Raw genomic sequence first — 144,179 nt, 5'->3', positions numbered from 1 at the left:
CTTGGCGCTTGCGCAAGTGCGCTTGCCCTTACAGTGCTTATAGTTGAGCGTACTGCACCCTGAGCACACACCAACAAATATACAAATATAGTGTATATTGATGATGATGATGATGATGATGATGATGATGATGATGATGACTATGCAGCACAGGAGACACATGCTGCAAAACAAACATGAGACCAATAGGATCTTCTCTGTTTCTGACCAGGTACAAATTTCCTTTAATAATCGAAAACTCTAATGCCACATTTAGATATTACAAAATTGCGTTGTAGATTCACCACTGGAAAATTGCAGCAATTTACTCTATGAACTATGTAACTTTGTGGGTGAGATCTTCTAAACCTCTTCCATGAATTTTCAAATCTATAGGATTTTTACTGTAGATTTCACACATTCTTATGTATAATGGGAAGTCTATGGGAAAATACCCATTTAAAATTAGGTGAATTTTGCCATGGATTAAATTATAAATGCCATATCTGGTATTTTTCTTTTTTTTTCTTTTCCATGAGGTGACATGCGCCTCTTAATGAATTTAGCACCTTGTACGTCAATGAGCTCTTAATTACGATTAGCGTGCGGTACCCCAGTTTTAAAGACTAGGCTCCTACATATTTCTGGAGAAAAAAATCTGTTGTAAAATACAAAAAAAAAAATATAAGCACTTTTTTTTGTATTTCAAACTTAGGTGTGGGCAAATTACATGCACGTAGCTATCCCAACTGGTCTCTACAGGGAGCAAAGAATGTATAGTCAGTCAAAACAGAAAGTGAGGAGTTACTCAGCAAATTCAGAAAGAAACAGATTATAGAGAATCTGTCAGCAGAGACCCTGATTCCAGCAATGTATCACTTAAGCTGGCCATACACATTAGATGACTGTCGGCCGATCGATGCTTCGACTGATCGTTCAGCAAACAGCTGTTAGAACCCTCCTGTTTGTTTTTTCCATCTTGTGTTTTGCGGTCACGTGACCATCTGCCTTTATATTCCAGCTCCGCCCTTATGGCTGTGCTGGACTTCAGTGTTTGACTGTTTCTGTAGCCTGTTGCTTCGGTGCCTTTTTCTGTCAAGTTCGCTTGGTCCTCTGGGACCTCTAGTACATTTTTATCAGTTTGTCTTTTTTTTTCTGCAACAACTTCTCTGTTTAGGAGGTGTCCCATTTTTGTCCCAGTCCTTAGTTCTTTTAGGGACCCCTTCCTTAATTCTATAGGTCTATAGGATTAAGGCGGGTTTGTTCACTAGGAACAGGCAGCCCGCTACATCGTAGGGATTCAGCTTAGTCTTACTGTAGGGACAGCTTTCCCCTGTCTTTCCTTAGTACATGTTGCAGATCATAACAGTAAGTCCAGCCCAAAAAACTAAAAGGAAAGAAATTCGGGGATCAGTATGATTTCCGTCCAGGATTTGGCTCAACGCCTGCAGGGATTGTCTCTGGAGGTGGCCGAGCTTCATCAACACGTGAGTAGCTGTTCTGGAGCGCATTTTGTCAAACCCAAGGTAGGACTGCCTGATGTTTTTTATGGTAAACAGCAAGATTTTTTTTCCTTTAAAAATGCTTGTTTGTTATATTTTCATTTGAGACCAAGGTCCTCTGGGAATGAATCACAGCGCATTGGTTTTATTATGTCACTTTTGCGCAATGAACCACAGGGGTGGGCCTTTTCTCTCCAGCCTAATGATCCATGTTTCAGGTCTGTTGAAGAATCTTTTTCTGCTATGGGGCTATTATATGACGATCCTGATCGAATCTCATCTGCTGAATCAGAACTCAGGCGTTTGAATCAGGGGTCAGATGATGTTGAAAATGATTGCATACACTTCAGGAGATGGGCTTCAGAAGTTAAGTGGGATGATCCTGCGCTGAGATGTTTATTTCTTGCTGGTCTGAGTGAAAGGGTGAAGGATTTGCTAATTGCATTCCCTGCACCTGAGACTCTGCAGGATGCTATGCAGTTAGCTATTCGTGTAGACAGGAGACTGAGGTGCAGGCTTAATGAGGTAAAGACTCCTGTAATGTCAGTTCCTAGTCCCCAGAAAATCTGCTCTGATGGCGGAGAACCGATGGAGGTTGGCACTCCACTCTCAGGAAAGAGACCGGAGGTTTACCGAGGGATTGAGTCTTTATTGTGGTAAAGCTGACCATTTGATTAAGTATTGTGAGCGTCGTTTAAGTAAAGAAAAAAAAAAAGGTCAGCTACGCCCGTATAGCTTATTTACGCTCTGCAGGAGTATTTCTTTCTGGGAGTACTACTTTGCAGGGAGATTTGATTGAATTTCAGGTATTTGTGGATTGTGGTTCAACACTTAATGTGATTGATAAAGGGTTTTTGGAAAACCTTAAATTGAAATCCAAACCTTTGTCATCACCTATTTCTGTGATTGCAATTGATAACACTTCTTCTTTGAAATGTATTACTCGCAAGACTGCTGCATTTCCCCTCACTATCAATGGAGTTCACCAAGAAATTTTGAACTTGGTTGTTTTAGATAATTTACCCTCTCCATTTGTTCTAGGATTGCCTTGGTTAAAACTGCACAATCCTTTATTGGACTGGTCTACTAATGTGATTAAGTCTTAGAGTCCGAAGTGCTATGATAAATGTTGTAATGGTCGCATTATGGCTGTGGAAAAAGGGGAATTACTGGTACCTATTCAAGATTTTTGGAGGGTTTTTTCGGAGGAGGAGTCGCAAGTTTTACCTCCTCATAGGGATTATGATTGCGCCATTGAGTTTGTTCCGGGTGCTACTCTTCCCAAGAGTCGCTTTTTTAATCTGACTATCCCTGAAAGAAAGGCCTTGGAGGAGTACATACAGACTAACCTGGCTGCTGGTCACATTAGACCTTCTAAGTCGCCTGTGGCAGTTGGATTTTTCTTTGCTAAAAAAAGGACGGCGGTTTACGTCCATGTCTCGATTTTCGTGAAATTAATAAGATTACCGTACGCAATTTCTACCCATTGCCGTTAATTCCTGACTTGTTTAACCAGCTAGTGGGAGCCAAGTGGTTCTCCAAAATTGATCTCTGGGGGGCATACAATTTGTTACGAGTGAAGGAGGGTGATGAATGGAAAACTGCTTTTAACACTTCGGTAGGTCATTTTGAGAATCTGGTGATGCCTTTTGGTCTTACCAATGCACCTGCATTTTTTCAGAACCTTATTAATGACATCCTGAGACCTTTGATTGGTAAGAATGTGGTTGTGTATTTGGATGACATTTTGATTTATTCACCAGATCTAGAGTCCCATTGGCAGAGTGTACGTGAAGTTTTGCAGTTATTGAGTGATAATTCACTCTTTGCTAAGCTGGAAAAATGTGAGTTTGTTGTGCAGAAAATTAGTTTTTTGGGCTACATTGTCTCCAGCGAGGACTTTGAGATGGACCCTGTGAAGGTTCAGGCTGTGCAGGAATGGCATAGGCCAATTGGTTTGAAATCTATACAGAGATTTTTGGGTTTTGCCAATTGTTACAGGAAATTCATTAAGAATTTTTCTATAATTGTTAAACCTCTAACCGATCTCACCAGGAAAGGTGCGAATACGGCCCAGTGGACTACTGAGGACATTGAAGCGTTGGAGTATCTCAAAGAGAGGTTCAGTTCTGCCCCTATCCTTATGCAGCCTGATGAGACCAAGCCTTTTTTGGTCGAGGTCGATGCTTCATCGGTAGGGGTCGGAACAGTTTTGTCCCAGGAGAACAAGGGTTGAGTACATCCTTGTGCCTTCTTTTTGAAAAAATTTTCGGAAACCGAACTGAATTATGATGTTGGAAATCGGGAGTTGCTGGCTATTAAACTTGCGTTTGAACATTGGCGTCATTTTTTGGAAGGCGCTAGATTTCCTATTCAGGTTTTCACAGATCATAAGAATTTGATCTATCTGGATGCTGCCAAGCACTTGAATGCCCGTCAAGCTAGGTGGGCACTTTTTTTTTCTCGGTTTCATTTTTCTGTTACCTATATCCCTGGTACTAAGAATATTAAAGCCGATGCTTTATCTTGCAGCTTCTCTCCTACGGTCGGTGCCGAGGAGAAGGAGAGCATTTTACAGAAAGGAGTGGTGGTGGCGGCTTTGGACTCCGTTTTGGAGAATGGGATTCTGAAAGCTCAAGATGATGCTCCATCTAACACTCCCCATGGGAGGTTGTTTGTGCCTAGAGCCTTTAGGAGAGATTTGTTTGTGGAGTGTCATGAGTCTCGGTTGGCAAGTCATCCAGGAATTTCAGAGACTAAGAGACTTATCAGTCACAGTTTTTGGTGGCCTGGATGGCAGAAGGAAGTCATCAAGTGGATTCGTCAGTGTACTGTGTGTGCTAGGTCAAAGGCTTCACATACTCCTGCTGCGGGGTTGTTTTGCCCTCTGGAGGTTCCTAGTGCGCCTTGGACGCATCTCTCAATGGATTTTATTACTGATCTTCCTGTGTCCGAGGGTTTTACTGTCATCTGGGTGGTCGTGGACCGTTTTAGTAAGATGTGTCATTTGGTTCCATTCATTAAGTTGCCCTGCGCCAAGACACTCGCTAAGACGTTTCTTAAGGAGATTGTCAAGCTTCACGGCGTTCCCACGGATATTGTTTCTGATAGAGGACCTCAGTTTGTGTCTCGCTTTTGGCGTGCTTTTTGTGACAGGTTGGGAGTCCATTTGTCATTTTCGTCTGGTTATCATCCTGAGTCTAATGGACAGACTGAAAGAAAGAACCAGGATGTTGAACAGTTTTTGCATTGTTTTGTGGCGGACAATCAAGAGGTGTGGTCTGAGTTTCTGCCTCTCACAGAATTTGCTCTTAACAATCATACATCCTCCTCTGCTGGGTGTTCTTTTTTTTGTTGTACTGGGAGACATCCCTCTTTTGGTTCGTTCTCCAAATTGGGGTCGGCGGTGCTGGAGGAGGAGAATTTTTCCGGTGATTTGGAGAGAGTTTGGACTAATGTACTGTAACGGGTCTGGGAGGTGGAACCTCTGAGCAACTATACAAAGGGGCAGTCCTTGTATGGAAGCGGGTGGCTCCCAGAGAAGGCGGGCAGGTAGTCACGGCAAGTGACAGGGACAGTCTCTGGGTAGAAGGGCAGGAGGTCACGGCAAGTGACGGGGACAGCAGGGAGAGAGTCTCTAGATAGGCTAGCAGGCAGGTAGCAGGTGAGCGCTCCCAGGTGAGCGGGCAAGAGTCTCTGGACAGGCAGGTGGTCACGGCAAGTGACGGCAGAGCATCCAGGTAGGCTAGCAGGCAGGTAGCAGGTGAGCGCTCCCAGGTGAGCGGGCAAGAGTCTCTGGACAGGCAGGTGGTCACGGCAAGTGACAGCAGAGCCTCCAGGTAGGCTAGCAGGCAGGTAGCAGGTGAGCGCTCCCAGGTGAGTGGGCAAGAGTCTCTGGACAGGCAGGTGGTCACGGCAAGAGACGGCAGAGCCTCCAGGTAGGCTAGCAGGCAGGTAGCAGGTGAGCGCTCCCAGGTGAGCGGGCGGTCAGATCCATAGACAGACTGACAGGAGTTGGAAGGCAGACTGTCGGACCGCAGGATTGCAAGCAGATACACTGGAACCAGGTAGGTATCAAGCAGAGATCTGGCAGGTAACTGACAGGTATCTGGTAACGGGACCTGAGGGCTGAAGCAGAGTTGAAAGGTTTTGCAACAACATTGCTCAGGCACCTCAATTTTGGAGGAGGTGCCTTATATATGGTGAGGTCCTCCAGCCATTGGCCGGGGACTCCTTACGACGGCGCGCGCGGCCCCTTTAAGAGAGGGGGAGCGCGCACGCGCGCCCTAAGCACAGAGGCCGGGAAGCAGCGCGCGCTGCCAGCAGAGCGGGAGGAAGCCGCCGGGCACGGAGCGGAGAGGTGAGGGGAACGGCGTCCCTGCCTAGCAGGAGGCAGGGACGCCGACGCTACAGTACCCCCCCATTTAGGCCCCCCTTTTTTAGGCCAGAGAGAAATTTATCAAGGATGAGAGGGGCATGGATGTTCTCCCGGGGCTCCCATGTTCTCTCCTCAGGACCAAACCCCTTCCAATCCACTAGAAAAAAGGACTTTCCTCTTACCCTTTTGGTGGCCAGAATGTTCTCTACCTCAAACTCGTTTTCAGCGGAACCCGGAGCAGGAGGCGTACCTGTAGACTTGGAAAAAGAGTTAAGTACCACGGGTTTGAGTAGAGATACATGGAAGGGGTTAGGAATCCGCAAATTGGCCGGGAGTTTCAATTTATAGGCCACCGGGTTGATTTGTTTGATAACTTCCAGTGGACCGATGAACCGAGGCCCTAACTTATAGGAAGGAATCTTGAGCCGGACATATTTGGACGAGAGCCAGACCTTATCTCCAGGACGGAATTGTGGTGGATCCAGACGTCTTTTGTCAGCCTGTTTTTTCATCCGCTCGGATGACTGAAGAAGTGCGGATCTGGTACTTTCCCAAATGGAGGAAGATTCGTTAACGAGAGATTCCGCAGCCGGATTATCCACCGAGGCGGAGACGGGAAACGGGATTCGAGGATGCTGACCGAAGACTACAAAAAATGGGGATTTGGAGGAAGATTCGCTCTCGTGATTATTGTAGGAAAATTCGGCCCACAGTAAAAGATCCACCCAGTCGGAATGGTGAGCATTAACAAAGTGCCGGAGGAAACTGGTTAAAATTTGGTTGATCCGTTCTACTTGGCCATTGGACTGTGGGTGATAAGCAGAAGAAAAGTCCAAGGTGACCGCCAGCAGTTTACACATGGCTCGCCAAAAGCGAGAGGTGAACTGAACCCCTCGGTCGGAAACGATGTGGAGAGGAAGACCATGAAGACGGAAGACATGATGGATTAAGTCTTTAGCTAACTCTGATGCAGACGGGAGACCCGGCAGGGGAATAAAGTGAGCCATTTTGGAAAAGCGGTCAGCGACCACCCAAATGACCGTACAACTGGCAGAGACAGGGAGGTCCGTTATAAAGTCCATAGCTATATGCTGCCACGGGGCAGCAGGTACAGGAAGAGGAAGGAGACAGCCGGCTGGCAGATGTCTCGGAACCTTGTTGCGGGCGCAGGACACACAGGCTGAAACAAAGTCTATTACGTCCTTGTGCAGGGAAGGCCACCAGTAATGCCGGGTAATAAGCTGGAGGGTTTTTTTCTGACCAGCGTGGCCAGCTAGCTTGGACGAGTGTCCCCAGTGTAGAACCTTCTCACGATCAGGTACAGTTATGAACGTCTTACCGGGTGGAAGACGATTTAGATTCACGGAGGCCACCTGCATTACTTTGGCGGGGTCGATGATGTGTTTAGGCTCCTCCTCAAGATAAGAGACCAAAAAGGATCGGGACAAGGCATCAGCTTTGATGTTTTTGTCAGCCGGGCGAAAATGAAGAATGAAATTAAAGCGTGCGAAGAACAAGGACCACCGGGCTTGGCGCGGGTTAAGTCTCTGGGCACTCTGGAGGTAAGCCAAGTTCTTGTGGTCCGTGTAAATTATTACCGGGTGAAGAGCCCCCTCGAGCAGGTAACGCCACTCCTCCAGTGCCAGCTTAACGGCCAACAATTCTCGTTCTCCTATAGAATAATTGCGCTCAGAAGAGGAGAAGAGTTTGGAGAAGAAGCCGCAGGTTACCATTCTTCCGGAAGACGACTTTTGGGTAAGTACTGCTCCGGCTCCGGAGGAGGAAGCGTCGACTTCTAGGAAGAATTGTTTGTTGCCGTCCGGACGATGCAGCAGAGGGGTGGAGGAAAAAGCTTGTTTTAAGGAAAGGAAGGCCTCCTCTGCTTCGGGCGGCCATTCTCCGTGATTAGCACCCTTACGGGTGAGCGCCGAGATAGGAGCAGTCCGGGAAGAGAAGTGCGGAATGAAGAGGCGGTAGTAGTTGGCGAAGCCCAGGAACCGCTGAATAGCCTTCAACCCCTCTGGTCGGGGCCACTTCAGGATGGCAGACAGTTTCTCAGGATCCATTCGTAGGCCGGTCTGAGAGATTATGTAGCCCAGAAACGGAAGCGAGGTCTGCTCAAAGAGGCACTTCTCATATTTAGCGTAGAGGTGGTTCTGCCTGAGCCTGAGCAGGACCTGACGAACATCCCTCCGGTGAGTGAGAAGATCCGGAGAGAAGACCAAGATGTCGTCCAGGTACACTACCACGCAGGAGTAGAGAAGATCACGGAAGATGTCATTGACCAACTCTTGAAAGACGGCGGGAGCGTTACAGAGACCGAAGGGCATTACAAGGTATTCATAGTGACCGTCCTGGGTGTTGAATGCAGTCTTCCATTCATCCCCCTGACGGATACGGACCAGATTATATGCCCCACGGAGGTCCAGCTTGGTGAAGATTCTAGCCCCCCTCAGATGGTCAAATAATTCAGGAATGAGCGGAAGGGGGTATTTATTTTTCACTGTGATCTGGTTAAGGCCTCTATAGTCTATACAGGGACGGAGTGAGCCGTCCTTCTTTTTGACGAAGAAGAAGCCTGCTCCCGCCGGGGAGGTAGATTTCCGGATAAATCCCCGGGCCAGAGTCTCCTCAATATATTCAGACATGGACCAGTTCTCAGCAGCGGACAAAGGGTAAATACGCCCACGGGGAGGAGTAGCGCCGGGCATCAGGTCGATTGGGCAGTCGTATGGTCTATGAGGGGGTAATGTCTCTGCTTCTCTTTTATTAAAGACGTCCGCAAAAGACCAATAGGGAACCGGTAGGCCGGGTAGATTGGCTGGGGTAGGAGAAGGACGGGCAGGATGAACGGGAACTAAACAAGTCTTATGGCAGTCCTGTCTCAAGCGAAGAACTTCTCCGGTCTGCCAATCAAGCACGGGTGCATGTCTCTGGAGCCAAGGTAGGCCTAGCAAGAGGGCGTGAGAGAGTCCAGGCAGAACATGGAAGAAGATGCTCTCAGAGTGCAGCATTCCCACCTGCAGAGTTATGGATTCGGTGATGAGTTGGATGGGATGTGGTAAGAGGCCCCCATCCACGGCGGCGACAGATAAGGGTACAGCCAGAGGTTTGGTGGGAATGCGGTATTTCTCTACCAGGGACTGAGAAATGAGATTTCCGGCAGCTCCATTGTCAAGTTGAGCCAGTTCAAAATAACGGTTCTCCCCGTGGATGATAGAGACCGACAGCATTAGAGATGGAGAGGGTTTATTTCTGTCTAGGGCGACCTCTCTGAACGATCCTAGACACAGGCGTTTCCCAACCTCTCCGGGCAGGAGCGGATCCGGTGCTCCTTACTGCCACAGTAGAAGCAGCTCCCCTCGGCACGGCGTAATTCTTGACGGGTCTTGACCATCTTGGTCTGGTCGACCTGCATAGGCTCGGGTGAGTGCGCCGGGGGAGTAACGGAGGAAGTGACGGGTCTCTGGAAGGTAGGGGCAAGGCGTGGAAACCTCCTCTCACGGGTGGCCTCTTTGGTGCGCTCCTGGAACCGGATGTCAATCCGGGTGGCAAGTGTAATTAAGTCGTCGAGAGTGGTAGGAGTGTCCCGACCGGCGAGTTCATCTTTAATACGGTCGGACAGACCCTCCCAGAAGACGGACACCAGGGCGTCGTTATCCCAGGCAAGCTCCGAAGCAAGGGTACGGAACCGTATGGCATATTGGCCCACGGAGAGACTTCCTTGGCGGAGGCGTAGCAGAGATGAGGCGGATGAGGTCTTCCGTCCTGGTTCGTCGAAGACCTTCCAGAAAGCCGTGAGAAACGCTGGCAGGTTGGACACCAGGGGGTCTCCTCTCTCCCATAGAGGATTTAGCCAAGCCAGCGCCTCCCCCGTGAGATGGGACATGATGAAGGCTACTTTGGCTCGGTCGGTGGAAAACTGGTGTGCCAACAGTTCGAAGTGCAGAGTGCACAGGTTAATGCCTGACCGGGATCTCCGCCAAAACGAGGCGGGGCGGAGAGGCGGGGACCGGGAAGAGATGCCATGGTATTGATGGGCAGCGACGCTGCCGGGGTAGGAGTCGTGCGACTGGACGCAGGTCCCGAAGAGGTAGACAGTATGTCCAGGCGGGAGTTAACACTGCGCAGGTGGCTCAGGATGGACTCCTGTTGGGACCTCTGACGGGAAAGTTCATGACATAGGTCCGAGAGCGAGGGAGCTTGGGTGCCACCGGGTTCCATGGCCCGAGCAAACTGTAACGGGTCTGGGAGGTGGAACCTCTGAGCAACTATACAAAGGGGCAGTACTTGTAAGGAAGCGGGTGGCTCCCAGGGAAGGCGGGCAGGTAGTCACGGCAAGTGACAGGGACAGTCTCTGGGTAGAAGGGCAGGAGGTCACGGCAAGTGACGGGGACAGTCTCTTGACAGGCGGATGGTCACGGCAAGTGACAGCAGGGTAAGAGTCTCTAGACGGGCAGGTGGTCACGGCAAGTGACAGCAGGGAGATAGGCTAGCAAGCAGGTAGCAAGTGAGCGCTCCCAGGTGAGCGGGCAAGAGTCTCTGGACAGGCAGGTGGTCACGGCAAGTGACGGCAGAGCCTCCAGGTAGGCTAGCAGGCAGGTAGCAGGTGAGCGTTCCCAGGTGAGCGGGCAAGAGTCTCTGGACAGGCAGGTGGTCACGGCAAGTGACGGCAGAGCCTCCAGGTAGGCTAGCAGGTAGGTAGCAGGTGAGCGCTCCCAGGTGAGCGGGCGGGCAGATCCATAGACAGACTGACAGCAGTTGGAAGGCAGACTGTCGGACCGCAAGAATGCAAGCAGATAGACTGGAACCAGGTAGGTATCAAGCAGAGATCTGGCAGGTAACTGGCAGGTATCTGGTAACGGGACCTGAGGGCTGAAGCAGAGTTGAAAGGCTTTGCAACAACATTGCTCGGGCATCTCCATTTTGGAGGAGGTGCCTTATATATGGTGAGGTCCTCCAGCCATTGGCCGGGGACTCCTTACGACGGCGCGCGCGGCCCCTTTAAGAGAGGGGGAGCGCGCGCGCCCTAAGCACAGAGGTCGGGAAGCAGCGCGCGCTGCCAGCAGAGCGGGAGGAAGCCGCCGGGCACGGAGCGGAGAGGGGAACGGCAGGGACGCCGACGCTACATGTACGTTGCAACCTTCAAGAGGCTAACAAGAAGTCCAAGAAGTATTTTGACAGGAAACATAAGGAGGTTTTGTTTACTGTGGGTGACATGGTTTGGTTGTCCTCGAAGAACCTGCGGTTGAGGATTCCCTCTAAAAAACTGGGTCCTAAGTTTGTGGGTCCATTTAAAGTGCTTCAGGTTGTTAACCCGTCTGCTGTTAGGTTGGATGTCCCTACTTCCTGGAAGATTAATCCTGTGTTTCATGTTTCTTTGTTGAAAAAGGCTGATGTATCTGATAGGGATGCCACTGTCACAGTTCCTCCTGTGGTGGAAGACGGCGAATATGAAATTTCTCGTATCTTGAATTCTAGATGGCATAGAGGGAGATTACAATATCTTGTCTCCTGGAAGGGTTTCGGTCCCGAAGACAACTCCTGGGTAATGTCACGGGTGTGTTGCCACGAAGATCGTCACGAGTACACAGCCTGACTTCTCGCAGCTGACTTGTTGGTGCTTTGTGTTTCTCGGCAGTGAGGGAGTTAATTCTCTCTCTCTCTCTGGGCTAGATGAGGTCCAGCCTCGCCCAGCTGCAATCAATACTTCTGTAGTGAGACTCCTTCATATACCTGCTGGTCTGTCTGGGAGGTGTCGGTGAAAGCATTTCATTCAGACTGACAGAGCGGATCGTGGTGTTTGGAGTTGCTGAGATAAGTGTACTTGGAAGTGTTTTTTCCCTTTCCTCGCTTTATCATTTATCTCCTTTCCCTTTGGTTTTCCCTCTGTTGTAGTTGAGAAGTTGTTTGTATGCAAGGTGGTTTTGGTTTTTCCCTTGTACTGTCTCGTTCGTCTAAATACTGTGTTTGGGCATATTATTTCTTGTTCCCTTTGGTTGTGATCGGGGTCCTTCTCAGGACTAGATTACTGAGGTGCAGGGATCTTCAGGAGGTAGGGGTTACGCTGGCGGCCTGGACCTCTGTACCTTTAACAGTACCTCCAGGTTGAGGGATTAGTCAGGGCCCCAGCTTAGGGTCAGCTTAGGCCCCCTACCTCCAGTATACAGTGACAGCGTGACATTTTCACCGGCCCACTTAGTTTTTCTCCAGCTACTATGGATCCAGTAGCCGGTCTAGCTCGGCAATTGCAGAGTTTGTCCATGGAGCTGGCGGACGTTAGGTCCAAGGTTTGGCATCCTCAGAAGCAAGCCGGACCAGAACCTAAAGTAGCTCTCCCTGATAGGTTCACTGGGGGGCGGGACAAGTTTTTTGTTTTCCGGGAGGCATGTAAATTGCACTTTCGGCTGCGGCCTCGGTCATCGGGGAGTGAAGAACAAAGGGTGGGAATTGTCATCTCGCTCCTACAAGGGGACCCACAATCTTGGGCGTTCTCTCTTCCCCCGGGTTCCCCGGCTCTCCAGACAGTGGATAGGTTTTTCGCTGCCCTGGGACTCGTATATGATGACCCAGATCGGATCTCTCTTGCTGATTCTAAGTTACGTAGGATCCAGCAGGGAGATCGTCCGGCGGAGGAATTCTGTTCGGAGTTCCGTAGGTGGGCCACGGACACCCAGTGGAATGACCCGGCTCTTAGGAGCCAGTTTTGTCATGGTTTATCCGACAAATTACAGGATGTGTTGGCACAGTATGACTCTCCCGTGTCTCTGGAAGCCGCTATGGCCCTCGCTATTCGCGTGGACAGACGGCTTCGGGAGAGGTGCGGGATAACTCTACCCCCTGTGATGACTCCACCTCCTACAAGGTCCCCTGATATGGTGGTTCCCCTGGTCAGTCCAGAGGAGCCTATGCAATTAGGAGGGACATCATTTCGGGGGAGGGGACCGGTGGTGCGCCATAAGGCAGGAAGGTGTTTCTTCTGCGGGAGAAAGGGACATTTTATTGGGGGGTGTCCATCCCGTCCCTTGCAGAGTGAAGAGTCGTCGGAAAACTGTTGATCCCAGGTTGTGTGGTGGACGGCAATCTGGGAGTAGGTATTTCGTCCCTAGGTTCGTCTCAGTTTCTCGTACCGGCGGAGGTGGTGGTGGGTACGAGAACTGAGAAGATATCTGTTCTTCTGGATAGTGGGGCCGGGGCTAATCTGGTTGATGCTCGGTTTGCCCGGGTTCAAGGTATGCGGTTGAGTGAGTTGGCTAAACCCATCCCCATATTCTCGATCGATGCCAGGCCTCTCGGGCAGGGAAGTTTTTTGCAAGTTGTGCATGACGTAAAACTTCAAGTGGGGGCAATACATAAAGAACTGTTGTCTTGCTACGTGTTGGAGGGTCTTCCCACTCCTATTGTGTTGGGCCTTCCTTGGTTAGCTAAGCATAACCCGGTTATTAATTGGCAAACCAGGGAGATAAGCCAATGGAGTAAATTCTGTAATAAAAACTGCATGAACACGGTCATTGGTGCGGTTACTCCTTGGGTCTTACCTCCATTTCTGGCGGACTTTAAGGATGTATTCTCGGAGAAAGGGTGTCAGGAACTACCTCCTCATCGCGTGTATGACTGTTCTGTAAAACTGCTCCCAGAGGCCAAGTTACCTAAAGCTAGGTTGTATAACCTTTCTGGTCCTGAGAGGCAGGCCATGAAGGATTATATCTCAGAAAGTCTGGCTAAGGGGCATATTAGACCTTCATCTTCACCGGTGGCTGCGGGGTTCTTCTTTGTTAAGAAGAAAGATGGAGGCCTACGCCCTTGCCTGGATTTCCGTGAACTTAATCGGATTACGGTCCGAGATCCGTATCCGCTCCCACTTATTCCCGATCTCTTTAATCAGATCGTGGGTGCCAAATGGTTTTCTAAGTTGGATCTCAGGGGGGCGTACAATCTGATTAGGATGAAGGAGGGGGATGAGTGGAAGACGGCGTTTAACACTCCGGAGGGGCATTATGAGAACCTTGTCATGCCATTCGGTCTGACTAATGCCCCGGCGGTGTTCCAACACTTTGTTAATGACATTTTTCGCCGCTTGGTGGGACAGTTTGTTGTCATATATCTGGATGATATCCTAATTTACTCGCCGGATCTGGTGTCTCATCAGGAGCACGTTAGGCAGGTGTTACAGATCTTGCGGGATAATAAACTGTATGCCAAGTGGGAAAAGTGTGTGTTCGCCGTACAGGAACTCCAGTTTTTAGGCTTCCTGGTTTCAGCGTCCGGTTTTCGTATGGACCCTGGGAAAGTGCGGGCAGTTCTTGAGTGGGATCGGCCAGAGAATCTTAAGGCACTACAACGTTTCCTGGGGTTTGCTAATTATTACCGAAAGTTCATTCGTAATTTCTCGTCCATGGTTAAGCCTCTCACTGACATGACTAAAAAGGGGACGGATTTTTCTAGGTGGTCTGACAAGGCTTGTCAAGCATTCTCCTCTTTGAAAAAATGCTTTGCCTCGGCGCCCATACTCATTCAACCTGATGCATCTCAGCCATTCATTGTAGAGGTAGACGCTTCCGAGGTAGGGGTGGGAGCAGTATTGTCACAAGGTTCGTCCCCTGGTAAGTGGCATCCGTGCGCCTTTTTCTCTAAAAAATTGTCGTCCGCTGAGAGGAATTACGATGTCGGCAATAGGGAACTCTTGGCCATTAAGTTAGCTTTTGAGGAGTGGCGCCATTTTCTGGAGGGGGCAGTTCATCCGGTCACCGTCATCACCGATCACAAGAACCTGCTATATCTGGAGTCCGCGAAACGTCTGAATCCCAGACAAGCTAGGTGGTCATTGTTTTTTACCAGGTTTAATTTTGTCGTTACATATCGTCCTGGGTCAAAAAATGTAAAGGCGGATGCCTTATCTCGTAGTTTCCCGGGGGCCGGGAATACGGACGACCCGATTCCTATCCTTCAGGAGGGGGTGGTGGTTTCGGCAGTATGCTCTGAGCTGGAGGAGGAGGTATTGGAGGCTCAGGGGGACGCCCCTGTTGGACCTCCAGGGAGATTGTTTGTTCCAGATCAGTTGCGACAAAAGGTGATCGAGGCACACCATAACTCAGTTTTTGCAGGACACCCGGGGAGTAAAGCAACTGTGGATCTCCTCTCGCGTCGGTTTTGGTGGCCTAATTTACATAAGGAGGTGGTAACTTTTGTCGCGTCCTGTGGGGTTTGTGCGCGCTCTAAGACCTCACATACCCGTCCGTCTGGGGCCCTCTTACCTTTGAAGATCCCGGAGCGTCCTTGGACTCATCTGTCTATGGACTTTATTACGGACCTCCCTCCGTCTTCGGGTAAAACGGTCATACTCGTTGTAGTGGACAGGTTCAGCAAGATGGCACATTTTATCGCTCTTCCGGCTCTCCCTAATGCTAAAACTCTTGCGCAGGTGTTCATTGGGGAGATTGTGAGGCTTCACGGGGTACCCTCCGAGGTGGTGTCTGATCGGGGGTCTCAGTTTGTGTCTAAGTTCTGGAAGGCGTTTTGTGCACGGCGGGGGATGCAGTTGTCATTCTCATCGGCTTTTCATCCTCAGACCAATGGTCAGACGGAACGTATGAACCAGAGCTTGGAGACATATCTCCGGTGTTTTGTGTCAGAGAACCAGGAGGACTGGGCTTCTTTCTTACCTCTGGCAGAGTTTGCTCTTAATAATAGGCGGAGCAAGTCCACTGGTAAGTCCCCGTTTTTTGGGGCATATGGTTTTCACCCCCAGTTTTGTACTTTCAGTGGGGGGGGCTCTTCGGGGGTTCCTGAGGAGGAACGATTTTCCTCATCACTCGCTTCAGTATGGAGAGGGGTGCTGAAGAATCTGAATACTATGGGGAACCGATACAAACGTATGGCTGATAGGAGGAGAGTGTCTGGTCCGGACCTAAGTGTGAACGATCGGGTATGGTTGTCTACCAGGAATATAAAACTTAAGGTTCCCTCCTGGAAACTGGGTCCCAGGTTCATCGGGCCGTACAGAATCAGTTCTATTATTAATCCGGTGGCATTCCGTCTTGACCTCCCCCCTACGTTTAAAATTCACAACGTGTTTCACAGATCATTGCTTAAGAGGTATGTGGCGCCGGTGGTACCGTCACTTTTACCTCCCCCTCCAGTGGTTGTCAATGGTAACTTGGAGTTCCAGGTATCGAGGGTCATTGATTCACGCTTTAATCGCCGGTCCCTTCAGTACTTGGTTCATTGGAAGGGGTATGGTCCTGAGGAGAGGATGTGGGTTCCTGCGTCGGATATTAACGCAGACCGATTAGTTTGGGCCTTCCACACGACTCACCCGGATAAACCTGGCCCTGAGGGTCCGGAGGCCCCTCGTAGAAGGGGGGGTACTGTCACGGGTGTGTTGCCACGAAGATCGTCACGAGTACACAGCCTGACTTCTCGCAGCTGACTTGTTGGTGCTTTGTGTTTCTCGGCAGTGAGGGAGTTAATTCTCTCTCTCTCTCTGGGCTAGATGAGGTCCAGCCTCGCCCAGCTGCAATCAATACTTCTGTAGTGAGACTCCTTCATATACCTGCTGGTCTGTCTGGGAGGTGTCGGTGAAAGCATTTCATTCAGACTGACAGAGCGGATCGTGGTGTTTGGAGTTGCTGAGATAAGTGTACTTGGAAGTGTTTTTTCCCTTTCCTCGCTTTATCATTTATCTCCTTTCCCTTTGGTTTTCCCTCTGTTGTAGTTGAGAAGTTGTTTGTATGCAAGGTGGTTTTGGTTTTTCCCTTGTACTGTCTCGTTCGTCTAAATACTGTGTTTGGGCATATTATTTCTTGTTCCCTTTGGTTGTGATCGGGGTCCTTCTCAGGACTAGATTACTGAGGTGCAGGGATCTTCAGGAGGTAGGGGTTACGCTGGCGGCCTGGACCTCTGTACCTTTAACAGTACCTCCAGGTTGAGGGATTAGTCAGGGCCCCAGCTTAGGGTCAGCTTAGGCCCCCTACCTCCAGTATACAGTGACAGCGTGACAGGTAAGGACGGATGATGTCTCTGCTCCTAGGCTTGTTAAAGCTTTCCACAGGAGGTTTCCGGATAGGCCTGGGCCTGGAGGATCCGGAGGATTCTCATAAAAGATAGGGTACTGTTAGAACCCTCCTGTTTGTTTTTTCCATCTTGTGTTTTGCGGTCACGTGACCATCTGCCTTTATATTCCAGCTCCGCCCTTATGGCTGTGCTGGACTTCAGTGTTTGACTGTTTCTCTAGCCTGGTGCTTCGGTGCCTTTCTCTGTCAAGTTCGCTTGGTCCTCTGGGACCTCTAGTACATTTTTGTCAGTTTGTCTTTTTTGTTCTGCAACAACTTCTCTGTTTAGGAGGTGTCCCATTTTTGTCGCAGTCCTTAGTTCTTTTAGGGACCCCTCCCTTAATTCTATAGGTCTTCGTTCAGACTAGCCGAGGACTAAGGCGGTTCTGTTCACTAGGAACAGGCAGCCCGCTACATCGTAGGGATTCAGCTTAGTCTTACTGTAGGGACAGCTTTCCCCTATCTTTCCTTAGTACATGTTGCAGATCATAACAACAGCCATCTCAGACAAGTGTACCACATACAGGAGCACTCGCTCAGCTGAGCGTTCCTCTGTTCTCTATGAAAAAGCTGCCGACCCATTGACTGGCGGCTTACCTCAGGAAGAACATTGAGATCGGCAGTCTGAAATTGGACATTTCCGATCTAAATCTCTAATGACCATCCATTGGCAGGCACCCCCATTACATATTAGAACCTCTGCAGAACCTATTGATGATGGTGAGTTAAGCTGAAGTTAGTCTAATGCACTGGGTGCAGCAGTTATGATAGAGTCACAGTTTTCTCTCTTGCAAATATAGCAGAGCTTAGTTGTTGAGCTGTATATTACTCCACCCACCAAGAGCTGCTAACCAGTGCTGGGGGCGTGGTTGGACTAGGAGGCACGCGACACCTAGTCCCCTAGTGATAATCTCCCGCTGATAAAACACTGATTTCATTGAAACAGCAAAACACAGCCTAATAAGTGACACATCACTGTAATCAGGGTCTCTACTCCTACATTATGGTACTATCAGATTACATAGCAAAAACCTGGTACAGATTCCCTTTAAAACTAGAGCTACGGGGAAAGCCTTGGTATTCTGCACAATCTATAGTTCCAGTTCACACAGATAACTAATAACTATGCCATCTCAGGACATGGAACCACACAAAATTTTACAGCATGATGTTCAACGCTGCATCTATAGATTCACTCTTGTTACCTAGTGTTTTTTTCCACCAATAAAAAGCACTAGGTTATTATGTCTGAGGACATAATTATGCAAAGCATGTAAATATGTAAAAAAACAGCACACTAATCTCATCTGTGCATAGTAAAAAAACAATTCCTTATTATAACTACACAGTTGTGCTCAAAAGTTTACATACCTCAGCAGAATTTTTCCTTTCTTGGCCTTGTTTCAGAGAATATGAATGATAACAAAAAAACTTTTTCTCCACTCATGGTTATTGGTTGGGTGAAGCCATTTATTCTCAAACTACTGTGTCTTCTCTTTTTAAATCTTAATGACAACCAAAAACATCGCAATGACCCTGATCAAAAGTTCACATATCCTGGTGATTTTGGCCTGATAACATGCACAGGATTTGACACAAATGGGTTTGAATGGCTGCTAAAGGTAACATCCTCACCTGTGACCTGTTTGCTTGTAATCAGTGTGTGTGCATAAAAGCTGATTGAGTTTGTAAACTTTTGAGCACAACTGTATGAATTGTAATAGCTCATATGTTAATTTATCTAATTACATGCACTTAATGTAATGTACAATATGTCCAACGTACAATGGGGTATCTCAAAGTTAGGATTAGACACCATTTATCTTACTCTTTAAACCCCAGTGTTATAGGAGCATCCACAGTCTCCAAGCATTTTGATCTAACCCATGGTGGCAATCTGAGTTTATTCACATTCTGCAATATTGAGAATGTTCATAACTAATGTGAGGGGGAGATTACAACGACAAACTATTTAATAAAAAGTCGTGTTGGACCTTCTCATTGAATAACAGATCACCACAAGGATTAATATCAAACAGGACATGATTTTTCAATGTTAACTATTTGATAAGAGCAGCACAAATATCCAAAATACAGCAGTGTGAAAAAGTGTTTGCCCCCTTCCTGATTTCTTATTCTTTTGCATGTTTGTCACACTTAAATGTTTCAGATCCCCAAACTAATTTAAATATCTGACAAAAATAACACAAGTAAACACAAAATGCAGTTTTTAAATGAAGGCTTTATTATTAAGGGAAAAATAAATCCAAGCCTACAGGGCCCTGTGTGAAAAAGTGATTGCCCCTGCCCCCCTTAAATCATAAATTAACTGTGGTTTATCACATCTTTGGGAAGCTGAATTCAATTTCCCTAGCCACACACAGGCCTGATAACTGTGTGTGGTAAGTGAAGTAGACCAAAAAATCCTCAAAAGCTAGACATCATGCTGCGATCCAAAGAAATTCAGGAACTATTACCCAATGGCAACAATGATATGAGGAGAGTCTGTTTCAGGTGTATTATAAATATATGCAGCTATGGTATTGTCACGTAGTAACAAGGAACTGTGTGCACCTACCCAATCCCTCGAACTAGGGTCGCCCTAGTCTATAATTGTTCCCCGGTTGGTGGAGATGCCGGGTTCTCATAATTATCTACGCTCCTAACTAAATCCTTATCTGATCCCACCGCCACCCAGGGAGGTGAGGGGCCGAAGCATATAGGAAAACGCTAACCAGACAGACAGGGATAAAAGAAAACTAAAATCATACAAATACACTTACAAAGCAACAGAGTGTAAAACAGAGGAGATATAGGAAGAGGAAACCAAATGTGAGAGGATAAGGATAAATACGCAAACTAACTACACCAAACCAGGAAGTAGAACTATCACTGGCAACTCTGAAGTGCCAGTGGCGAGCATATATACCACAGGGGAGTGGCCAACACAGAACAGCAGAAACAATTTAGGTAGGAGAGCTCCAGGAGATCAAATGAACTGATTATTACTTGCCATGAAAGCAAGGAAAACCTGCACTGTTTAATAGGATAGCGAAGCAGTTCTAAAAAGTGCAGGAGTTCATGTAACCAGATGCCGTGATCTTCTATCACCTCTCTGTCGTCGTATCCCTGTGACCGTTATATAGTAAAGTGCCAGTGCTAAGAGTGTTTTTACCTCCAGCATGTGGAAATTTTATTCTCTTTTTTTTTTATATGAAATAAAGTTTGAAGATTTTTTTAACTGGAGGTGCCTTCCTACTTGTTATGGTAAATATTTATACTTTGCTTTATTATTTTACACAATTCATATATCTTTGATAATTTTGTATTTTAATATAGAGGTCTTTGTATTAGGTTTCTTTGTTAAAGAAGGCATAGAAAGCTGGGTAGAACCAGTTTTCTAGGAATTTAATAGTTTCCATGATTTACGACCTTGTTTTTCCCAAACTTAAATATTCCTTTTAAGGTAAAGCCTGTAAAGACATTCCCCTTTTTCTTATCTCTTTGCTTGTAATAAAGATATGTGACTAGGCATCTGAGAGCAGATGAACCTGTGACACAGACAGATTTGGTCGTGTTTCTCTTGTCTCTAATTAATCGACTCCCTGATTTGATCAAAACTGGCAAACGTGTGAAACCCTTTGCGTATCTCTTAAAACTCTCTCAACTCTCAATACCATTTCCACATCATACTTTATGCTTATGATGGATTTCTCTGCAGGTCAGAGATCTCTCCCCAGGTGTTCTATGGGATTCAGGTCTGGACTCATTGCTGGCCACCTTAGAAGTCTCCAGTGCTTTCTCTCAAACCATTTTATAGTGCTTTTGGAAGTGTGTTTTGGGTCATTGTCCTGCTGGATGACCCATGACCTCTGAGGGAGACCCAGCTTTCTCACACTGGGTTCTACATTATGCTGTAAAATTTGTTGGTAGTCTTCAGACTTCATAATGCCATGCACACGGTCAAGCAATCCAGTGCCAGAGGCAGCAAAGCAACCCCAAAACATCAGGGAACCTCCGCCATGTTTGACTGTGAGGACCGTGTTCTTTTCTTTGAATGCCTCTTTTTTTTTCCTGTACACTCTATGTTGATGCTTTTTCCCAAAAAGCTCTACTTTTGTCTCATCTGACCATAGAACATTCTTCCAAAACATTTTAGGCTTTCTCAGGTAAGTTTTGGCAAACTCCAGCCAGGCTTTTTTATGTCTCGGGGTAAGAAGTGGGGTCTTCCTGGGTATCCTACCATACAGTCCCTTTTCATTCAGACGCCGACGGATAGTACGGGTTGACACTGTTGTACCCTCGGACAGCAGGGCAGCTTGAACTTGTTTGGATGTTAGTCGAGGTTCTTTATCCACCATCCGCACAATCTTGTGTTGAAATCTCTCATCAATTTTTCTTTTCCATCCACATCTAGGGAGGTTAGCCACAGTGCCATGGGCTTTAAACTTCTTGATGACACTGCGCACGGAAGACACAGGAACATTCAGGTCTTTGGAGATGGACTTGTAGCCTTGAGATTGCTCATGCTTCCTCACAATTTGGTTTCTCAAGTCCTCAGACAGTTCTTTGGTCTTCTTTCTTTTCTGCATGCTCAATGTGGTACACACAAGGACACAGGACAGAGGTTGAGACAACTTTAATCCATGTTAACTGGCTGCAAGTGTGATTTAGTTATTGCCAACACCTGTTAGGTGCCACAGGTAAGTTACAGGTGCTGTTAATTACACGAATTAGAGAAGCATCACATGATTTTTCAAACAGTGCCAATACTTTTGTCCACCCCCTTTTTTAGGTTTGGTGTGGAATTGTATCCAATTTGGCTTTAGGACAATTCTTTTTGTGTTTTTTCATTGAAGACAAATTAAATGAAGATAATAATACCAAATAATTTGTGATTGCAATCATTTTCAGGAAGAAACTGAGTATTATCTGACAGAATTGCAGGGGTGCCAATACTTTTGGCCACCACTGTATGTCAGGGTAAGCGCTCTGTCACAGAGTATGCCACAGAATTCAGATGGTGGGTGATTGATACTGAATGGAATAATGCTGCAATTTTTTTTTTTTAAGAACGGATTAACCATCTCACTGAAAGATGAATTTGCATGAGCTTATGCTCCTACAAACCTTGATGACTTCATTCACCAATGTATTCAAATCAACACCCGATTATCTGAGACGTAGAGTTCAACCTGGTCCTGTAATCATTATACACCTGCTTCAACCACTAATCCAAGAGACTTTGTAATAAAGAGTCCTCACATATCTGAAGCTGAAGCCATGCAGGTTGACAGCCTATTAAAACGTGAAAGTGCTGAGAGAAAATAACGGAGACTTCAGGAAAAACAGTGTTTATATTGTGGCAAGTCTGACTATTTTCTCATCAATTGTCCTTCTCGATTGTGTAAAACAGTGGCAGTGGTAGCGGATCTCAACCTTTCCGGTGAAGAATTGGTCTTGTCCGAATCAGCGACTCCAGTGAATGCCGTCATCCATTCAATTTCTTCTATTGCACCCAAAATTAAAAAATAAAACAAGGATTCTTATTGCTTCATTTATATTAAGTTTCACGTAGATTCTCAATGGATTTCCACATCTGCCATGTTTGATTTGGGAGCAAATGGAAATTTTATGGACATTCCTTCCGACAAAAAAATGCAGGGTAAAAATTACAAACTTTTTATTTATTATCATAGAAACTGTTGATGGATCCTCACTAAGTTCGGGACCAGTGAACCAAGAGACTCAGCCCTTGGATATAGTTGTGGAACCCAGTCACCATGAGGTATTATCCTTCTTGTTAATCTCATCTCCACATTTTCCAGTCACACTGGGATTGACGTGGCTACAAACTCAAAATCCCACAATCAAGGGGGAAACTTAAGAAGTGTCTTTTCCACCTGCTGTCTACTCCCCACCGAGTTCACCAAATGATGAGGTTGTAGAGGATTTTGAACAACTTTCTGATCTACCACCTATGTACAGTGGGGAAAATAAATATTTGATACACTGCCGATTTTGCAAGTTTTCCCACCTACAAAGAATGGAGAGGTCTGTAATTTTATCGAAGGTACACTTCACCTGCAAGGGACAGGATCTTAAAAAAAATCCAGAAAATCACATTCTATGATTTTTACATAATTATTTAGCATTTTATTGCATGAAATAAATATTTGATAGAATAGAACATTATAACTTAATATTTGGTACAGAAACCTTTGTTTGCAATTACAGAGGTCAGACGTTTCCGGTAGTAATTAACAAAATTTGCACACACTGCAGCAGGGATTTTGGCACACTCCTCCATACATATCTCCAGATCTTTCAGGTTTCAGGACTGTCGCTGGGAAATATGAAGTTTCATCTCCCTCCAAATATTTTCTATTGGGTTCAGATCTGGAGACTGACTAGGCCACTCCAGGACCTTGAAATGCTTCTCACGGAGCCACTCCTTTGTTGCCCTGGCTGTGTATTTCGGGTCATTGTCATGCTGGAAGACCCACCCATGACCCATCTTCATTTTAATCAATCATGCTGTAGTGTGTTACTAATGGTAATGTTTGAGACTGTGGTCCCAGCTCTCTTCAGGTCATTGACCAAGTCCTCCCATGTAGTTCTGGGCTGATTCATGACCTGTCTTAGAATCATCCTTAACCCAAGAGGTAAGATCTTGCATGAAGCCCCGACCGAGGAAGATTTGACAGTCATCTTGTGTTTTTTCCATTTTCTAATAATTGTGCCAACAGTTGTTTTCTTCTCACCAATCTGCTTGCCTATTGTCCTGTAGCTCATACCAGCCTTGTGCAGGTCTACAATTTTGTCCCTAGTGTCCTTAGACAGCTGTTTCGTCTTGGCCATGGTGGAGAGGTTGGAGTGTGATTGATTGAGTGTGTGGACAGGTGTATTTTATAAAGGTAATGATTTCAAACAGGTTAAATGAATACAGGTAATGAATGCAGAGTAGGAGGACTTCTTAAAGAAAAAAGTGAAACTAACAGGTCTGTGAGAGACCAACTCTTGTTGGTTGGTAGGTGATCAAATATTTATTTCATGCAATAAAATGCAATTTAATTATTTAAAAATTAGACAATGTGATTTTCAGTTTTTATATTTTTAGATTCTGTCTCTCACAGTTGAAGTGTACCTACGATAAAAATTACAGACCTCTCCATTCTTTGTAGGCAGGAAAGCTTGCAAAATCGGCAGTGTATCAAATACATATTTTCCCCACTGTATAAAGAATTTGCTGATGTATATGAGAAGAAAAATATTGACATACTCCCTCATCGGCCATATGACTGTCCAAATGATATATTGCCTGGAGCATCAATACCCTTTGGAAGCATTTACTCACTGGCAGAGCAGGAATTAAAGACCCTCAAAGAATACATCGATATTATGTAATTTAGCCAAAGGGTTTAATCGTCCATCCTCAACACCAGCAGGTGTGCCTATATTTTTCGTCAAAAAGAAAGATGGTTCCTTGAGACCCTGCATTGATTACAGAGAATTAAATACAATTTCTGTGAAGAATAGTTACCCTCTGCCTTTGTTCCCTAAGTTGCATGCAAAGTTGTTCATAAAACTGGATCCTCGAGGGGCATACAACTTGGTTCATGTTAGACCAGGTAATGAATGGAAGACAGCTGTTATGAAGACACATGGGTAACAGGAATAAAGAAGACCTATTACAGAAAGAAGCCGCACCCACACCCTACTGGTTCCTGTACAGACTAGACAATCCCTAGCCATACAACTAAAAACACCACATTGGACCTGACTCCCTAAAAGGCCGTTGAAGTGTGTCTCGTATTTCCTGAGGAACCAGAGGGGAGACTGCTAACATGGGGAGAGGAAAGTGTGCAGGTGGATACTAAGACCCAGGTTGAGAAAACTCAAAGCACGTTCATAAAGGGGAGGGAAAACTAAGTTCTAAAAATAAATTAAACTAGAATAACTTCCAAAAACCCTAACTGTGTTCAAGGGAAAAGGTGCTGGGAAGGTAAAGAAACAGACACTCAGCAGAAATACAACAATGTTTGCTTAGCAGGGAAAATCCTGCAAATGAAGGGCTGGAACTTCTTTGTCACACAAGGTGAGGGAAAGACTAAGTGCACAACAACGGGAAGAGGGGGAGGAAGCCCAAACACTAGGGAAAGGGGGAGTGGAGACCCCTAGGCAGATTTGACAACACCCTGGCTCCCCTAACGTCCCTAAATAAGTTCTGTGCCTATCGCTGAGCAGAAAACAATCCCTGACTGCCCCTAGCAATAGGCACTAGATAGGGAGGGGACAGGGTGAGCACTAGTCAGCCCCCATTGCAGCTAAAGACAAACAGGTAAACAGACAAGGGAAACATTTAGCTTGAGAAGACACCAGAGAGATCACGCCAATAATCCTCCAAGTGAACTCCAAGAAGACACTAGCCGACTACTAGTACTTCAAGCCTGGACAGAGGAAAATAGAGCTATCATCGGCGACTCTCTGGAGAGACTGAAGGTATTTAAACATTCAGCAGGGGTGTGCCAATTAGCAGCAGAAGGTGGAGGTCACTGCTAGGTCCTAGACGGAGAAGGATATCACTATATAACAAAGATGAAAAGTTAAGGTGCCTGCAGAGTCAAGCGCAATGACCTTCTACAGTTGGATCCAGAATGACTGTCTGTCACACCTGACACAACCGTGACAGTACCCCCCTTCTACGAGTGGCCTCCGGACACTCAGGACCAGGTTTCTCAGGAGGAGAGGCATGCAATGAGGGAACCAGCCTAGGAGCATTCACCTCTGGTGCTGAAACGCACATACTTTCCTCTGGACCATAACCCTTCCAGTGCACCAAGTACTGTAGGGAACGACGCTGGAGACGGGAATCAGTAATCCTCGAAATTTGTAACTCCAAATTACCATCAACCACGATTGGGTTAGGTAGGGGAGAGGACTCAAGAGGTTCTACATATTTCTTGAACAGAGACCTGTGGATCACATTTTGGATTTTAAGAGACTGAGGTAACCCAAGACAAAATGCTGCAGGGTTAATGACGGTGGTTATTTTATAGCGGCCAATAAATCTAGGACCCAGCTTCCAGGAAGAACTTTTCAACTTGATATTTCTGGTAGACAACCACACAAAGTCATTCACACTTAGGTCCAGACCTGGCGAGCATTTCCTGTCAGCCATACGTTTGTACCTCTCTCCCATGATCTTCAAATTACTCTGAACTCCCCGCCACACAGAGGAAAGCGACGAAGCAAAACTTTCCTCCTCAGGAACTCCCCAAGCCCCTCCCCCACTAAAAGTACCAAACTGTGGATGGAAACTGTATGCACCAAAGAGCGGTGACCTGCCGGTAGATTTTTGGCAATAATTATTAATAGCAAACTCGGCCAACGGTAAGTAAGTAAGATGCACAATCCTCCTGGTTTTTGGACACAAAACACCTGAGGTAAGTCTCTAAATTCTGATTAATGCGCTCGGTCTGTCTATTCGACTGAGGATGAAAGGAAGAGGAAAAGGACCGCTGCACCCCCAGTCGAGTACAGAAAGCTTTCCAGAACTTAGAAACAAGCTGGGTCGCTCCGATCTGACACCACATCGGAGGGAACCCTGTTAAGCTTCACAATCTCATTAATAAAAACCTGAGCAAGAGTCTTGGCATTCTGAAGTGTCGGTAGTGTGAATAAATGAACCATTTAACTGAACCTATCTATAACAACCAGAACCACAGTCTTGCCTGCAGATATCAGTAGGTCAGTAATAAAATCCATGGATAGGTGTTTCCGTGGCCTGCTAGGAATAGGCAGTGGAAGAAAAGGACCAGACGGACGGGTATGCGATACTTTAGAACGCGCGCAAATACTGCAAGTAGACACTTGTTTAACCACATCCCGATGCATCCCCGGCCACCAAAAACATGGAGAAAGGAGGTCCTCGGTTGCCTTACCACCTGGATGACCCGCAAGCACCAAGTTATGATGTTCCCTAATTACTTAACAAATTAGAGGGTACAAATAACCTCCCCAAAGGGCAGGAGGCAGGGGCATACCCCTGAACCTCCAACACCTTACCCTCCAGGTCAGGGTACAATGCCTAAATGACTACCCCCTTATGCAAAATAGGGGCAGGGTTCTCATGGTCACCACCACCAGGAAAGCTCTGGAACAAAGCATCAGCCTTGATGTTTTTAACCCCTGGACGTAAAGTGACAACAAAATTGAACCTAGTAAAAAACAGGGACAACCTAGGTTGCCTAAGGTTGACACGTTTAGCAGACTGAAGATATGACAGGTTTTTATGGTCCGTGATAACAGTAATAGGATGAACTGCCCCCTCCAACTAATGTAGCCATTCTTCAAATGCCAATTTAATTGCCAAAAGCTCTCTATTACCCACATCATAATTTCTCTCAGATGAAGATAATTTTTTGGAAAAGAAAGCGCATGGACACCATTTACTAGGGAACGGACCCTCAGAAAACACAGCCCCAACCCCCACCTCCAACGCATCAACTTCAACGATAAAATTGAGATTGAGAAACATCGGATTGACTGAGTATAGGTGCTGTGGCAAAACAACTCTTTAGAGAGGAAAAAGTCTGCTGGGCGGCATCTGACCATTTAGAAAAATTAGACCCCTTCCTTGTTATGTCAGTGAGGGGTTTCATAATTACCTAATAATTTTGGATGAATTTCCAGTAAAAATTAGTAAAGCCCAGAAAGCTCTGTAATGCCTTTAGGTTCTCGGGATGGTCCCAATCAAGTACAGCATGGTTCTTCTCTGGATCCATCTGGAAACCAGAGATGACAACAGGTACTTCAAAAACTGCACCTCCTGGATGGCGAAAACACATTTCTCTAGTTTGGCATATAGTTTGTTATCCCTTAATATCTGGAGCACCTGTTTAACATGCCCCCGATGTGTCTCAAAGTCAGGTGAGTAAATCAAAATATCATCCAGATAGACCATCACAAACCTGCCCAACAAATGATGGAAAACATCATTTATGAAATGCTGGAACACCGCGGGAGCATTGTTCAGACAGAAATGCATAACCAGACTCTCGAAATGCCCCTCAGGTGTATTGAACGCCGTTTTACATTCATCCCCTTCTCTGATTCATTTCTAACCAGATTGTAGGCTCCCTTTAAAGCCAACTTCGAGAGCACCTTAGTTCCCACAACTGGCCTGAACAAATCTGGAATCAGAGGAAGAGGGTATGGATCTCAGATGGTAATTTGATTCAATTCCTGGAAATTTAAAAAGGGACGGAGACCACCATCTTTCTTCTTTACGAAGAAGAACCCTGCCACCATGGGCGAAGATGAGGGTCTGATATGTCCCTTCTCCAGACTCTCCGCAATTAAATCCTTCATGGCTTGCCTCTCAGGGCCAGAAAGATTATACAGTCTGGACTTTGGTAGTTTAGCTCTGGGGGTCAGGTTAATAGGACAGTCATATGCACGATGAGGAGGCAAATCCTGACACCCCTTCTCAGAAAAAACGTCCTCAAAACCAGACAAAAACGCAGGTAAGGTCTCCGTAGAGACGCAGAAAGGGAAATGTTTAAGCATTTCTCATGACAGTAATCTCCTCATTCAACAATCTCTCTAGATTGCCAATCCACTATCGGATTATGTTTCATCAACCAGGGTAGACCCAGTACAATCGGAGTGGGAAGACAGTGAAGGACATAACAAGGAATTATCTCATAATGAAAACACCCCACCATCAGTCACACATTATGCACAATCTGAGTCAGAGCTTTCTGTGCAAGTGGCGCTGAGTCGATGGCATAAATAGAAATGGGCTTAGCTAAAGTACAGCAAGCAAGCCCATGAGTTCTCACAAACTCAGCATCAACCATGCTGACTCCAGCTCCACTGTCTACAAACACAGAAATTTTCTCAGTCCTGCTCTCTAGCACCACCTTTGCTGTCAGGGCAAACCGAGAACTGCAGGTTGACGACAAACACACCTTTTGATTATCCAACTCCAGACTACCAAGGGTTAATTGAGTTTCTTTTTGCTTAGGAATCGAGGGACAGTCCCCAATAAAATGTCCCTTTTTTCCACAAAAAAAACACACGTTCTTTTTCTTGCGGATCTCAGGGGAAACATATGACGCAGAGGCACCCCCTAACTGCATGGGTTCTTCCAGGTCCACAAGTACTGGTTCAACCCTAGACCGCCCCCCCCCCCAGCAAAGAGGCGTTACCCTGAAAAGAGGGCTCCGGAGAAGGTGATCTCACCCACCTATCCTGAAGGCGTCTATCAACACATATAGCCAATGACATGGCAGCCTGCAAGAACTCCGGGGTTTCATACACTGCCAAGGCATCTTTCAACCTTTCAGTAAGGCCCTGACAAAAGAGGCTTCTAAGAAACGGGTCATTCCATTTGGTATTGGTTGCCCATCTACGGAATTCAGAGCTATACGTCTCCACTGACCGATTCCCCTGCTGAAGGCGACTCAGCCTGGACTCAGCTAAAGAGATTCGGTCAGGATCATCATAGATGAGGGCTAGAGCCCCAAAAAAACCTCTACTGACTGGAGAAAAACAGAACCTTGTGGCAAAAAGAAAGCCCAGGATTGAGGATCTCCTTGCAACAGTGAGATCAAAATCTGAACTCGCTGCTCCTCATCTCCACAGGAGTAAGGACAAAGTTTAAAATATAATTTTCAAGCTTCTTTGAATACAAAAAACTTGTCCCTACTTCCTGAAAACCTGTCCGGGAGGGCAATTTTGGGTTTAGGCTGTACCGGCCTACCCACAGAGTCCCTAACATTAGGAGTCTGCAGCCGCTGCCGTTGCTGCTGAACCTCAGAGCGAAGATAAGTCACCTCCAGTGACAGCCTGTTCAACTGCTTTGCCAGCATTGGAACGGAATCCATAAACCAAGGGAAAGGAAAAAAAAACTCCACGCACAAAAAAAAACACGTGTCAGATTTTGTTTTTTTTAATGTACGGCCGGTGATAATGTCACGCAAGGTGAGGGAAGGAACAAATGTACAACGACGGCAAGAGGGGGAAGGGAGCCCAACAACTAGGGAAAAGGGGAGTGGTGACCCCTAGGCAGATCTAATATCATTCTGACTACCCTATCGTCCCTATATAGGTTCCGCACCTATCACCGAGCAGGAAACCTAACATTCAGAACTTATCCTAGAAAACTCACCAAAATGAGGATGCAAACCACAAGGACAAAAAACGGCAAGTTTTGAGTGGACTGATTGATCTGACTGTTAAGGCCCCGTCACACATAACGAGATCGCTAGCGAGATCGCTAATGAGTCACGATTTTGGTGACGCAATAGCGATCTCGCTAGCGATCTCGTTATGTGTGACAGGGCCTTTAAAGGCGAACTCAGCAAGCGGTAAGAATGAAGACCAGTCACCCTGCTGAGCCACGACAAAACACCTTAAAATTTGTTCCAGAGATTTATTTGTCCTTTCTGTTTGAGCGTTGGTTTCAGGGTGGTAGGCAGAGGAAAATGACAAGTCAATCCCCAGTTTTTTACAAAAAGCTCTCCAGAATTTGGAGTCAAATTGCATTCCCCTTTCAGACACAATGTTAAGAGGAAGTCCATGCAATCACACAACATGACAAATAAACAACCTGGACAGTGTCTCAGCATTAGGTAACCCTGACAAAGGAACAAAATGAGCCTGTTAAGTAAATCACTCAACCACCACCCAAACAAAAGACTTACCACCAGACAGAGGCAAATCCATGATGAAATCCATGGACAGATGAGTCAACTCTCTTTCTGGAATTGGCAATGGAGCCAATTCCCCGGCCAGCTAGTTATGACAGACTTTAGCATGTGCACAAACTTCACAAGTAGATAAAAAATCTTTAATATCATTATTCATAGATGGCCACCAAAAAGCCTGGAAATAGCTTTCCACGTAGCTGTGCCCCCAGAATGACCACATAAGACGGAATCATGAAACTCCTGCAACAAATGCAATCTTAGGTACAAATAGCTTAGAACCTGGAGTGATGGATGGGGCCATCGACTGAGTTTTACAGATCTCCGCCTCCAACTCCGAGGATACCACAGAAACCACAACAATGCCCTTAGGAAAAATGGAGGATGGATGTGAAACTGAATCAAGACTACATGACAGTGCATCAGCCTTCACATTCTTAGACCCTTAGAATGTGATAGAGAAATTAAACTTGGAGAAAACAAAGACCATCTGGCATGTCTAGGTGTTAGCCGTTTAGCTGAATCTATATATGATAAATTCTTATGGACAGTGATCACAGTGACTTGATGAACTGCCCTCTCCAAAAAATGTCTTCATTACTCAAAGGCGAACTTAATAGCGAGTAACTCAGATTCCCAACATCATAATTTCTTTCAGCAGATGACAATTTTCTCTAGAAAAAAGCACATGGATGCAAATTGGTCAGAGTTTTGGAAACCCTAAGATAAAACGGTCCCTACCCCGACCTCCGAAGTATCCACCTCTACAATAAATGGTTCTTGGATATCGGGTTGCATTAGAAAAGGAGCAGACATAAAACACCATTTCAATTTTTCAAAAGCCCTAATAGGATCTGGTGGCCAAACCTTGAGATCTGCCTCCTTAAATGTGAGGTCCTAATATATTTCCTATAATAATTAGCAAATCCTAGAAAACGCTGCAACATTTTCAGGTCACTAGGTTGGACCCAATTTATAATGGCTTGCACATTCCCAGTATCGGTCTTAAACCCATCAGCTGATAAAATCATCTCCAGGAATGATTTTATGAACAGAAAAAATACATTTCTTAATTTCAGCAAACAACCTCAACCTATGTAATAGTACATGGACATGTTCTTGCTGAGAATCCAAATTAGGTGAAAAAATTAAAATATCATCAAGGAAGGTAAATCACAACAAATCTCCCAATGCAATCAGAAAGAATATCATTCATAAAGTTTTGGAATACTGCTGGTGCATTGGTTAACATAAATGGCATGACAAGATTTTTTCGAATAAACCCTTAGAAGTTAAAAACGCCATTTTCCACTCATCACCCTCCTTAATGGGTATCAAATTTTAAGCCCTTCTAAGGTCAAGTTTAAAAAAACATTTAGCACCAGTAAGCTGATTATAAAGGTCGAGGATGAGTAGAAGTGGGTAAGTATTCTTAACGGTAATTTTATTCAGTTCTCGTAAATCGAGGCAAGGACGGAGACCCCCATCTTTCTTTTTTACAAAGAAAAATCCAGCAGCTACAGAGGAGTAGAAAGGACAAATATGACTTTTGTTTACATAGTTTTCATAGCGGTACATTCAGGCACAGACAAATTGTAAAGGCGAGCTTTACGTAATTTGGCACCAGGGACAAGATTAATAGAACAATCATAAGGACAATGGGGAGGTAGTGTCTCCGCCTAACTTTCCGAAAACACATCTCCGAAGTCTATCAGGTACCCCAGCAGACCCTCCAGACTAGGAGAGCATATTTGTACAGAACTGAGACATTTCTTATGACATTTGAGGCTGCACTTACGAGCTCGCTCACACTAGCGTATAAATCGGAAGAGTGCAATGAGAGAAAACACCTCATTGCAGACTGACCAATGTTATCCAATGAGGCAGTGTTCATCTGCAATTTTTTCCTCAGCTCGAATCGGACTGAGAAAAAAATCGCAGCATGCTACGAGTGGATGCAAGAATTACATCGCACTCACCAATGCAAGTCAATGAGCGCAAGAAAAAAACTTGAGCGGCACACAAACCATGCGTATGCCACCTGATTTTTATGCACATATCTCAAAGGAAACCCGAATTTTCATCAGCCAAGTACAGTAAATTCACAGCCTGAACCGTCAGAATAGATAGGTCAGATACTGTATATAGAATAGATAGATGTCTTGCAGCTAATTAATGTCACAAGCCCCCGACACATAATTAACTAGCACCCTTTAGTGCCTTCCATGTGGCATCAAAGGTTGCTTAGCCTTATTTAATCTATGAAAAAAATAATTAAAAAAATGATGTTTGGTCCCCCCTATTTTTGATAACCAGGAAAGGTAAAGCAGACAGCTGCGGGCTTATATTATCAGGCTGGGAAGGTCCCTGGTTATTGGGCCATTCCCTAAGGCTGCGTGCCCACTATGCGTTTTTCAAGCGGAATTTCCGCAGCGAAAACGCTTAAAAAATGCTTGGTGATACGTGCCCCATGGTCCCCAATGATAATCCACATGTGCAGTGCGGAAAAATACACAGCATGTCCATTAATTTTGCAGACACGCAGCGTAATTGCCGCCATTGACTTGCATTGAAACGCTTCATATCCGCATCACTACATGTGCACACGCGGATATGAAGCGATTCAATGTGCGGATGGTACCCGGGTTTGGAGAAGAGGAGACTCTCCTCAAGACTCGGGTACCATAGAACCTGTTAAAAAAAGAATTTTAAACAAAAAACTAATTATACTTACCTTCCGATGGCCCCCGGTGTTTTCTCCGCTCCGTCCAGTCTGTTGTATCGGTCGCGGTGGTGTGAAAGGACCTGCCATGATGTCATTTAGTCATGTGACAGGTCACGCGACCGCTGACGTCGGCTGTTGTGTGACCTGTCACATGACTCAATGACGTCATTGCAGGTCCTTTCACACCACCGCGACCGATACAACAGACTGGACGGAGCAGAGAAAACACCGGAGGTCATCGGAAGGTGAGTATAATCTTTATTTTTTACCATTTTTATTCTTTTTTTTTAACTATTACTTGGTCACACTATATAAATTCATGCTGGTTGCATGGATTTATATAGTGTGACCAAGTTGTCAAGCACTTTTCCAAGTGATGCTAAAATCGCTTGGAAAAGCGCTTGATAACCCGCATGCAGAAATGCATGCAAAGACGCTTGACAAACGCTTCTACCTGGCAGGAAAAATGCATGTAAAATCCGCATGTGTTTTTCCTGCCAGAGAGAAGCGGAAAAAAAATGCAGCATTTCTGCATCGTGGGCACTTAGCCTAAAGATACAAGGCCGCAGCCACCCTGGAATTGGTGCATCACATTAGATGCACCAATTCTGGTGCTTTGCCCGTCTCTTCCCGAATGCCCTAGTGCGGTGGCAATCGGGTTAATGGTAGCTGGGGTTGAAGACAGCTGTGATTTGTCAAAAATCACAGCTGCCATCAGCCCGAGGTTAGTAATGGAGAGGTGTCTATCAGACACTCCCATATACCTATAGCCTCAGCACTACTCTGCACTCTCCTCTCTCACCTATATCCTCAGCACTACTACTCTGCACCCTCCTCCCTCACCTATAGCCGCAGCATTTCTACTCTGCACCCTCCTCGCTCATCAATAGCCATCAGCACTATTATGCATTCTCCTCCCTTATCTATAGCCTAAGCACTACTACTCTGCACCCTCCTCCCTTAAGTATAGTCTCAGCACTACAACTCTGAACCCTCCTCCCTCACCTATAGCCATCAGACTACTTCTCTGTAGCCTCCTCCCTCACCTGTAGCCATCAGCACTACTTCTCTGTACCCTCCTCCCTCACCTATAGCGATCAGCAAAACTACTCTGCACCCTCCTCCCTCACCTATAGCCATCAGCACTACTTCTATGTACCCTCCTCCCTCAGCTATAGCCATCAGCACTACTACTCTGTACCCTCCTCCCTCACATATAGTCATCAGCACTACTACTCTGTATCCTCCTCCCTCACGTATAGCCATCAGCACTACTACTCTGTATCCTCCTCCCTCACCTATAGCCATCAGCACTACTACTCTGCACCCTCCTCCCTCAGCTATAGCCATCAGCACTACTACTCTGTACCCTCCTCCCTCACCTATAGCCGTCAACACTACTACTCTGTATCCTCCTCCCTCGCCTATAGCCATCAGCACTACTACTCTGTATCCTCCTCCCTCACCTATAGCCATCAGCACTACTACTCTGTATCCTCCTCCCTCACCTATAGCCATCAGCACTACTTCTCAGTACCTTCCTCCCTCACCTATAGCCATCAGCACTACTTCTCTGTACCCTACTCCCTCACCTATAGCTATCAGCACTACTTCTCTGTACCCTACTTCCTCACCTATATCCATCAGCACTACTACTGTGCACCCTCCTCCCTCACTTATAGCCATCAGCAATACTACTCTGTATCCTCCTCCCTCACCTATAGCCATCAGCACTACTACTCTGTATCCTCCCCTCTCACCTATAGCCGTCAACACTACTACTCTGTATCCTTCTCCCTCACCTATAGCCATCAGCACTACTAATCTGTACCCTCCTCCCTCACCTATAGCCGTCAACACTACTACTCTGTATCCTCCTCCCTCACCTATAGCCATCAGCACTACTACTCTGTATCCTCCACCCTCACCTATAGCCGTCAACACTACTACTCTGTATCCTTCTCCCTCACCTATAGCCATCAGCACTACCACTCTGTACCCTCCTCCCTCACCTATAGCCATCAGCACTACTAATCTGTACCCTCCTCCCTCACCTATAGCCGTCAACACTACTACTCGGTATCATCCTCCTTCACATATAGCCATCAGCACTACTTCGCTGTACCCTCCTTCCTCACCTATAGCCATCAGCACTACTTCTCTGTACCCTCCTCCCTCACCTATAGCCATCAGCACTACCACTCTGCACCCTCCTCCCTCACCTATAGCCATCAGCACTACTACTCTGTACCCTCCTCCCTCACCTATAGCCATCAGCACTACTACTCTGTACCCTCCTCCCTCACCTATAGCCATCAGCACTACCACTCTGTACCCTCCTCCCTCACCTATAGCCATCAGCACTACTTCTCTGTACCCTCCTCCCTCACCTATAGCCATCAGCACTACTCCTCTGTACCCTCCTCCCTCACATATAGCCATCAGCACTACCACTCAGCACCCTCCTCCCTCACCTATAGCCATCAGCACTACTACTCTGTATCCTCCTCCTTCACCAATAGCCATCAACACTACTAATCTGAATCCTCCTCCCTCACCTATAGGCATCAGCACTACTACTCTGTATCCTCCTCCCTCACCTATAGCCATCAGCACTACTACTCTGTACCCTCCTCCCTCACCTATAGCCATCAGCACTACTACTCTGTATCCTTCTCCCTCACCTATAGCCATCAGCACTACTACTCTGTACCCTCCTCCCTCACATACAGCCATCAGCACTACCACTCAGCACCCTCCTCCCTCACCTATAGCCATCAGCACTACTAATCTGTATCCTCCTCCCTCACCTATAGGCATCAGCACTACTACTCTGTATCCTCCTCCCTCACCTATAGCCATCAGCACTACTACTCTGTACCCTCCTCCCTGACCTATAGCCATCAGCAATACTACTCTGTATCCTCCTCCCTCACATATAGCCATCAGCACTACTACTCTGTACCCTCCTCCCTCACATATAGTCATCAGCACTACTACTCAGTATCCTCCTCCCTCACGTATAGCCATCAGCACTACTACTCTGTACCCTCCTCCCTCACCTATAGCCATCAGCACTACTTCTCTGTACCCTCCTTCCTCACCTATATCCATCAGCACTACTAATCTGTACCCTCCTTCCTCACCTATAGCCATCAGCACTACTACTCTGTACCCTCCTCCCTCACCTATATCCATCAGTACTACTACTCTGTATCCTCCTCCTTCACCTATATCCATCAGCACTACTACTCTGTATCCTCCTCCCTCACCTATATCCATCAGTACTACTACTCTGTATCCTCCTCCTTCACCTATATCCATCAGCACTACTAATCTGTACCCTCCTTCCTCACCTATAGCCATCAGCACTACTACTCTGTACCCTCCTCCCTCACCTATATCCATCAGTACTACTACTCTGTATCCTCCTCCTTCACCTATATCCATCAGCACTACTACTCTGTACCCTCCTTCCTCACCTTTATCCATCAGCACTACTACTCTGTACCCTCCTTCCTCACCTTTATCCATCAGCACTACTACTCTGTATCCTCCTCCTTCACCTATAGCCATCAGCACTACTACTCTGTACCCTCCTCCCTCACCTATATCCATCAGCACTACTACTCTGTACCCTCCTCCTTCACCTATAGCCATCAGCACTACTTCTCTGTACCCTCCTTCCTCACCTATAGCCATCAGCACAGCTACGCTGCACCCTCCGCCACCCCCACTAGTGGGCAGCACCATTACAGTGGAAGGCACAGTCAGCACCAGTCAGCAGCGTCACCTCTCCGACAGGCGGAGCTACACTGCTGAAATGCGTCTCTCTCCGGGAGCACCAAGTTGTGGGCGGGGTTACTGCTGTCTATCCCTTCAACTCACCCCTTCTCTTTCAGTCACGTGGCCTTTATGGGCGGGGAATAGAGTCAGCTGAGTCGCGGCCATTTTGTGTTTCTGTGTCCGGTGACAGGAGAGTCCGGTGCGGCCCGATCCCGTGCACGGAGATGGCGCTCCGTATGGTGAAGGGTAGTATTGACCGCATGTTCGACAAGAACCTGCAGGACCTGGTCCGGGGAATCCGCAATCACAAAGAGGATGAGGTGAGGGCATTGTAGGGGGCTCTGGGATTGGGGCGTGAGGGCAGTGGGTGCAGCAGGGCGCCCCTCACCTGGGCAGGTGGCAGCACACGTCGGTGCTTGGTGCTGTGGAGCAGAGATGGCTGGTGGCAGCTGCTTGGCATGTGTCTGTGCTGGGTGATGTGGCTTCCTGGGTGACGGCTCTCCTACCCGGCTGGATCTGGCACCGGCAGGGCTCCGGCATTGTCCCCAGGTCCATGGGGTCTGGTCAGGGTGCCCTGCCTGTTACTTCTCATAATAGGGCTGTTCTTGTGATTAGGGTGAAATCTGTAGCGGAGGCTAAACACTGGTCTGAACACAGCCCAACCATGAGGAGACCGGTGGGCCGGTGTCTCACTGCCATTGTACAGTGTAGGCAGATGCTAGAGTGTCCGTGGTCTGTCCGCACGGCGCCCTGTGTTCACGCTCCATATACTGTGTGATGTGCGGCTGAATTCAGACAAAACACTAAAGCGGTTTTTCCCACCAACAAAAGTACATTTTAATCAATAGACTTTGGAATAACTTCCACAATTGGATGTGTTTAAATAAAATGTTTCTGTGCTGAGATAATCTTAAAATTGGGCCCCTGCTGTGTATTATGTAATAGCTGTGTATGACCGTACAGGGACACGGTCTAATCATACATCTCCTGGGCAGGGGAGGAAGCAAAAGAGTATACAGACAGGACAGCATGAGATCACAGCTGGTTCTGTGAGGTAAAATATTGCCCTGCCTGTTTTTAAAGTGCACTTGTCATCAGGATTGTGCTTAGTAAACCACATACACTGTCACGTGGGTTACATTACCCTGAGTAAAATGATACCTTTGTTGATGAAATCCGTCCTGCGGTTTCTTTTTATCTTTATTTTCATTCCTGACATAATGATATGCCTGTGCTTCAGGGCGACCTGTGAGAGGGGGGCTCTATCTGGTGCTTTGCTTGCACATTCCTATCTCTGCCTTCTGACAGGTCACTGTGCTTTCAGTAACCTGCCTACTATTTTAAATACTGCCTGTGTAATTTCTCTGCCAAACATGAAATTTACATGCACCCAAATGGCCCCCGTCGCATGCGCAGTAGTATTTCTCAGTTGCCGATAGATGCTACTGCCCATGCGCGGCGCAATATTGCTGCAGCCAAATTCTTTTTCCTCCAGCAAAATGGCCCTCGCACTTGTGCAGTAGCATCTATAGGCAACTGAGAAATGCTACTACGCATGCGACGGGGGCCATTTGGGTGCATGTAAATTTCATGTTTGGCAGAGAAATTACACAGGCAGTATTTAAAATAGACGGCATGTCACTGAAAGCACAGTGACCTGTCAGAAGGCAGAAATCGGAATATGCAAGCAAAGCACCAGATAGAGCCCCCCTCTCACAGATCGCCCTGAAGCACGGGCATATCATTGTCAGGAATGAAAATAAAGATCATAAAAGAACCGCCGGACGGATTTCATCAACAAAGGTATCATTTTACTCAGTGTAATGTCGCCCACCTGACAGTGTATGTGGTTTACTGAGCACAATCCTGCTGGCAAGTGCACTTTAAGCAATGTTTTACTTCAAAGAATCAGCTGTGATCCCCTGCTGTAATGTCTGTATAGTATTTGCATCCTCCCCTGCCCAGGAGCTGTGGTATGATCATATCATGTTCCTGTACTGTCAGACACAGCAGGGGCACATTTATAAGATTATCTCAGCACAGGAGCATGTTATTTAAACACATCCAATTGTGGAAGATATTATTCCAAGATCTATTGATTAAAATATACACTGCTCAAAAAAAATAAAGGGAACACTTAAACAACAGAATATAACTCCAAGTAAATCAAACTTCTGTGAAATCAAACTGTCCACTTAGGAAGCAACACTGATTGACAATCAATTTCACATGCTGTTGTGCAAATGGAATAGACAATAGATGGAAATTATTGGCAATTATCAAGACGCCCTAGATAAAGGAGTGGTTCTGCAGGTGGGGACCACGGACCACATCTCGGTACCAATGCTTTCTGGCTGATGTTTTGCTCACTTTTTGAATGTTGGTTGTGCTTTCACACTCGTGGTAGCATGAGACGGACTCTACAACCCACAGAAGTTGCTCAGGTAGTGCAGCTCATCCAGGATGGCACATCAATGTGAGCTGTGGCAAGAACGTTTGCTGTGTCTGTCAGCATAGTGTCCAGAGGCTGGAGGCGCTACCAGGAGACAGGCCAGTACACCAGGAGACGTGGATGGGGCCGTAGGAGGGCAACAACCCAGCAGCAGGACCGCTACCTCCGCCTTTGTGCAAGGAGGAACAGGAGGAGCACTGCCAGAGCCCTGCAAAATGACCTCCAGCAGGCCACAAATGTGCATGTGTCTGCACAAACGGTTAGAAACCGACTCCATGAGGGTGGTATGAGGGCCCGACGTCCACAGATGGGGGTTGTGCTCACAGCCCGACACCGTGCAGGACGCTTGCCATTTGCCACAGAACACCAGGATTGACAAAGTCGCCCAGTGCTCTTCACAGATGAAAGCAGGTTCACACTGAGCACATGTGACAGACGCGACAGAGTCTGGAGACGCCGTGGAGAGCGATCTGCTGCCTGCAACATCCTTCAGCATGACCGGTTTAGCAGTGGGTCAGTAATGGTGTGGGGCGGCATTTCTTTGGAGGGCCGCACAGCCCTCCATGTGCTCACCAGAGGTAGCCTGACTGCCATTAGGTACCGAGATGAGATCCTCAGACCCCTTGTGAGACCATATGCTGGTGCGGTTGGCCCTGGGTTCCTCCTAATGCAGGACAATGCCAGACCTCATGTGGCTGGAGTGTGTCAGCAGTTCCTGCAAGATGAAGGCATTGAAGCTATGGACTGGCCCGCCTGTTCCCCAGACCTGAATCCGATTGAGCACATCTGGGACATCATGTCTCGCTCCATCCACCAACGTCTCGTTGCACCACAGACTGTCCAGGAGTTGGCGGATGCTTTAGTCCAGGTCTGGGAGGAGATCCCACAGGAGACCATCCGCAACCTCATCAGGAGCATGCCCAGGCGTTGTAAGGAGGTCATACAGGCACATGGAGGCCACACACAATACTGAACCTCATTTTGACTTGTTTTAAGGACATTACATCAAAGTTAGATCAGCCTGTAGTGTGTTTTTTCCACTTAAATTTTGGGGGTGACTCCAAATCCAGGCCTCCATTGGTTAATAAATTTGATTTTCATTGATGATTTTTGTGTGATTTTGTTGTCAGCACATTCAACTTTGTACAGAACAAAGTATTCAATGAGAATATTTCATTCAGATCTAGGATGTGTTATTTGAGTGTTCCCTTTTACTTCTTTGAGCAGTGTACTTTTGTTTGTGGGGAAAACCTCTTTAACGTGTCTCACTAGTAAAATCCGCCGACATATCCAAAGGCTGCTTCCTTGTAAAACGTATGTATTTTATAAGTTTTATTTATTTTTTTTTGCAGTGCAGGGACCCCTTACCGACACAGCAACTTTGGCTGCATGGTCAATTATTGCTACCAGTGTGTGCTACGTTGCGGTGTAATACAAGTGAATGGGGTACTCTGACTGCGACAAGCAAGTAGAAAAAACTTCAACCAGGTCCAATACTTCAGTGTCCTGCTTGCACGTTGCAGTACCCAGAGATTATAACCCCATTCACTCATATTGCGCTGCGATGTAGCAGTGAAACCTAGCCGGTGGCTAGCTGCCGCACATCTGCCGGTGGCTAGCTGCCGCACATCTGCCGGTGGCTAGCTGCTTCACGTGTTTTACATTGGATTCCTCCCTTTCCATAGTCCCTACAGCATGATTCTGTGACCACAGCCCTTTATGTATCGTGCGGGTCTTCCTTTATTTGATTGGCCAGTATCTAATGCTACATTTGTCATAGCGGATGCTGATAGTATTAAATGTGCGCCTGGTGAAGATTGCCTGCTGGCTTCAATATAAAAGGCCTTGATCTTTTTTAGATTAAAGCCTGAACCCTAATACAGAGCAGGCTGCGGTGTTCGTGTGTGACGACATATTCTTTTTGGAGGACGGGGGAAGGTGATTAATTTTGGGCGATCCGCTTCTATAAATCTGTTGCCAAGTTTGCAGCTAAACGCCCAAGGTTTGGCTTGAGTTTGCCACTAGAGGTTTCTTTGTGCCTTCCTCCAGGTTTGCAATTCTGGTACATTGGGACATATCCGGATACCAGAACTAAGGCCGAATGCAAACATCTGTGTACCCGACCCAGTGTGCACGGACACCTCATGTGCCATGTTCTGTTCTCCTTGTGAATGAGAGGAAAGTCTGTCCAGAGTAGACTACGACTTCTGACGATAGGTTGAACATTAGCACAGTACAGTACAGCTCACACAGAATTGCTCATACATGACAACAACCAGTCTACGTCTAAAAGGATTGCCGCGTCTGAATAGAAATGGGTAAGAGTTGTCTGAAATTAAAACCTTTTTTATTTTAAGGGATGCAACGGATGTTTTCAAAGCAAAACGCTTAGAATGTAGTTATGCCTATCTCCTCTGGATCCACAACCGGCCACCCTGTAGTCTGCGCCGTCTCCAGAATTCCTGTGCTGATGTGGCATTGGGACCGCTGAAGTCTGTGATTGGATGCAGTGGTCAGGTGATTAGAAGAATGCATTGCTGAATGTTCCAGTTATCTGTGGTGATTCATAGGCTTCTGCACTACTGTTGACATCTGAACAGCGGAGACATTGCTTTCAGAGCCGGCATAGACCTATGGAGCGACTACACCTGGTCCGCAGAGATGATAGGGGCTATGCCTCTGTTTTATTCATTTAATTAACACATCAATGCATTAAAAAAACGTTTAATGTTCCATTTGCTTAATGGATTAAGTGCAGGCTGCTCCTGGGGTCTGCATCAGCTCTGGAGGTATTCAGATGTCGCAGGAATGCTGTAATCAATCCTAGGCTAAAGTGGTCCTGTGACTTCTAAACGGGCCAGACATAGCTTCCCATTAGCTGGGTCCGTGGGAGCACTGGAAGGTAAGTATTCCTACATGTATTTTAATCATCAGTGCCTTTTTAAAAAAATAAATAAATAAATAAATAAATAATAATAATGTATATCAGTGTTAGACAACCTTTCTGAGGAATTATTCTGTTGACATCTGCTTTTCATAAATCTCTGTTGAGGCCACCAGTGCCAATGTGGATATTTGGTATTAGAGTTAAATGGGTTGCATGAAGTTAACAAAAAGAAAAATAGCAGCGTACTGTCAGAAGAGGTGCCACTCTTGTCCTTGTGTCTCAAATCATAGTTCACCTCCTTTATAGTTATTTGATCTTGGCTGCAATACCAGACACAGCCAGCAGGGGGGGCTGTTTCTAATATCCTGCTTGTAGGTGGGAGCCGTAGTTTGATTTATGTTGGCATTTGTACCTTTTATGGGACATATTCTGAAACCATAATACACTGGGTGCTCCTGCTGGAAATACAGGTGCTTCTCACTAAATTAGAATATCATCAAAAAGTTAATTTATTTCAGTTCTTCAATACAAAAAGTGAAACTGATTATATAGAGTCATTACAAACAGATTGATCTATTTCAAAGTGTTTATTATGTTAATGTTGATGATTATGGCTTACAGCCAATGAAAACACAAGTCATTATCTCAGTAAATTAGAATAATTAACAAAAAACACCTGCAAAGGCTTCCAAAGCGTTTAAAAAGGTCCCTTAGTCTGTTTCAGTAGGCTCCACAATCATGGGGAAGACTGCTGACCTGACAGATGTCCAGAAGGCAGTCATTGACACACTCCACAAGGTCCCAGAGTCTGGAGGAAGAGTGGAGAGGCCACAATCCAAGCTGCTTGAGGTCTAGTGTGAAATTTCCACAATCAGTGATGATTTGGGGAGCCATGTCATCTGCTGGTGTAGGTCCACTGTGTTTTATCAAGACCAAAGTCAGCGCAGCCGTCTACCAGGAAATTTTAGAGCACTTCTTGCTTCCCTCTGCCGACAAGCTTTTTGGAGATGGAAATTTAATTCTCCAGCAGGACTTGGCACCTGTCCACACTGCCAAAAGTACCAATACCTGGTTTACACACAACAGTATCACTGTGCTTGATTGGCCAGCAAACTCGCCTGACCTTAACCCCATAGAGAATATGGGGTATGATCAAGAGGAAGATGAGAGACACCAGACCCAACAATGCAGACGAGCTGAAGGCTGCTATCAAAGCAACCTGGGCTTCCATAACACCTCAGCAGTGCCACAGGCTGATCGCCTCCATGCCACGCAACATTGATGCAGTAATTGATGCAAAAGGAGCCCCGACCAAGTATCGAGTGCATTTACTGAACATACATTTCAGTAGGCCAACATTTTCAGATTTTAAAAACATTTTTCAAGCTGTTGTTATAAAGTATGCTAATTTACTGAGATAATGACTTTTGTGTTTTTATTGGCTGTAAGCCATAATCATCAACATTAACAGAAATAAACACTTGAAATAGATCACTCTGTTTATAATGACTATATAATATAGGAGTTTCACTTTTTGTATTGAAGAACTGAAATAAATCAACTTTTTGATGATCTAATTTAGTGAGAAGCAACTGTATGTGTACCAATGAGATGAGCTTTTTCTGTTGAGGGGCTGCCTATGGTTAAGTAACTTATGCCTTTTCCATTACTCCTCTGCATGCAGATCCCTGTATTCACAATACTAGACAATGAAAATAATAGCACTCGCACACAACCTGATGCCTGAATGAGCCCTAAAGGATTACACGGCACGGATCAAAAGGGTCTTTCCTTACTTCAAAAGTTATTCTTAGAGGACTTGTTGGGGTACTTGAACTCCACTAAATACATCTGGAAGTAGCTACATGTGATGCAGTCCTGCTGCAGCCTTCACATCCCATCCGAGCTGTCTTTTTCTGCCTGGACAGAATGTGAATGCTGCAGCTGATTAGTGGGTCGCTGTCGCAGCCAGAACCCAGAATAAATATGTCCAGGTTTACACTAGCCCAGCATTAGTCGATTTAGGCAGGCCGTCCACACTTCATATGTGCACAGAATGCTCAGTCCTAGATCTTTCTCTGCTTGTAGGCTGCCAGTGTTCTCTGTGGCACAGGTCCTGCTTACACATGATCTTTTCAAGTAAAAATCTTTTCATCTGTTGAATGAGCGTTTTGCTAATTTGTCAGATAACTGCCTGATCATCGGGAAACAAGCGTTCTTAGGATAATCGGCCAGTGTATGCGCCTGTAAATGAATCAGGAGTGGCATACACCTCTCTGTGCGCCTTAACAGATCTCCTACTCCTTACTCCAGCAAGAACTGGTTTATGGCGCAGTGAATGCCTCTGTTCTGCCCCAACTCTGCCCACTTTCCCGCACCTGGGCGAAAGTGATGCGAGAATGCCAAGTTGCATAATTTTAGCACAACCTTGAATTGCACCAAAAGTATTAAACTTCTCAGCTTTTTACTAAATAGCTTTGAATTGGGCTCAATTTGCTCTAAAATAGCAACGCAGAATAACATATTTGCATAAAGAATGCTAATATCAATAGTGTAAGAAAGCTCTGAAAGAGCCTGTGACCAGTTTTTGCTTATATTATGTAACTCTAAGTATTCCGTATTTTGTATTTGTCATATGGGCCTTTTTTATGTAGTACCAATACATATGCTCTTTACAAGGGGGTGTTGCTCGCAGGATTCTCTTTGGTGTGTTTTTAGGCTCTTTGCATTTTTACCTTTTTATCCATGTCCCTTTGGTAAAGACAATATATCGCCATTACATAAAAAGGCCCGTTACTCTGGAATCGTTCAGCGGTTTTAAAAATAACTAAAAGCAGAGTACTCAGGGGAGCAGCGGGAATAAAATAAGTGCAAAACTGGTCTCTTTTTAAGCTGTTAACAGCTGTTCTTTAAAGCCCTTATATACATCCATACCCTAAGGGCCTGTGCACACGTTGCAGATTTGTCGCTTTTTTTTTTCTCTGCGCACATTTGTTACACAACCTGATGGCAGCAAAGTGAATGAGAATCTTGAAGTCTCATGCACACCTTGCTTATTTGTGGCTTGCAGATGTATATCTACAGTATGTGAATTCTTTAAGTGTTTTTGCTGCAGATTTTGCTATGATTGCCGAAAATATTTCCAATTAAACCACGCCTGTTTTACTGAGTTTTTCCTGCCAAGAATTGCAGAAATGGTGCAAAAATGTCCACACCAAATACTTAACGTGTGCACACAGCCTTAGGCTATGAAGGATTAATCTCATGCCTGGACGCTTTCTCCAGACGTATAAGCCTGGCGTTTCCACTTCCTTGCTAGTCAGTCTTCTTATATGTCTGTTCTGTCCCTACCGATTAGTGTATGCTAGATGTGAAAAGCTGTGTGGAAATGGCTGACTCAAGATCCATCTGCCCTGGTGAAGTGTCTCATTGTAACGCCCGCCGTAGTCAGCAGACAGGAATTCCAGACATGTGATTTTCACAGGCTTCATATTGATGGCTGGTCTTTTTACATTGTAATATGGAGATAGTCCTGCTCATTGATTAAAACTGTGACATAGCAGCCATTAAGTGAAATGTAAAGGGGTTGTCTCCAGATGCGACTTCAGGAGCACACTTCTCCCAGACCCCGGCTTCCTGCGTTGTTAGTGTGCTTCTAAAGATGAACAGGTCCATAATGTACTCTCTTAAAGGGACTCTGTCAGCACAGGATGACTGTACAAACTAAATCCCACCACTCGGTGCTTCATGGCAGGGCTAATCATTTATACACCCCTTCCCACCTGCTTGTTTTCCCTCTGTTTCTACCCCCTTTTTCTTTGACAGCTCTGGCTTCATAGGACCAGGTAAATGAAGAGCTAGTTGGAAGCTGTATATAAATGATTGGCCCTGCTGTGAATCACCAAGCTCCTGTACTTTGTTTCAGCAGTCATTCTGTGGTGACACAGTCCCTTTAAACTTCCAGCACAGTCAGCTTTGCCTTTGTAAGATAAACCAACAAAAAAAGGAGATGCCAAATGTAGCAAAAAAAACCCAGATGGGCTCCTTGGAGATAAACATTACTATATATTATATAAAAAAAATGCCCAATTACACACCAAAAGGGGTATTCATGTGTTTTATTAGTTAACGTAGCACTCCCATCAAAGTTTTTATCCTCTTAATATGTTGCAATCATCATATTATATAGCACTGTGTACTTACACTCAGTTTGCTATTCTACCCAGGTAATTCTTCTCTGCTCTATGTAGAAACAGGAAGTCTCTTGTCCCTGCATTTATCATTCCCCTCTTCAACTCCTGTCCCAGCTGCTCTCTCATGTCCCCTGCTATGGACGTCTGCAGTGACTGATAAGTTAAACAGGGAAAATTTACATCCTGTTTCTACGTAGAGCTTAGAAGGGTTTAGCTAGTCAGTTTTTAACACCTTTCTGACTTGGGGCGTAATAATACGTATCTGCGCCCTGGGCCTATTGGACCAGATACGTATTATTAAGCTCTGGCGATCGCCGCCGGGTGTCAGCTGACTCCACAGCTGACACCCAGTACTATGTGCCAGGAGCTATGGCACAATAACCCCTGAAATGCTGAGATCGAAGTCGATAGCATTTCCGGGGCAAGCAGAGGTAAGAGCACCCCTCTTACCTTGGATCACTAACCCCGTGCTGTGAGCCTTGATAAAATCCTTGAGGGGTCTAGTTTCCAAAATGGGGTCACTTGTGGGGGTTTTCCACTGTTTAAGCGCATCAGAGGTTCTCCAAACGCAACATGGCATCCGCTCTCGATTCCAGCCAATTTTGCGTTCAAAAAGTCAGTGTTCCTTCCCTTCTGAACCCTGCCGTGCGCCCAAACAGTGTATTTTCCCTACATATGGGGGGGGTTATCTGCATACTCAGGAGAAATTGCACAAAAGTTTTTGGGGTCCATTTTCTCCTCTTAGCCCCAATTTTTTTTATTTTCAGAAGGGTAAAAGATCGTTTTTTTGGAAAAAGTTTGAATTTATTTATTTATTTATTTTTTCACGGCTCTACGTTATAAACTTCTGCGAAGCACCTGGGGGTTCAGGGTGCTCACTACATATCTAGAGAAGTTCCCTGAGGGGTCTAGTTTCCAAAATGGTGTCACTTGTGGGGGGTTTCCACTGTTTAGGCACATCGGGGGCTCTCCAAATGCAACATGGCATCTGCTAATTATTCAAGCAAATTTAACATTCAAAAAGTCAAATGGAGCTCCTTCCCTTCCGAGCCCTGCAGTGCACCCAATCAGTGGTTTTCCCCCACATATGGGGTATTGGTATTGCTCAGGAGAAATTGCATAACAAATTTTGGGTTCCATTTTTTCCTGTTACCCTTGTGATAATAAAAAAAATTTGGGTCTAAAGTAACATTTTTGTGTGTAAAGTTAAATGTTAATTTTTTTTCTCCCACATACCAAAAATTCCTGTGAAGCACCTGAAGGGTTAATAAAGTTCTTGAATGTGGTTTTGAGCACCTTGAGGGTTGCAGTTTTTAGAATGGTGCCACCTTTGGGTATTTTCTGACATAAAGGCCCCTCAAAGTCACTTTAAATGTGATGTGGTCCCTAAAAAAAAATGGTTTTGTAAATTTTGTTGGAAAAATGAGAAATCGCTGGTTAACTTTTAACCCTTATAACTTCCTTACAAAAAAAATGTTGGTTCCAAAATTGTGCTGATGTAAAGTAGAGATGTGGGAAATGTTATTTATTAACTATTTTGTGTGACATCTCTCTGATTTAAGGGCATAAAAATTCAAAGTTTGAAAATTGCAAAATTTTCAAAATGTTCGCCAAATTTCCAATTTTTTTTTCACAAAGTAATTCAAGTCATATTGAAGAAATTTTACTACTATCATGAAGTACAATATGTCACAAGAAAACATTCTCAGAATCAGGGGGATCTGTTGAAGCGTTCCAGAGTAATTACCTCATAAAGTGACAGTGGTCAGAATTGTAAAAATTGGCCTGGTCATCAAGGTGCAAACAGCCTTCGGGGGTTAATCACGTGAAGTCCTAGACCTAATGGAAATGAGAAGAACTAACTGTGTAGAAGGGCAAAATGAGCAGTTGTAAGTACACAGTGCTATATAATATGATGATTGCAATATATTAAGAGGATAAAAGTTTGATGGGAATGTTTCTTTAACACTGTGGCAAGTCACACAATATAAAAATGGCTTTTCATCTGAAGCTGGCCGTATCCCGAGCAGGCTGTGAATAATAGAGCCGGCTGGTGCTTCACGCTCTTTACCCAGGTAACCGGCCGGGCTGGGGCTATTGGGTGGCCGGTAATCTAGGCAATTAACTCAATGCTACAGAATTTAAAATATTTCAATTATTTAGGAGAAGATATTTAATAAGGCATCAATTGCAAAGTTGCTTGTTTTTACGAGCACTTTTCAATGTTGCCCTTGTATGAATTTGAGAACCCCTTTGATATGTTTAGCCCCTTAATGGATTAGTTCTATCTTGGAATGTTACTACCTACCCATTATGTAGGTAGGATTAGCTAATCACTAGGTGTTCAACTGCTAGGACCTCCACTGATCCTGAGGACAGGGCTTGAGATGCTTTTTATATTATTTCATGGAACTGCAAGAGATGATTTGAGACCATTCAATTCAGACTTTAGAGTCTTATCAGGGTCCATAGGAGACCCTGTCTTTGGACCCCCAGCAATCAGCAGGTTATCGCCTATCCAGTGGATAGGTAATAACTTGCTAAGACTAATGGTGGGGGGCTCTGTGTCCTGAGATCCCCCAACAGTTGCCCAAACCAGGGGCAGCAGTGCTCCATTTTTGTGAGTGGTGTGCATAGGCGTGTACTTCCTATACAACTTCTATTAAGCCAGTATATTGCTTTGTGTTCATGCATGGGCTGAGCGATGCTGGCACATTGTTTTTTTTTTGGGGGGGGGGGAGAGGTGATCTAAAAAAAAAACAAAACAAAAAAAAACTTTAGTTACAGGTCACTAGTTGCCTGTAAGCTTGGGTACAATGCTCGATTTATACCTGTATGCATTTCTAATAGTTATGTGGAGACCTGTAATTATGTAACCTCTCTTTTCAGGCAGGAATTATGAGCAAATTTAAAAGGTGACTTTGAACTTTTGAGTTATTCTTTTTCACTAATCATTGAATAATCTAATGCCCACTCATTATAGTTGAGGGGTGCAAGTAACTATAGTGCACAAGTTAAAAAAATAAATAAACTTCTAAGGCTCATTTTAATTTTCTGGCTAAATTTTGCATGTATGAAGGAACCTGTGTGTAGGGTCAGTTAGATTATCCATGCTACTATAAATTTATGAGTCAGTTAATACACTCAATTAGCCAGGGTTTAGATTAAGTGGTTGCCATAAACACCATTGTTAACCAACTCCATAAGCAAATTTCTAGCCCAGGCTTAAATGCATAGATGGCTCTTTAAAACAATACATTTTGTAATATACTTGTATTAGATGTATAGCTTCTATGAGCGCATCTCAGCAGGGATCACATGCTACTGGATAGTTATGGAGATTCTTCTTCCTTCTCTGTTTTGTCTGATACTTCCCTTTTCCAGCACAGGAATAGTACAAAATGAAAGGAAGTAGTCACTGTGCCCCTGGTGGTGGGTGTAGACATTTTGGATTGAATGACATCCATCTGCCTAAGCATGTGTCCAGAAAACACAATTAGTCTGTCTCACCGCACCCTTATCCCCCCCCCCCCTTTCTGGCGTTACACACAGCCTTGCCACGACACTGTTACAGGGAACAGAAGTAATGCACAAAGCACCAGAACACCAGGCCTGCCAATAAAGATGATCCCCCTACTCCTTTTTGACGGATACATGAATGGGGTGAGATGTATCAATGTATGTGCATAAAAGTAATATTATGGGTCTTGGAAAATGACTCAAGCAAATTTTTTTTTTTTTTTTTGTCATGAATTTCCAAATTTTTTTTTCACCACTCAAGCAAACCAAAAAAAACCATACAAGTTTGGTACCATTCATAATCGTTCTGACTTGCAGGATCATATTTCAAGGTCATTTACTTCAGAATGAATGCCATAAATGAAAATAAAAAATTGTGGAATTTTTTTCCGCAATTTCACATCACTTTGATTTTTTTTCCAGTACATCGTATAAAAAATGGATGTCATCATTCAAACGAACAACTAGTCCACCAAAAACCAAACCATCATATGGGTATGTCACGGGAGAATATAATGGTTATGGCTTGTGGAGGAAATGGAAATATGAAAGAGAAATGAAAGTGTACAAAATGAAAAATCTCTCGTTCCTTAGGGGGTTAAAGATGGGTAATCAATAAAAAAAAACCAAATCCTGCTTAACACCTTTCTTTACGTTGATTCAACTCCTTATTAATAGGAAACTAAACCCTCTTAAGCCATCTATATGGGCATGTATGTAATAGGAAGCTGAACAACATGATACCCTGATATCTGTGATTTGATGTCTTATTCCAGAGAAATCCACATTCTTCTTGTATGTAAACTAGCTATTGAACCCGTTCTACGCCCGGGTGGCGAGCTTTTTTATTGGTATATGGTCTCGCATCCTGGTATCTGTGCTGCCCCCAATCCTATCCTGGTATGCATGGCACCCCCTCATTTCCCAATCCTATCCTGGTATGCATGGCACCCCCTCATCCATATCACGCTGCACATACTAAAAAAAGAAACACTTATACTAACCTTTCTTCCTTGTTCTACAGCGCTGTGTCCTGTTCTGCCGGAGGCTAGGGGAGGAGTGCGGCGCCGGAGTATGCGCGTGCCCATAACGTGCTGTCCGGTACCATTTTGTTGAAGACACACTGTAAATGTGTCTTCAGTAAAATGGCACTGGATAGCGCTATGCGCATGCGCCGATTCAGACTCCGCCCTCCTTCCCCGGCCTTCAGACCGAACAGAGGCACCGCGGTAACACTCCATCCGGTCAGGTAAGTATGGCGCCGGAGATCGCGGTATGCGTTCAGTGTCTACGCATACCGTGATATCCGGCGCCATACACACTCCTCTTACCTGTAACGGCTCGATGCGTTCTTTTGTCTGGAGCCAGACTGCGCTGGTGCGTCTCGCTTGCGCAGTGTATAAAGGCTTCAGACAGAGACACGCATCTCTGATTATATTATGGATGCGGTGTTCAGGACTATGGGCCGGCTACTGATCTGCATGAGAATCTTCCTCCAGAGATTGTTATATTGGAGGAGTTACCAGTGTGAGACATGTAACTAACACAGAAAAGGAGAAGTTAACTTTATCTTCTTACAAACACATTTTCTGCAGCTTTCTGAGCTCTGCTGTATTGTAACAATATTACAGCTTTGTCTGCCTGTGCGATGGAAGTGGAGAGGAACCTGCAGATGTGTCCGGTATAATCACACACAGCTCTGCAATGAGATCAGGAGAGCGGCCATTACGTGTCTCACACTGGTAACTCCCCCTTTTATATAATAATCTCTGGAGACAGATTCTCATACAGATCAGTGTCTGCCCATAGTACTGAACAGCTCATTAACATATGAGAACAATGTGGATTTCTCTGAAATAAGACATCAGATCACAGATATCATGGTACCATGTTATTCAGCTTCGGGTTCATCCTACAGACAGATGCCCTATAACGTATTAGTCAACCATCAATACCATTCATATTTGAGTTTCCTGTAAGCTCCCTAACAGTTATCTGCGGTATGTTTCCCCTGCCTTTCGCTTCTTGTTTTCTCCACAAGAGGAAGTGACAAGGAATGGCACGGTCAGCCCTGCTACAAGTGTTCTTTATAAAATTTTAAAGGGTTTGTCCACCACTATTTAAAATATGCCAAAGCGTTTTTATAATGAAAAGCAGCTTCTTTATAATTACCTCCCTCTGCCTTTTCTGCCTGTGAGCGGCGCTATCACTGGACGCTCACAGGCACCACGTGACCCCCGACTGCAGCCGGCGCTGACATCACGACAAGTCCAAGCTGCAGCTGGGGGTCTCTCTTCCGCGTTCCATGGTGCCTGCTGGGCTGTGGGTGGGGTTACCCCCCCCCACGTCACACCCAGCATCCACCATGTGCTCTCCCTCTCGCCATTCATTGGGAAAGCGCACGGTGGATGCTGGGTGTGACGCGGTGAGGTAACCCCACGCACAACCCAGCAGCCACCGCGGGGACCCCAGCGACCGATGGCTCCGCTCACACTCAGAAAAGGCAGAGGGAGGTAATTATAAAGAAGCTGCTTTTCATCATAAAAACACTTTGGCATATTTTAAATAGTAGTGGACAACCCCTTTAAGAGCAAAGCTATATTAATATTCATGCCTATCGTATTTTAGATTGAATCTGTTTTTTCTTTGGAAGAGAGGAACTTTGAGATATAGTGATATCTAATCAAATCACTCCTAGCCATGTCTGGATGATCGTGGCCTACATGCATTCTACATAGGTCTACGGCAGGAAAGAGATTATCCAGCTCAAAGTCCAGTGAAATAATTAAAAACTTGAAATTTATTTAAACATGATTAAAAAGAGTACAATATACAATACAATATATTCTACATAGGTCTATATGATATCCTTGACCTGCTGAACCATCACAATAAAAAAGAAAATGAATGAGGACCAAAGTAAAGTTGGCGTAGGTAGCAGGGAACCACCATTTCCCTTAGGTCTCAATCCCCCAGCCATTTTTAATGTACATGTTTTATGCTTGTGTTTCATGGTAGTCTATGGGTATGTTCACATGTCTGAAAAAAAAAAAAAAACACATGACATTTGTGTGTCATGCTAGTGCTACCATTTTTCACCATTTAATCAATTCCTGACATATAACATATGTAGTGCATCAAATGTCTGGTCCCCATGTATTGATCAAGCTCAGTATCTGATCCTGCATCATACCCAGGCATATGCACTGACTCCCATTGGCCCCCTAAAATTGCAGGATCCATTGTGTTCTCATGGCACCCCCTAAATTACATCAATAAAATTGAAGTAATTGAAGCCCTCACATCACTACACAGCCTGGAAAATGGAAAAGGTCAGGAAAAATAATAGCATAAACATTTTTTTTTTTCAATTTCCCAATTTTTTCATCACTTGAGCTAAACTTTAATTTTTTTTTATTATTTGAGTAATATGAATAGTTATTTAACTTTACAAATGGGGGCTGTGTCTTCAACCCCATCAGACCACAGATAGACATCAAGATATCATGTTAGTCAGCGTCCTATGACCTACATGCCCATATACAACCCCTGGCAAAAATTATGGAATCACCGGGCTCGGAAGATGTTCATTCAGTTGTTTAATGTTGTTGAAAAAAAGCAGATCAGACATGTCACAAAACTAAAGTCATTTCAAATGGCAACTTTAGGACTTTAAGAAACCCTAAAAGAAATCAAGATTAAAAATGTGGTACTCCGTAAGGGTAATTTTTTTTCAGACCAAGCAGAGGGAAAAAATTGTGGCATCATGAAAAACAAACACACAAAAGAACACTCCAATACATCACTAGTATTTTGTTGCACCACCTCTGGCTTTAATAACAGCTTGCAGTCTCTAAGGCATGGACTTGAAGAGTACTGTTTGTCACTCATTATCAACCTGGCCCAACTTTCTCTGATTGCTGTTGCCAGATCAGCTTTGCAGGTTGGAGCCTTGTCATGGACCATTTTCTTCAACTTCCACCAAAGATTGTCAATTGGATTAAGATCCGGACTATTTGCAGGCCATGACATTGATCTTATGTGTCTTCTTTCAAGGAATGTTTTCACAGTTTTTGCTCTATGGCAGGATGCATTATCATCTTGAAAAATTGTCATCATCCCCAAACATCCTTTCAATTGATGGGATAAGAAACTGTCCAAAATATCAATGTAAACTTGGGCATTTATTGAAGATGTAATGACAGCCATCTCCCCAGTGCCTTTACCTGACATGCAGCCCCATATCATCAATGACTGTGGAAATTTGCATGTTCTCTTCATGCAGTCATCTTTATAAATCTCATTGGAACTGCACCAAACAAAAGTTCCAGCATCATCACCTTGCCCAGATTCGCGATTCATCACTGAATATGACTTTCATCTAGTCATCCACAGTCCACGATTGCTTTTCCTTAGCCCATTGTAACCTTGTTTTTCTCTGTTTTAAATGTTAATGATGGCTTATGTTTAGCTTTTCTGTATGTAAATCCCATTTCCTTTAGGTGGTTCTTACAGTTCGGTCACAGACATTGACTCCAGTTTCCTCCCATTCATTCCTCATTTGTTTTGTTATGCATTTCCTGTTTTGGAGACATATTGCTTTAAGTTTCCTGTCTTGACGCTTTGATGTCTTCCTTGGTCTACCAGTATGTTTGCCTTTAACAACCTTCTCATGTTGTTTGTATTTGGTCCCGATTTTAGACACAGCTGACTGTGAACAACCAACATCTTTCGCAACATTGCTTGATGATTTACCTTCTTTTAAGAGTTTGATAATCCTCTCCTTTTGTTTCAATTGACATCTCTCCTGTTGGAGCCATGATTCATGTCTGTCCACTTGGTGCAACAGCTCTCCAAGGTGTGATCACTCCTTTTTAGATGCAGACTAACGAGCAGATCTAATTTGATGCAGGTGTTGGTTTTGGAAATGAAAATTTACAGGGTGATTCCATAATTTTTTCCCTCTGCTTGGTCTGAAAAAAATTACCCTTACTGAGTACCACATTTTTAATCTGGATTTCTTTTAGTGTTTCTTAAAGCCCTAAAGTTGCCATTTGAAATGACTGTAGTTTCGTGCCATGTCTGTGATCTGTTTTTTTTTCAACAACATTAAACAACTAAATGAACATCCTCCGAGCCTGGTGATTCCATCATTTCTGCCAGGGGTTGTAGATGTCTTGGGAGGGTTGATCCTACTGACAAAATCCCTTTAAATGATCAATATCTGACTGCACCCATTGGCAATCGTGGGGTTCCAATATTTTGCTATGACAGCCAGGGGCTTCAAAGGAAACTGGCATTTTCAGTATATAATGCTCTACTGGGGTATTCTAGAATATAGTATAAACAATCGGATAATCACAGGTGCAAGTTCCCTAAAGCAGGGTTCCCCAACTCCAGTCCTCAAGGCCCACCAACAGGTCATGTTTTCAGGATTTCCTTAGTATTACACAGGTGATAATTGCATCACCTGCACAGGCAATAATTCCATCACCTGTGCAATACTAAGGAAATCCTGAAAACATGACCTGTTGGTGGGCCTTGAGGACTGGAGTTGGGGAACCCTGCCCTAAAGGGTCTAACTAGTAAAAAGTTTAAAAAAGTGTGTATATATGTATATTTTATATGTATATATTTTTTAAGAAATTTGAATAGCCCCTCTTCATATCATAGTTTCAAACATGTGCAACCAGGGGAAGACCAAAACTGCATGGGGCAGACATTAATTGCTCCATATTAGAGGAAAAAAAATCTGGACTCCACATACGGCAATCAGACTAGTTCCCTGGATCAATGCCCCATCACAGAATCTAGTGTCCATGACCTGTAATATTATATTTTACATGAAAGGCATCCAGGCCCTTCTTGAATATTAGTGAATGAACATTACAACATCATGTGTTAGAGGGTTCCTTAGTCTCACTGCTCTTACAGTAAAGACCCCCTTTTAAAAATTAAGATAAACATACTTGATAACCTGATTGGAAAGCACCATAACGAGAAAAAATATCTAACCCCAGAATTGCTCATCACTTCTTCCTAAAAACAGAACAAAAAAAATGCAGTAAGATGTCTTAAGTACTACAAAGTTGTATTATGAAAACGTCAGTTTGGCACTCAAAAAACAAGCACGGTGCTCCACAGTGAAATGAGGTGTCCTGCAATAGCAAGCCCTAATGTGGCTGCGAATGGAAAAGATGAAGAGAAAATTATGGTTTTTGGAATAGGAGGAGAAACAAAAGCACAAAAAATGTCCCTGTCCTGAAGGGATTAGAGTGTGTGTGGCGGTTCAGGTACCTGATGCCTATGATTTCAGGTTAGGAAGCTCATGCCAACACATGCGAGTGTAGACTAAAAGTGTTGAGTACTAAATGTATAAACTGTCTGGTCCTGAAGACCCCGAATATCCTGCAGCTCAACCAGTTATGCAGTAACACCCTTAAAAATTGGAATTTCACTCCATTAAAAATGAAGGTCTTAAGAAATGAAAAACGAATGACTACAATTTCATTAAATACTATACATTATAAATTTGAGCTTTTCTTGGACACTCGGTGTAATTTTTCCAAACCCCTTCAAAAGCTAGTCTACTACATGAAGAGTGTGTGTAGGCACAAGGGTTATAATTCTGCAACTGGTGCGTGCAAACATGAATGGGAAAAGATCTGTGCAGTTGTTTTTCCACACCGCTCACTTTCATTATGGCATGGTTCCTGTATGTTTAACGTGATGAAAAGTCAATAAAGGTGTGTTGGATAATTCCTATTTACACTGAGCAGCTTTTGTCTGTGTGTGTCATATATATGGCCTCCTAATGTGTGTATGTATGCAGTGGCATGTACAATGTGCACCCCTGGTCAAAATTACTGTTAATGTGAACAGTTAAGCAAGTTAAAGATGATAAAATTATCTCAAAGTCCTGAAGATAAAGATGACACATTTCCTTTATATTTTAGGCAAAAAATATATATTTTTCACCTTTTGCATTTTAAAAATTAGAAAAAGAAAAATTGGCCGATGCAAAAGTTTGAGCACCCTGCATGGTTAGTACCTAGTAGGACCTGCTTTTGAAATTATCACAGCTTGTAAACTTTTCTCCTTCCCCCATGACCGCACCATGGAGAGAGAGAGGAGATCTGCCTTTCAAGGGCAGGAAACCTACAGATAAAAAGGGCGATACCTGTCCTGCATCAGTTGGTTTCCTGTCCTTGACCTCGTTGCCGGAAGAGAAGACGTCGTGGGATTCCAGGCCTGGTCAGACCGATTTCAGGCAGACACAGTTTCCTGAAGCGCCACCGCTTGGGTCAGTGGGCCTCTAAGGTGTGCGGGGAGACAAAGCGGACAAGAAACTCCAGGACCCCACCAGGCTGTGCAGCGTCGGATGTTGCAGCGGGGCTGCTGCCTCTCCGTATAGACCGTCATGCTGCTTTCTGCGCAACCCGGGCCACCGCTGGTGAGAGAAGCTGTGCACCCCGGACTTCCAGATTCCATTGTGCAGGTGCTGGGACGCGTCTTGGCACGTCCCTGGGACGCGTCTTGGCACGTCCCTGTGACACAGCGCCGCAGGGCAGGCCGGGTGTCCTGATTGCAGGTGCGCGCGCCCTTATACAGCGCTGCGAGTCCGGCGTCCCAACTGTGCATGTGTGGGGACCCATCGGGGTTAATTTAATAAAGTTGGACTGGAAGTGTAAAGGCCGGAAGTGAAACTGGCAGAAAGAGTGGGGGGTGAGGGGGGCTGCTGGGGTTTAAATACCACCAGGAAGCACTGGGGAAATGCTTCTGATAGCGCTCTGGAGGCCCCTCTTAAGCTATGAACGAACAGGAGCGCTTGGAGGTGCAGATTCTGCATCCTCAGTCACAGCAGCAACAACAGAAGAAGCAGGAGGACCCTTCCCATCATCATGGTCTTGACAGCAGTGTAAGTGGGCGTTCTGTCAGGTCTTCCCAGCGCAGCAAGGACTCCAGAGTGGCGTTGACCTCTAGATGGAATCCGTCCACAGAAATGGTTCCTCCTCCTAACCCGGTACCCCTTTTTCCGTCAGAATGTTAAGTAATCTAAGTTAAACTTCACTTTGTAATTGGGGTCCGCCCCTTTTTCTTCTCTTATGCAGGGAAGAAAAATTATGTGTAAGACCGAGCACAAGACCTGTGCACTTTGCATGAAAGTTACCCACTACAAGAGAGAAAATACTCTGCAGTTCTTGTATAGAACAAACAATCTGTGAGGAAACTCCAAAATTTGCCTCTGAGCTTAGGTCCATAATAAAAACAGAGGTAGAAAATACCTTTTTAGATCCGTTCAGGGTAGAGGAAAAAAAAAGAAAAGACCAAAAACGTATCCCCTGAATCCAGGTCTAGAAGAAGAGGGAAATTGTGATATTTTCAAATCAATCATCATCATCATCATTCATCATCTAGAGGCGGACATAGCTGTTTTCCATTAGAGGAAACAGCCTAATTAAAGCAGTTAGTTCCACTATGTGGCTGATAAACCCTTGTCCAAAAAGGTCAGTAAAGGACATAATGTTTGACTGGAACAGAAAAAGCGGAAATCATTCCCTCTTAATGAAAAAATTCAATCATTGATGAGGAGGGAGTGGAAAAGGCCAGAGCGAAAGGGCTTTTTATCACCAAAAAGGAAAGTATCCCTTGAACGACCCTGTATGTTCATTTTGGGAGAAAGCACCAAAGCTAGACATGGCTATCGCCAGGGCTTCCAATAAATTTTCCCTCTCCACTTGAAGACATGGGGGTATTGAAGGGTCCCATGGATTAAAAAGCTGATGGCTTCCTAAAAGGTTTCTGGGAGGCTGCTTGTTGGGGGAGCTTAAACCTTCGGTAGTGGCCACTTGTACGATCAGGTCTGTAATGGTTTGGTTAGACCAATTGGAGACGCGGCTTAGAGAGAAAATGTCTAGAGATGAGGTGTTAGACACCATCCCGGTAATGAAAGGGATGGCTGCCTTTTTAGCTGACGCATCTGGCAGCCAGATTAGCATTTTTTTCTAATGCAGCCCGACGAGCTCTCTGGTTTAAATGTTTCGCAGGGGTCCTTCAAACAAAATTCAGGTTGTGCTCCATTCCCTGTAAGGGTGAATTCTTATTTTGGCCTACGTTGGACGATCTACTTTAAAGCCGGTGATGATAAAAAAAAAAAAACGCTTCCCCGTCCTCTCCACTATGTCCTATAGAAAGTCCTTTTGGAGTAGGAAATGTATTCGTAGGGACCAAGATAAGTGGGAAGATAGAAGAAGGAAAAACAAAGTGTTTATGTTCAATAGATCCTTCAATGATAACCTACCCCCTACCTCGGGAAAAACCTCATTGGGAAGGCTTTATCTCTTTTTCTCCGGCCTGGGAAAGAATATCCAACAGCTCTTGGAGACTAGACCTAATAAAACTAGGTATAAAATTTCAGTTCCACTCAGTACCCAAATCGAATTTCATAGTGACACCCCAGCGATCCTCAAACGAAGAACAACTAGTCTTAGAACAGGAGATTCTAGGCCTTGTAGGGAAAGCAGTCCTACAGGAGGTTCCTCCCCAAGAAAAAGGCAAAGGATTCTACTCCACACTGTTTTGGAGTTAAAAAAACAAACAAAAACGGATGGATCTTTCAGGACAATTATAAACCTAAGGAAGCTGAACAAATTATTTGAAGATCCAGACATTCAAGATGGAAACAATAAAAACATGTCTGAAAATGTTGTTTCTGGACTGTTTTATGACTGTTTTGGACCTAAAGGACGTGTATTATCACGTCCCCATCCACAAAGACTATCAGAAATTCCTCAGGGTAGCAATCTCGATAGTGTTCGACTACCCCTCCTATCAGTACCCTGCTCTCCCATTCGGTCTAGCCATAGCTCCACGGGTGTTGACTAATATAATTGTAGAGGCAATGGCACACTTGAGGGAATAAGATATTCTGATTGTTCCGTACCTAGACGATTTCCTGATGATAGGCAATTCCTTCCAACATTGCAAGAATCAGGAAGGTTATGAATTCCTTGACAGACTTAGGCTGGCTTTTAAATATAAAGAAATCAAAAACCGAGCCAAATCAAGTACAGGAGTATCTGGGTATAATAATACATTTGAGGAAATAGGAGTGTTGCCTCCTGAGAGAAAAAATTCAGAAGATTGTGGCTCCGATATCTCGGACGATGGACCATCCCTCTATAACTCTGCGAAAAGCCATGTCCCTCCTGGGCTCTATGACTGCTTGTATTCTGGCAGTTCAATGGGCCCAGATGCACATCAGGAATTTACAGTGGGAAATTTTAGGAGCCAAAATTTATCTAGAAAGGCATTTAGGTCCGTAAACTTTGTCACCAAAAACTACTTTCTCTAGGCTGGTGAATGAGGGTAGACAAATTAACCAGAGGTATTCCGTGGGTAATCACAATCTCTCAGATACTGCAAGCCCCAGGGGTTGGGGGGCACACTTGAATGACAAAATAGCACAGGGGGGCTGGACAGAGGACCTAAGATTGGTATCCGAAAATATGAAGGAGCTTCTAGCGATTAAAAATAGCCCTTTTTATAGAATTTTTAGACCCTCTTCTTCAGGGTCATCACTTAAGAGTATTCTCAGACAACGGAGTGGTAGTGGCATACTTGAATCACCAGGGAGAAACCCTGTCCCATCCTTTGATGGAAGTAACAGACCTCATCTTCCAGATAGAGACCCCAAATTGTTCTCGGCTATCAATATTACTCATAAAAAGGACAGAAAATCGCAGAGCAGACTTTCTGAGCTGGACCCAGCTGAGGTAGGGCAAGTGGCAACTGAAACAGTCCATATTCAATCAGATTGCAGAAATTTGGGGATGTTCTACCATAGATCTATTTGCCAACAGTCAGAACAAAAAGGTAGATGCATTCTGCTCAATAGATCCCAAGGGGAACCCAGTAGCATTAGATGCCTTCATGATCCCATGGAACCACACTCTAGCCTATTCTTTTCCTACGATTGCCTTGATTTTGGCAGTTCTGAGAAGGATCAGAGAGGACAACGCAAAAGTAATCCTAATCGCCCCCTTCTGTCCGAGGAGGATGTGGTTCTCTTTGCTGAGGGTTATGTCCATCTCCGACCCCTGGGTACTCCGGAAATTCCAGATCTTCTTTCCCAGGGGCCGGCTTATCATCCTCAGGTAACAAACTTACACATAACAGCCTGTAATTTGAAAGGTCTCTTCTGTGGGATGAAGGGTTTTCCCCAAATTTAATCTCCACAATACTACAAAGTAGGAAACCCGTCACCACCAAACTTTGAGCAGGTTTCTTTCCTCTTCAGGTCCCAGGGGTAGAATGAGGTGTTCCATTGATAGTCCTATTAGAATTCCTGCAGAGGGGGTTGGAGTAGTGTCTTCCTACAAGCACCTTAAAGGTCTAAGTCGCAGCATTAGGGGCACTATACAATTGCAACTTGACGGGTGAATCTGTGGATATCTAGATTCATCAGAGTTTCGACTAGATCTAGACCCAGCCCTAGTCAGAACCCCACCCCCTTGGGATTGAAACTTTGGTCCTTACGGCTTTAACTAAACCTCCTTTCGAACCCTTAGACGATACATCTCAAAGTTTTATCCCTCAAGACATCACTTTTGGTAGCACTGTCTGCAGGGCCCCACTTTACACAGATCTTGGAGGATAGAGTCATCCTTAAACCCGACCCGGCCTATTTGCCAAAAGTAGCGGCACGATTCCTCAGATCCCAGGAGGTCACCCTTCCGTCCTTTTTGCCCCAATCCCAAGAATAGGGGTGGGGGTGTGTGTGTGTTGGGGGGGGATCTACATACTTGAGATGTCAGGCGATGTCTAATCTAGCTGCCACACGAGTGTAGGAAGGATAGGTCTTTGTGTGCTTCCAGGGACCTCGGAAGGGGCTAAAAGCAGGCAAAGGCACGTTGGCAAGATGGATAAGAGACACCATCTCTCTGGCATACTCATCAAGTGGGGAAGCTGCTCCGGAGAGATTAATAGCTCACTCGACAAGGGCAGTGGCAGCCTCCTTGCTGAAAAAGCCAGTGTCTCAATAGAACAGATATGTAGAACTGCGACACGGTCATCCCCTCCTCTACCTTCTTTAAGCATTATAGGCTGGACCTATCCTCTTCCTCAGACCTCACTTTTTGTAGAAGGGTTCTGGAAGTGGTGGTTCTTCCCTAATGATACATTTCTTTGCAATTCTCTCCGTGGTGCTGTCATGGGGGAAGGGGAAAGACTTAGTTACTTACCGGTAACTGGATTTCTCAGAGCCCATGACAGCACCCGTATATTCCCTCCTTTCATGCGTGGGTGTGCACACTTATTTTGTTGTTTTGTGGTTTGAGTAGTCATATGGTGTTCCTGATGAGCTTTTTAATAATGTTGTATGTTCTATTTAATAACCTGGAGGTCCTCTCGTGCTCTGTAAACTGATGTGGGAGAGAGGTACCGCCCTTTTTATCTGTAGGTTTCCTGTCCTTGAAGGGCTGATCCCCCTCTCTCTCTCCGTGGTGCTGTCTTGGGCTCTGAGAAATCTTGTTACTGGTAAGTAACTACGTCTTTTGTAGCTGGATAATTCTTGTTTGAGGGATTTTCATCCATTCTTCCTTGGAAAATTCTTCCAGTTCTGTGAGTCCTGGGTCGTCTTGCATGCACTGCTATTTCGAGGTCTAGCCACAGATTTTCAATGATGGTCAAATCCGGGGACTATGAGGGCCATTGTAAAACTTTCAGCTTGCGTCTTTTGAGGTAGTCTATTGTGGATTTTGACGTGTGTTTAGGTTCATTATCCATTTGTAGAAGCGTCCTCTTTTCAACTAAAGCGTTTTACTGTTGGTGTTATGTTTGCATCAAGAATTTGTTGAAATTTCATTGAATCCATTCTTTCCTCTACCCGTGAAATGTTACCCATGCCAATGGCTGCAACACAACCCCCAAAGCATGATTGATCCAACCCCATGCTTAATAGTTGGTGAGATGTTCTTTTCCTGAAATTCTGTGCCCTTTTTTCTCCACATGTTCCTTTTGATCATTGTGGTCAAAGAGTTATATTTTAATCTCACTGGTCAAGAGGAATTATTTCCAAAATGCATCAGATTTGTTTAGATGTTCTTTTGCCTACTTATGATCCTGAATTTTATGGTGAGGACGCAGGAGAGGTTTTCTTCTAATGACTCTTCCATGAAGGCCATATTTGCGCAAGTATCTCTGAAGAGTAGAACAATGTACCACAACTCCAGAGTCTGCTAAATCTGTCTGAAGGTCTTTTGCAGTCAAGCAGGGGTTCTGATTTGCCTCTCTAGCAATCCTACGAGCAGCTCACTGAAATTTTGCTTGGTCTTCCAGACCTTATCTTGACATCCACTGTTCCTGCTAGCTGCCATTTCTTAATTAAATTTCAAACTGAGGAAAGGGGAACTTGAAAATACTTTGCTATCTTATAGCAATCTCCCTCTTTGTGGACCTCCACCATTTTCATTTTCAGAGTACTAGGCAGCTGCTTAGAAGAACCCATGGCTGCTGTTTTTTGGCACGAGGTTAGACGAGGCTGGCTTTTTATAAAGCTGGGAAATTTGCATCTCCTGGACTTTCCTAATGATAGTGAACGGGCCATAACCCTAACAGGCTAATTAATCCCTTTTCGGCATGTGCCATACATGTACGGCACGTCTCGTGTCTGTCCCTTCAGCGTGGGCTCTGGCGATGAGCCTGCACCTTTCTGTGGACATGACAACTGATCTTATCAGCCGTCATGTGCCCCTAACAGCCGCGGGTGGAATTGCGATCCATCCGCGGCGGTTAACATGTTAAATGCCTCTGACAATCTCTGACAGCAGCATTTAACATGGCCGCGGCATAAGGACGTCATAGGTCTTGCCCATCGGCGACCGTGTCACATGACCGCGGGACACCAATGGTTGGCATGACAACCCAGGGTCTGCAGGAATCCCCTCCAGTTGTCAGTACCCGGATGCCATGAGCGCCGCGTGGAGGTTACCCACAGTTGTTTGTCCATGTTTATTTATAATGTGTTAATGTAATATAAGTAATGCGTACCTTTCCTGAATTCACCGGAGTGAGTTTCTTGTCTGATAAATGACTTTGAGAGATGGATCATTGGTGTATTTGCTGTAGAAAATATCCCACAGTTATGAATCCACCATGCCCACAGTGTTGGTAACGGGCTGGATTCTGAGTAATGCAAAGTTCACACGAGCATATGAAAACATTGTCAGATTTCCATCCAGAAGAAATTTCATCTGTTTGAAATGTCAGATTTGTATTTGCACACCCCTAGTATTACACTGATGTTGCAGCTTTTTGATTTTCATTGCAAAAAAACGTTTGCGCTTAACATGAAGTGACCTGGATGAGAGCCGCATAACTAACAAAAGTGGGGTAAGTGACTACAGTCCTGTAGTAGAGCCCCTGACTGGTGTAGAAGCCGCACGTTGGCGCTGACAGATGCACCAAACTCATTACTCCATGCTCTAAACAGAACGCCAGTCTTCACGAGTCTGCCCTTCCATATATTTATTAAGATCCAATGAGGCTTAATATTTTCGGTTTTTTAGTTTGACTTTAATAATAATCTGGATTTCCATAGAGGTGATTCCATAAATCCACGGTTTTAAAACTCCATTTGCGAGCTGTTGTCAGCACATTGGCAGCTTTGGCTTGCTGCTTTCTCCCTGTGCTTGGTTAAATAGACATGAGTTTAGATTAAATATTTCATGACTGCCTGCTATTCGGAGAACAAATGTTACTCTATATTGCACTGGCAGGTCTAATTTCCTACTGCTCACATAAAGCTTCACTTTGGCCTCCCTCAGTCACTTCTGATGGGACCCTCCTCTTTGACGTCGTTGACATTTCAGAATGGCGAGACTGCTCCACCTAAGAATCCCTGAGAGCCACAGCCACCCAAAAACTCCAGGGTGAAATCTGTATTCAGTGAAGACTAATTGTAAAATTTATGAGATGGGAGATGGCATCTGCTACTGATAACATTATGTAGATGGAAGGGAAAGAGAAAGATGGAGGCAGAGCCCCGTCCCTCTGCCATCTACATAGAATCTAATCAGGCGCAACTGTCCTTTCCGGTCTCAGTAATATCACAATCTGTCTTCACTGAATACAGATTTTGCCCGTGAATTGAGACTTTTGAATGTGTGCTAATGATTTATGTAATAAATATTAAAACAACGGTTACTCCTTAAATTAATTCTGTTCTCAAAATTCTGTTGTATTGACATTCAGGCAGGCCCCACGTGGTTATTTTTTCTGCAGCACACGTCTTTCTGCCAGCACTGTGCCACTGCTACATGTAAGCTAGCGGACTGATGTGACTGCATTCTGCAAAATAAACCCAAATGCAACATGGCCACATCCACTTGCGTCCTGTTATGATGCAGTAGTGGAATGGCTCACTCTTTGTCAGTACAACATCACTGTGTTTGTGGCCAATATTGATTTCCGCATTACGGGGTCATTGAGTACTTTAAAATTACATTACTTTTGATGTTCCATTTGACATCCGTGATGAAGCTTCACTTTAAAAGCCAATCTTCTCATTTGTATAAATGCTGCTTACCAACATGTACTGTTATACATACAGGTAGGCAGAAATAGGCCAGCCGCTCACAGCTGGAGTGTCAGACTTCGCAATGCATGTGAATCATTTTAAAGGGATTTTAAACCTACTTTTGCCTCCCTTGTGCAGATTTTGTGTGACAGCAATCTCGTTTATTAAGGCTAATGCTGCCTCTGCTCCTATCTGTTTCTATAGTTTATTTCTATTTACATTACTGTTGTTTTTCCCCTACTAGGCAAAATATATCTCCCACTGTATCGATGAGATCAAACAAGAACTTAAGCAAGACAACATTGCTGTGAAAGCTAATGCCGTTTGCAAGCTAACCTATGTGAGTAATTGTCTTAATTATGTATGATTCCCCCCCCCAAGTACAAATTAAAAAATATCAATTGTTTGCCAGTGACACCCTGTTGTCAACTTCAGGACTTTATATGGGTTATAATTAAAAATTCATTCACTTGTGGGTGGTTGGTTGTTGGCTGCCCATCACAGATTGGCACCTTCTAAGGCCGGGTCCACATGGCCGATGTGCCAGTCATGAGTCAGTCTGCCGTATAGTCTGCTTGTCTGTATTGCAGGCCAGTGCAGGAGCTGCATGCTATTACTTGCACAGAATGGTGCATACCATCCCCCCTGATCCCCGCACCTTCTCCTTCCCCAAAGACCCTGAAGTTCATGTGGAAAGTCACTGGTGTAAAGTAGCACATAGCCCCTGCTTGGCCTGTTAACAGGTGTACTTTGCATAGCAATGAATGAAACTGGCAGTGTAAATAGATGGGTTTAGTGTAGCTTTTATGCGGTTAGCGAATGGGGTTTTAGTACATACAGTGTTTGATGTTCTATTAACTGCACTGTGTGAACACACCATAAGGCTATGTGCCCACAATGCAGATTTGAAGCAGAAATTTCATGAGCATTTCTGTATCTCCTTGGCAGAAAAAACGCATGCGGATTGTACATGCGTTTATGCATGCGTTTTTTTCAAGCGATTTTTGAGCATCACTTGGAAAAGGGCTTGACAAGTTGGTCACACAATATAAATAAATGCAACTGGCATGGATTTATATTGTGTGACCAACTTATGAGGAGATTTCTACTTCAAATACTGCATCTAAAGTAAGAATTAAAATAAAAAGAAATAAAAAAACCTTATATTCACCTCTCCGGCGGCCCCCGATCTCCTCCCGGCAGCATCCTCTCTTCTCGGCGTCCCGCAGTGTACTGACTGGTCCTGCCAGTACACCGCGGGACGCTGAGGAGAGAGGACGCTGCCGGGAGGAGACTGGGGGCCGCCGGAGAGGTGACTATGAATATTTGTTTTTTATTTTTTACTTGCAGGTACTATGGTACCCGGGTTGGAGGAGAGTCTACTCTTCTCCAGACCCGGGTACCATCTGCGCATTGAACCGCACAATATCCGCATGTATACATGCGGATATTATGCGGTTCAATGCAAGTCAATGGGCGCGATTTCACCGCGAAATCACGCCTAAATTGGTTTTGCTGCGGATTTTTTTCGCAATGATACATCCCAGACCTCTTAACAAGCGATTTTGATGCATTTCCGTGGCGTGGGCACTCAGCCTACAGTGGGTACGGAAAGTATTCAGACCCCTTTAAATTCAACTTTCCATTAATATGCTTGACTACAGCACTCTGAACAGCTAACTTCTTTAGCAATGACCTTTTGTAGTTTACCCTCCTTGTGGAGTGTGTCAATGACTGCCTTCTGGACATCTGTCAAGTCAGCAGTCTTCCCCATGATTGTGGAGTCTACTGAAACAGACTAAGGGACCTTTTTAAACGCTTTGGAAGCCTTTGCAGGTGTTTTTTGTTAATTATTCTAATTTACTGAGATAATGACTTTTGTGTTTTCATTGGCTGTAAGTCATAATCATCAACATTAACAGAAATAAACACTTGAAATAGATCACTGTTTGTAATGACTCTATATAATGAGTTTCACTTTTTGTATTGAAGAACTGAAATTAACTTTTTGATATTCTAATTTAGCGAGAAGCACGTGTATGTTAACCAAATGTAAGATAATATGCACTGTCATATCTGTTCTCGGCAATATTTTTACTTTTAACATAAAGGCTTAAAGAGACAATGTCAGCAAGATTCCACCAAAGAAACTATTGATATGCACATGTAGCTCTTACAAAGAAAAGTCCAGCAACACGTTTAAATGGCCAGTCTGTTCCTATGTTACTGAGAAATCAGCGTTTGAATTGATATATAAATGAAGCTGTCACTCCATGTCTGTTCCCTGTCCAGAGCTGCCACCACCTCCTCGACTCCTTTGCCTGAAGTCACTTATAGAGGCTGTAAGTCATGTAGGAGGCGGCGGCACTGGGTAGGGAATAGAGCTGGAGTGACAGAGGCTTCAGATCTACCATAGTCATTTACATATCTATACTGGTTTATCAGTAACAGATAACTGACTGGCCATGTAAAGGTATTGCTGGACTTGTCTTTAGAAGAGATACATGTGCATATACAGGGTGGTCCAAAAGTAGGTGGACAAAGTGTAATAAGGTTATGAAGGGGGAGATTTATCAAACATGGTGTAAAGTGAAAGTGGCTCAGTTGCCCTTTTGCCCTTAGCAACCAATCAGATTCCACTTTTCATTCCTCACAGACTCTTTGGAAAATGAAAAGTGGAATCTGATTGTTCGCTAAGGGCAACTGAGCCAGTTTCACAGATCTAGTTTTCACAGATAGATCTCCCCCAAATCTGTTTTCTTTTCAGATAATTCAGATAACACATAATGGCAAATAATTTAAATACAGATCAAAGAAAATGGATTTTAACAGAGTATTGGAAATCTCAAAATGCTGAAACCGTTAGAGCAAATTGGGTTGAAACATTTGATACTCAAGACCCAAAGAGACAAACTATTTACCGCATTCATGACAAATTCACTGCCACTGGCTCAATCCTTAATGCTCCAAAAACTGGTCGACTCAAAACAGTCTGTACAGAAGATAATAAACAACTTGTTGCTGAAACATTTGTTCAAAGTCCAAAAAAGTCCACAGAAGAGCCTCTTTGGAATTGGGAATTTCACGAGCTTCTATCATGCGAATCCTGAAATCTATTGGGTGGAAAGCTTATCGTCCACATCTAACTCATGGTTTATTGGAGGATGATGGCAGCTGCAATTTAGTGAGATTATGCTTAACGAAATTGAAGAAAATCCAGTAATTTTAGATAACAACATGTGGAGTGATGAAGCTTCCTTCAAATTATCCGGCCATAATAACAGACATAATTGTATTTACTGGTATAATGAGAACATGCATTTAACATTAGAGCAACAACTAAATGAGCCTGGTGTCAATGTTTGGGGTGGTATTTCAAGTTTTGGTGTTTTATTTTTTGATGGAACAGTCACAGGAGATAAGTATCTCGAAATTCTAATGAATCAAGATGTTCCCCAGTTACAGCAACAGCCTAATTCAAATGACCTTTATTTTCAACAAGATGGGGCCCCTCCACATTATTCAAGAGTAGTCCGCGAGTATCTTGATGAAACATTTCCTAATAAATGGATTGGCCGAAGAGGCCCATTTGATTGGCCGGCACGTTCACCAGACTTGACCCCAATGGATTTTTTCTTTTGGGGAGTACTCAAAGACAAAGTTTATAGTCTAAAACCAAAAAGTGTCAGTGATTTGAAAAATTGCATAAGAGATGCATTTCAAGAAATTAATACCCAAAGAGACTTGTGCAAAAAAGTTTGTCGAAGCGTAAGAGGCGACTTCAAAGCTGTGCAAATTGTAATGGAAAACAGTTTGAGCCCCTGCGTTGATAAAATTTAAGGGCTTTTGCATTATTGTTCAGAATAAAATGTAATTGTCAATGTTATGCTTGTGTTAGTAAATATAATTTTATATATAAATCAAAATAAATGTTATTCTTTTCTGGCCACCTACTTTTTGTACCACCCTGTATAGTCTTTTATGAAATCCTGCTGACAGATGGGCATCCGAGGTTGTTAAAGGGAATCTATGTGCAGAAATAGGACCGTACCGGAGGCTATTTTACCACGAGATTCCTGATAATTAGTTTCCTCTAGTCTTGTGATCTGTTCAGCAGTGAGCACTTGCAGCTGCTGCTTGTAATAGAAGTCAGCATGAGTAACCACTATATCTGAATCATAGAGATGATTATCAACAGTGTCCTGAGACATGGAGACCCCCCAATACTCTAGAGAGTCCAGTTTTTTTCCCCTTGTTATGTAAGTGACCCCTTTCTAGTGTCCCATTTAACGTGTGTGTATCCAAACAGCGAGCCTAGGCTGACTTGTTGTGTCTCTGGCAGCCATCCCAGAAAATGCGTATTGTAGGAAAGGCAGATGTTCAGGGAAATAATGGGAACTAGCTTGAAAGAGTCATGAAGAATACATTTTAATGGTGGGCTTACACTTGCTGATCGGCTAGATGAAAGCTGATCAGCAGTCATTTATGATCTGTTCAGACAGGCTGCCCACGCTTTCATGCACACTTGCTCTTATGATCGTCCTGTGTGCGTACATTAACGTTATCCTTGGTACCCCATGACCTGTTTACACAGGACTATGTGCAGCTGAGGAAGATAATTCCAGAAACCTCAACATCATTTCACCCCATTTTGCTCAATGATTAGATTTTAGCTGCTGGTTAAGACACACTGATCCTCGAGGAAACGAGTACTCCATCAGTGATGTCACGTCTACTGCTCATTACCCAGTGATTGGCTGCAGCGGTGAAAGTGGACATGCAAGCGACAATCAAGTGGCATGAAATCTTGGTGAAACAGAACATATGTTGAGCACCTCATTTTACCTTTACTTTTGGATGTTTGTTTTGCTTGTACAGAAATTGATGGTGTTTAATTCTTTTTGCAGGGCCCATATTAACATGCTTATATGCTCCCTCTTGTCAGAAACTGACACGGTTACAGTCCGATTATCATAAAGGAATGTTCAATTTCTGAGCAGCGAATTCAAAAGTGACGAACAATATGGCTGTGAGAATAAACAAAAAAAATAACTTAGAATATCGCTGTAAATTCTTATTCATTTGTATAAGGGAACTTAAAGGGAACCTATCATGTAAAAAAACAAAAAACACTGCTATTAACTGGCAAATATGGGGTTAATCTGCAGGGTAATAGCGTTCTGATACCATGCGGCCATAACTTTATTTCTCCCCGCAGGCTTTCAGTCATAGGGTTACGGTGGGAACGGCTTATCACTGTTGATAGTATAGAGAACGGCGGCTGTATCCCTGACCCAACACTGACTGACAGCCACTCTAATGCTGAGCTGCTGTCAGTCAGCAGGGGCAGTGACTGAACCCGTGCCAGCGCCACCCATATGACTGAACGCTGCCAGGTGGAGGGGGAGTGGGGTATAAATTTAATTTCCATGCGGCGGCCACATTGTGTCAGAACCCTGCAGATTAACCCCATTTCTGCTGGTTAATAGCATTTTTGTTTTTTTACATGACCGGTTCCCTTTAATGAATTAACAATTTCTGCATGGCAGACCTGGTCGTCTTAGAATGTGTATGGGGGCCTCCTGACTCTCTGAAAGCCTGTCCTCTGCAAGGTTAGCCGCCACCACCTGCTAGTGGCTTTCTCCGCTTTCCCCAAAGAACACTCCAGAATTATTGTCCGAGCCTAATGTTTGGCAGGTAGAGATGGCTGTCGCACGTCTAAGGCCAGTGTTATGTGGCTGCTCTGACTTGTAGCCGATGCTGAGTGGGAGGCCACCCCTCTGTGATGTCCATACAGCCTAACTGGGCACAGAAAGATAGTTGTGTATCGCAATAATACAGAGTTACCTTTTGGCCGATATCTCCCAGAAGCATTGTGTATATCCATGGCACCTTACAGTACATGCATTATCCACTAGCGTAATTCTTTTCATTGCCATTGCTTTTTCCTTCTGTCTACAGTTGCAAATGCTGGGCTATGACATCAGCTGGGCTGCATTTAATATTATCGAGGTGATGAGCGCCTCAAAGTTTACTTTTAAGGTAAGATTTAAAACCACCTTCACTTTTCTCCTGTATATCTGAGTGTCTTATGTTTTCTTCTTTTTACTTCTGTGTTGTCCAGAGGATTGGATACTTAGCTGCTTCACAATGCTTCCATGAGGGCACAGACGTCATTATGCTGACCACAAATCAGATACGGAAGGTATGGCTTAGGAGCTTGGATTCTTCTCCCTGTTATTAAACTGTGGACATAGTTTGACAGAACCGCTTTCAATTTATTGCTGTCTGCTTTTACTTAAAAAAATGACAAATCTACATTAAAACTTATTGTAACAAACTAATGTTTTCTACCCAGGATCTGAGCAGTCCTAATCAGTATGATACTGGTGTGGCCCTGACCGGGCTGTCTTGTTTTGTCACTCCCGACCTGGCCAGAGATTTAGCAAATGACATCATGACACTGGTAAGTGAAGTTCATGGAAGACCACTTTGAAAACATATGCTATACTTTAAAGGGATTGCCGCATGAAGTCATATCCTGTCCAAATGCCCCATTTGTGTGGGAGGCTGATTTGTGAGAGTGGCCCCCACACAAAAAAAAAAAACCCCAAACAAAAAGCTATATAAGCGCCTCTACATCCCTTTTGGAAAGCGGCACCAGCGCGTCTGCGGCGTCCCTTTTGGAAAGTGGCACCAGCGCGTCTGCGACGTCCCTTTTGGAAAGCGGCACCAGCGCGTCTGCGGCGTCCCTTTTGGAAAGCGGCACCAGCGCGTCTGCGGCGTCCCTTTTGGAAAGCGGCACCAGCGCGTCTGCGGCGTCCCTTTTGGAAAGCGGCACCAGCGCGTCTGCGGCGTCCCTCTTGGAAAGCGGCACCAGCGCGTTGGCATCCCCTTAATTATCATTGTGGCCAGGCTCCTTCTGATTAGAAAGTGATGGGATATTTTAACATGCCTTCACTTTATACTTTGGGAAAATCATTTAAAGCCACAATTTATTTATACAATTATAATCCCTTAGACTAAGTTTTTATGATGGGTATTTGGTACCGTTATTACACTGGGTAAGTAACACAGCATTGTACAGTTTGATCAACGTTGATTTCTCTAAATCTCATGCCAACTGTGCTTTTTAGTGTGCTGAGGGACCTGCTTGTGGTGTGATTTTGATAGCTGCAACATGTCAATTTCTCTTGTGGTAAATGTTTTATTTGCTGATTTTATGCATATTCTTGAATAAGATGAGGAAAATCATGTTTTGGGTATTTCCTTAGCGGAATTACTCTGAAAACCCTTCTAATTCGCACATGACATTATCAATATCAAAGCGAAGTAACAGAAGCATTTAAAACAAAGCGGCTTTATTTAAAATATGACATACCAAAAAAAAAGACAAACTGCAGCAATAAAAATGCACTCAAAAAACCGCAAGTAACCAAATTTAGCTAATAGGTGCAGAAATGCTGCATCGTTTCTGCAACGTTAAGGCTGTTTCCACAATGAGCCATTGGTGAGATTTTGTGCAGCATTTCTGCATCTAAGGCTATGTTCCCACCATCCGGATCCTGCTCATATGCTAATGAGAGACACCATTTATTTATTTTTTTCCACATGTGGACTTTCCTCATAGAGGTTAGGTCTATGGGGAAAGCCCACATGTGGACCCGCCGGAGAAATGGACATGCTGCTGTCTAGAAAGACGCGCCGCATGTCATTTTCCGCAGGTGATCTGCAGGCGCATAGTGGACATGAGATTTCTAGAAATCCCATCCACTATGCTGTAACATCTGGGAGCTGCGGTTTGCATGCTGTGGAAGTGCCCTGCGTCTAATCCGCAGCAATTACTGATCGTGTGCACATACACAAATAGATAATTGGGTTACCGGCTGTTTTTTCATTGTGTTTGTAAGTGTGTTTTTTTGTTTGTTTTTTTTTTCATTTTTTTACAGCGTTTATAATTTGGAGGTGACGCTGTTTTTTTTTTTTGTTTTTTTTTTTGTGTCACTTTTTGGTATGTCTTAGTTTAAGTAAAGCTGCTTTGTTTTTGATGCTTCCTGGTATTTAGCTTTGACATACTTTGATAGTCATGGGCGGATTAGATGCGTTTCCGCCACAGAAACGCACTAAAACTTTGTGCTTTTTTTTTCCTGCGTATTTTCCACATGTAATGCAATTTTATGGGAAAATAAAGGGTCAGTATACCCAAAGAGAAATTGACTTGTGGATTTGAAATGTATCTCAGGTCAGTTTTTAATGAGTGAAAAAAAAAAAAAAAAAAAAAAACAGTGGGCATGAGATTTCTGTAAATCCCATCCACTTTAGCTGGAAATGTAAAATGCTGAATCAAAAACTCATCATGCGAACAAATCCTAAAAAAAACCTTCACAAAGTGCTCATCTTTAGAAGTTCGCCTTAGGGGTATGTTCACATGAGTATTTGTAGCTAATTTATTTTTGCCCTAGAAAGGCTTCTCTTGCAGATAAAGCTCAGAGTACAGTATGCATGTTTTTAATGCATTTTTACCTGGGTTTTACCCATTCAAGTGAATGAATAAAAAAAGTGTTGCAAAAATGCCTAAAGAATTGACATGTTGCAAGTTTGAAATAATGCATTAAAGGAAAAAAGAAAAACTGTTTGCATGAGATTTCAGAAATCTTTCATTTTGCTCTTACTCTAAAATGTAGTAGTTATATGCATGAAAAACTCACTGAAAAAGCTGAAAATAATCACCTTTTTAAGGGCTTGTGCAAATGTTATGTCACCAGAATTTCACCCCTCCAACAATTTATATGCACATGTAGCTTTTTCAAAGACAAGTCCAGCAATACCTTTACATGGCCAGTCTGCTCCTCCATTACTGACAAATCAGTGTTTGTATTGATATATAAATGTGGCTGTAGGTCTGAAGCCTTTGTCACTCCAGCTCTATTCCCTGTCCAAAGCCTCCACCTCCTGCTTGACTGACAGCCTCTGAGGTGTGACTTCAGGCAGTATAGTAGTCATTCAAGCAGGAGGAGGTGATATTGGGCTGGGATAGAGCTGGAGTGACACAGGCTTCATATATGCAGTCTTGCATATCAATGCAATCTGTGACTTCTCAGTAATGGATGAACGGATTGGCCATGGAAAGATAATGCTGGATTTGACTTAGAAAGAACTACATGCACATATACATAGTTTTGGGGGGAGAGGGAAGGAGGGATTCCTGCTGACCGATTTCCTTTAAAGGGAAACGGTCACACGGTGTTTGCTTCCTTATCTGAGGGCAGAGACCCTGATTCCAACGTTGTATCGATTCTTCGATTACTGGTTGCAGCAGTTCTGACACGGAGTTCTTAGATGTAGCAGAGCTGAGAAAGCTAACCTTGTCCACACCAGTCTCCCTATGTACATAGCCTATAGACCAGACCTGGGCAAAGTGCGGCCCGTGGGCCACATCCGGCCCTCTGGCTGTTCTAGTCCGGCCCTCAGATCGAGGCAGCCGAGGGGCTGATAACAGTGGCCCACAGGCTGCACGGTGCCCTTCCCCACCTGCACACCATCACCGCTGTCTCCATCTGTGGTGAGTCTCCATCCGCGGTAAATGCATTGGTGGAGGAGGGGCCGCGGGAGGACACTGGGGAGTCTCTCATGCTGGACACTGGGGGGGCTCTCATGCTGGACACTGGGGGGGCTCTCATGCTGGACACTGGGGGGGCTCTCATGCTGGACACTGGGGGGGCTCTCATGCTGGACACTGGGGGGGCTCTCATGCTGGACACTGGGGGGGGCTCTCATGCTGGACACTGGGGGGGGCTCTCATGCTGGACACTGGGGGGGGCTCTCATGCTGGACACTGGGGGGGGCTCTCATGCTGGACACTGGGGGGGGCTCTCATGCTGGACACTGGGGGGGGCTCTCATGCTGGACACTGGGGGGGGCTCTCATGCTGGACACTGGGGGGGGCTCTCATGCTGGACACTGGGGGGGGCTCTCATGCTGGACACTGGGGGGGGCTCTCATGCTGGACACTGGGGGGGCTCTCATGCTGGACACTGGGGGGGCTCTCATGCTGGACACTGGGGGGGCTCTCATGCTGGACACTGGGGGGGGCTCTCATGCTGGACACTGGGGGGGGCTCTCATGCTGGACACTGGGGGGGGCTCTCATGCTGGACACTGGGGGGGGCTCTCATGCTGGACACTGGGGGGGGCTCTCATGCTGGACACTGGGGGGGGCTCTCATGCTGGACACTGGGGGGGGCTCTCATGCTGGACACTGGGGGGGGCTCTCATGCTGGACACTGGGGGGGGCTCTCATGCTGGACACTGGGGGGGGCTCTCATGCTGGACACTGGGGGGGGCTCTCATGCTGGACACTGGGGGGGGCTCTCATGCTGGACACTGGGGGGGGCTCTCATGCTGGACACTGGGGGGGGCTCTCATGCTGGACACTGGGGGGGGCTCTCATGCTGGACACTGGGGGGGCTCTCATGCTGGACACTGGGGGGGCTCTCATGCTGGACACTGGGGGGGCTCTCATGCTGGACACTGGGCGGGCTTTGTGGGGCTCATGTTGTATATAGGGAGGCTGTGTGGGGCGGCTCATGCTGTATATAGGGGGATGTCAGCACACTTAATTCTGCTCAATATTAAGTGATACAATTAATATTAATATAATCATTAATAATATAATAATTAGAATTAATGTGTTAATATTAATATTGAGCAGAATTAATTTCAGCCTATTGGTTCGGCCCTCCCCAACAGTCACGGTCTCTCATGTGGCCCCTCAGAAAAATTAATTGCCCACCCCTGCTATAGACAGTGAGCTGCTTATCACAGAAGGGGGTGTGATCGGACCAGGTTTCAGGAGCTGCTGTAATTCCAGCAGTGATAACGTCCTGATGATTAACACCTTCATTATAAGTAAACAGCACATAAGTGACACATTGCTGAATTCAGCATTTTAACCCCCTACCTCATGCTGTGAAACCCTTCACCTTTACAACTCTTGATTAGATTTTTAAGATTTGGGAGACACTTACAATGCAAACCATTCAGAATTAACAGATTTTAATCTCCTTGCCCCTGGAATTCAGTATGAAACATTGCTGCACGACGTGTGCTTTACGACAGCGCTTCACCTTTGCATTAGCGGTAAACCATGCGCGTCCTTTGCTGTGTGGTTAGCGGCCTCGTCATACATAGTGCACCCTTAGAGAGTTCAGTTCGCTTGATACATGGAAACACGCTGGTGTTTGCTTTTCCCTACAGTATTACATTAGTTGTATAAAGAATCCCTCTAACTGATCACACCGTGATTTAATGACGTACAGCATTATTTTCAGCAGTGCACTCACATTGGTGCTGGTTTCTGCTTTAAGTTCCCATCTTTTTGAAGGCAAGAGTAGAGTAATCAGCAGTCTATAGCAAAAAGACATCTCTGATGATCCCCAATCTAAGAAAGCTACCCATGAATATACCAAACGTATCCACTGGTCTTCAGCTACCCGACTGATTCCAAAAATAGTTTTTAGGCTTCTGTAACTGGATCTTTCAGGATCCACTGAGATCCATTTTATTTAACGCTCTGGAAATCATGACTAATGTGAACAGTGAGACACACAAACTGTTTTGTTTAAAAAATATAACCTTTATTGGTCGATATATTAAAAAATCACATAATTAAAGTAAAATAGGGAAAAGTAACACAAACAAAAGGACACAGGGGCGGGTACCAGTAATCACAAAGTACTTTTCCCTATTTTACTTTAATTATGTGATTTTTTAATATATCGACCAATAAATGTTATATTTTATAAACAAAACAGTGTGTGTCACACATGTAGGTGTGTTTGATTATGGACACGTAAACATCCATTTATCCATAAAAAGATTGTACATAATGTGAACAGTGGCCAAGTCCAACACTTTTTCAAACGAACACGATGTACAATAAAAAATGATATTGTGGTGCCGTGTTAGCCAGAAAAATCAATGTAAAAACTTTTATGTTCAACATAAATAAATTATTTTGGTCATAAAAGTATTTACTACCAAACTTGCAAAAATTATTTTTTTTTTTTATTTTTTTAGATGTCCCACACTAAGCCATATATTAGGAAAAAGGCGGTTCTGATCATGTATAAAGTGTTTCTGAAGTATCCAGAGTCTCTGCGCCCAGCATTTCCCAGGCTGAAGGAAAAGCTGGAGGACCCTGACCCAGGTACTGTATGTGTGCTCCCACGGTCATCATCCTCACAGATTGGTACATTTTGGTTATATGTGCCCTTTTTCTCCACTCCCAGGGGTTCAGTCTGCAGCGGTGAATGTTATTTGTGAACTAGCTCGTAGAAACCCCAAAAACTACCTGTCATTGGCTCCGCTATTCTTCAAGCTCATGACTTCTTCTACTAACAACTGGGTCCTAATTAAAATTATTAAATTGGTAAGAACATAATCAGGTGTCTTTTTCTTATCCCATGTAATTAACATCTTCTTTAAACAGCATTAAAGCTCACACCTCATCTCAAGACATGAAAGGAATCTGTCTACCGTTCTCATGTGTGAGATTCATCTATTTTTAACAGTCTTAACTCCTCGTTGTGACTAGACTTATTTTTTTCCAACAAGCAGAGGAAATTGTTTGCAGACATACTGAATGACAAAGAGAACACTGGAAGATGGTTAGACAAGCCGGAAGTTTAATTTCCACAGACACTGACCAGCTATTACTGAATCCACCAAGAAAACTTTTGGGTCAAAGGATTAAACACATTTCACTGCCAACGAAACAGCTAAAAATACATAGTTTTTTTTTTTTTTAAAAGCTAGTTGTAAATGGTTAGCACAGAATTGGCAATTATGTCACAATGATTCACAAACAGTCGCCATGTCCAGGTCTCTTACACGTCCACAAGTCTACCCCGTCCACTGTATCTGTGTTGTGGTCCTTTACACATCCACAAGTCTGCCCCGTCCACTGTATCTGATCTGTGTTGTGATCCTGTTTGGTCTCTTACACGTCCACAAGTCTACCCCGTCCACTGTATCTGTGTTGTGGTCCTTTACACATCCACAAGTCTGCCCCGTCCACTGTATCTGATCTGTGTTGTGATCCTCTGTTTGGTCCCTTACACGTCCACAAGTCTACCCCGTCCACTGTATCTGTGTTGTGATTCTCTGTTTGGTCCCTTACACGTCCACAAGTCTACTCCGTCCATGTATCTGTGTTGTGGATGTGTAAGGGACCAAACAGAGGACCACAACACAGATACAGTGGACGTGTAAGGGACCAAGAAGAGGACCACAAGTCTACTGTCCACTGTATCTGTGTTGTGGTCCTTTACACATCCACAAGTCTGCCCCATCCACTGTATCTGATCTGTGTTGTGATCCTCTGTTTGGTCCCTTAAACGTCCACAAGTCTACCCCGTCCACTGTATCTGTGTTGTGATTCTCTGTTTGGTCCCTTACACGTCCACAAGTCTACTCCGTCCATGTATCTGTGTTGTGGATGTGTAAGGGACCAAACAGAGGACCACAACACAGATACAGTGGACGTGTAAGGGACCAAGCAGAGGACCACAAGTCTACTCTGTCCACTGTATCTGTGTTGTGGTCCTCTGCTTAGTCCCTTACACGTCCACTGTATCTGTGTTGTGGTCCTTTTTTTGGTTCCTTTGCACATTCCTTATCGCATTGATATAAGGTAATAATATAAAGGGTCTTATCAACCCTGCCTTGTACCAGAAGCATTAAGATGATCTACTTCCGTACCGGTGACTACCATACTCTCTGGCTGCCACATAATAGTTTGAAAGGGGTTGTCAGGTCTAAAATGAAAGTCTGCAGTCACTCTGTGTGACTGCAGACTTATGAATCCCCCCAGGGCACTGTGTGCTGCGAGGATTCGCCACTTTCTGACCCAGGACTGGAAGATATGTATGAGTTATACGTACTCCCGGGCAGAACCCATCTGGTGGGCCTTAATACAAGTGTATGGAGCGAGACCGCACCCACTAGATTGCTTCATATCACATACATCACTGCCATTCCTGGCTCAGAAACCCCTTCAAGGGATTGTCCACTTTTTTTGTGTGAGAAATGTTGGGGACTTGATTATGTGGCATTTAAAAATACTTATTACAGCTTCTCCTCCTGTGCTTTTTTAGTGCGGCCTTCATCACAGACTGCACCACTCTCCAGTTCTCATAATGGCTGCTGATGGAGGCGTATGTGATCAGGCCTGTTCAGTTGGAAAAAAATAAATAAATAAAACTGCATGTGGAAAAGCGTTTTTTTTTTATTGGAGGAGACAATGGACAGGTCAGGTTACATGTGCACTCTGACCTGTCCATTGTCTCCTCCAATAAAAAAAACGAGAAAGGTCCACTAGCCAGTACAAGAGGAGAGGAGAGCCTGTACACATCGGTGAGTGACACAAAAAATCACATCTGCAACGCTTAAAGTGGACATCCTTTTTAAAGAGCAAGTTTTCGCTGTTACTTTTGCAGCAATGTGTATGATGCCTTGGCTGTTGACACTTAATTGCCATTTCTTTATTAAATGAACTATGACCCTTTATACTTCTGTATTTGTATGGATTGTTCTTCCATAGATTGACTTGTCTCCTTTGCTTTTCTTTTCTGTAGTTTGGGGCCCTTACTCCATTGGAACCAAGGTTGGGAAAAAAATTGATTGAGCCTCTGACCAACCTTATTCACAGGTAAGAATTCTGTGCTCCTTTGTCTGTAATTCTCTCCGCCACTTGATCTGTGTTAGAGAATGGTTTTCATTACTTCTGTGCTTCTGATTTATACTCCCCTTTCCTCCAGTTTCTTGCTCCTTATGTGTTATCACACTTCTTGTAACTGGTTCTTTTCCTTCTGTACAGTACATCTGCAATGTCGCTCCTTTACGAATGTGTGAATACTGTAATAGCGGGTAAGTAAAAGAATTGGAAACCTTACCAAAGTAACATTTTTAAGGTATTTTAAATTCTGAAAGCATATCTTATAATAAGTAAACTTATACATTTTTTTTTTCATCAATCAGTATGAAAGTAAGAAACTTCATAATCTTGTCAGAGAAATTTGCTTCTTGTTCCTCCTGAACTAATCATTCATTCTCAAAATTCTCAATTCATGGGTAAAATCTGTCTTCAATATGTACAGATGTTCCCATTACTGGTAGAAAAGATGACGGTGCTTATAAAGTTCTGTGTAACTTGCAGCACAATGTCTGTGTCTGCCTCAAGCTCCTCTCTCCCCTTTTCATAGAACTTTATGAGCACCAACTGTCCTCTCCTATCTCAGTAATGTGAGAACCTGTCTTCACTGAACACTGCTTTTACTCTTGTTATTAATCCAGGAGAAGAAAGAAGCCGCTTTATCCAAGATATTTTACAAAGTTGCTTATTTTTGTGTACTATTCATTAATTAAGTTTCTCTTTAAGCCATAATGACACTGTGCTGTCTCTCTCGAAAGCTCTGCCATTTGTTATATGCTACTTTTGCTTTAGATGCCCATAAGTGTAAAATAGTAGTTCTGATCACAATGACTTTTTTTTAAAGGGTTTTTCCCAATTGACAAATATCACAGATCTATGGGATCCTGTTTATTTCTGAACACTCTATAGAGGTGTGGAGCAGTGTTGGAAACCTTAATTTTTGCTGACTTGAGGATTGAACCTATCTTAATTACTTATTAGAAAAGGTTTTCAAAGTTGATGTAATTCTTTCTAGTCAGAGTTTTGTTGTCTTTTACCACTGTAGGTCTGAGAAATATTGCATTAGGGTGAAATGTATTAGGAACTTATCTAAAATCACTTTATTTGACGGCACCACTTGATAAAGGGTAATTCTTGTTTCACAGTTTTGATATCGCTGTCATCGGGGATGCCCAACCACAGTGCTAGCATTCAGGTAGGTTAATAATCTCTTTTCTACGTATAAAGTGGCTTAGATTGTGCACATACTCTCGGGTTGTTTGGAAATACAGAGAAATGTGACTATAAATAAATTCCTAAATGGCTTTAATTAAAATATCAAACTTGTTTTGTCTAAGGAGCAAATCTCTATCGTACAATAAAATGACCACCGTCTTGTCACAGTCAGAATACTGTTGGGTTTTTTCACACGTTGCGTTTTTTGACACAGGGTTTTACTGTCCCAGCAAAGAGAATGAGATTTCTGGAATCTCATCCACTGCTTGCTAATTTCTTCCTTGCAGAGTTGAAGTGGTGTCATATCTGCAGCATGTCAATTCTTACAGCGTTTTTGCAGCATTTTTCACCCATTCAAATGAATGAGAAAGTATCAAAAGCGCTCACCTTTTATGCAGTGTTTTTCTTGCCAAAAGACGTTTTTAATGCAGAAATATCTTCTGCAAATATTTAACGTGTGCACATACCCCTAGCCTTTCAATAGAATGGGTCCTATGACTTGCAGTCAGAAACTCCACTATGTTCCCAGAGATGATCTTCACCTAGTACTGCCAGGCGATCTCCAGATCACAGCAGCTGCTCTGCATCTGGAAAGACCAGGAGTAAGCCACCTTTCCTGAGGTTTAGCACCCCTGGCATCTCCAGCTATACAGCAGAACACCCATTAGGAACACCGCTTTCTGCACATGAAGAGAAAGTGCAAAGCTTTGTATTGCAGATGCTTAGAGGCCTCTGTTTTTATTAACTCCTTAACCACCTACGACGGAAATGTACGTCATGATCGAGTGCTGGTTTCCGCACCATTATGTGCATTTTTATTATGACCTATCGGTGATGGGACCAATCGCAGCTGTCCCATTCGCCAATCACTGATTGGTCCGTCAATAGCATCATAATGACAGGAGAAATGGCAATTCCTGCCTTTGATCTCCTCACTCCTGTCACTGGCATGATGCTTGATTTCCATTTTGGTTACAAAAACTAATTTAGCCCTTTAAGCACCTGATCAGAGCCCATATAATCCTCCAAGTTCCCCAAACTCCCGTCCTCCCTACCATTTTTTTCCCTTACTTTAACTTTTTAACTAGGCTAATAATCAAAGTATATTGATAATTATGTTTTAGGGTTAGCTTTCTGCATCAATTGAGTTAGTAATAATGGGCGTTAATTTTGGTAAGGAGTAGGCAAATGGGTTTATGGCTAGGGAACATATACACTGCTCAAAAAAATAAAGGGAACACTCAAGTAACACATCCTAGATCTGAATGAATGAAATATTCTCATTGAATACTTTGTTCTGTACAAAGTTGAATGTGCTGACAACAAAATCACACAAAAATCATCAATGGAAATCAAATTTATTGACCAATGGAGGCCTGGATTTGCAGTCACCCCAAAAATTAAAGTGGAAAAACACTACAGGCTGATCCAACTTTGATGTAATGTCCTTAAAACAAGTCAAAATGAGGTTCAGTATTGTGTGTGGCTTCCACGTGCCTGTATGACCTCCCTACAATGCCTGGGCATGCTCCTGATGAGGTTGCGGATGGTGTCCTGTGGGATCCCCTCCCAGACCTGGATTAAAGCATCCGCCAACTCCTGGACAGTCTGTGGTGCAACGTGACGTTGGTGGATGGCGCGAGACATGATGTCCCAGATGTGCTCAATCGGATTCAGTTCTGGGGAACGGGCGGGCCAGTCCATAGTTTCAAAGCCTTCATCTTACAGGAACTGCGGACACACTCCAGCCACATGAGGTCTGGCATTGTTCTGCATTAGGCGGAACCCAGGGCCAACCGCACCAGCATATGGCCTCACAGGGGGTCTGAGGATCTCATCTCTGTACCTAATGGCAGTCAGGCTACCTCTGGCGAGCACATGGAGGGCTGTGCGGCTCTGCAAAGAAATACCACCCCACACCATTACTGACCCACTGCCAAACCGGTCATGCTGAAGGATGTTGCAAGCAGCAGATCGCTCTCCACGGCGTCTCCAGACTCTGTCACGTCTGTCACATGTGCTCAGTGTGAACCTGCTTTCATCTGTGAAGAGCACAGGGCGCCAGTGGTGACTTTGCCAATCCTGGTGTTCTGTGGCAAATGCCAAGCGTCCTGCACCGTGTTGGGCTGTGAGCACAACCCCCATCTGTGGACCTCGGGCCCTCATACCACCCCCATGGAATCGGCTTCTAACACTTTGTGCAGACACATGCACATTTGTGGCCTTCTGGAGGTCATTTTGCAGGGCTCTGGCAGTGCTCCTCCTGTTCCTCCTTGCACAAAGGAGGAAGAAACGGTCCTGCTGCTGGGTTGTTGCCCTCATATGGCTCCCTCTACATCTCCTGGTATCTGCTCCATGCTCTGGACATTGTGCTGACACACACAGCTACCCCTCTTGCCACAGCTCGCACTGATGTGCCATTCTGGATGAACTGTACTACCTGAGCAACTTCTGTGGGTTGTACTGTAGACACCGCCTCATGCTACTGTACCTCTAGGGGTGAGAGCAATGGCAAAATGAAAAAGTGACCAAAACAGCCAAAAAGGATGAGAACAGAGAAATGGTCTGTGGTCACCACCTGTAGAACCACTCCTTTATAGATGGTATCTTGCTAATTGCCTATCATTTCTACCAGTTGTCTGTTCCTTTTGCACAACAGCAGGATAAATTGATTCACAATCACTGTTACTTCATAACTGGACAGTTTGATTTCACAGAAGTGTGATTGGCTTGGGAGTTACATTGTGTTGTTTAAGTGTTCCCTTTATTTTTTTGAGTAGTGTAGTTTGCATATTATATATTTTTGTTTACATATAAAAAAGATACAATTATGTTCTTCTAATTTAACATATACATCACAAATATATATGTACTGTGCAAAATCTTTAGGCAGGTTTGGAAAAATGCTACAAAGTAAGAATGCTTTCAAAAGAAGTGTCGATAGTTTATTTTTATCAATTAGCAAAAAGCAACGTGAATGAACGAAATAGAAATCGTACTCCAATCAATCAATACATAATATGACCACCCTCTGCCTTCAAAACAGCATCAATTCCTTCTATGTAAAATTGCACAAAGTCAGGGATTTTGTAGGATTATAGTCAAGTGCAAGAGCAATTACCATATAAAGGTGATTGTCATTTTCATATTTAGATTGAAACAGTTATTAGACTAAACAAAAGCCTGTGTAGGAGGCTTCACACTGGGTGCTGAAAATTCTGAAAAGGTGAGGTTGTGGAAGACATGTAACATGTTGTAGACCATGGGAAAATTGAGCACAACAAGACACAAGATAGTTGAAAAAGGGGGACATACATACATCTATACATCCATCTGTGGGGAATTCTATCAGGGGGAGCATTATTCATGTGTGGGGATTATATAGATATTGAATAAATACCAAAAAATTTTATATTTATATTCAAGGCAGATTTGGGATTCATGATGTTCTATTCAAGTACAAAGAAATGGGCAGTCTTTGAGGAACGTAGACCAAGTAAACTTGGTGCAACAGATGAAATACATACCATACTTCCACTTGAAATCAGAAGATGTCTCTCAGTGCCATCAGCTCAGAAATTGCAGCAACCAGTCAGACCCAGATACACCCATCTACTATTCAGAGAGGTTTTGTCAGTAGTGGTCTTTATAGGAGAATTGCTGCCAAAAACGATATCATTGATATGAAGTCAAGGCCAAGTGCTATGCATGGAAAAATTGGGACTGGGGTGCAGAAAAATGGCAGCAGGTGCTCTGGACTGTAGTGAAAATCTGAAATATTTATCTCTAACAATGTAATTTTTTGAGTCAAAGTGCTGGAGAGTGGTATAATAGTGAGAGTCTGCAGGCAATAGTGAAACATTGTAGAGGTTTCCTGCATGTTTGGGGCTCCATTTCAGCCAATGAAGTTGGGAATTTGGTCCGGATTAATGGTGCTATTAATGCTGAGAAACACAGGCATATGATATCCATCATGCATAACCACCAGGGAGGCGTCTTAGTAGCTCAGAATTTATTCTGTGTGATGACAAACATACAACCAATATCATTAAGAATCATCTACAGCATAAAGAACAATAAGGAATCCTGGAATTAGAAAGATGGCCCACACAGAGCCCTGCTCTTATCAACATCGTTGAGTTTGTGTAGAAGAACAGGAAGAGACAGAAGGATCTGTTCAAGCCTACATCCACAGAAGATCTGTGGTTAGCTCTCTCAAGATGTTTAGAACAATCTTCCTGCCGAGTTCCTTCAAAAACTTTGTGACAGTGTACCTAGATGAATTGATGCTGTTTTGAAGGCAAATGGTGGTCATGCTAAATATACGTTTGATTTAATTTCTCTTTTGTTCATTTACTCTGCATTTTGTTACTTGCTAAACATAAACGCCTGGTGCTTAGATTTTTGAAAGTATTCTTACTTTGCAGCTTTGTGTGTTTGCAGAGTAGGGTGTCAAAGCTTGGTAGGCATGAATACAATGTACTTGAGGTGTAGTGAACGCTGATTGATCACTACCACCTGCTCTTCCGTGATGGCTGGAAGTGAGCCGCTGCAGGAAGAATATAACTTAATTCTCTCCATGCACCTGCTCTTCCAATTAGACAACTGAATATATTTAAAACACTATTTAAAACACTATTTACCTGCAGAATACCACCATACCTGCAGGTAGATAGTGTACTTCAAGCTGACAGGTTCCCTTAAAATTCTCATTATTCCCCTTGATGATTGACCCTGAGTTTATTCAATTGTAGCCTGAAAATCAAATGGCTTTCCTTTAATTCTGGGCTCTACTATCACAAACTTTCCTTTGCTTTATAAGAGCAAACAATTTTTTTTTTTTTTTACTTGCTTTACATCAATTTCATAAATCCTCAGTAAAAGGGTGTTCGAAATGGGGTCTAACCTTATAACCAACCTCACCTCTCTGCCTGTCGGACCACCATCTACTTACATTCTCATCCCTTTCCTCTTACCATGCCCCCTGAGTCCAGGAGTTGGCACCCCCTATACCCCTCCACAGAAACCTCTCACACCTAGGTACTCTCACACTGTCTCTCTTCAACTACTGTCCACCATATCTTCACTCCGACACAGGCACAACCACTGTTTTCTACAACGCCACACTCACAACAGCTATTGACTTGGTTGCCTCATTAGTGGAAGAAGGCTACGAAACAATAGACAACCCTGTCATACTAGCCTCACAGGAAAGCTGCGCAAAGTGTTCAGGGTTGTAGAGCGGAGTGGCTCTGGAAGAAAACCCACTCTTATGAATACTTTAGCATAGGTCAGGGCCAATTTCAATGAGTTAAACAGGACTACTTCACAACTCTCATATCTTCTCAATCTCATAAAACCAAAACACTTTTAATTCTTTCCTCCATCCACTGGTGGCCACTCTTACCTCCCACATTTCTGCAGAAGACTTGGCCTCATACATCAAAAATAAGGTCAACAACTTCGGGAAAAGAGGTGTAAAACCACCCCAACCCCTCCATATCAAAGACCTATGCCATCACCCATAATGTTCTTTCACACAATCACAGAAGAAAAGCTTGTTCTTCATCTCTCCAAGTCACCTCACCACTTATTCACTTGTCCCTATCCCATCCTACCTCCTCTCCAACCAGACCATCCTGCTTATCCCAGCCCTAACCCATCACTTCAACCTATCATGAAGGTGTCTTTCTTTGTTTTCACATGCTCAACAATCGCTCTTATCCTGCAGAAGCCATCCCTAGACCCAGCCTCTACCTCCAGCTATTGCCCCATATCACTATTCTTGTTTGTCTCAAAATTCCTCAAACAGCACGTCCATATTGCTTTTTCTCCCACTTCTCATCCAACTCGCTCTTCGACACCCTACAATCCGGCCTCCGTCTCCATCACTCTGCTGAAACTGTCCTTACTAAAATTACTAACTTAGCAACCACCAAAGCTAACAGACAATTCTCTATATTCCTCCTTTTAGACCTGTCCTCTGCTTTCGACAGAGTTGACCACTCCTTCCTAATACAGATCCTCTCTTCCCTTGGCATCAAAGACCTTGCCCTTTCCTCGATATCCTCATACCGCACTAACCAAACATTTAGGCTGCGTGCCCGCTATGCATTTTTCAAGAGTTTTAGCCGCTGAATTTCCGCAGCGAAAACGCTTAAACGCTTGGTAATACGTGCCCCATTGTCCCCAATGATGATCCGCATGTGCTGTGCACATGCTGCGGAAATTTCCGCTGCGGATTATCATTGCGGAAAAATACGCATCATGTCCGTTAGTTTTGCGGACACGCAGCGTAATTGCCGCAATTGACTTACCGTATATTCCGGCGTATAAGACGACTTTTGAAGACTGAAAAATCTTCTGTCTAGTCTGGGGTCGTCTTATACGCCGGTAATGCTTTTGAACTTTCAGAAATTGACATGCGGGGATACTCTGGGGGTGTTAATAAGCTGCCGTGGCCGTATCCCTGCCATGTCGGAGTTAATATAAGGTGGAGGGAGTTAAAATACGGCGGCGGTAGGTCCAGACAGTCAGCGCTTCTGTGCTGAAACTGACACATCGCTGCGTATTCCCAGCTCCGGACACAGCGCAGGACTTCTGTGCCGACAGCTTTCACTTGTCACAGAAGCGCTGCGCTGTGTCCGGAGCAGGGAAGTTCGCATCGCTTCTGTGACAATATATGAAAAGCCGGCAATTCAGCAGCGGCATAAGCCGGCACCCGACAATTTAGAATAGAAAGAATAGAGCTTCACACATAGATTAGATAGATAGAAACATGTCAGTCACATATATATGAAGTACAGTGACAGTATTGCTTACTGTACTTGTCATTTAGTGTAAAGGATTTATTAAAACAAATAATAGTGTTTTCATGCACCGTCTCTTTAAAAAAGCCGGCCGGCAATTCAGCAGCGGTACCCGACAATTTATAACAGACAGAATAGAGCTTCACACATAGATTAGATAGATAGAAACATGTCAGTCACATATATATGAAGTACAGTGATAGTGTTGGTTACTGTACTTGTCATCTAGTGTTAAAATAAAGGATTTATTTAAAAAAAAATTGGCGTGGGGTTCCCCTTAATTTTAGGCTCTAGCGGAGGTTAAGCAGACAGCTGGGGCAGATGTTTGAAGCCTGGGAAGGGGGTAATACCCACGGAGCTTCCCAGGCTACTAATATCAGCCCCCAGCTGAATACTTAGCCTTTACTAGCTATTAAAATGGGGGACCCCCCCAAAAAAATGACGTGGGGTCCCCCCTAATTTAATAGCTAGCAAAGGCTAGGCAGACAGCTGGGGGCTGATATTAATAGCCCAGGAAGGGAGCCATGAATATTGGCCCCCTCCCAGGCTAGAAACACCAGCCGTCAGCCGCCCCAGAAATGGCGCATCCATAGGATGCGCCAATTCTGGCACTTAGCCTCGCTCTTCCACGCTGCCCTGGTGCGGTGGCAGGGGGTAATAGGGTTGGGGTTGATGTCAGCTTATAATGCCAGCTGACATCAAGCCCAGGTTAGTAATGGAGAGGCGTCTATAAGACACCCCCATTACTAACCCCATAGTAAAAGTTAAAAAAAACACAAACACCCAGAATAAAGTCCTTTAATTGAAATAAAGACACAATTCTTTATTGTTCTAAATTAAACCATACTTACCATCACGCCCATTCCAGTTGAAGCCAACGATCTCCTGCAATAAAAGAAAAATAATAAACCAACATCATCCTTACCTTTCCATGGTTCCCACGACAGCTTCAGCTCTGCTACATCGAGATGACAGGCTGGACCGCAGTAGAACGCCGCCATCCAGCCTGTCATCCCGCAGACACTGAGAAGCGCAGGCATGCTTGCGCTCTGCAGTGTCTGGCTGTGACGGCATCCAGATGAGCCGACAATGAACTCAGCTCACCTCCTGGACGTCCGTCACTGACAGCGTGGGAAACTTCTACTGCGCATGCGGGGAGCAGGAGAATTTTCCCACGCTGTCAGTGACGTGCATGAGGTGAGCCGAGTTCATTGGACATGATCTCGGCTCATCTGGATGCCGTCACAGTCAGACACTGAGGAGCACAAGCATGCCTACGCTTCTCAGTGTCTGCCGCATGGCAAGCTGAACGGCAGCGTTCTGCTGCGGTGCAGCCTGTCATGTGAATGTAGCAGAGCTGGACCGGTCCTGGGAACCATGGAAAGGTAAGGATGAGGTTGCTTTATTATTTTACTTTTATTGCAGGAGATCGTTGGCTTCAGCTGGAATGGGCGTGATGGTAAGTATGGTTTAATTTAGAACATTAAAAAATTGTGTCTTTATTTCAATTAAAGGACTTTATTCTGGGTGTTGTGTTTTTTTTAATTACTTTACTAGAAATTCATGGTGGTCATGTCTAATATTGGCGTGACCCCATGAATTTCGGGCTTAGGGCCAGCTGATAATGCCAAGCTGGCCCTAACCCCTTTATTACCCAGTGAGCCACCGCACCAGGGCCCTGGATGAGTTGGGTACAGCGCCAGAAGATGGCGCTTCTATGAACGCGCCATTTTCCGGGGTGGCTGCGGACTGCAATTTACAGCGGGGGGGGGGGCCCAGAAAGCTTGGGTCTCCCTGCGCTGCAGATTCCAGCCCCCAGCTGCCTAGTTGTACCTGGCTGGACACAAAAATAGGGCGAAGCCCTACGTCTTTTTTTTTTTAATTATTTCATGAAATAATTAAAAAAAAAGGGCTTCCCTATATTGTGTCCGGCCAGGTACAAATAGGCAGCTGGTGGTTGGGGGCAGCCCGTTCCTGCCTGCTGTACCTGGCTGGACACAAAAATATGGCGAAGCCCACGTCAACATTTTTGGGAAAAATTAATTACAAAATTAATAATAATTTAGGGACTGCATCTTTATTAACCCCTCAATTGTCATTTAGTGTTAAAATAAAGGATTTTTTAAAAAGAAAATTGGCGTGGGATCCACCATCATTATAGTCTCTAGCGGAAGTTAAGCAGACGGCTGGGGCAGATGTTTGAAGTCTGGGAAGGGGGTAATACCCACGGAGCTTCCCAGGCTACTAATATCAGCCCCCAGCTGAATACCTAGCCTTTACTAGCTATTAGAATGGGGGACCCCCCCAAAAAATGACGTGGGGTCCCCCCTATTTTAATATGTTTATGAGTGACAGTTTTCCTGCTATATACCTGCATGTCATAAGAATTTAAATTAAAAAAGGACCATGTTAAATTCAAATCTGTTTTTTTTTTAATTTTTACCGGTGTTTGGTATGCGTTGGAAAAGGGGTAGTCTTATACGGTGAATATATCCTAAACTCTATATTTTAACAGGAAAGTAGGGGGGTCGTCTTATACACCAGGTCGTCTTATACGCCGGAATATACGGTAAATTGAATCACTTAATATCCGCATGAGTACATGTGCATACACGGATATTAAGCGATTCAATGTGTGGATGGTACCCAGGTTTGGAGAAGAGGAGACTCTCCTCCAGACCCAGGTACCATAGTACCTGTTAAAAAAAGAATTTGAAATAAAAAATGTACATTATACTTACCTTCCGATGTCCCCCAGTCTTCTATATGATGCGTCCTGGCTCCCCGGCGGCTCGCGATGGTCTAAAAGGACATTCCATGACGTCATTTAGTCATGTGACAGCTCACACGACCAGCGGTCGCATGACCTGTCACATGACTAAATGACGTCATGGAAGGTCCTTTTAGACCATCGCGAGCCGCCGGGGAGCCAGGACGCATCATATAGAAGACCGGGGGACATCGGAAGGTGAGTACAATGTGTTTTTTTTTTTTTTTTTAACCATCTTTATTCTTTTTTAAAACTATTAACTTGGTCACACTATATAAATCCATGCCGGTTGCATGGATTTATATAGTGTGACCAAGTTGTCAAGCACTTTTCCAAGTGATGCTAAAATCGCTTGACAACCGGCATGCGGAAATGCATGCAAAGACGCTTGACAAACGCTTCTACCTGGCAGGAAAAATGCATGTAAAATCCGCATGTGTTTTTCCTGCCAGGGACATGCAGAAAAAATCTGCAGCATTTCTGCATCGTGGGCACTTAGAATGGGAGACACTAAGGCTATCTCCTCAACTTGCCTTCTCTCTGTAGGTGTACTACAAGGCTCTGTCCTGGAACCACCACTTTTTTCCATCTATTACTTGGCCTGGGACAATTCATAAAGTCCCATGGCTGTCTTTACCATTTATATGCTGATGATATCAGCAATATTCTCCTACTTCTCATCACACTTTCTAAAACTCGATGTGTAGAAAACTGAACTCCTCATCTTTCCTCCATCTCACTCAACCACCCTACACTATCTAGCACTATAAATGACATCATGCTTTCCCCTTTCTCACAAGTGCGCTGCCTCGGTTTAACCCTCTACTCTGCTGCAACCCCTCCGACCTGTTGTCCCCTTATCCATTACTTTGTAGATTGTAAGCCTGTCCTCTCCCCCTCTGTACCATTCTGTTAGTATGTCTATTGTATTTTATGCATGTAATATGTATGTAACCCTTTTCACATGTACAGCAGCCCAAGAATTAATGGTGTTTTAAAAATAGCACCGACATTGCTGTAGGTTACAAAATCATGCTGACTTGAGATGAGTGAATAAATTTGAGTGGAGTTAAATTATATTTTTGTAATTTGCTTCCACGCGGATCCAGCAAGATGGCGACTGCCATTTTTTTGAACTGTAAAAAGGCATCCGCTTCTCAACGCCACCCCGCCTGGTCCTCAGATTGCCATCCCGCTTCACTTGCTAGGTTTGACGTCATGGCATGTGCTGTGACCTTTGCGGGCGCTTGCGTAGTATCCTCCCAGGCCTAGTGAGTGAGTCCCGGGGATTCCCACGTTGTTGCCTGCGATCCGAAGACACCACGAGGACTGGATGGGTGACTGGTGGGGTGAGTATAAGGAATTTATTTTTATTTTTCTATATATTTACTATTATTATGCTTTGTGGTTTGAAGAGACCCCAGCATAACAAGGGACATTAAATTCACAGAGAATAAATTCTCTTGACTTTCTAGGGAAAAACTGTACGAACATGTAAATTTGAAATTTGCCTTATCTGCTCCTCTCTTGTGCTGACAGGTTCTCATTAAGGACAATGTATTTTTACTTAACTTTTTGTACCCATGAAACTTAATCTGTCTGTATGGTATGGCTGTTCATTTTTTATGGGGTGAGTTGTCTTTGTCAATTGCACCATTTGGGGAACTTATCAGTACTGATAATATTTATTAATTGTTGTTGGAAGGAATGGGAAAAAAAGATGCTAATTTCTGTTTATAACATTTTGAGGTTTAAATTTACATGATATGGTCTTCGCCGTTTAATGTGGGACGTTCTGAGACGTGCCTGCTCCAAATTACATTGTAAAATCCAAATACATGGACGGAAGAGCCACACTGATAAACTAAGCATCAAGGCCGATCTCTTTATGACATAATCGGTTATTGTTTATATAGACCTTTCTTGGGCATACATTGTAGCAATATAATGGTCTCAGCCTATCTCTACATATGTGCTGGCATTAGCATACATACATCTCATTGGCTAAAGTTAAAACTGTCTACACCCAGCTGGAGAATTTCGGTGTACCTTTCACTTTACGATGTGTTACTCTATATTCTCTTAGACAAAGAAAATTCCTGAGACATCTGATCTCAAAACACTCACACATACTTGGTCTCAACTACACAGAAGAAGATCAGATGCGCGTAGAATAAGCAAAATGGAGTTAAGATAGATAAATAAATCCTCCTCTAACATGAATAAAAAACAGCGTGCAAAACTGAGGGTCTCCAACACTTATATTCTAAAAAGAAGTGCTCTCTCCAAACCCCTAAAAATACAAAACTCATTTAAAAAATATAATAAAACAAAAAAAGGAAAAACTGTATCAAACAATCAAGAAGACAATATACCATAGCAATAAGGGTAGAGTCCCTGTTGGAACTGAAAGCTTCTATAGATACCTGATGTGACCTATAAAGCAGCAACACAAACCATTCTTTTGCAGGAATATGCAGGTAAATTATTGGGCACTTTGGGTATTGTTCTTTGTGAAAGTGTTTTCTGATTTGTGCAGGTTTTTATTTTAGTACTAACTTTTATATTTTTTTGTAGCTGTGTGTTCAGAAGCTGCGGATTCTTATTGAAGATTCAGACCAGAATCGTAAGTGAAATGTTTCAGGTGATCTATCCTCACGTCTCCTCCATGTTGTTGCTGACAGTGTGCTTCTTTTGGCAGTTAAGTACCTAGGCTTGCTTGCTATGTCTAAGATCTTGAAAACTCACCCAAAGTCTGTACAGTCCCACAAAGATCTCATCCTCCAGTGTCTGGATGACAAAGATGAGTCCATTAGATTACGAGCCCTGGATCTTCTCTATGGAATGGTAAGAAGAAAAGCTTAACATTCTGTTCTTCACAAACTAGTCGATTAGTTTCTGCTAATAAATGGTTTGTTTCCACTGTTTTTTTTTTTTTTTTGTATCCATACAGGTTTCTAAGAAGAATTTGATGGAGATTGTTAAGAAGCTTATGATTCATGTTGACAAAGCTGAAGGAACGGCCTACAGGGATGAATTACTGACCAAAATTATTGATATATGTAGCCAGTCCAACTATCAGTATATTACCAACTTTGAGTGGTTAGTACTTAACCGCATGGTTTCATGTCTTGTTTTCATGAAGTGATCTAAATGTACATAAGTACTCACTCATTTCTAGGGCTCAATGGTGACTTGTAAGTGCAGTATCGCACTATTACATCTCAATTATTGAACTACTTAAACTTGATCTACTTAATTTTGATCATAATGTTACGTGGCCACAAGTTGCCTTGCAAACCTAGCCTTTATAGTGAATGTAGAGCGCCTGACACACAGTAGGACATCACTTGTGACCATAACTCGAATATATTTTTAAAGCATTGGTTGATTGTGAGAGTAAATGCATAAGATAGCAATCCTACTTCCTCCCAAAATGTCAATGGATAAATGTTAAAATATCTAGTTTAGTTACAGATATGTTAACATTTCTTTATTTGCTGCAGTAGTTTGAAAGGAGAGCTATATTAGTTATTTTCATATTTACTCATCCTAGAGGTGAAATTGTTAGTTTACTTTTGAATTTTCTACAAATCAATAATGAAGACAGCGCTTACCTAATATGTTTTTTCAAGTAGGATCCCTTATAAGTTAAGGCTCACTCCAAGATGCTGTACTTGATTTAGTTGTGCCAGTTGAGGTGTGTGACTGCTTATGCCCTGCATCCTGGTGCTATATCCTCAGCCACGGTGATCGGGATGTAGTCAATCAGTGGGAGTAAACAAAAAAAAAAAAAAGTGCTTAGATGGTGCGGTCACTCTGCCTTATGGAGTCCTTGCATAGCACGCTCTTAAAGGATTCTTGGGTGGCAGTGCCATCTCCGGACGGTTATGTGACCACAAGTATGCATACTTCCAACCACGTTCCGAATAGACATGCACAGCCTTGATCAATTCACTTGTATTATCAGTTTTGTGGCTCATCTTTGTACCTTTTATAATTCAAGAGCTTATTTCTATGAACTAGTGCTCAGAATCAAATTGCATATTCCAGATGAGGCTGTACTAATACCATTATAAAGTGGTAGAATTAGGTCCCTCTCCTGCGACTCTGTTCCTTTTAATACATGACAAGATCTTGCTAGCCTTGGAAGTCGTTGATTGACATTGCATTCTGCTATTTAGTCTGTGATCTACAAGTGCACCCAGATTCTTCTCAATAAGTGACTCTCCTAGTTTTACTCCCCCTAGAACATATGATGCCGAGGTGCATAGAATTACATTTATCCACATTGAACCTCATCTGCCAAGAGGATGCCTAAACACTGTTTGTCCAGTCAGGTTAAATATGCAAATTGCGTCTTCAGAGAGCAGGAGAATTAGAACTCCAGTGCCACCTATTGGGAGCCGCAATCCTAAAAGTCAATATCGACCCTTTAATGAGCCTTGCCTCATGACTTGGGATAAAAGCCAAACCAGAATCTCAATTTGCAGACAGTGTTTCGGAGTACTGCCCCTCTTCAGTGCAAAGTGTGAGAGCTGATTTGGCTAGATGAGCTGACAAGTCAGGTTGTAACTTTTGAACGTCTTCCATAGACTATAATGTACTACATAGTTTAGTATAATCTGCAAAAATAGAAACAACACAATGAATACGTTGTATAGGTCATAGCTTTTAAAGTGTTATATGGTGATTTATACTTTTTTTTTTTTTTTATGAAGCATTACGAGCATGTGTTCAAGATTAGCTGTATGTTGTAGCAGTAGTTCATTTTAGCTGGATTTCTTGTTTTAAATTATGTATATTGCAAGTTTGATTCTTATTGTCAGTATCTAACATTAATTCTTTGTTCCTGTAGGTATATTAGTATTCTGGTAGAACTTACTCGTCTAGAAGGGACACGCCATGGCCACCTCATAGCCGCACAAATGCTTGACGTAGCTATCCGAGTCAAAGCTATTAGACAGTTTGCGGTTTCACAGATGGCCACGCTACTCGACAATGCTCACCTGCTGGCCAGCAACACGCAGCGCAACGGGATCTGCGAAGTTCTTTATGCTGCTGCCTGGATTTGTGGCGAGTTTTCAGAGTAAGGATTTTTATTAGATTGGAAAACGACCTCATGGTGCTTTTATTATTTCAGTAGGGAATAATTCATGGTAACAGGATTCTTTATATGTCAACAATTAACAAATGGCAATTTCAAAGGGAAGTGGAAAAGGCGGGACCATTCACTTAAATGCAGCCGTTTTGCTGTTCCCAGCATCAGCCGGTAGCTGAAAGCATCAGCTTCCAGGAGTATTGCTATAGGGACTTTCTTAGGATTGCTGGTTTTCAGGAACATAGAGGTGAGATACTCATTGATCATCCAGTTATGGTATATCCTAGTTCTATTACATAGCATTAGAGGATCTGATTACAACTTTAATGCTAGTTACCGATAATTGTGCAGTTATTTGCTAGTTGGGAATGTATCACTAATCAGGAGTGTCATTTTTTAAAATATTTGGTCACCACTTATTGTCATCGAACTGCAGAGAATTTTGTTCTTTATAAGAAAATACTCTTCATCTTCTGTGATTTCTAGAGTAGAATCAAATCATCACTTCCATTGTGATACATGCTTGATTTAATACAATTTTAATATTTAATCTAAATTGTCTCACAAATGGTTTTACTTGCTCTTTTTTCACTGTAGCCATAATCTATTTTAAATGACCCCTAATTTTATACCTTTTATTTTTTCCCTCTCTTAGGCACCTCCCAGAACCACAGCAAACATTGGAGGCTATGTTACGACCGAAAGTCACTACTCTTCCCGGGCATATTCAGGCAGTTTATGTCCAGAATGTGGTTAAGTTATATTCTTGTATGCTGCAGCGCAAAGAACAGGAGGGAGATAAAGAAGCCGCACAGGAGATTACTCAGCTCATGATTGACAGACTCCCCCAATTTGTACAAAGCGCAGACTTGGAAGTTCAGGAGAGGGTGAGTAACCACTTATTGGAAAGGTGTAAAGAGAAATGGGTGCTGATTCTTTAAAACTTTTATGCTACAAAGGTGGCGTAAAACTTTGAAAAGTTGCTATATTTTTGTCCAATGTGTATTTGGTCAAAAATGTTGTGACTTTTTGCATTTTACACCATATTAAATCGGCTCTGCCAAAATGAGTGTAGCTGGGGTGGGGCATGACCACCACCGCCTGTCAAATGACTGACTGGTGTAGCATTTCTGGTGCACACCACTAAGGAGAGGCACCAAGTTCATTAAGTGCCTTGTACATCTTCATGAATTCGGCACCTGCTACTCCAGCGAGATTGGCGTAGTGCGACTTCCTCCATGCCAGTATTGTTGATTCAGCCACATTGTTTATTATTCTCAAAAACACTTTTTTGACCATTTCATAAATGGTGAATTATTTTTAAAGGCCTAGGCAGTGTGTTTGTGTGTGTTTTGTGTTTGTGTGTGTTTTGTGTTTGTGTGTGTTTTGTGTGTGTTTTGTGTTTTTTTTTTTTGTTTTTTTTAAGCGAATATGCTTGAGCAATGCTATTTTGAATGAAATTTAGGAGAATTACAATATTGCTGGAAGAGAAACTTTTCTTTTATGGCATTCTGAAATTTTATTCATGCAAAAGTTTTAAAGATGTGATTTTTGGTAATGGAAGCCCTCAAGTTGCTTAAAGGGGATCTGTCAGTAGGATGAACCCTCCTAAGCCGTCTATATGGGCACGTAGATCATATGAAGCTGAATGAAATTATACCTTGATATCTGCGACCTGATGTCTTATTCCAGAGAAATCTGCGTTCCTTGTATGTAAATGAGCTGTTCCAGGCTATAAGACTGACATTGATCTACATGAGAATCTGTCTCCAGAGATTGGGATTATTTTATATAAAAGGGGGTATCCGTGTGAGACATGTAACTAACACAGAACAGCAGAACTGAACTTTGTCTCATAACAAACACGTTAGCAGCTGGAGCTCTCAAAGCTTTGCTGTATTACAACCCTGCCTGCCTGCAAGATGGAAGCTGAGGCTGAGGAACGTGGATCCTGTGTCAGCTGAGAGGAACGTGGATCCTGTGTCAGCTGAGAGGAACGTGGATCCTGTGTCAGCTGAGAGGAACGTGGATCCTGTGTCAGCTGAGAGGAACGTGGATCCTGTGTCAGCTGAGAGGAACGTGGATCCTGTGTCAGCTGAGAGGAACGTGGATCCTGTGTCAGCTGAGAGGAACGTGGATCCTGTGTCAGCTGAGAGGAACGTGGATCCTGTGTCAGCTGAGAGGAACGTGGATCCTGTGTCAGCTGAGAGGAACGTGGATCCTGTGTCAGCTGAGAGGAACGTGGATCCTGTGTCAGCTGAGAGGAACGTGGATCCTGTGTCAGCTGAGAGGAACGTGGATCCTGTGTCAGGTATAATCAGACACCGCTCTGCAGTGAGATCAGGAGAGCAGAGACCATTATATGTCTCACACTGAGATATATAATATATATCTATATCTCTGGAGACAGATTCTCGTACATATCCGTGTCTGGCCCATAGTCCTGAACACCTCATTTACATATATAAGAAAAATGTGGATTATTCTGGAATAAGACATCAGATGACTGATATCAAGGTATCATGTTATTCCGCTTCCTATGACCTCCATGCACATATAGACAGCTTAAGAGGGTTCATCCTACTGACAGATTACCTTTAAAGTGTATGGACAACTTAAAGTGCATCATCTTTTACTATAACCTTTCTATTGCCATATGTTTTACTTACTGTGAGTTTGTACCTTTTTTAAGTTTGTTTTATTTTCCTTTCCATTACTTGTGTTGCAGGCTTCTTGTATATTGCAACTTATAAAATATATACAGAAGCTTCAAGCCAAGGAGGTCCCCGTAGCTGAGGAAGTTATGGCCCTATTTGCTGGAGAACTAAACCCCGTTGCTCCAAAAGCTCAGAAGAAAGTCCCTATTCCAGAAGGGTATGTTGTGTAAATGTGTATGGGATGTCCTTCTTTAATAATGTTACGGCTGCCTCCCCTGATCTCCAGTGCTGTAAAGGATCACATGTGTATAGTTTCCCCTGAATCCTCCCAGTGACATCAACACACTTGTCAATTAGTGACCTCAAGTCATAAACACTCCAGTCTGATTTTTCACGATTGGTGTTTGTGGCAACTTAGTGGTTAATAATACCCTTTCTATCATTTCTTTTCAGTTTAGACCTGGATGCATGGATCAATGAGCCGCCATCAGATAGTGAATCAGAAGATGAAAAGCCTAAAGCTATCTTTCATGATGAAAAACAGACACATGGGAAGTCATCCCGTCCAGAGATAGATGAAGAGGAGCTGGCCAGGGTTAGTAATTGGGAAGGATGCTCTTATAAACAGCCCTAGGGGCCCAGTGACATGCTTCATGATGTATCGATGACCTCCGCATTTAAGTAAAGACTCTACTTAGCTGCTGTTTCTATTTTGCAGAGGCGGGCCGCACGGAAAGAAGAACAGGCCAATAACCCATTCTACATTAAAAGTTCTCCATCACCACAGAAGGTATCTACTATGGCTTTGTTTTAACTATTTCTTTCAAAAGTATGTGAATTTTTCTCAGATTAAATTCAATCATAAAGATTAGTCGACTTTTTAGTTAGACAAATACTATTGCCTTCGTTTTATATATTATTCCGTGTTTGAATGAAGTAAATTAAATAAGTCCTTGACACCATAAGGCTCCATGACGGATGTATACTTCATGGAGCAAGTCAGAGTGCGTGGATTTGGCTCAGCAGCTAAGCCCACTCCATGCAGGGCTGTGATCGGTGCCTGAGCTCATTGCTGTGGTTAACCCTTTAAAGGGGTTGTCCAGTGAAAGCAGTTTATAACCTTTCCACAATATTGGGATTAATATCCCTGAAAAGACACTTTTATTCCCTTAAGACTGGGGTGCCTGTTCAACCTCCTCTCAATTCATTTTCTATGGGGTTGCTGTAAAAATCTGAGCGGACCCCGAGAAGTTGGACCCCCAAAGATCAGCACATTATTACCTATTCTGTGAATAGGTAATAACTTGTTTTCACCAGACAATCCCTTTAAATGCCACTGTCGGTCAGACAGTGGGATGTGAGTTCTGTGATCCAACACTAATGTTCGCTCGGGCACCTATTGGCCTCTCATGTGGCACGATGAGAGGCCGATGATGTGTTGTTACCTTGGTATCTAGGGGTCTGCACAATGCCCCATTGTTGCCATTTCCGTTCCCATGTGAAGTCCATCCAAAAGCAATGGTTTTTACTATACACTGCAATACTGGTGACGCCGGGCAAGTCTCCTCTCCAGCTAAGATCTCCACCGGGATCTTCAAAGTATATTCTGTCTGAAATGCTAGCGCATTAGGGCAGCATGACTCGGGTAAAAGGTTCCCTCTTAAATTAAAAAGAAAAAAAAAAAACAAACATAAAAATGTTAATCACCTTTTCTTTTCCCCAGTTGAAAATTAAATAAATTAAGAAAATTGTTAAAATGAAATACATTTTAAGAAAATTAATAAAATGTACTTAATTTGTATTGCTGAGTCCTTAAGTCTAATCTTTCACATTATAAAATTATTGAACCTGTACGGTAATGGGTGTGGCATGTACCCCAAAATGGTATCAATAAAAATGTTAGCTCGCGAAGCAAAAAAGACCAGCTCTTCCACTGCTCAATTGACATCCAAATAAGTTAGGGGAAATAGTGAACTTTTGCAGAAAAAAAAGTTTTAAGCCACTAAAAATGTTTAAAATAAATATCTAAAATGTAAGTTTGGTATCTCTGTAGTTGTACTGGCCTGAGGAATCACATTGCCACGTCATATTTACCGCATTAACCATGCAGTAAAACAAAGTCAGAATAGTGTTTTTTTGTTCTTTCACAATTTCACTGCACTTGCAATTAATTTTTCTTTTTTCCCATACACTATATGGTAAAATGGTGTCTTTCAAAACTACAAAAAACAAGCGCTCATGTCTTTGTCAGTAAAAAAAAAAAAATATAAAAAAAAATGGCCTTTTGATAAAGGGGCTGAAAAAATGAAAATTATATGCATCCTTAAGGGGGGGGTTAAATAGTCCCTTTTATGTGGTGCAGTACAAGGAACTTAACATGGTAAAACATTTTGTTCCGTTATAAAGCAGTCAGCGTCACTGCTTGCACTTGGGTACATGGTGCCTGGTGGTGTCTCAGCCATGCTGCGCTGTGCCGGTAATTCATATGTAGCTGGCTCCACATGCTCACGCCTCACTTTTCAGACAATTGCCCTGCCATACATTGGAACGTGCATTTTCTCTCCACAGCTGTACCAGGACTCACCTGGGGTCGACCATATACCTGTAGTGCAGATTGATCTTTCTGTTCCTCTCAAAGTTCCAGGTATGAAACCCACTTCTCTTCTTTTTTTTTTCCCATAATATGTCCTTCCACATGTGTAGTACAAATGTGCATGTTGGGGCGTTCTGTTCTTTAAGCACACACTGGAACACTTTTATGGCCTAAAGGAAGTGGAAAGAAGTGCTTTATATAATTATCTTTAGAAACAAGTACAACTGCTTTTGGAGAGAAACGTCTCCAAAATAACACCTCCTAGCCATCTCTGAGCCCACCACTCCCGTCTTCAATGCATTGTTTTTTTGTATTTCGAGGTTTCACTGTAGACCTCCCCAAACAAGCACTCTACTGCCATAAGTTAGCAGTGTGATGGAGGTATGGTGTGGACTGTCATCTGTATGACTATTAAAGTTGAAATAGCTGAATTTTTCCATATTACAGAGGTTGGCCACTACTTTATCACTGATGACTTAGCCTTAGGTTAGGTCCTCAATGTCTGATCGGTCTGGGTTTGACACCCAGCACCCCTGCCGATCAGCTGTTATCTGTGTCGGTGGGTGGAAATGCTAAATTGTGGAGCTGCTCCGTCTTCTGATGGTTGCGGCTGGCTACTGCACATCCGCCTTCTATTCAAATCAATACGGGGAGGATGTGCAGTAGCCGGCCGCAACCACTATCAGAAGAGAAGCAGCTCCGCAATTCAACATTTGGGGCCGCCGACCTAGAACAGCTGATGGCGGGGTTGCCGGGTGTCAGATCCCGACCGATCAGACATTGCTGACCTTTTTATTTATTTTGCTCACTTATATAGCGCCATTAATTCACAGCTCTTTACAGACATGAGCACTGTCCCCATTGGGGCTCACAATCTAAATTCCCTATCAGTATGTCTTGGGAATGTGGGAGGAAACCAGAGTACTCGGAAGAAACCCACGCAAACACGGGGAGAACATACAAACTCCTTGCAGATGTTGTCCTTGTGGAATTTGAACCCAGGACCCCATTTCTGCAAGGCTGCAGTGCTAACCACTGAGCCACCGTGCTAACAATTCGTCAGGGATTCCAACACAGAGGGACGTCACTGGGGAGATCACGCGATATCTCACCGTGCTGTCAGTATTTCGTCCGGAATCGCGAGCACGCGACCCAGACTACTCGCTACATGGATATCTGCAAGCGACCAGTGAGAGTATGGCGTCACACCTCTGGGTTCCAAAGCCTGGAATCCGTGTTTACCCCCTCCATACGGTCACTGTCAGCTTCACGATAGCCCAATTATTATTATTCTCTGCCACCACCGGCCGAGTTTGAAATATAATACTGGCCTGGCCGGACGCCTGCGTTTTGGTAGTGTGTATGGCTTCTGGGAAGGGAACGATTACGGAACAAAAGAAACAGAACCATTAAATTTCATATTTAATACAAAAGGGAGGCAGTGTTTAAGAAAAAATATATACAAGGATGTTACAAAGGAGACATTAAAAATACATAAGCAGTTACATAAAATAAACAGGATAAAAGAAGAAAGTCTTGCACTATACGATCGCGGAGACGATTCAATATAGGTTGGTGGAGGAGGGGCTCCCCAGTTTGATTATGCTGTTATCGAACAGGACCCGTTGCTTATAATCCTTATACCCCCCTGGCAATGAGTGCTCCTCTAATGTCCATGGGTTCTCTTATACTTAAGGGGAGATCTGGCCATACGCCCCCTGTTGTGACATCATGTGGGCTGGTCTCCAGCCTGTACATTTTTATTAAAAATTCTAACTTCTGCAATAACTCATCGCTCGTTGATCTCTGAAGCTTGCAAACGACGCCATTTTTTCCCTTATGATTTTATCTTAATTTAGAGACCACACATCGCATAGCTGAAGTCTGCTATTCTGGGGTTTTTGCGCTACAGCTCCCTGATTCTGCTTACAGCCATGGAAAACTATGGATACATTCCTGGGCTGATTCTGTCACTAGAAATATGGGTCCTATTATTGTCGGACGCATGGAACTTAAAATATTTTGTTTCGTAGTCTTTGGAGATTTCTTTGACCTATCCTAAGGATTATCATTCATGAACAAAGTAGTTGGCAACCTCTTAGTTTTTTTATTTGGAACATTATAATTTTTTTTTTTTTTTTTTTTACCTTTTCACATTTTTTGTGAGGTTAAGTGTGTACTGAAGAGTAGAGATTTGTACAACTTTATTAGGTCTACCCAATTCAGACCAATACGTGAAGCTGGAGGAGGAGCGAAGAACCAAACAGCGCCAGGAGAAGGATAAGAAAAGAAAGAAGGAAAAAGACAAGAAAAGTGGAAAGACCCGGCGACACAAGTCTGTTCACACTGAGAGTGATGAGGACATTGCCCCCGCTCACCACGTGGACATCGTTACTGAGGAGATGCCAGAGGTTGGCTAATTTATTAACCAGCACCCAGTATTAAGAACCTGTGGTTTATAGTGGACATATACAAAACAACACTTTTAGGTATTTTGTACACAGATGAGGCTTTTTTGTCAAGGTTAGGCCTCGTTCACACACTCAGTATTTTACCTCAGTATTTGTAAGCCAAAACCATCAGTGGGTGAGAAATAGAGAATTGGTGACGTGTGTGATGGGGCAGGCAGACCGGCTCATTCGAGTAGCTAAGACAGCCATGTTCTCTCATGGCCCAGTCATGGTCAGAGAAGGGGGTTTTCTTAGCTATTAATGGGGAAATAATAATAATGGGGAAATAATAGTATATTAATAGGTCCTATATTTGTAATTAACAAGGAAAAGACCCCTTTAAAAGGAATGTGTAAGCAGAAATGATTCCCTAGTTCGTTAACCTTATTTTTGACTTTCGCATAGTTGACAATGCTCCCTCTATAGACTGTTGCCCTTTATGCTCCATGATACTGCCGTAAAGCATATTTGTAATTAAGGGTTTTTTGCGGCTCTGCTTGCTTCCATATCAAGAGGTGAGCGGGAGCTGGTAACGTCCCATCCGATTTATGCCTCCAGGCACGCTTGTGTGGTCCTAGTCATTACAATAGGACCCAGGCAACATATCTGCCTCTATAAGCATGTACAATCTGAAATTAAACAGATTAGATGACCATAATATTTTACAGTATGGCCATAATTTTTAGAAAATAATGTTGATAATACTTTAAAGAGCTCAGATTGGGAGACATGGAAAGCAGAAGTCCAAAGATTTGCTGTGCAGCTATGGTGGTTACCTTTCCTTTTCACTTTAGCAACAAATTACAGCAGGAATTCCCATCTTTATTACTGTGAGGGATCTCAGCCTGCATTGCCCATCCCTACTGTAAAAGTGACAGCATGACTGGGGTTTCACAACATGCAGCATATATCAGGGAGACTAAACCTGTGATTTAAAGGTAAATGGTCACCAGGTTCTTGCCACCCCATCTGAGAGCAGCATGATGTAGGGGACAGAGAGCCTAATTTCAGTGATTTGTCACTTTGTAGTCTGCATGTTATCATTTTGATGTCATGGTTTTCTCTGCTGCTGTTCTAGCAGTTCCCTGAATGCTGAGATCTGTATAACCCGCCCACACCACTGATTGGCTGCTTTCTGTGTACACTGTGCATAGGCAGAAAGCTGCTAATCGGGGGTGGGCGGGATTACACAGAGCAGGAGGAGTATATGGCACAAGGCAACTAGTCCTCAAGTTGTCTGCTGATAAAACACCTACTTTATTGAATCTACAACAATATATCAAGTTACAAAACATCTTTTTTTTTTTTTTTTTTATTTTTTATAAAGTATGTAGAAACTTTTGAAAGACATTGCACTCAATATATGCTTGTGATTTTTTTTATTTTTTTATTTAGAATGCTCTTCCGAGTGATGATGACGACAAAGACCCAAATGATCCATATAGAGCACTGGATATTGATTTAGATAAGTATGTAACCATATGACAACATTTTTATGATTTTTTTATTTGTTTATTTTGTTAATTTTAAAGTTGTTTTTTTGGGGGAGGGGGGGGGGGGGACACACGTTTTTTTGCTCTTTATTAATTTCAGAAAGCTTTTAATTAAATTAACCCATTGCCGTTACAGCTAGTTTTCATTTTTTTTGTGCATTTTTTCTTCCCTTCTTACAAGTGCCATAACTATTTTATTTTAACCCCTTAACGACCTTGGGTTTTTGCGTTTTCATTTTTTGCTCCCATTGTTCCCAGAGCCATAGCCTTTTTATTTTTTGGTCAATATGGCCGTGTGAGGGCTTATTTTTTGTGGGACAAGTTGTACTTTTAAACGCTTTCACTGGTTTTACCATATCGTGTACTGGAAAACGGGAAAAAAAATTCCAAGTGCAAAAAAAAATGCTATTCCACGGTTGTTTTTTTGTGTTTTTTTTTTAACCACTTTCACTGAATGTTATAACTGACCTGCCATTATTATTCTCCAGGTCATTACAAGTTCGTTGACACCAAATATGTATAGGTTCTTTTTTATGTAAGTGGTGAAAAAGAAAATCCAAAGTTTGCTTTAAAAAAAATTAAAAAAATATTTAAAAGTGCTATTTTCCGAGACCCGTAGCGTCTCCATTTTTCGGGGTCTGGATCCGGGTGAGGGCTTATTTTTTGCGCGTCGAGCTGACGTTTTTATTGATACCATTTTGGGGCAGATGTGATGTTTTGTTTGCCCGTTATTTTATTTCAATGTTGTGACGACCAAAAAAACGTAATTGTGGCGTTTAGAATTTTTTTCCTCCTTACGCCGTTTACCGATCGGATTAATTCCTTTTTCATTTTGATAAATCGGGCAATTCTGAACGCAGCGATACCAAATATGTGTATGTGTTTTTTTTTTATTTATTTTTTTTTATTTTGAATGGGGCAAAAGGGGGGTGATTTAAACGTTTATTTTTTTTTAGATTTTTAAAAACATTTTTTTTCCATTTTCTGCATGCTTCAATAGTCTCCATGGGAGACTAGAAGCTGCAGTTATCTGATCGGCTCTGTTACACAGAGGAGATGACCACTGGGTGGCGCTCATAGCAAGCGAGACATGACAACCACAGGGGTCTGCTGCAGACCCCGGATTGTCATGCCCACGCATCGGTGACCCGTGATCACATGACGGGGTCACCGATGGGCGGGGCTAATGCCGCGCTGTTGAATGCCGCTGTCGGAGATTGACAGCGGCATTTAACTGGTTAACAGACGCGGGTGGATCGAGATTCCACTCGTGGCTGTTGCGAGCACATGTCATCTGTAAGAATCAGCTGACCTATGCCTGGTTCAGTGCGGGCTCAGCGCCGGAGCCCGTGCTGAATCGGGGGTGATGGCCTAGGGCGTACTAAAACGCTCTAGGCCATTAAAGGGATAAAATGCAATTACGTTAATTTTTTTTTAGTTTATTTTTATTGTGCCCATTGTGCTATAAAAATTACATGGCGCCACAATTCTCAAGGTCCGTTCGATTACTACAACACCAAACTTGCATAGATTTGTTTTTTTTGTTAGTGGTAAAAAAATAGTTTAGATGAAAGAAAATAAATATAAGTAAATTAAAAAAATTGGGATTTGGTGGACAAAAAAACACTTTTTTTCTCCTTTTTTTTGTTTTTGCGTTTTAGCTATCTTGAACCTGTCATTGTTTGATCACTCATACTATATATTGCAATACTACATTATGTAGTGTCATTGATGTTCTCCCAAGGCTGGGCATCACTAAAACAATGGCTTATAGTCTGTGGCTGAGCTTCCCAGTACCAAGATGGCAGCAAGCCTCCCTCAGCCATGGATCCACATCAGTACCCCGAATTGTGTGATAGGGAAGCTGAAGGGGGCATTGGCACGCGCACATCGGCAACCATTTCCTTTAAATGCCATTGCCAGACATTGACAGCAGCATCTAAATGGTTGATGGCAGAGATCGGATCTTTGATCCGGCCACTGCTGTTAGACACAGATTTAATCAGTGGAAATAGTGTGATGTCCTACACATGTGAATATACCCTTAAACTTTTTCCATAAAATTATATTTATGTACGTCAGCCTGTGTAGAGGGGGCTCAGTGACTGAGCTCGCACCACATGTAGTAGATGCCCGCTATATTGCGTACAATACACAGTAAATGCAGGCTATATTACATAGCTGACCTCTACCACCTGTTGAGGGAGCACCGTTGCTGAGCCGCCTCTACACATTGTGACAACGTTCCCATTGTAAGCTTTTAATATTTCTTGTGATTTCTTTAGAAACTTGTTGGATTTTCACTTTGTGGACCGAACAAATGCTAAAGATTGAGGCCAGTTCAATACTAAAACAATTACACGTCTCAGAATTAGTCTTTGTTTTCCAGACCTTTAGCCGACACCGAGAAACTTCCGGTTCAAAGGCACCGAAATACAGATGATCTAAAATCTCCTGAGAATGATGCCTCTACATTGGATCAAAAAGTTAAAAAGCCCAGCAAGAAGGAGAAGAAGCAACCAGAGTCTGAGCGAGTGAAGAAGAAAGAAAAAAAGGTGGTTAGCTATTCTAATCTCTGAGCTGTACCTTATTACTTAATGAAGGGATGTGCTGCTGCTCAACACCCCTAAGTGTTTGTTCCTTGGGGGTGGGAGGTTAAAGAATCCATGGTTTTAATTACCATTCCTTGGTGTGATTTTCTTTCTCATTCTTGTGACAGAAAAGCAAAGAAGAGAAGACAAAACGCAAGAAGTCGACAACCAAGGAAGTCAGGGAAGATGAAGCGGAGGTGAAGTATGCGGAGGCAAAGTTACAAGAAAAGACGCCAGCAGATGTGAGTCTCTTTTCCATTCATGCCTTTTATGCTGGTTATACCAGTCTTTGTTCTTTTGTTTTAGGCTGAGTTCACACGATGCGTTTTTCATGCGTTTCCGCGGCGTTTTTGCAGTTGCGTAAACGCCGCGGAAAAGCATGAAAAACGCATGGTAGAAGGGCAGCAATGTTCCCCAATTGAAATCTGCATGTGCTGTGCCCATGATGCGGATTTTTCCGCAGCGTAAACGCTGCGGTCAAAAATCCGCAGCATGTCAATTAATTTTGCGGAAACGCTGCTCTTTTGCCGCCATTGACTTGCATTAGACCGCATGGAATCCGCATCACTGTATATGTTGATACGCTTCTCATGCGGTCTAATGTGCGGATGGTACCCGGGTGTGGATGAGAGGACTCTCATCCAGACCCAGGTACCATTAAAAAAAAAAGAATAAAATAAAAAATATATATATTCTCACCTTCTGACGGCCCGCGCTGCGTCCTGCCGGCTTCCCGCGCACTTCGCGGTTGAATGAAGGACCTTCGCTGACGTCAGAGTCATGTGACGGGTCACGTGACGCTGACGTCGGAAGGTCCTACAGTCTTCACTGCCGGCAGCCGGGACCGATGAAGCAGGACACCGGGGGCCATCAGAGGGTAAAGTATAGATTTATTTTTTGACATTCACACACTATATAAATCCATGCCGGCTGCATGGATTTATATAGTGTGAAGTTGACAAGCACTTTCCAAGTGATGCTAAAATCGCTTGGGAAGCGCTTGTCAACCCGCATGCGGAAATGAAAGTGAAGACCGCTTCATTTCCGCATGTCCCTGGCAGGAAACCGCATGTACAATCCGCATGCGTTTTTTCCTGCCAGAGAGATGCAGAAACGCTCAGGAAAAAATCCTGAGCATTTCTGCATCGTGTGCACATACCCTTAAACCCTTTTTTTTTTTTTTTAGGACATGGACTTCTGGCTTGCTGGCTCTCAGATGCCACCACAGGAACAGGTGTGTGTACAGTGAAGGCAGTAACTTTTTTTATTTATATCTTTAACTGGGGCGCCTAATGTTACTCTAATTGCACATAAAGGTCTATAGGAGCCAGCGTTCAGGATATGGTTAAAAACGTTCCAATTTTTATTCAGATTAAAAGCAAGTGTGGCTTTTATGGCAGCTATAACGAAGAGCCACAATGACGTGAAACCTGTTAGATATTTTGCTACAGGCCTATCATTTGCAGAGTTGCTTGTGGTATGCTTTTAATCTGAAGAAATTCTAATTGGACTGGTTTTAACCATATCGTGGACGCTGGCTCCTTTTCAGTTTTCATTAAATTAATGTTATAGTTCAGTAGTGAAAGCACATATGTCAGGTTCTCCCCCTGCCCTGGACTTATCAAACATATTAGTACATGACAGGGAGAGAGAACTGTGCAGCTATGAACTACCACCCAGTCCTGTCAATCATCAGGCAGATCACTTTTTTACTTCTCTGCCCATCATTAAGATGTGCAGGGTCTTTCATCAACAAAAAAAAAGGATAAACAGTGCATATTGGAGTCTTATATGTAACATGAGGGATTGGATATATTAGAGTTAAAGGGGTCTTCCCATCTTATACATTCATGACATAACCACAGATTATACCATAAGTATAGCAGATGTGAGTCCGTGTTGGGTAATGTTGTGAGTGGATGGAGTTTCTGTACAAATGAATGGGAATCCCTACCACTGCTCCACTGACAGCAGCGAGCGTCTGGGCCTCATATGCAAGATGATCATATGCTGGGCTTGGTGGAACCTGCATCTACTATATACCGTATGTATGCCTCATCCTATGGATATGCCATGAATGAATGAGATGAGAATACCCTTTTAACTAGTCTAACCTGAACTTCCTTTTAGAGGCTTTAAAATAAAAGCCTGCAATAAGTACCACTTTGCTTTTAGTGTAAAACATTTTCTGATGTCTCGTCCTGCACCTTTTTGTATGAGTAATCTTTCCAGATTAAAAAAAAAGCAACCTTTTATTCTAACAGAGCCCTTCCACACAGAGTCTACCAGAAGTAATTACACCTGGGGAAGAGCCAGAGGCGCTTACAAAAGCTGAAGGACCAGAGGAAAGAATTGAGGAAGAAACAGAGAAGGTCATTAGTGTCGCATTACATTTATCTGTTTTGGCTAAGATTAATTAACGTTTAATTAGTGTAAATGTATGTGCATACGAGTTGGATATGCTGCATCATTTTCAAGGTGGCAAAATCCATGCTAATTGTGTGGACTTTGCTGCATTTGGTGATGGCTTCTGCTGTTGCCACCTAAAGAAGCACAGAGAAATTATTCCATAATCCCCTCTAAATGTATATGTAACGTAGTGTATACTTACCGATTTCCATCATCTGCAGCGCTGCAATCGTCCTCTTCTGACTTGCTCCAAGTACTACTCGCCGGATCACACAAGGCTTTGAGCTGGAAGTTCCTTTTATAATGTAAGGCTAAGGAGAATCCGAGCGATGCTCCATAGACTGACATTGTAAAAGCGACTTGCGTTTCCCAAGCAAACCTGAGTGTGATCCGGCGAGTTGGAATAAGTAACGCGATTCAGAAAAGGAGCAGAACAGTGTTGGAAAACAAGAAAGACTACGATCTCTAAAATAAAAAAAAATCAATTATTTAATTGAACTACTAAGCTACTTGGAAAAGGAGAAGTCTTGACAATTCCTTGTTGGGGATTTTGCTGTGGACTTCATCCATATACATTGAGCAGGAGAAAGACACCAAAAAAATCTGAAAACAGAATGGGCTGCTGTTGATGTCAAACCCCTGTCTACATTGTACACTGAACTGTAATTTTGCTGAATCTGCACTACAAACTTGCCACGTGTGAACTTATCCTTATTGACTGACACATTTTGACAAACCAAGACTCCCACATATTTTAAAAATCCATTGCCGATGTTGAATATTTATAGTGTGAAGCAATCAAATTGCTATGCTCTATTTTTCCTGTTTTAGCTGAAATCTCATCGACACAAGAAAAAACACAAGAAGGAAAAAGATGAGCCAAAGGAGGATAAGAAATCTCGGAAGAAGAAACATCACCGTCACCATCATCACAATGAATCTCATGTGGATGATCATTCTGAATCTGTTCATAATGGGACATTAGATGAAGAAGAGCCTCTTCCAGTAAGAAAATAAGGACTAATAGAGTAACTTAAAATGGTGTTCTACTTATTGGGGTATGTGCACACAGAATTTTTTGAGGTGTCTGAAAAACGAATATATTTTATAAAACCACAGTTTTTTTTTTGTTTTTTTTTTTTAACTCCCACTTCACCTTTTGAAAAAAAAATGTGTATGTCACTTTCAAGTGGCTCTGATTGAATTCGATCCAAAACAGGCTCTGTCTAATCGGAAGGCAGCAAAGAACTCTTCAGGAAGCAAAAAAATTCTCTAAAAACTCCACATAGGAGGGTTTCCTGAAGCGGATTTCACTAGAAAACTTTTTGTTAACTTTGTGTGCACAAGCCCTTAAAATCTAGCTGTCTCTTTTACAATGGTGCAGGGATAGAATGCTTTTGGTACTGCATTTTTAAACTTTTTAATTTTTGCTTTTTTTCATAGCCAATGTCCAGTTACCAGCTTTTGGCTGAAAACAAATTTATCAAGATGGTGAGTAAATAGTCATGAAATTTGTAGTTATGGAATGAAAATGGTAAGATAAGTATTGCATAAACTGGTAAAGCTTTATACACTTTGCCCATCAGGAAAGGAGCAAACTAGGCTTTGATGGCATTTTATATACAGTGTAAAATCCACATTTTGATGCAAGTTTAAGACGCCTGTCTTTCTGAATCTTTTTTTTTTTTTTTTACAAGTAGATATTGTCGCACTGCTCATTATTCTATAACTTAATGAATGATTTTTGTGTGTTACCTTACACATACCAAACAAAAGTACCTTTATGAATATGGCACATCACCAATAACCATTCCCCCAATTTCAAGGAGTGGAAGTTAATATGGCACAGAAGTGTGCCCCAACATATAGTATAGCAATACATTTAGTACTGAAAGTATACTAGCATGTATTGTCTGAGAAATCAAATGGCTCCAAATCTGAGCAATGAAGAACACTTTTCATTCATGTAATGCTTTCGTTAGTATTTATCTTTATGGAATATTGTAAAATTGTACTTGTGCTTCCTCATTATTCGGGACAAAGGGTGGGCTGGTGATTTTTCTTCACGTTTTGAACTTTTTCTTTATGACAGATGTATGACATTCAAGGGGATTTGCAGAAGGAGAGTCAGGTCACAGTCTCCATCATCTTAGAAAACCAGAGTCAAAGCTTTCTTAAAAATATGGAGCTGAATGTTTTAGACTCCTTAAATACCAAAATGCAGAGGCCAGAAGGATCTTCTGTACATGATGGAATACCCATCCCATTCCAGTTGCCTCCAGGTGAGTTTGCTTCTTGTGACAATAGGCAACTAATCCTTTTGACATCAACTACTTTTGTTATTTTTTAAAATGAGTGTCTTAGTTGTCTCCCTAATGTGGTCAGTGGGGGTGCACCACCACCAATCCAATGGATGAGAAAGGGGCCTTAGTCCTTAGCTCGAGAGGTGGCACTTTATCCAAAAATTGATAATCCTCAATGGTATCATCCACTGAGGTCTCCCTCAGTTTTGGCAATGTTTCTATCTACGGGCTAACGCAGTACAAATATCCATTTTCCATGTTTTATCCAGGCATTTCTAATGAAGCTCCGTTTGTGTTCACTGTCCAAAGTATTGTAATGCCCCAGAAACTGAAAGGAACGCTGGCATTCATAGTAAAGGTACGTTCTATGTGATATTACAATAACATTTGCTATGTTTTACTACTTAAGGCAACACCACAGATTAATATTTTGAGAAGAACCGATTTCTGTGAACATTTATTTTGACAATGAAACTTTTTAGACGCCCTAAAAAAGTAGCACTACCATATAGAAGATGACATTCAACCTACAGTTGGTGATGGGGCTCAACCTTGTGTACCATACATGCTAACCTGCTATAGCTAATCAGTTTCGGAGAGCTGGTGAAAAGTTTATTATTATTATTTTTTTCTTTTGCTCTTTTTAAATTATCATTTTACTTTACTAAGTAAAACAGTTGGGCAGTTTTCCCTGTCATCCAGTGCTTTTTCCATACTGCAATCACTGATGTTGCTTATGAACTGCAGCTTAACTCATTTGCTTGTTAAAGGGTTATTCAGTTTGCAAAAAAAATTGTTGTTATTGGCCAGGTGACATAATGACTGAATAGAACCAGAGACCAACTGCAAGCGAGCATGACCTGACAGAGATCGAATCCTAATGGATTTGTGTGTGACCCCATTGACAAATATTTGTGATTGTGGCATACACAAGACACTGTGTAGCCAAGCCCTGATCGTTCTGGAGTTCATTTCTAATGACTTGTCTGCCAACATTTCAAGCAAAAGATTTGTAGAATTCAAATCTTGCTACTCGTTTTGGGCCTGAGGTGACAACTGTCGGAGGGGATAAAATGCATTATGATTTGGCTGAGAAGTTCTAATTGAGTGTCCGCTGTAATAATAGTCATCAGGGAGCTTTTTGACCTTGCCTTTTGTTTTTAGTAGGCACGTGACATATATGGGGACATATATACAACATACTAGAATGCTGTAACAAAAGGCTGAAAAATGCTGGCCATGCTTTATTTGGAAAACCCTGGTGACAGGTTCCCTTTAGTGAACTGGGCACATTTCTTAACTGGTGTACGTTGACACCAGAAATATGCTTGTCAGAGACTGGAGTACATTACTGGCAAAATTTGGGCCACTAATGAATTGGACAGGTGGCCTTATGATGCCTTGTCTTGCCCATGCGGTGTTCATTTTGGCAAAGCTATCCTTGACTGATGTGAAAATGCCAAATTTATTTTTTAATTTTATTTTTGCAACGTAAACGCCTTCATGAATCGGTCGCTTGGTATATTTAACTAGAATTTAGGCCATGATTCATCAAAGTGTTTATGCCAGAAATTATGCACTTGCTAGTTGTGCAAAAAAATGTTGAGATTTTTGGTGATTTTACGCCCTGTCCCAGCTCCTCCTAATTGGGCAGATATGGGACAAGGCGTGGCAACAACTGCTTGACTAATGAATGACTAACTGTGGCATACCCCATGCTGCAGATCGTACTTTGGTCATGTACTGGAGTAAGATTTGTGGCTAAGAGCATACCACTTTTCAGTCTCGCCGGATTCATGAATCAAATGCGTATGACTCCACATGGCCTTAAGACCAATGCAAACAATGCCGGTCTTGATGAATCTGGGCCGTAGTGTTGCAGTGATTTGTTTGAGCTGTACCAGTACAAGTATTTTAAGTCCCATCACTCTGACTGAGTAGACCGCACAGCTGTGGACATCAGTGCACCGTAGTCAATTTCCAGAGATCAGTATATTCTATTTCTGATTAATTTTTATAATTTCTATTCTCTAAAGCATTGCTTTTATTGACTATTTAAATTGTTTGTTTTGCTTCTGTCTCAGGATGATGAAGGATCGTCTCATGAAAAGTTAGATTTCAAAATCAGTTTCAGCTGTTCGTCTTATTTAATTATGACCCCATGCTACAGGTATGATGTTTTATAATGTTTACTTCTTGAATACACTGCCTTATTGAGGACCTTTCACAAATTTTTCATGTTGAAATGGACACGCTATATAATAGTGGCTGCAGAATAAAACTTTTTTTTTTTTTTTTTAAATTTCGCCTCTCCAGTTATTAGCAATCAAAGTATTTGGTACCTAATGTGTTGACCTTTATATCCAAGCGGGTTTACTTTTTCTCCATGTATGATGCTGTCATAAGCAGGCAGCGACACTCAGTAGGAAGAACAGGTTTCTCAGTGTGAGATGTAAGGATACAACCATGGTCTCCTGTATAATTAGAGAAATCCTGGGCATAGAGCACAGACGATAACGCCTTTCAGATAAAGTGGGGGGAATGGCAGCACAGCTGAGTTTAGTTGTGTCACATTACAAACCCTTCTATCAGCTCTCCTAGCTTCATATCACTGCTACCTCTGCTGTACTGCCCTTCCTCCACACTGCCTGTGTCAGCATCACACTTATGTCTGTTGTGCTCACAGCATTGTGTAAATTTCATTGTAAGAGCTCATGCAGATGTTCGTGGATCTCTGTCCCATCACAGACCACAATGCATGGACTGGCCAGCGGGTCTCCCTACCCAAGTGACAGCCTCCTAGAAATAAATGAATCTTTCATGCTCCTGTCGGGAAACCCGTGGCCAATCCGTGATTGGACCGAGATCCATGGACGTCTGCATGAGCTTTAAGAAGTGAAGCTGTGTTTTTATCAGATTGCATGTACTAATATATTGTCTTTATACATCAGTGATGCTTTTGCCAAGCTGTTGGAATCAGGAGACCTTAAAATGAGTTCCTTGAAAGTGGAAAATACAAGTCTGTCTTTTCATCATCTTTTAGCAAAAATTTGCTTTTATCACCATTTTACAGGTGGGTGATCACAAACGTAGTAGTATCAAGTGTACAAAATAATGTTGCCAATTGGAGCAGAATTTGACTTCCCCCTCCCATTCTTTCCCAGTGGTTGAGCGAGTTGATTCGTGTGCATCCATGTACAGCCGATCCATCCAGGGACACCACACTTGTCTACTGGTGAAAATGGTAAGTACGGTACTTCCCAAAACCTACGAATTATGAGAGAACCATTCAAATATATTTAGTGACTTTTTGTCTCTTGCAAGAGCCACTGCAAATTTTAACTTTTAAGTGAATCTGTATTGTCTTAACTTAGTATGTCATCATCTGGGTAATCATGTGTTATGTACATTATTTCAGACTTCTTAAACTTCTGTATCTTTTTCCTTCCGAAGGGTGACAAGTCTATATCTATTGATGGCAAATGCGATGAAGCAGCTCTCCTCAGCAGCCTTCTCAGTGAGATCAAAGCAACACTGTCAGAATCTTGAAGAAGAGGGAAACCTTACCTCTCCTTTATACCCACCTCCTCTCTGCTCCTCCTGCAAGGTGCACTCAGACAGAACTGAAAGTGAAAAACTGGCACACAACCGCATGTTCGAGTCCGTCATGGTCGCAGGAGGCCCAGTTTTACTGTCCTCTGGAAGTGTACATTTTTTTTATTATGCCTAATTTTATTACTAAATGCTGGCCCCATTTTTTTTTCTGAACATCACTTTGCAATATCCCAATGCAGCAGTTAATATCACAAATTCACTTATACTGCCAATATGGTGGTTAGTAAGCTGATAATGAATCTAGTTGGATTTTTCTGCCACTTGGTTTATTTCTGCTTACATTGGGTTATATATACTTATGACTCCACCAATGATAAATTATAAAGACACCTATTTGCTGCGGCTTGCACTGTATCTATATAGGAGATTATCGGGCTTGCGATTATAACAGTATTGAGTTGCTTACAATGGCTGTCCAGCATTAGCATATGGGTGGTAAAACCAAATCTTATGCCTTGTTTGCAGTTATGCATGAACTGTCGGTCAGAGCAGCAAAATACGTCAGTCTTGATTTAGTCTAATATCAGTCTCATATAGAATCATGTTTTCAGAGATGGATATCTAGATATATAATTTTTTTTTTTTGAGTGGCCAGCAAGACATTCCTGAGCAGAAACTATAAAAATAAACTGGAAGTTCCGTGTTTTGTTCATCTAGAGTGTCTTATGTGTTTGTGTGTCCTTTTTGTTTCCTTTTTGCCCTATTGTGTGTTTTTCACTCGTTTTGGTTATCACTCTACATTAGTTCTCCTGACACGTGGTCCAAAATGTGTGTCTGATTACATTCAATAACTGTTTTTACCATAACAATCTATATATCATACTTATATTATACATATTCCTAAAGATTGAAAGGTGTTCTTACTCACAAATCATGTGGGAACCTTGGAAAATAACTGGTGGTGCCTTAATATAGCTTCCTAACGTAGGCAAGTGCGTAAAAAATTATGTATAACTGTCAGAGAAGAGAAGATGATTCTTCTACTGGAAAGGACTGCAACATTAAGATACAGTACCACTATTCATGTATAAATTATATTTATGATACAGATAGAAAATGAAGAAATGTTCCTTATTGCTGTGTATACAGCTTGAAACTGAAGTTTGGTCCTGCAAGGCTTTTTGTCGTCGAATCCTGGACATATGGTGTAATCTCCAAGTGGTGCATTTCCCTGCGAATATAAAAATGATGCAAGTCTTTGCATTTGAAGAGGAATCAAACTGGTCATTGCACCATTCCAAACACTAAACCTGCTCTCTGTACCAAGCGTGATATGGTGGTAACATGGAAGCAACTTTCTCCTTTATATTTTTAGTCCACGTTCAGCATTGTATACTCAGGTCTACATGGATCAATCTTTGAACGTGTCTGTAAAATATTTCCCAGGTCCTAGGGAAGAGCAATTAACAATTCCGCTTCCTAGAATGGATACACCAGGGACATTATTTAGTCATCTCTGTTGTACAATATAGTAGCTGTTTTTGATGCCTACAGTTTGTGTGTAGGTTTTTTATGTGCCCACATAATATATATTTGTGAAATTCTCCCCATTACTTGTCCCCTAGCCCTCTGCACTGCTTTTGGTGTGTTGTATGTCTCGGTTTTCCCCACCTTATTTCCTGGTCTCAAATATAAGATATACATTAAAGAAATCTTGTCAAATATAACTTTTTTTTGTTTTTTGACCCCCAACCTTGCCCTCTAATATATCCGCATGTAGAACATCTTCTATCCAGATTTCATGTTTGGTGATTCTTGAAGTTTTCAATCTGTATGTGTTAAATTTGCTATTCACATTCCCTTGAAGAGGGCAGAGAAAAGGTACCAGAAACGCTGCTGTAATTGTGTCAAGATGATCCACAATAAAATATGGAAATGGTTATGAACTGGTGTTTTAAATCGGTCTGTCTTAATTGGTCATATCTTTGTACATTTTACTAACTTAAGGGAGGTACAAGCTTTTGAGTGTTGCACATTGAGTAAGAAAGAGTTCCAATACCAGGTCATTGGAAAATCATTCTATATGCCAGAGTTGTGCGTTCAGAAGAAAATGTGTATGACTGTTAAATATTACTTTATGGTCATTCTGATCATAACTTAAAGAGAGCCTGTCAGCATGATTTTGTAATGCACAGTAAAGACATGGCTGTAATACTGATTACATTGATACATTTGGTGAAGAAATTAGCTTTGTGTCTCTTCTTTAATCACCATTTCTGCTAATTAGATTTTCGGTGCACAGGGGCTGGACTGTACATGGGGTCTTCTCCTTCCTGTCTGTGGACTGTGGTCTGGGAGTGACATGTCACTGCTGAGATTTCATAGGAGGCAGGTCATTCACAGACTGGAGGGAGGCGGAGGTGTCGGGGAATAACAGACAGGGAGGAGACAACCCAGTGCACAGTCTGGCCCCTGTGCACTGAAAGGTTCTCTTTAAAGGCTATGTACAGCTTGGAAGAAGGAAGGATCAATGATTATGCTATTAACCCTCTCCCGTTGTAGCCAATTTTCATTTTTAAAGATATGGTCTGTTCCAAACATGTTCCTGCACGGTCAGACACAGCCATTACACAGTGCATAGCAGGGGTACATTTATAAGATTATATTAGCACAGGAACACCTCCACATTGTGGAAGTTATTATTCCACAATTAAAATGTACTTTATTCATGGGAAAACCCTTTTAATTTGACCCATCTTATTCCTGCATGCTGCTCATTGATACTGGTTCGAAACACCAGTCTTAATGATTTGGGACCTTTGTTTTTTTTTCCCCATTAAAATACTGTTTTATTTAACTCCTTGTAATAGATCTGCTCACTCGGCTGCACATGGAGGTAGACACGGAACACGGTCTCTTTAACTTTTCAGTTGGCTTATTGAACGGCATAAACCAACGTAAAGTTAATAAAAATAAACACAGCCCATCTGGCATAACCGAAAAACAAAATCCGAAAATGTCCAGCAAAGTCCTTGCACTGGCTGGGGTCTGGCCACTCAGGAATTAGCAAAAACCACACTGTTCAGATTAGCACAAACAAGCACAAGCTCCTCTCTGGAGCTTGCCTCCAGATACTGAACCATACCTGAGTCCCAAGGCTGGCTATTTAAAGCCCAGACCACTCCCTGGGGAGGAGATATGGTGACTGGCCTCCCGCCTGCACTTAGCCATTCACCTTATAAAACATGCCGTTTTTAAACATGGCTGATTAACCCTCTCTGCACCTACTATTACAGGAGAAGACTTCCATGCTTCACATCACTAAGGCTGACAGCCTCAGTGAAACACATCTCCCCTCCAGCATTCTGCTAGTGACTTTGTCACATATACCCCCCCCCAGTCCCAAAGTCGGGGGTTTTGGCACCTTCACCTGCTAAACAGGTAAGTCTGGACAGGGCATCTGTTTTACCATGTAGTTTCCCAGGCCTGTGCGCTACATGAAAACTAAAGTCCTGCAGCGCTAGAAACCACCTAGTAACTCGGGCATTCTTCCCCATCCTTTCCCTCATCCAAGGGGGTGCATGGTCTCACACGAACCTGAACTTCCGGCCTAAAAGGTAATACCTCAGGGTGTCAGCTGCCCACTTAACGGCCTGGCACTCTTTTTCTATGAAGGTGTGATTTTTCCTCATAGGCAGAGCGTTTTCTGCTCAAATACAGGATCGGATGTTCTTCCCTGTAAACTTCTTGGGACAACACTGCTCTTTACCCAACCTCCGAGGTGTCCATCTGGACCACAAACTCATTATTGAAGCTCTAGGGAACTTCCGTAATGGAGAACAGCAGGTATATGGCAATAGGCAATCCCAGTCTCGCCCATCCTTTTTCACGACCTTCTTCAGCATAGACTTCAAGGTCATGTTGAATCTCTCCACCAGGCCATCCGTCTGCGGATGGTATACAGACTTCCAGAGTTGTGTAATCTGGAGAGCCTTACACAACTCCCTCATCACCTTACACATAAAAGCAGTTCCCTGGTCCATCAGGATCTCCTTTGGCAGGCCCGTCCGGGGGAAAAATATGCACAAGCTCTCTGGCAATATTCCTGGCGGAGGAGTTTCTCAATGGTACCGCCTCAGGATACTGAGTTGCATAGTCCAACACAATCAGGATGTATTGGTGCCCCCCTGGCGGACTTGACAAGGGGCCCGACGAGGTCCATGGCAATCCGGTCAAATGGGACCTTTATAATAGGCAATGGCACTAGAGGGCTTCAGAAGTGGAACACAGGAGCAGTTAGCTGACAGGTGGGGCAGACCGGCAGTAATTAACAATCTCCCTGTGGCATCCAGGCCAGTAGAATCTCTGCAAGACCCCCTCTTGAGTTTTTTCTACTCCCAGATGTCCACCCAAGAAATGAGAATGTGCAAGGTCTAACACCCTACGCCTATATGGACCCAGCACCACCAACTGCTCTAGCACTTCCCCTCTAGGCTTAGTGACCCAATAAAGGAGTTCCCCAATTGGTGCAAAATAGGGGAACCTGGTGCCTGGCTCTTGAGCAACCCCATTTATCACACACATTATCAAATGCATTTTTCAATGTGGGATCCTGCATCTGAGCAGTACCAAAATTCCCCCCAGAAACCCCCCAACTCAGGAATCTCGGCCTCTTGGGTCACAGTCTCGTTCTCATCACCGCCAAGGACACACGGGGAATTCATCCGTCTCAGACTGCGTTGACGATTCAACATGGTGGAATCGGCTCCTTTCTGAGTCACGTGGTATGCCTGCGTTCTGCTATAAGTCCCAGAACAAGCTAAAGTCTCGCCCTGTTATTACTGGGTGTAGCCGGTCCTTAACTACTCCCACCTCATGGGACTCGGCGCCGCAGTTAGTTTTTATAGTCACTCTGGCAACAGGGTAGTATTCAGTGTCCGCGTGAATACAGCGGATGCCCACGTTTTTCTGGGGATCAACCGGTGGGGAAGTGTGGCCCATATCAGAGTCATCAAACTCCTTGAGCCCACCAGTATCCTATTTATTGTTATGGCACATGCCTGCGGCCCCTCACCGGGCTGATAGTCCACACTGCAGGCTGGATGGGCATAATACGAACAGCGCCTCCCCACGCTACAGTCCATCTGTTTGGAGGACATAGGACAAAGGGCAGCTATGTGTCCAGGACCAAGACATCTCCAACAGGTAAAGTCCTTACCAGCGACTTTTGGCAACCCTTCAGCGACCCGTTGGGACCTCAAACTCCCCCCAGTGGTGGCTCTACTACCCCTCTTTTGAGATTTGGGCTCCTCCTGGGTACCCCAGTGCGGGGATGCAACAACACCTGTCTTCCTCATAGGCGTCTTGACTACCTGGTACCTTTCTACTAGGCCCTCTAGGTCATTTACATTTCGGTTTGGAGAGGTGGTGGATAAATCTGTCCATTATGAACCGCTCTACCATCTGGACTGGGGTGGAGGACTCCGGTTGCAGCCACTTCTGTACCAGATGGAGCAGATCGAACATTTGGGAGCGAGGTAGTTTATCACCGCAATACGCCCAGTGGTGGACCCTTTGAGCTAGGACTAAGTCACCCCTGAGCGTGCAAGTATCTCAGTTTTCAGTTTGGTATATTCCCAGGCATCCTGTAAGGCCGGATCATAATAAGCTTTCTGGGGCTCACCAGTAAAATAGTAGGCCAGTACCTCCGCCCACTGCTCATGCGGCAGCTTCTCCCACTCTGCTACCCTTTCAAACACAGTCAAAAAGGCTTCCACATCTTCTCCTGGGGTCATTTTTGTTTGCATCGCTCACCTTACCGCTTTCCGGACGTATGTGTCATCATCACCTGGACTTGGGGCTGTCGACCTCCCACGAACCGCCTCTGTCAGCAACTCAATCTGTTGCTGCTGTTGTCGGTACTGGTCTGGTTGCTGCTTCTGTTGGTACTGGTCTTGTAGCTGCTGCTGCTGTTGTTGGATCTGTTGCTTCAGCAGCTCACTCATCTCCTGATGTGCCAGTTGTTGCTGCTGCTGTTGGGCCTTCACAAGGTGCTTAAGCAGGTCCTCCATTCTGTCTGACTCCGCCTCCTTACTTACTGCCGCCTTCACCCAGGACATGCAGTTTCTCTTGTAGCAGTAATACGTGTTCGCTGGGAATGTTGCCTGCACTTTTAGCACCACCTGTGGTAGATCTGCTCACTCGGCTGCACATGGAGGTAGACATGGAACACTGTCTCTTTAAATTTACAGTTGGTTTATTGAACGGCATAAACCAGCGTAGAGTTCATAAAAATAAACACAGCCCATCTGGCATAACGGCAAAGCAAAATCAGAAAATGTCCGGCCACTCAGAAATTGACAAACACCACACGGTTCAGATTAGCACAAACAAACACAAGCTCCTGTCTCTGGAGCTTGCCTCCAGATTCTGAATCACACCTGAGTCCCAAGGCTGGCTATTTAAAGCCCAGACCACTCCCTGAGGAGGAGATATGGTTACTGGCCTCCCGCCTGCACTTAGCCATTCACCATTTAAAACATGCCCTTTTAAATATGGCTGCTTAACCCTCTCTTCACCTATGCAGGAGAATACTTCCATGTGTCACATCACTGAGGCTAACAGCCTCAGTGAAACATATCTCCCCTCCAGTATTCTATCAGTGACTTTGTTACACCCTTTATGATCTTAGACGTATCCATACGTCCGGGTCGCATATAGGTATAGATGCTTCCAGGCGATTTTGCGCATACAATTGGTGCAGTAGTTTCTAAGAAAACCAATAGACTCAGCATTCATGATCTGCATGTTTTTGAGTCTGTGTATTTGAATAATTAGTTGAAAGGGTGTGTGTTCAAAATAATAGCAGTGTGGAGTTCAGTTAGGGAGGTCAATCATTCTGTGAAGAAACATGTGTGAATCAGTTGGCCCTTATTTAAGGGTGAAGCCAGCACATGCACATTAATTTTTTCTTGAAAGCCTGAGAAATATGGGTTGTTCGAGACATTGTTCAGAAGAACAGCGTACTTAGTTGATTGCAAAGGGTAAAACTTATAAAGAAGTGCAGACCATGATAGGCTGTTCAGCTAAAATGATCTCTGAAGCTTAAAATGGAAAGCAAAACCAGAGAGACGTGGAAAAAAACGGAAGACTACCATTCGAATGGATTGAAGAATAGCCAGAATGGCAAAGGCTCAGCCAATGATCAGCTCTTAGAAGCCCCCCTGTGTGAAGCTAATCTTTTAGCAAGAAGTCCCCGCAAAGTCCCACTGTTAAAAAAAAGACATGTACTGAAGCGGATACAATTTGCCAAAGAACACATCAACTGGCCTAAGGAGAAATGGAGAAACATTTTGTGGACTGATGAAAGTTTGTCAGTCAAACCCCAAACTCTGCATTCAGTCCACAGTACACTCTGAAGACAGTGAAGCATAGTGGTGCAAGCATCATGATATAGTCCTGTTTCTCTTACTATGGTGCCGGATCTATTTACCGCATACCAGGGATCATGGACCAGTTTGCATGTAATAAAATACTTGAAGAGGTCATGTTGCCTTACGCTGAAGAGGATATGCAAAATGTTGGTTCCAGTCCAACAAAATTGAGGTTATGGAGTGGTCAGCCCGATCCCCGAACCTTAATCCAATAGAACACTTGTGGGGTGACATAAAAAATGCTGTTTCTGAGGCAAAGCCAACAAATGCGAAAAAATTGTGGGATGTAGTCAAAGCATACTGGGCTGGAATAACAGTTGACAGGTGACAGAAGTTGGTTGACTCTATGCAACATAGATGTGAAGCAGTTCTAAAAAACTGTGGGTATACAACTAAATATTAAGTTAGTGATTCACAGGAATGCTAAATCCTCAAAAAAATACATACTGTGAGTTTGGAAAGACAAATGCAGACACTGCTATTTTTAGAACAGCCCAATGTTAATTTTTTGTTTTCTGTAAAGTTAAAAGTTACATACATTTTTCTTTCTTTTGAATTAGAAAACAGTGTGCAATGTTCCCAATGCATGGAAATAAAAACTAGTGTAAAGATTTTATGCTTAACTCGTGTTTTTGAACACACTGCTACTATTTTGAACACTACTGTATATATATATGTATATGTATATATATATATATATATATATGTATGTATATATAATATATATACACTGCTCAAAAAAGTAAAGGGAATACTAAAATACCATATCCTAGATATCACTGAATGAAATATTCCACTTGCAAATCTTTATTTATTACATAGTGGAATGCATTGAGAACAATAAAACAAAAATGATCAATGTAAATCAAAATGAATATCCCATGAATGTCTGGACTTGGAATGATACTCAAAATCAAAGTGTAAATTCAGATTACAGGCTTATTCAAATTCAGTGGAGATGCCTGTAGACAAGAAAATGATGCTCCGTAGTGTGTGGCCTCCATGTGCCTGTATGACCTCCCTACAATGCCTGGGCATGCTCCTGATGAGGCGGCAGATGTTCTCCTGAGGGATCTCCTCCCAGACCTAGATTAAAGCATCAGTCAACTCCTGGACAGTCTTTGGTGCAACATGGTGTTGTTGGATGGAACAAGACATGATGTCCCAGATGTGCTCGATTGGATTCAGGTCTGGGTAATGGGCAGGCCAGTCCTAAGCATCAACACCTTTATCATGCAGGAAGTGCTGACAAACTTCAGCCACATGAGACCTAGCATTAGCATGCATCAGAACGAACCCAGGGCCTACTGTACCTGCATATGGTCTCACAATGGGTCTGGATCTCATCCAGTGTACCTCTGGCTAGCACATGAAGGGCTGTGCGGCCCTCCAAAGAAATGCCTCTCCACACCATTACTGACCCACTGCCAAAGCGATCATGCTGAAGGATGTTGAAGACAGCATAACGTTCTCCATGGGGTCTCCAGACTCTCACGTGCTCAGTGTGATCCTTCTCTCATCCGTAAAGAGCATAGGGTGCCAGTGTCAAATCTGCCAATCTTGGTGTTCTCTGGTAAATGCCAATCGCCCTGCACGGTGTTGGGCTGTAAGCCAACACCCACTTGTGGACATCGGGCCCTCATACCCTCATGGAGTCTGTTTCAGACAGTTTGAGCAGGCACATGGATGTTAGCGGCCTGCTGGAGATCGGTTTGCAGGATTCTGGCACTGCTCTTCCTGTTCCTCCTTGCACAAAGGAGGATGTAGCGGTCCTGATGCTGGGTTGTTGCCCTCCTACGGCTCCCTGCACATCTTCTGGTGTACTGGCCTGTCTCCTTGTACAGTATCTGTTCCATGCTCTGGACACTGTGCTGGCTGACAGACACAGCTATCCTTCTTGCCACGGCTCTCATTGATGTGCCATCGGGGATAAGCTGCACTACCTAACAACTTCTGTAGGTTGTATTGTAAACACTGCCTCATGATACTGTACCTCTAGGGGTGAGAGCAATGACAAAATGCAAAAGTGACCAACACAACAGCCAAAAAGGATAAGAATAGAAAAATGTGGTCACCACCTGCAGAACCACTCCTTTTAGGGGGTGTCATGCTAATTGCCTATCATTTCTACCTGTTGTCTTTTCCATTTGCACAAAAGCAGGAGAAATTGATTCACAATCAGTGCTGCTTCATAACTGGACAATAGATGGAAATTATTGGCAATTATCAAGACACCCTCAATAAAGGAGTGGTTCTGCAGGTGGGGACCACAGACCACATCTCAGTACCAATGCTTTCTGGCTGATGTTTTGGTCACTTTTGAATGTTGGTTGTGCTTTCACACTCGTGGTAGCATGAGACGGACTCTACAACCCACAGAAGTTTCTCAGGTAGTGCAGCTCATCCAGGATGGCACATCAATGCAAGCTGTGGCAAGAAGGTTTGCTGTGTCTGTTAGCATAGTGTCCAGAGGCTGGAGGCGCTACCAGGAGACAGGCCAGTACACCAGGAGACGTGGAGGGGGCCGTAGGAGGGCAACAATCCAGCAGCAGGACCGCTACCTCCGCCTTTGTACAAGGAGGAACAGGAGGAGCACTGCCAGCGCCCTGCAAAATGACCTCCAGCATGCCACAAATGTGCATGTGTCTGCACAAACGGTTAGAAACCGACTCCATGAGGGTGGTATGAGAGCCCAAAGTCCAGAAATGGGGGTTGTGCTCACAGCCCAACACCGTGCAGGTCGCTTGGCATTTGCCACAGAACACCAGGATTGGAAAAGTTGCCTCTGGCGCCCTCTGCTCTTCACAGATGAAAGCAGGTTCACACTGAGCACATGTAACAGACGTGACAGAGTCTGGAGACGCCGTGGAGAGGGATCTGCTGCCTGCAACATCCTTCAGCATGACCAGTTTGGCAGAGGGTCAGTAATGGTGTGGGGTCGCATTTCTTTGGAGGGCCGCACAGTCCTCCATGTGCTCGCCAGAGGAAGTCTGACTGCCATTAGGTACCGAGATGAGATCCTCAGACCCCTTGTGAGACCATATGCTGGTGCAGTTGGCCCTGGGTTCCTCCTAATGCAGGACAATGCCAGACCTCATGTGGCTGGAGTGTGTCAGCAGTTCCTGCAAGATGACGGCTTTGAAGCTATGGACTGGCCCGTCCGTTCCCCAGGCCTGAATCCGATTCAGCACATCTGGGACATCATGTCTCGCTCCATCCACCAACGGCACTTTGCACCATAAACTGTCCAGGAGTTGGCGAATGTTTTAGTCCAGGTCTGGGAGAACCCACAGGAGACCATCCGCAACCTCATCAGGAGCATGCCCAGGCGTTGTAGGGAGATCATACAGGCACGTGGAGGCAACACACAATACTGAGCCTCATTTTGACTTGTTTTAGGGACATTACATCAAAGTTGGATCAGCCTGTAGTGTGTTTTTCCACTTTAATTTTGGGGGTGACTCCAAATCCAGGCCTCCATTGGTTAATAAATTTGATTTCCATTGATGATTTTTGTGTGATTTTGTTGTCAGCACATTCAACTTTGTACAGAACAAAGTATTCAATGAGAATATTTCATTCATTCAGATCTAGGATGTGTTATTTGAGTGTTCCCTGTATTTTTTTGAGCAGTATATATATATATATACTGTATATACATACAGTACAGACCAAAAGTTTGAACACACCTCATTTAAAGATTTTTCTGTATTTTCATGACTATGAAAATTGTACATTCACACTGAAGGCATCAAAACTATGAATTAACACGTGGAATTATATACTTAACAAAAAAGTGTGAAACAACTGAAAATATGTCTTATATTCTAGGTTCTTCAAAGTAGCAACCTTTTGCTTTGATGACTGCTTTGCACACTCTTGGCATTCTCTTGATGAGCTTCAAGAGGTAGTCACCGGAAATGGTTTTCACTTCATAGGTGTGCCCTGTCAGGTTTAATAAGTGGAATTTCTTGCCTTATAAATGGGGTTGGGACCATCAGTTGTGTTGTGCAGAAGTCAGGTGGATACACAGCTGATAGTCCTACTGAATAGACTGTTAGAATTTGTATTATGGCAAGAAAAAAGCAGCTAAGTAAAGAAAAACGAGTGGCCATCATTACTTTAAGAAATGAAGGTCAGTCAGTCCGAAAAATTGGGAAAACTTTGAAAGTGTCCCCAATTGCAGTTGCAAAAACCATCAAGCGCTACAAAGAAACTGGCTCACATGAGGACCGCCCCAGGAAAGGAAGACCAAGAGTCACCTCTGCTTCTAAGGACAAGTTTATCCGAGTCACCAGCCTCAGAAATCACAGGTTAACAGCAGCTCAGAATAGAGACCTGGTCAATGCCACACAGAGTTCTAGCAGCAGACACATCTCTTCAACAACTGTTAAGAGGAGACTTTATGCAGCAGGCCTTCATGGTAAAATAGCTGCTAGGAAACCACTGCTAAGGACAGGCAACAAGCAGAAGAGACTTGTTTGGGCTAAAGAACACAAGGAATGGTCATTAGACCAGTGGAAATCTGTGCTTTGGTCTGATGAGTCCAAATTTGAGATCTTTGGTTCCAACCACCGTGTCTTTGTGCGACGCAGAAAAGGTGAACTGATGGACTCTACATGCCTGGTTCCCACCGTGAAGCATGGAGGAGGAGATGTGATGGTGTGGGGGTGCTTTGCTGGTGACACTGTTGGGGATTTATTCAAAATTTAAGGCATACTGAACCAGCTTGGCTACCACAGCATCTTGCAGCGGCATGCTATTCCATCCGGTTTGCGTTTAGTTGGACCATCATTTATTTTTCAACAGAACAATGACCCCAAACACACCTCCAGGCTGTGTAAGGGCTATTTGACCAAGAGGGAGAGTGATGGGGTGCTACGCCAGATGACCTGGCCTTCACAGTCACCAGACCTGAACCCAATCGAGATGGTTTTGGGTGAGCTGGACCGCAGAGTGAAGGCAAAAGGGCCAACAAGTGCTAAGCATCTCTGGGAACTCCTTCAAGATTGTTGGAAGATCATTTCCAGTGACTACCTCTTGAAGCTCATCAAGAGAATGCCAAGAGTGTGCAAAGCAGTCATCAAAGCAAAAGGTGGCTACTTTGAAGAACCTAGAATATAAGACATATTTTCAGTTGTTTCACACTTTTTTGTTAAGTATATAATTCCACATGTGTTAATTCATAGTTTTGATGCCTTCAGTGTGAATGTACAATTTTCATAGTCATGAAAATACAGAAAAATCTTTAAATGAGAAGGTGTGTCCAAACTTTTGGTCTGTACTGTATATATGTATTCCATGTGTTGGCATCGGATGTGTATATACTATACTTTCACTGTGAACTCCCTAATATCCAATCTAGTAGTGAAAGCAGCCCGGCCTCATCCATCGATCATCAGGTAATTACGTAATTGTCTTGATGACTGGAGGTGGTGGAGTACTGGTTTGTGATCATCGGGAAATGGAAGGGAGGTATTTGTGGGATCTCACCGCTGTTCACCTGACAAATTGGTGGCAACAGTGGGATCGCAGGTGCAGTACCTGGTATCAAGTTCGTATCACCCACAGACCAATTGTCTGTGTGAACGATTCAATGGTACCTTTAAGCAGATGCTTAAGATGCTGGTTGAGTCCCATGAGTGCGACTGGGAGCAGTACATCCTACACCTGCTCTTTTCTTACAGAGAGGTACCACAGGCCTCAACAGAGTTCTCCCCCTTCAATCTCCTGTATAGCAGATAAGTCCCGGGGCCCCTTGGTCTGGAAAGGGAGTACTGGGAAGGGGAATTGAACAACCCAGAAGTGTCTGTCATCACGTATATCATGTGGCTCCATGACAAAATGCAGCCAATGACACGGCTGGTGCATGAGAATATGGTGCAGGCCCAGACCAGCCAGAAGCTGTGATATGACTGGAACGCCCGGGAGTGAGTGTACGAAGTGGGTCAGAAGGTGTGGGTCCTAGTCCGAATGACCCAGAACAAGCTTCAGGAGACCTGGGAAGGACCATACCTTGTGCATCAGTGCCTAAATGATTTCAATTACGTGGTCACCATTGACCACACCAGGAAGAGGGAGAAGGTTCTCCATGTCAACATGATGAAAGCTTATCATTACATGCACCCTCCCTGTGTGTAGCCTTCCTGACAAAGATTGGACTGAAGTACTGGTGGATTTGCTAGCAGCAGCCCGGGACAGAGGGTCTATTGAGGATGCGGAATTCAACCCGCAGCTATCCATGGACCAGAGGTCCCAGCTGTGAGTGGTATTCCAGCCCTACCTGACCATCTTCACCCATAAACCAGAAAACACATAGCTAGCCATCCATCAGGAAAACACAGGGAGTCATCTCCCAGTCCGCCAACCTGCATACCGTGCCTCCCTAGAGGTGCAACAGGACTAGTGATGAGCAAATATGTTCGAAATCCGATCTCAAATGTTAAGTTTGACACAAATGTGGCACATTCAGATTCGTGATCAGAAAGGAAAACAAAATTTGTTAAATTTGGGAAAATCTGTAACATTCAGCAAATTTACGTGGTTACGTGATTGCGGGGCAACTACTGCGTTTTTTACAGTTTTGCTACCATAGTGCTTGCGTATGATGAGTAGGGACACGTGGCAGATGAGTGGGGGGGCTGGTGAAAGCTCAGAACAGGTCAGATCAGTGGCGCGCTGTTTTTTTTTTTCCTTCCTGTAGGCGGTAACTAAATCTGGAAAGCGCGGCTAGCCAATCAGAGCACAGGAAACATCCACAGTGTCCCAGACACAAGGGCTTCTGCAATTGGCTGCTCAAATCACATGTTTTTTCCATATAAAACTAGCTATGTTCCCTCAGCGCCATTTTATGCATGTCACAGAAGGAGATAGATGCTGCTGAGTGTGCAGTGTCCTGTGTAATGAGAGATATTAGCTAGATAGATGGGCGCTTCTGTGGAAGTCAGATAGTGTAGATAAGTCCTGTGCTGTGTACTAGTGATGAGCGAACGTGCTCGCCACTGCTCGATACTCGCCCAAGCATCACTGGTTTGCTCGGGCAGGAACTCGGGTTCCCTCCCTGCATGTTTGGCACTCTTTAGAGAGCCAATGAACATGCAGGGATTGCCTGCCACGCACTGTAATGCCGTAGCCATGTTGGTTGTGGGCAGTAGAGTGATTGGCTGGCCGCACAGCATCATCGGGTGTATATAAGACCGGGCACCGCCATGCTCGTCACAGTCTACCCTGTAATCAGGCAGAGTAGGGAGAGGTGCTGCTGCATCAGGGAGAGATTTGCTTGTTTATAGTTAGTATAGGTATTCTAGAACTTATATCTATATCCCTCTGAACTAAAAGTCCTTCTGAAGACTAATCCAGCTGCATATAATCAGTGCTAGGCAGGCAGGCAGTGTATGTGGCAGACTGCAGTGTATGATACAGCACAAGAGGGTCCATTGAACGTCCTGTCTGCTGTGTAGAATAATATTAGTAAATTACAGGCCTACAATTTAAAGCCTTAGTTCTCTGTCAGACATATCACCTAAAAGACTGTTCAAAAATCATACATTTCTTCCATTTTCACTCCGTTGCAGTGTGTCGGTGAAGCTGTTCACACTAGGTCTCCGTGTAGAATATTATTAGTAAATTACAGGCCTACAATTTAAAGCCATGGTTCTCTGTCAGACATATCACCTAAAAGACTGTTCAAAAATCATACATTTCTTCCATTTTCATTCCGTTGCAGTGTGTCGGTGAAGCTATTCACACTACTTCTCCGTGTAGAATAATATTAGTCAGTTACAGGCCTGCTATTTAAAATCGTGGTTCTCTGTCAGAGATATCACATGGAAAAAATTGGCCTCCATTTAAAATGGGCAAGGTACGTGGCAAGGGACACGGAAGTGGACGTGATGGTGCATGCAGAGGCCGAGGATATGGCCGTGGGCAAGGTGAAATTGTGCCACAACAAACACCCACATCTTGTCGCTCGACCTTCCTATCCCAATTACTAGGTGACCGCAGAGCACCACTGTTGAGCACAGAGCAGTGTGAAAAGGTTATTGGTTGGATAGCAGATAATGCTTCCAGTCACTTGGCCACCACCACCTCCACCCTGTCTTCCACACGGTCGAGTCTCAGTAGCCCTGAGTCTGGACCGCATATTCCTCACCCTGATCTCCTTCCTCCCACCATGCCGAGTGCCCAGAGACAACTGACCCCACACTTGGACACTCCGAAGAGCTGTTCACTTTTTCATTTATAGATTCGGGCCTCTCGTCTGGTCTACTTGAAGTGGGGCAAGAGGAGATCGCATGTAGCGATGCCCAAATATTTGAGCAGCCATGGTCACATGAAGGTGACGGTGGGAAACTGTCACAAGAGGTGGATGATGATGAGACACAATTGCCAGAAAGTCAGGAGGAGGACCCGGTTGCGGAATTGGAAGATGAGGTGGTGGACGATTAAGTCACTGACCCAACTATGCAAGGTGACCTGCAGAGCAAGGACAGCAGCACACAGGGGGAGAGAGGCGTAGCACCACAACAGGCAAGAGCAAGCAGTGTGGTGGCCGCAGACTGAAGGCGGACAACCATTCCCCGTAACATCAACACGACGGAAGTTGCCAGTACAACTGTTAGGTCTTCCCGAGTCTGGATGTTTTTTAAAGACTCTGCTGATATCCCCAAAAAGGCCATTTGCACCATCTGCCAGGCCAGCATCAGCAGTGGTAGCAAAACTACCAGCCTGACCACCACCAGCATAATCAGGCACATGGCAGTAAAGCACCCGACTAAGTGGGCCGAACCCCAGGGTCCAGCAACAGTGTCTGTGGGTGACACTACTGCTTCTTTCTCTGTTGTGCGTGCACGCACGCCAACCCCCTGTCCATGGCACTTGCCAACATGCCTCCCGCCCTGCACCTGTCGTTGAACACTCTCAACTAGCACCATCAGCAAGGACGTCCACGTCCGTGTCCCAGCGCAGCGTTCAGTTGTCCCTACCCCAGTCCTTGGAACGCAAGCGTAAATGCGCAGCTGATGACCCACAGGCCACACTACTAAATTCACACATTTTGTGAATGCTTGTGCTCGAAATGTTGCCTTTTAGGCTCGTGGAGACAGAAGCGTTCCGCAACCTGATAGCGGCGGCCGTACCTTGGTACTCGGTCCCCAGTCGCCACTATTTCTCCCAGTGTGCCGTCCCCGCATTACATAAGCACGTGTCCCACAACATTAGTCATGCCCTCAGCAATGCAGTTACTGGAAAAATCCACCTAACCCCATACAGGGACGGTACATCTCGCTGACTGCACACTGGGTTAACATAGTGCAAGCTGGGACCCAGTCGGACCTTGGGACGGAACCTGTCCTCCTGACGCCGAGGATTGCGGGCCCTGGGTCAATCAGGGTTGCCCCCTCATTCTACAGCTCCTGCACCTCCTCCTTCTCCTCCTCCTCTTCAGCATCCATCTCCAAAATGACCACATCAGTTGCATGCAGGAAGCACTGCAGCACTGCTTTGGCCAAGCGACAAAAGGCTGTGCTGAAGCTAATATGCTTAGGTGACAAACCACACAATGCTGAAGAGTTGTGGACAGCTTTGAAAGAGCAGGCAGATCTGTGGCTGACACCGCTGACCCTACAGCCAGGCATGGTCATGTGTGACAATGGCCGGAATCTGGCGCCGGCTCTGAGACGAGGCGATCTCACACATGTACCATGCCTGGCCCATGTGCTTAATCTCGTGGTTCAGCGGTTTCTCAACACCTACCTGAATCTGTTGGATCTGCTTGTCAAAGTATGCCACCTGTATGACCATTTTAGAAAGTCAGCTACAGCTTCCGCCACCTTTGCCGTGCTTCAGCAGCATATGCAGCTTCTGGCTCACCGACTGGTGTGTGATGTCTCCATGCTTTAGAACTCTACATTGCAGATGTTGGGAAGGATTTGTGAGCAGAAGAGGGCAGTTGTTGACTACCTGCATCAACAAGGCCGTCGGTATTCAGGTCAGACTCCACACATAAAACCTCAGGAGTGGACATGGATGTCAGACATCTGTACCATCCTCCAAAACTTTGAGGACTCCACCAAGATAGTGAGCGGCGATGACGCCATAATTAGCGTCACCATCCCGCTTCTCTGTCTACTGAAACGCTCTCTGCTCTCAATTAAAGAGGATGCATTGCAGGTGGAGAACGATGAGATGGAGCAAGGAACCTTACAGGATGATTACACACAGCCCAGCCTCATCTCATCCCAACGTGGATTGGGTGACAATGATGAAGAGGAGGAGGAGGAAGAACAGGAGCTAGTTTCCTGCGCTATAGATGGTACTACCTGCACAACTGTCATATCGTCTGTTCAGGGTGGATGGCCTGAGGACAGGGAGGAGGAGGAAGAGGAGGAGGATGAGGAGGAGAGCATGGTTAGTCGTCCTGTTGGTGAAGACACGGAAGTCTTGCCTTTTTGCAGTCTGGCACACATGGCTGAGTTTATGTAATGCTGCCTTTCCCGTGACCCTTGCATTGTCCAAATTTTGGGTGACAGTTATTACTGCAGGGAGAACTGTCTGTCTCTTGTTCCCTTGCAGGACAGGCCTAATAAAATGGTGCAGTATGAGAAGGCCCTTGTTGCGGAATTATTAAAAAAATTTCCATCTGAAAACGCTTGCGGCAGAGGTAACAGTTCATTGGACCAAGGAGTACAGGCGACAGAGCCACAAATGCAATCCAGCAGAGGCAGGGGAACACTGTCAAAGTTCTGGGACAGTTTTCTCAGATACTCCCATCGCACAGGCCTTGAGGCGCAGGGTTCTCTCACAAGGAGTGCAAAGTTTCGGAAGATGGTGAGGGAGTACCTTGCCGACCATACCAACGTCCTCAATGATTCCTCTGTGCCTTATAATTATTGGGTATCCAAGCTGGACACGTGGCATGAACTGGCTCTCTACGCCTTGGAGGTCCTGGCCTGCCCTGCCACTAGCATTTTGTCAGAGTGGGTTTTTAGTGCCGCCGATGGAATTATAACCGATAGGCGAAACCGCCTGTCAGCTGAAAATGCTGACAGGCTGACTTATAAAAATGGACAAGGGCTGGATTGGGACAGACTTCTCAACACCACCGAATGATAGCAGTGTAACATAAACTCAAATACAGTGTCTTTATTGGGGAGGTCTAACTCTATTCCCATGCACCTCTGTCTTCACACCCAGACATGGGTATACGCTTCCTGATTTTGTCTATTTGCTCTTGTCCTCCTCCTTCTCTGCATCCTCATCCTCCACCACCATATCACCACCATATGTACCATATCAACATATCTACGTCTCTTGCAAGGGGCATTGGAGTGCCTCCAAATTTTTGGCAGCCGTTGCTTCACTGCATAGGCAAACAGTATGAGAGACCCACTTCCTAATAATGGGAGCATTGTTTTTAGGAGGCTCTCTGACTTCTACATCTCTTGCAAGGAGCATTGGAGTTCCTCCAAATTTTTGGCAGCCGTTGCCTCACTGCAGAGGCAAACACTATGGGAGACCAACTTCCCAATAATGGGATCATTGTTTTAAAGAGGCTCTCTGACCTCTACGTCTCTTGCAAGGGGCATTGGAGTTCCTCCAAATTTTTAGCAGCCATTGCTTTGCTGCTTAGGCAAACACTATGGGACACCCACTTCCTAATAATGGGAACATTGTTTTTAGGAGGCTCTCTGTCCTCTACGTCTCTTGCAAGGGGCATTAGAGTGCCTCCAAATTTTTGGCAGCCGTTTCTTCACTGCATAGGCAAACACTATGGGAGACCCACTTCCTAAAAATGGGAACATTGTTTTTAGAAGGCTCTCTGACCTCTACATCTCTTGTAAGAGGCATTGGAGTGCCTCTAAATTTTTGGCTGTCACTGCATATGCAATAACAGTATAGGAGACCCACTCGTTAATAATGGGAGCAACAAAGCATGATGGCTCTCTAAAAATAGCGAGGGCCGACTGCTGGCCCTTTAACCCCTTAATAACATCTGACGTACTAATACGCGTCTGTGCCCTGGGACTTAAGAGCCAGACCCGTATTAGTACGTCATGGCGATCGCGCGCGCACACAGGCTGTGCGGGTGCGATCGCCGCCGGGTGTCAGCTGATTGTCACAGCTGACACCCGGTACTATGTGCAGGGAGCGGTCACGCACCGCTCCCAGCACATTAACCCCCGCGATGCTGCGATCGAAGTCGATCGAAGTCGATCGCGGCATTGCGGGGGCAAGGGGAGGTGATCGCCGATACTCACCTCCTCTTCCGGCTTCCAGCGCAGTCTGCAAAGGCTTCCCGGGTGTTGCCATGACGACCCGATGTCGTCATGACAACATCCGGGTCACCAGAGAGCAGGAAGATTGCTTGGACATGCGCAGTGCATCTCCAAGCAATCTTCACACTGTGCACTTCTGACAGCCTTCATGGCATAGGGATGGTGCTCCATTCCTGTGCCATGCAGGCGATCAGAAAAAAAAAAGTGAAAGTCCCAGAGTGGGACAAAGTAATAAAGTGTATAAACTGTGTGAAAGTGGAAAAAAAAAAAAAAAAAAAATGTGCAAAAATATTATAAAAAAATAAAAAAAATAATACACCAAAAATAAAAATATAATGTACCCATCAATAAATATTATTATAAAAAAAATAAAAAAAAAACAATAAAAGTACACATATTTGGTATCGCCGCGTCCGGAACAACCTGACCTATAAAACTGTCCCACTAGTTAACCCCTTCAGTGAACACGGTAAAAAAAAAAAAAAAAAAAACAAGCAAAAAACAATGCTTTATCACCATACCGCCAAACAAAAAGTGGAATAACACGCGATCAAAAAGACGCATATAAATAAAAATGATACCGCTGAAAACGTCATCTCGTCCCGCAAAAAACAAGCTGCCATATAGCTCCATCAGCCGAAAAATAAAAAAGTTATAGCTCTCAGAATAAAGCGATACTAAAAAATATTTTTTTCTATAAAATAGCTTTTATTGTGTATAAGCGCCAAAACATAGAAAAATTATACAAATGTGGTACCGCTGTAAACGTACTGACCCGAAGAGTAAAGCTGCCTCATCAATTTTACCACACGCGGAACAGAATAAAAAAAAAAAAAAAAAAACAATTCCTGAATTGTTGGTTTTTGTTTATTCTGCCTCCCAAAAATCGGAATAGAAAGCGATCAAAAAATGTCGCGTGCCTGAAAATGGCACCAATAACAACGTCAAGTCATCCCGCAAAAAACGAGCCGTCACATGACTGTCTGCCAAAATTTGGAAAAATTATAGCTCTCAAAATATGGCGATGCAAAAACTAGATTTTACAAAAAATGCGTCTTTTAGTGTGTGACAGCTGTCAGTCATAAAAACCCCATATGATTCTGGCATTGCTGTAATCACACCGACCCGAAGAATAAAGTCGTCTAATCACTTATACCGCACAAGGAACGGCGTCAAAAATAAACTCTTGAGTTAGGATTGGGCTAGGGTTAGGGCTGGGTTTGGGGCTAGGGTTGTGCTGGGGCTAGGGTTGTGCTGGGGCTAGGGTTGTGCTGGGGCTAGGGTTGTGCTGGGGCTAGGGTTGTGCTAGGGTTAGGGCTGGGGTTGGGATTTTTTTCAAAAGTAAGAAAAAAAGATGACGATATGGCGACTAGTGTTGAGAGCAAGTGCTCGCTACTTGAGTTTGCATCGGGTGCTCTGGTATGCATTTAGTATCGTGGGTATTTGAGTGACATGCTCGAGTCTCTGCCCCATATGCTTCGCGGCCAAAAAACTTTACGGGGATTGCCTGCCATGCACGAGCGATCCCCGCATGTTTTTTTTTGGGTGTCTAATAACCGTGAAACATGCGGAGCAGGGACTCGAGCATGTCACTCGAGCACACGCTGTACATGGTGCATACCTGAGTACCCGATGCAAACTCAAGTAGCGAGCACTTGCGCTCAAGAATAATGAAAACTTATTCAATATGATGACCTAATGTAAACAAATAATGTGCCGTACCTCTGGGTTCAAAATGTTCACTATACACCTTAATAAAATCTTTGAGGGGTATAGTTTCCAAAATGGGGACACTTGTGGGGGAGCTCCACTGTTTAGGCACATCACGGGCTCTCCAAACGCGACATGGTGTCCGCTAACAAATTGAATGGAAAATCGGCTCAAATTGTTAGCGGACGCCATGTTGCGTTTGGAGAGCCCCTGTGTGTCCAAACATTGGAGCTCCCCCACAAGTGACCCCATTTTGGAAACTAGACCCCCCAAGGCACCTATCTAGATGCATAGTGAGCACTTAGAACCCCCAGGTGCTTCACAAATTGATTCGTAAAAATGAAAAAGTGAAAATAAAACACTTTTTCATTTTTATGAATCAATTTGTGAAGCACCTGGGGTTCCAAGTGCTCACTATGAATCTAGATAGGTGCCTTGGGGGGTCTAGTTTCCAAAATGGGGTCACTTGTGGGGGAGCTCCAATGTTTGGGCACACAGGGACTCTCTAAATGCAACATGGTATCCGCTAACAAATTGAATGGAAAATCGGCTCAAATTGTTAGCGGACACCACATTGCGTTTGGAGAGCCCCTCTGTGCCCAAACTTTGGAGCTCCCCCACAAGTGACCCCATTTTGGAAACTAGACCCCCCAAGGCACCTTTCTAGATGCATAGTGAGCACTTGGAACCCCCAGGTGCTTCACAAATTGATTCGTAAAAATGAAAAAGTGAAAAAAAAAACACTTTTTCATTTTTATGAATCAATTTGTGAAGCACCTGGGGTTCCAAGTGCTCACTATGAATCTAGATAGGTGCCTTGGGGGGTCTAGTTTCCAAAATGGGGTCACTTGTGGGGGAGCTCCAATGTTTGAGCACACAGGGACTCTCCAAATGCAACATGATATCCGCTAACAAATTGTCGGCTCAAATTGTTAGCGGATATCATGTTGCATTTGGAGAGTCCCTGTGTGCCCAAACATTGGAGCTCCTCCACAAGTGACCCCATTTTGGAAACTAGACCCCCCAAGGCACCTATCTAGATGCATAGTGAGCACTTGGAACCCCTAGGTGCTTCACAAATTAATTCGTAAAAATGAAAAAGTGTTTTTTTTTTCACTTTTTCATTATTACGAATCAATTTGTGAAGCACCTGGGGGTTCCAAGTGCTCACTATGCATCTAGAAAGGTGCCTTGGGGGGTCTAGTTTCCAAAATGGGGTCACTTGTGGGGGAGCTCCAAAGTTTGGGCACAGAGGGGCTCTCCAAACGCAATGTGGCGTCCGCTAACAATTTGAGCCGATTTTCCATTCAATTTGTTAGCGGATACCATGTTGCATTTAGAGAGTCCCTGTGTGCCCAAACATTGGAGCTCCCCCACAAGTGACCCCATTTTGGAAACTAGACCCCCCAAGGCACCTATCTAGATGCATAGTGAGCACTTGGAACCCCTAGGTGCTTCACAAATTGATTCGTAAAAATGAAAAAGTGTTTTTTTTTTCACTTTTTCATTATTACGAATCAATTTGTGAAGCACCTGGGGGTTCCAAGTGCTCACTATGCATCTAGAAAGGTGCCTTGGGGGGTCTAGTTTCCAAAATGGGGTCACTTGTGGGGGAGCTCCAAAGTTTGGGCACAGAGAAGCTCTCCAAACGCAATGTGGTGTCCGCTAACAATTTGAGCCGATTTTCCATTCAATTTGTTAGCGGATACCATGTTGCATTTAGAGAGTCCCTGTGTGCCCAAACATTGGAGCTCTCCCACAAGTGACCCCATTTTGGAAACTAGACCCCCCAAGGCACCTATCTAGATGCATAGTGAGCAGTTGGAACCCCCAGGTGCTTCACAAATTGATTCATAAAAATGAAAAAGTGTTTTTTTTTTCACTTTTTCATTGTTACGAATCAATTTGTGAAGCACCTGGGGGTTCCAAGTGCTCACTATGCATCTAGATAGGTGCCTTGGGGGGTCTAGTTTCCAAAATGGGGTCACTTGTGGGGGAGCTCCAATGTTTGGGCACACAGCAGCTCTCCAAACGCAACATGGTGTCGCTAACAATTTGAGCCAATTTTGCGTTAAATTTGTTAGCGGACACCATGTTGCATTTAGAGAGCCGCTGTGTGCCCAAATATTGGAGCTCCCCCACAAGTGACCCCATTTTGGAAACTAGACCACCCAAGGCACCTATCTAGATGCATACTGAGCACTTGGAACCCTCAGGTGCTTCACAAATTGATTCATACAAATGAAAAAGTGTTTTTTTTTTCACTTTTTCATTGTTACGAATCAATTTGTGAAGCACCTGGGGGTTCCAAGTGCTCACTATGCATCTAGATAGGTGCCTTGGGGGGTCTAGTTTCCAAAATGGGGTCACTTGTGGGGGAGCTCCAATGTTTGGGCACACAGGGACTCTCTAAATGCAACATGGTGTCCTCTAACAAATTTAACGGAAAATCGGCTCAAATTGTTAGCGACACCATGTTGCGTTTGGAGAGCCGCTGTGTGCCCAAACATTGGAGCTCCCCCACAAGTTACCCCATTTTGGAAACTAGACCCCCCAAGGCACCTATCTAGATGCATTGTGAGCACTTGGAACACTCAGGTGCTTCACAAATTGATTCATAAAAATGAAAAAGTGTTTTTTTTTTTCACTTTTTCATTGTTACGAATCAATTTGTGAAGCACCTGGGGGTTCCAAGTGCTCACTATGCATCTAGAAAGGTGCCTTGGGGGGTCTAGTTTCCAAAATGGGGTCACTTGTGGGGGAGCTCCAAAGTTTGGGCACACATGGGCTCTCCAAACACAACATGGCGTCCGCTAATTATTCAAGCAAATTTTACAATCAAAAAGTCAAATAGCGCTCCTTCCCTTCCGAGCCCTGCCGTGCGCCCAAACAGTATTTTTTCCCCAAATATTGGGTATCTGCGTGCCCAGGGGAAATTGAACAACAAATTTTGGGGTCCATTTTTTCTTGTTACCCCTGTGAAAATAAAAAAAATTGGGTCTAAATTAACATTTTTGTGAAAAAAGTTAAATGTTCATTTTTTTCTTCCACATTCAAAAAATTCCTGTGAAGCACCTGAAGGGTTAATAAAGTTCTTGAATGTGGTTTTGAGCACCTTGAGGGGTGCAGTTTTTAGAATGGTGTCACTTTTGGGTATTTTCTGTCATAAAGACCTCTCAAAGTGACTTCAAATGTGATGTGGTCCCTAAAAAAATGGTTTTGTAAATTTTGTTGGAAAAATGAGAAATCGCTGGTCAACTTTTAACCCTTATAGCTCCCTAACAAAAAAAAATTTTGGTTCCAAAATTGTGCTGATGTAAAGTAGACATGTGGGAAATGTTATTTATTAACTCTTTTGTGTGACATATCGCTCTGATTTCAGGGCTTAAAAATTCAAATTTTGAAAATTGCAAAATTTTCAAAATTTTCGCCAAATTTCCGTTTTTTTCACAAATAAACGCAAGTGATATCGAAGAAATTTTTCCACAATCATGAAGTACAATATGTCACGAAAAAACAATCTCAGAATCAGGGGGATCCGTTGAAGCGTTCGAGAGTAATTACCTCATAAAGTGACAGTGGTCAGAATTGTAAAAATTGGCCCGGTCATTAACGTGCAAACCACCCGCGGGGCTTAAGGGGTTAAGAATAGTAAGGGCCGCCTGATGGCCCTATAAAAAAAGGCTTTGTGAGAGTCCCTCCATCATAAATGAAACAGGATGTGTCTGATGATGTGTCACACCACATGGCCAGATAAGGTTGTAAAATGTTAAAATGACATTTCTCGGTAAATGCATTTGTCTTAAAAAATAACGTAAAAAATAACAAAACAGTAGGATCTTTCTTTAGTAGAAAAACCAGAGTCACCAATGTAACCTCAATATAATCACATTGTTCAGCTCCTGCACCTCCTCCTCCAGTTCGGCCTCCATCTCTGAAATGACCACAAGAGTCACAAGCTGAAAGCACTGCAGCACTGCCTTGGCCAAGCGGCAACAGGCTGTGCTGAAGATAACATGCTTAATGCTTAGGTGACTAACCGCCCACCGCTGCAGAGTTGTTGAAAGTTGTAACACAGCAGCCTGATCTGTGGCTCTCACCACTGAACATACAGCCAGGCATGGTCGTGTGGGACAATGGGTGGAACCTGGTGACGGAGAAATGACAGCTGGAGAAGATACGGTTTCCCAAAAGTCAGTCCTTTCACCGAGCTAAAAAATATGGCTGTGGTGAAATACAACTCACCGACATGCTGTGGACTGGCTCCGTACCGTTCCTGGCCACATTCACTTGTGGTCAGGCGGTCCTTTCCAGTAAGTGCATTGGGGAGGGCACAGGTAATGTTGTGGGACCTGTGCTTGTGGAAGGCGGAGACAACACCGGGACAACAAATGGCAGCTGGGGACCGAGTATGGACACCCGGCCACCACCGGCATGAGGTTGTGTAAAGCTTCTGTTAGAACTCTCCCGTTAGGTTTTTTCTATTATGCTGGTCACATGACCTTTTTTGCCTATTTAATCCTGCTCCGCCCTTCTGGCCTTGCTGGACTTCATTGTAATTTCTACTCTTAAGCTAGCCAGGTGCTTTGTTACCTTACTCAGTCAGTTTAGCTAGGTCTTTTGACCTCTATGTTCTATGTTGTTTGTTTGTCTTTTTACTGCTGCAATTTCTGCTAGGAGGTGTCCATCTTTCTCCCAGTCCCTAGTTCTTGTAGGGATCCCTCCCTCACATCTATAGGTCTTCGTTCAGACTAGCTGAGGACTTTAGCGGGTCTGATCGCAGGATCAGGTTCCCCGTTACATCGTAGGGATCTAGCTTAGTTCTATTGTAGGGACAGATCTCCTGTCTTTCCTTAGTGCTTGTAGCAGATCATAACATTAAGTACAGCCTAAAAAATTTCTCTAAGGAAAGACCTCCAGTTTCCATCATGGTGTCGGTTCAGGATTTGGCTCAACGCCTGCAGGGACTCTCTCTGGAGGTGGCCGAGCTCCAACAACACGTGAGTAGCTGTTCTGGAGTGCATTTTGTGGAGCCAAAGGTACGATTGCCTGATTTATTTTTTGGTGAACAACAAGATTTTTTTTCCTTTAAAAATGCTTGTTTATTGTATTTTCGTTTGAGACCCAGATCCTCTGGTGATGAATCACAGTGCATAGGGTTCAAATTGTCACTTTTGCGCAAAGAACCTCAGGGATGGGCCTTTTCTCTCCAACCTAGTGATCCGTGCTTTAGATCAGTGGATAGTTTTTTTTCTGCTTTTGGGTTGTTGTATGATGATCCTGATCGTGTCTCATCAGCTGAGACGGAATTGAGACATTTGAGGCAGGGATCAGGTAATGTGGAAAATTATTGTACTCACTTCCGTCGGTGGTCTGCTCAGGTGGGGTGGAACGATTCAGCTCTGAAAAGTTTGTTTCTTGCTGGGCTAGGTGAAGGGGTTAAGTATCTGCTGATTGCTTATCCTACACCTGGAAACTTGCAGGAGGCAATGCAATTAGCTATACGGGTGGACAGGAGACTGCGTGCAAGGGTTAATGAGAGTAAATCCTCTGCCATGTCAGCTCCGAGTCTTGAGAGGGTCTGTACTAACACTGGAGAGCCGATGGAGATTGGGGCGATGTCACCCCGCTCTCAGGAAAAAGACCGCAGGTTTTCTGAAGGTTTGTGCTTTTATTGCGGCAAATCTGACTATTTCATTAAGAACTGTGTGCTTCGTATGAACAAAGAAAAAAAAAAGGTCAGTTACGCCCGTAAAGCCTGTTTAAACACTAAGGGTGTATTTCTTTCTGCTACTACCGCAGCTCAGGAAGAATTAATTGAATTTCGGGTATTTGTGGATTGTGGTTCAACTCTGAATGTGATTGATGGGGGATTCTTGGAAAAACTTAATTTAAAACCCAAACCTTTGTCATCCCCTATTGCCGTGGTTTCTGTCGATGGCTCTCCCTTGAAATGTGTTACTCACAAGGTTTATGAATTTCCCCTCACTATTAATGGTATTCACCAAGAAAATTTGGATTTGGTGGTATTAAATAATTTGCCTTCTCCAGTAGTTTTGGGGTTGCCCTGGTTAAAATTGCACAATCCTGTACTGGATTGGTCTACCAATGAAATTAAGTACTGGAGCCCTAAGTGTTATGACAAGTGTTGTAACGGGCGCATTGCTGCTGTGGATAAAGGGGAATTACCTGTACCTATTCAGGATTTTTGGAAAGTTTTTTCTGAGGAGGAGTTGCAAATTTTGCCTCCCCATAGAGACTACGATTGTACCATTGAATTTGTCCCTGGAGCGACTCTTCCTAAAAGTCGTTTATTTAATCTTACCATTCCTGAGAGAA

At 43.9% G+C, this 144,179-nt stretch overlaps 1 protein-coding gene across 2 annotated transcripts; it reads left to right on the top strand.

Annotated features, from left to right (window-relative positions):
* Positions 1-37,250: 37,250 nt before the first annotated feature.
* AP3D1 (adaptor related protein complex 3 subunit delta 1) lies at positions 37,251-118,368 on the top strand. 2 transcript variants are annotated; one of them, XM_073686394.1, is made up of 33 exons: positions 37,251-37,456; positions 66,009-66,104; positions 71,726-71,806; positions 71,889-71,969; positions 72,123-72,230; positions 77,842-77,971; positions 78,054-78,193; positions 80,400-80,473; positions 80,642-80,691; positions 81,622-81,671; positions 93,848-93,896; positions 93,972-94,117; positions 94,224-94,372; positions 96,129-96,359; positions 97,027-97,258; positions 99,100-99,245; positions 99,482-99,623; positions 99,747-99,818; positions 101,597-101,672; positions 103,848-104,032; positions 105,467-105,540; positions 107,954-108,119; positions 108,284-108,397; positions 109,342-109,389; positions 110,420-110,527; positions 111,396-111,569; positions 112,008-112,055; positions 112,657-112,846; positions 113,137-113,225; positions 114,952-115,037; positions 115,819-115,940; positions 116,032-116,111; positions 116,321-118,368. In XM_073686394.1, exons 1-33 carry the CDS (start codon positions 37,361-37,363, stop codon positions 116,414-116,416), a joined length of 3,729 nt encoding a protein of 1,242 aa, XP_073542495.1. In that variant the 5' UTR covers positions 37,251-37,360; the 3' UTR covers positions 116,417-118,368. The 2 variants fall into 2 exon arrangements, with proteins under 2 accessions (XP_073542495.1, XP_073542494.1); XM_073686393.1 differs by having other exon boundaries at positions 103,833-104,032.
* Positions 118,369-144,179: the final 25,811 nt, after the last annotated feature.

The sequence above is a fragment of the Phyllobates terribilis genome, unplaced genomic scaffold, assembly GCF_046119375.1.
Source record: "Phyllobates terribilis strain yellow unplaced genomic scaffold, ASM4611937v1 Scaffold_1__5_contigs__length_1240528914, whole genome shotgun sequence".
Classification (NCBI taxonomy): Eukaryota; Metazoa; Chordata; class Amphibia; order Anura; family Dendrobatidae; genus Phyllobates; species Phyllobates terribilis.
The sequence above is the reverse complement of the archived record's forward strand: the minus strand, read 5'-3'. Positions and strand labels throughout refer to the sequence as shown.

Coding starts and splice junctions, on each gene's coding strand:
- AP3D1 (XM_073686393.1), top strand. CDS start 37,361: ATGGCGCTCCGTATGGTGAAGGGTAGTATTGACCGCATGTTCGACAAG. Junction 93,897..93,971: donor TGAAGATTCAGACCAGAATC/GTAAGTGAAATG, acceptor TTCTTTTGGCAG/TTAAGTACCTAGGCTTGCTT. Junction 115,038..115,818: donor ATTATGACCCCATGCTACAG/GTATGATGTTTT, acceptor TTTATACATCAG/TGATGCTTTTGCCAAGCTGT.